Below are 144,179 nucleotides of genomic sequence, written 5' to 3' on the forward strand. Positions count from 1 at the left end.
ACACAAGATTCGTCCTGATTCTTGATGAAGCCAAAATTATTGGCTGCTTCATCAAATCGTTCATTTCAACTCCTTGATGCCTGTTTTAATCCATAAATGGATTTCTTAAGCTTACATACCTTTCCTTGGTTCTTTTGATCGACAAAACCCTCCGGCTATGTCATAAACACAGTATCTTCAACAACACCATTCAAGAAGGTAATTTTGACATCCATTTTCCATATTTCATAGTCATGAAACGAGGCAATCGCAAGGATTATCCGAATAGACTTAAGGATAGCGACTGGAGAAAAGGTTTCATCGTAGTCAACGCCGTGAACTTGCCCGTAACCTTTTGCTACCAATCTAGCCTTGTATATGTATACAATTCCATCTTTGTATTTCTTCAATTTGAAGACCCATTTGCATCCGATAGGTGTAAACCCATCCGGCAAATCTACCAAATCCCAGACTTGATTTTCAGACATGGAGTCTATCTCGGATTTCATGGCCTCTAACCATTTAGTGGAGCTTGGGCTCGTCATAGCTTGTTTGTAAGTCATAGGTTCACCACTATCTAATATGAGAACATCTAAGTTTTCAGTCAAGAGGACGCCTGTCCATCTGTCCGGCTGAACCTTAGTTCTATTTGACTTACGAGGGGCAACAACGTTTTGAGGAACTACTCCTACTGGCTCTTCTAAAGGCCTTGGAGGTTCTTCGCCTTGAACTGCTTCTAAAGAGTTCTTGGTTCGTTGTTCGTCTCGAATATATTCGAGGTCTATTATTCTCCCACTTGTCAATTTGGAAATATGATTTCTTTCCAAAAAGACACTGTCACAAGCAACGAATACTTTGTTGTCTGACTTGTTGTAGAAGTAATACCCCTTTGTTTCTTTTGGATACCCAACAAAGAAACATTTGTTAGATTTTGGTTCGAGCTTGTCCGAAATTAATCGCTTGACATATGTTTCGCAACCCCAAATCTTTAGAAAAGACAACTTTGGAAGTTTCCCAGTCCATAATTCGTATGGAGTCTTTTCAACAGCTTTTGACGGAGAACGATTCAGTGTGAGTGCTGCTGTTTGCAACGCATGTCCCCAAAATTGTAAAGGAAGATCGTCTTGACCCATCATTGACCTGACCATATCGAGTAAGGTCCAGTTTCACCGTTCCGGCACTCCATTCCATTGAGGTGTCCCCGAAGCAGTCAATTCAGAAAGAATACCGCATTCTTTAAGATGGTCATCAAACTCGTGGCTAAGATATTCACCTCCTCGATCTGATCTTAGAGCTTTGATTTTCTTGCCATGTTGATTCTCTACTTCATTTTGAAATTCTCGGAATTTCTCAAACGATTCAGACTTGTGTTTCATTAAGTAAATATAGCCATATCTACTGAAATCGTCCGTAAACGTTATGAAATAGCTGAAATCACCTCTAGCTTTCGTACTCATAGGCCCACATACTTCCGTATGTATTATCCCTAGTAGTTCGCTTTCTCTTTCTCCCACCTTTGAGAAAGGTCGTTTTGTCATTTTGCCAAGTAAACAAGATCCGCATTGATCAATCTTCTCTAAGTCGAATGATTCTAGAATTCCCTTCCGTTGCAGTAATTCCATACGCCTTTTGTTTATATGGCCTAATCGACAATGTCACAGATATGTGAGATCGGAATCACCAGTTTTAGCCTTTTTTAGTATTTATGTTATAAATGTGTTTTCTCGTATCTAGCACATATAGACCATTTTCTTGTTGTGCTGAACCATAAAACATTCCATTCAAAGCAAAAGAACAACTATTGTCTTTAAATTGAAAACTAAAAATTCTAGAATCCAACCTTGAAACGAAAATGATGTTTCTGGTGATACTAGGAACATAGTAACAGTTTTCTAGTTCCAAAACAAAACCACTAGGCAAATAAATAAAATAAGATCCTACGGCTAATGCAGCAATCCGTGCTCCATTTCCCACGCGTAGATCCATCTCGCCCTTATCAAGCGTTCTACTTCTCCTTAGTCCCTGCGAATTGGAACATAAGTGTGAGCCACAACCAGTATCTAATACCCAAGAAGTAGAATTAGCAAGATTACAATGTATAAGATACATACCTGAAGGAGAAGCAACGTTTCCGTCCTTCTTCTCTTCCTTTAGTTTGGGGAAATCTCGCTTGTAATGACCAATTTCACTACAGTTGAAGCATTGCGATGTAGATGGAGAACGATCCTTCTTCATCTTCTTCTTGGAGGGCGCCACTTGCCTTCCTGAAGTAGATGGAGATGCACCCTTGCTTTGGATCTTCCCCAGAACCTTTTTCTTGATTTTCTTACTCTTTACTTTTAGCGATGCTTGCTTATCACTTACAAAGTCCAATTCATACTGATGAAGCAAGTAAATTAGTTCACTAAGAGTGTTTTCCCTTTTCTTGGAAAAATAGAGTAGTTTGAATTTCTTATAACCAGGGTGAATAGAATTCAAAAGTATTCCCGCAGCTGCAGAATCTGGGAATGGATCACCAAGTAACTCAAGCCGGTTGAGAAGCCCAACCATTTTCTTTGTATGAGTTCTGATTGGCGTCCGCTCTGTCATTTAAAGATCAATGACCCTTTCCCTTGCTTTTTGTCTTTCGACGTCAAAGCAACAACCCAGTGGAGCATTAAGCTTTAGATCCTCAAATGAATTTACCAATTCAAAAACATTTTGGTCGACATGTTGACCACCATGTTGGAATCTACCACGACATATATCCCTAAGATGCCTTAGGAGTGCCCATATATGGCTCGTATGCAACGAACCTTGCACTCCAATCCTTGGGGATAGAGCTAAGAATAAGATCCATCACTAGCGACATGTGGTTCGCCCACGCACAGTGCTTTTCTGGAGTCATATCCTTTGAGTAATAGCTGGGGATGAGATGGTCAACTACATATTCAATGTTGTTCCATCTGAGGACTTGCCGAAGCTTCCTCTCCCAATCAAGAAAATTTGATAGGTTGAATTTTACATCCAGAATTTCGGTTACTTTGAGTGTTGTTTTGATTGCAGCCATTTTGATTACTACAATCGAAAAGAATTTGCAATAAATAACCATTCATAAACTTTAATAACTTTGAAATAAAAGCTAACATGCAATCATTAAAGCTATTAAACATTTCATTCATGCAAAAGTAAAACATGGTCCAAAATGAATGAAACGATTCCAAGACCCCAAAAGTCCTAAATCCTTAAGCAGCTTTGGCATGTCTTAAGTAGTTTAAGATTCTAGGTAAGCAAAACCTATTGCTAGTGATCTCCAAATTACTCTTGGTTAATAAACTAACATAATGCCATTGTTGTTTGAGTTGAAACCAATCAACGTGCTCCTTTGGGACGCCTTACCACCTAAGTCTACTAAAATAGCACCTCGCTTTGGCGGAAACCTGCTATCTTAGATCCCTAGATTTTTGTAAGTGCTTGATTTGGAAGGCAATTTTTAAACTCAATATTACTTTGGACCTAGTTGTTTCTATGTTGGTTCGATTATTTAGTGAACTTAATCTAATCGAGTCATACGAAACAACCTATTCATGCAAAGCATACATACATACATACATTCAAGAATAATATATATCAAAATGCATAAATAAATGGTGAACTAGTATGACCCAAAACATCTTGTCTTGAAGCATCCAATCTTCATCACCACCTTGTTAGCTTGGCATCGTCTTGAATCTTCGTTCAAATGCTAACTTAAAGTTCTAAACTTAGAAATACTTGAAAATAATAAAATTACATAAAAATTTCCATGGTACGCAGACCATATTTAAAACTTTACATTCAAAGATAGACCGGTTCGCAGACCGTATTTAACTATCCTAAATGGCCATACTAGTCACTTGGAGTACCTGCATTACATAAAATATACATTCTATGCATTCACCCATTCGTATGCTAAAACGAATGACCCATATAATTATGCAAGTATTTACATGAATTAATTAAAATTCACGTTCACATAAACGTGTCCTAAAAGATTAATCAATTTCCAAATTATTAATCCTTAGACTTTATTCTAATTAAAATTGAATTTAATTAAAATAATGCGACCTACGAAAATAATTAAAAATAATTATTTCATTTTAATTTCATTTAGTGGCTCCCACTCAAACCAATAATTATTCCGGATAATTAATCATAAAATATTAAATTAAAACTCGCAGCCCAGCCCAAGTAAATAAAATATTAAATTAAATATCACGTTAGCCCAAATTAATGCAAACATGCGAAGCCCAAAGAATTAAACAATTTCAATGAAAAAGTTCAAGTGCATTGTTGGGATAGGCTTGCGCCCAGCCCATTGCGCTTGTGTGTGGCCTACGAGGCGCACGAGCAAGCTCGCACACCCCGCAGCCTGGCGCGCGCGCGTGTGCCCACAACTTGTCGCTGCCCTGCGCGCTCGTCGTGCTCATCGCAGTGCTGCACGTCGCAGGCCTCGTGCCTTGATTCGTCGCAGCACTCGCAAGCCAAGGCGTGCCTTGCTTGCCCCTTTCCTCGCCCAGCGCGCGCGCGGCACGCAGCTCGCTTGCTGCTGCCCGCGTCGCTGCGGCTCGGCATTCGCATAGCAGCCCACATGGCTCGTCGAGCCAGACGTCCACCATACTCGTATGTTCGTGCCTTTGGTTCGTGCCTACGGACCAACTTAATTAAAAAAAAAAAAAATTGACGAACTTGCATTTATGTTATTTTTCATTAAAAGTTACGATTTTTATTTTCGAAAAACAACGGTTTTTACGATTTAATAAAATTTTAACGACAATCCAATTTCGTAAAATATTAAATCAAGGCTAACATTATTCAAATTTTTAAGAACGAACGAATCAACTTGAAAATTTTGAACTTTTAAATAATAAAATCCCAAACTTTAAATCGTTCTTTAACATTTAAATTTCAGATTTTAATAATTAGGTTTAAGTGCGATTAAAATTAACGAAACCCTTCAAAATTTTAATCCAATAATTTTTAAAATTAGTCACTGACCCATGAAATTATATTCCCTTTCCCAATTAACCGAATTATTAGACCTAAATTATTAAAAAAATCAATTAGAGTTCTAAATTTTACGAATTGGGGAAAAGCAAAATTAGGGTTTATACTTATCGGAAAAATCTGAAATTTTTACCATAGCTCAAGAACTTACCCAGTGACATCGTGTCAAAATTTAAAAAAATTCCGAGTAGTTTAGGTTGACCTCTTAATTGAATTACTTTCCGACACTTTTAAATTTTATTAAAAAATTAACAAAACACCAAAAAAACGACACTTCGAGGCCTGTTTATGCAATTCCGTTCCCAATTAGATGATCTTAGAAAATCGTTTTCAATTTGATTAGGGTTTGAAAGGTCGAAAAACCGAATCTTTTTGAAATCAGACCTTATTACGCAATTCATTCAATAATTCAAAATAAATCCGAAAATTCAACAAAAATTCCCAAAATTTCGACAACAACAAAAACAAATAAAACATGCTAAAATATGATTTGAATACATAAGGCTCATGATACCACTGTAGGGGAATACAGTTAAACATAATAACATGTGCGCAAACAATCCCCAAAGCCAGGAAGCATGTATAAAGCACAGATTAAGCATACTTACGTTTGAAGCGTGTTTTCCACAATCTGTCAACGAACACGAACTTAGAACTCCACTTGTCGTTCCTCTACTTGCTTCACCGACACGATCAGATCCGTCTTGATAATCGTAGCTTAGACAATCGATCAAGATAGTTTGCTTTTTGGGAAGAACTCACTTTGGAGGCATAGAGAGAATTAGGGTTCTCTGAGTCTCTAGGGTTTGAGTGTGTATGGAATTGTGTTGTTGGAAAAATGGGTTAGAAGGTTATTAGAATAACCTTGCTAACCGGCCAAGCCACAAGGGCCACGACCGGCCAGCAAGCCCACGCAACACACACGAGCACGCAGCGTGCTGGGCCGTGGGCCGCGCGCAGCTGATGCTGTGTCGTTGCTTTGGCCCGCGCGCACACACGCGCAACTTGCTCGGCCATGGGCCAGTGCTTCCGTGTTGTCGCCTTGCTTACGTGCCGAGCGCCCATGGGCCTTGAGTGCCTCGCGCACTCGGCTCGTGGGCCGCTCTTCGTATTCGCGACTTAATATTGTTCCGGCTATTATTTATTGTTTCGTATACGACGAATCACCGTCGTACGATACGATTTATTCGTTTCGCCTAGCTTACAGATATTCGCGATACGATATACGATTTCGATGCAAGGTCGTATCGTATAATACGTTTTCCAACTAATTCTCGAAAAGCTATTAAATGAATTTCCGATTCATTTAATCCGGTGATCTGTTATGTGTCATTGGTGTGACCTTGTAGGTTCAGTCAAGAGTAAGCTGTGAGTTTAAAATTCATTAGAACTCACTGATCGGAAGCATTGCTCCAGCTAGCTATTCCGATCACTTGATCTCACTGAATTAATTGTTCGCAATTAATCTGAACCTTGGTATTAGACTTAATGTGCCTTGGGTGAAGGACATATTTCCTTCATATCAAGCCTTCTACTTCTCCTTAGTCCCTGCGAATTGGAACATAATTGTGAGCCACAACCAGTATCTAATACCCAAGAAGTAGAATTAGCAAAATTACAATGTATAACATACATACCTGAAGGAGAATCAACGTTCCCGTTCTTCTCATCTTCCTTTCTCTTCAAGAAATCCCTCTTCCAATGCCCCTTCTTCTTGCAATAGAAGCATTCAGAGTCGGCAGGAGAACGAGTCACCCTCTTCTGTTTATCAGAACTGGTGCCGGTGGACGTAGGTGAGGGCGTAGCCTTGCCCTTACCCTTCTTGCCCTTTCCCTTGCCTGATTTCTTGAAGCCCTTTCCCTTACGCACAATAAGCACGGCGTGCTTATTCTCTTGCTTGAGCGTCTTTTCAGCGGTTTTCAGCATACCGTGAAGCTCCGTAAGAGTTTTCTCCATGCTGTTCATGTTGTAATTCAACTTGAACTGATCATATCCACTATGAAGCGAATGGAGAATGATGTCAATAACCATCTCATTTGAGACGTCAGAATCTAGAGCTCTCATGTTCTCAAAGAGTCCAATCATTTTAAGAATATGTGGGCTCACTGGTTCTCCTTTCTTGAGCTTAGTCTCAAGGATCAACCTATGAGTCTCGAATCTTTCGATTCTGGCTTGGTCCTGAAACATGTTCTTCAACTCCGAGATGATTTGGTAAGCATCCGAGTTAATGAACGTTTTATGAAGTTCAGGATTCATGGATGCAAGCATCACACATTTGACATCCCTGTTGGCCTGGATCCAACGGTCAAGCGCAGCTTGAGTCACCTCCGGCCCTGCAGCCTCTGGTAACTCTTCCTCGAGGACATATTATTTTTCCTCATGCATTAGAACTATTTACAAGTTCCTTTGCCAGTCGAGGAAATTGTTGTTGTTCAACTTATCTTTGTCGAGAATTGAACGCAGGCTGAACGAGTTGTTATTGTTTGCGGCCATTTGATTACTACATTTGAAAAGAATTTTCAATAAATAACCATTCATAACTTAATAACTTTAAAATAAATGCTAGCATGCAATCATTAAATCTATTAAACATTTCATTCATGCAAAAGTAAAACATGGTCCAAAATGAATGAAACGATTCCAAGACCCCAAAAGTCCTAAATCCTTAAGCAGCTTTGGCATGTCTTAAGTAGTTTAAGATTCTAGGTAAGCAAAACCTATTGCTAGTAATCTCCAAATTACTCTTGGTTAATAAACTAATACCATAATTTATCCCATTGCCACAACATAATTCCATTGTTGTTTGAGTTGAAACCAATCAACGTGCTCCTTTGGGACGCCTTACCACCTAAGTCTACTAAAATAGCACCTCGCTTTGGCGGAAACCTGCTATCTTAGATCCCTAGATTTTTGTAAGTGCTTGATTTGGAAGGCAATTTTTAAACTCAATATTACTTTGGACCTAGTTGTTTCTATGTTGGTTCGATTATTTAGTGAACTTAATCTAATCGAGTCATACGAAACAACCTATTCATGCAAAGCATACATACATACATACATACATTCAAGAATAATATATATCAAAATGCATAAATAAATGGTGAACTAGTATGACCCAAAACATCTTGTCTTGAAGCATCCAATCTTCATCACCACCTTGTTAGCTTGGCATCGTCTTGAATCTTCGTTCAAATGCTAACTTAAAGTTCTAAACTTAGAAATACTTGAAAATAATAAAATTACATAAAAATTTCCATGGTACGCAGACCATATTTAAAACTTTACATTCAAAGATAGACCGGTTCGCAGACCGTATTTAACTATCCTAAATGGCCATACTAGTCACTTGGAGTACCTGCATTACATAAAATATACATTCTATGCATTCATCCATTCATATCCTAAAACGAATGGCCCAATTAAATATGCATGTACTTACGTGAATTATTTAAAATTCACGTTCACATAAACGCGTCCTACGAAACGAAATTAAAATCCTTAGAATTTATTCTAATTAAAATTTAATTTAATTAAAATAAAGCGACCTACGAAAATAATTAAAATAATAATTTCATTTTGATTTCATTAAGCGGCTTCCACTTAAACCAATAATTATTCCGAATAAATAAATATTTAAATGTTAAATTAAACTCACGGCCCGACCCAAGTTAAAAAAATAATTAATTAATTATCTCGTTGGCCATTTTAATGCAAATATCAAATTTTAAAGCCCAACGAAACGAAAATGCCCAAAATTGTGCAATGCGGGCTAGTCTTGCGCCCAGCCCAACACTGCCTCGTGCTGTGTGCCCTACGAGGCCATGAGCTCGTCGCCCATGCCCCGCAGCCATCGCACACACACAACTACAGCCTTGCGCTGCTCGTGGCACTGTTGTGTCGCTACTGATGCTCGACGTTGCGCGCAAGGCAAGGCAGCCTTGCCCTTGCTTGCTCGCAGCTCGCAAGCCAAGGCTTGCTGCCTTGCTCGCTCACTTGCCCCAGCGCGCGCGGCACTCAGCTTGCTTGCTGCTGGCCGCATTGCTGTGGCTCGGCTATGGGGAGGCAGCCCGCGTGGCTACGACGAGCCACACATCTACACACCCTTGTGTTCGTGCCTTTGGTTAGTGCAAACGGACCAACTAATTAAAAAAAATTCGATTTCACGAACATATTTGCATTTAGTTATTTTTCACAAAATTAACAATTTTTATTTTCGAAAAATAACGACTTTACGATTTAATTATTTTTTAACAACAATCCTATTTTGTTAAATTTATTAAATATAGGCTAACTTTATTCAAATTTTAATGAACGAACAATGTCAACAAAAAAATTTGAACATTTTGATAATCAAATCTAAAACTTTAAATCGTTCTAAACATTTAAATTTCAGATTTTTACCAATTTGGTTTAAGTGTTGATTAAAATTAACGAATCTAATCAAAATTTTAATCCAATAATTTTAAAATCTTCCACTTTACATAAAATTATATTCCTTTTCCCAATTTACCAAATTTCCAGATCTAAATTATTTTAAAAAATCAATTGGCGATCTAAAATTTACGAATTTGGGGAAAGCGAAATTAGGGTTTATACTTGACATACATGGCCGAAAATTTTACCATAAATTTAAAATATAACCAAAAGCATTAGGTAAAAATTTCAATCAATTCCGAGTAGTTTAGTTTGACCAATTAATTGAATAACATTCCGAATTTGTTAATTTTAATTCGTTAATTAACAAAAACGCCCAAAAACTCATACTTCGAGGCCTGTTTTTGCAATTCCGTTCACATGAGTTGATCTTAGAAAATCGTTTTCAATCATATTAGGGTCAGAAAAGTCGAAATTTCGAAACTTTTTGAATTCAGAACTTATTACACGATTCATCCAATAATCCATAATAATTCGAAAAATTCAACAAAAAATCTAAAAAATTCGACAGCATACAAAAACAAATAATCATGCTAAGAAATTATTTGAATACATAAGGCTCATGATACCACTGCAGGGAAATACAGTTAAACATATAACATGTGCGGAACATCCCCAAAGCCAGGAAACATGTATAAAGCCCAGATTAAACATGCTTACATTTGAAACGTGTTTTCCCGAGTTTAGTATCAACGAACACGAACAAAGAACTCCAATTGTCGTTCCTCTATTTGGTTTACTGACACGTTCAGATCCGTCTTGATAATCGTAGCTTAGACAATATTCAAGAGTGTTTGCTTTTTCGGGAAGAACAGTTTTGAGTAGAGAGCAAAACTGAAACAACGTAATTTCAGAATTAGGTTTAGGGTGTGAAAAAACTGATTGGGTGTATGGAAATATAACCCTAATATTATATTTAGTGTAACCGACCAAGACACAAGGCCTTAACCGGCCACACACCCACACACCGCAAGCCTTGCGCGCAGCCCACTGCAGGCCGAAGCCCACAGCGCAGCAGCGATGGGCCATGGGCCTCGCGTTGCTTGCTCGCTGCTGGCTATTGTGCTTATGCGCACAATCATGGTGACGCGGGCTGGCTTGCTTCGCTGCGCGAGCTCGCTGGCTCGTTGGGCCTTGCGCACATGTGCGCTTGACTCGACGGGCCGACAGCTCCGTTGCGGCTTGGATCCGCGACGAACACCTTACGGCTATTATTTATCGTATCGTACACGATGAATGATGACTCACCATCATACGATACGATTAGTCGTTTCTCCCAGCTTACGAATATTCGCGATACGATATACGATTCCGATGCAAGGTTGTATTGTATATTACGTTTTCCGAACTAATTCCCGAAAAGCTATTAAATGAATTTCCGATTCATTTAATCCGGTGATATGTTACATGCCATTGGCGTGACCTTATAGGTTCAGTCAAGAGTAAGTTGTGAGCCTAATATAGATTAGAACTCACTGATCAGAAGCATTGCTTTAACTAGCTGTTTCGATCACTTGATCTCACTTAATTAATTGTTCGTAATTAATCTGAACCTTGGTATTAGACTTAATGCACCTTGGGTGAAGGACAAATTTCCTTCAAGTCCTTACTGTATCAATACAACGACAAAAGGGACATGCGTTAGACTACATTACTAATGAGTTGATTTTAATGCACAAGTAATTAACTAAACAACGTCAAAAGAATGATTTAGATTGATTTAAGGAGCTTAACAATAATATGTTTGTTGAGAGATTATCTTATAAGGCGTGATTAATATAGAAGATTATGTGAATAGATTTATAATGGTGATCAAAGCAATAAAAAGGTAGATTTCAGGTTAAGCTATACTGCAGTTCTCACAAACACTAATCACTTGTCTCTACTGGTTTTCCTTATCTGCTTTGAACTTCCCGGTAATTGACTGACTGCTTTCGATTCCTGCTAAGATTCCTCCAGAGTTTCCCCCTAGGTTCTTCGATTTAGGCTTGTGAATTGGCTATGACTTTGGCAGTATTTGGGACAGATCGAGTGCTCACACGGACATAGTCTGCTTAACAAGAGTTAATAAAGTAGACGATTACGAATACGGGACGGATTTAAAGCTTCGGTCAATACTCACGCTTAGGTTTTTGGTTGATAATTGATATCGAATTCCGGAGTTTAGAGGGCTGTATTTATAGTGCAAACAGCCGAAATAAGATAGATGTTTGAAGAGGTTGAGTTTTTATGAAACTGAAATGTAAGCGCCATATATTTCCAGCGCTACAATGGTTAGTGCTGGAATTAACCAGCACTCCCCAGGCTGCCCCAGATCCATTAATTGCTGAGTTAGTGAATACTCATTTTAGAATTTTATCTGTGTCGTGATTGGATGAGAACCCAATTGTAGCGCCAATATATAACGACATTGGTGTCTGGGCGTTGGAAATAAGTGGCGCGTGTATTTCACGCGCTAGAAATTTCTATAGCTGGTATAATCTATCAACGTGTTTTCCAGATCCTTCCAGTTTGTTCCCAATTTCTATCTCATTCACGGTTTTATCTCTTTGACGATATTGGTTGGAATTATCTTTTTTTCAAGGATTAATTGTAGTGCAATTTAATCACTATGAATATCTATCTTTTACGGCTGCAATTTTAGGTAGCGGTTAAGCATAACAATTACTATAAATGGTAGTAACTAAAAATGGAAATATAGGTCTCGGGGTCAGTCAGTCAGTCGCAGGTCCTTCGTCGCACACTTAGGAAAATGTTGACAAGTAGTGTTGGTTTTAAAGGAAATAATGTCCTTGGTCCAAGTATGCATTCAATGTTAAGTCTAATAAATGTGGTTCAGTATTAATTGATTAACACAAGTTAATAATTCAGTGAGATCAAGTGAGCTGAATGCCTAGTTAGAGGCCGCTTCAGTTCAAGTGGAATTAATAAATATTAATCCACAGCTTACTCTTGACTGAACCCGTAGGGTCACACAAATAGTACGTGAACGGATCAAGTATTTAAGTGAATATATTTTTCATTAAAAACTCTACTTATGAACATTCGGAAACGACGGATCTCGGTTCTAGTGGGAGCTGACATCGTAAAAAGGCAAAATATAGAATGCTCCGGAAATGATGATATTGCCGGAAACGGAAATATGGATCATGACGGAAATATAAATATTATCCAAGTCGTAGATGTTGCCGGAAACGGAAACATGGTACGTATCGGGAAATATTACCAGAAACGGAAATATTGTCGGAATCGAAATTAAATTCCGAAATCGGAAATATTAAATATTTGTTCGAATCGGAAATGAGTTCTGGAATCGGAAAACGAATCGAAAGCGCGACGTACGAAACGATCGACGAACGAGCTTGCAAGACGCAAGGCCCAGCACGAAGCCAGGCCCATCTCCCAGCAAGCCCGCGTGTGCCGAGCAAGGCGGGCCGAGCAGCAGTAGCGCTCTCGTGGGCCGCGTGCATGCTGCCAGCGCCCATGGGCCACCGAGCAAACAAGCAGCACTTGTGGGCTTGCGAGCTGCGGGCTGCATGGCTGCGGGCTGCGTAGCAGCGTGGGTTCAAGGGCCACACATGCACTACCTTGGCCGGTTAGGATTACTTTGTTAGGAAGTAATCCCGTTTCCCTAATTCTACTCAAATTGGATAATTTGTCAAATCTGAAATACTTAGGTATTTGATTAAACGTAAAATTCTAATGCTATAATTTAACTAGAATCCTAATGGATTTAGTTATTGGATTCCTAGTAGAATTCTCACTCCGTTATTTCCACCCTATAAATATGTGGTTCGTGATCACAATTTATAATGCAATTCAATAAGTATTCACATACATTAAGTTCAAGAGAGAATTGAATAATTTGCCTAAAATTAATAATAAGCTTTCCGAGTGCACAAGATAATATTCTAGTTAATTGAATCTGAGGCGGATCTGAACGTGCTGTGGACTATCTACGGAGGGGCGACATTTGGAGTCCTAAACTTGTTCTTGTTCGGTTTGGGAGCAGCTAGGGAAGGCACGCATCACATTGTATGTATCCTAATTATGCTAATTGACTATGTGGCAATTAATTTGGATTCCTGGCTTTATGGTTTTTCCGCATGAATTATACTGTTTATATTTTTCATAATCCTACAGTGGTATCACGAGCCTCTAATTAATTCCATATTCAATTATAGTTAACATGGATTAAATTTTATAAATTTGCAACGAATTAAAGGGGTGATTAATTTCGTGTATGTAATTAATTGCAAATTCGTGCGATTATTTGATTATACATTCGCATGATTTTTCGGCAGTTTTGTCAATAATGGTCGGAATCTTATAATTTTATAGTGAATTTTACATGTAAACGACGTTTTAAAATTTTGACAAAAATCATAGATTTGATGCCGAACCCATAATTCCCATATTCGAAGCCTAACTATTACTTTTCGGAGGTTTTAGTTTTTCTAATGCAAAATTTGTAATTTTTATGAGGACAAATTATTTTTTACCACCTAAAAAATCCAAAAATTGTTTTTTACCACCTAAAAAAAAGTTGTATTTTACCACCTAATTTTTTTTTTAAATTGTGTTTTACCACCTAACTACGGAAAATTTAAAGAAACCGTTATATTGGGCCCACTTATTCACACTCCCTCCAATTTTCTACGTTCCTCCTGCAATTTTAATTTCTTTACTCTCCCCCTTCACCCTCCTCACCCTCCTACAACCATTTGATTCTCAGCCATTATTATGCTGTTGTACCTCAGAATTTAGGGCGAATCTTTCCTTCTCTCTCCCGCGCTGTCACATTTGTTTATGGTCCCTGATTTTCGCAGAGGAGGTGGCACCACACAAGGACAACGACTTATTCGTTTTTCATTCTCCATCATTGAAATCTTGGTCTTTTGCTGCAAAAAGGTACAAATTCGTCTTTAATATGAACAATGTGGTCCAAATTGACAGTCAATTTTGCAATTTTATTCATAATTGTGGATAATTTTGGAAAATTGTTGGAACCCTAAACTGTGCTAAATACGTAAATTAGTTATTAATTATGGAAATTAATAATATATTATGGGTAATTCGTTGTTAAGAAGGGTTGGTTGAATGAATAAATTATGTTTTATGCACTCAATTTAACCGGTATGTGAATTAGGTTTTTTTTATAATTGTCTGACTTAGGGATTGGAGTCACCTAATTAAACAATTCATGATATAATATGCCTAATTTATTAATTTAATCAAGTTGGTCTGCTCTTACTAATTACTCCCTCTGTCCCTTAATACTCGCACCGTTTTGACTTTTTGCACTATTCACATAATTCACTTGGACCCTATTTTATTTCTAGTATATAAAAAAATGTTAGTATATAATATAATGTTGCCTTCATCTTAATATATATTTTCAAAATATTAAATTTTTTATAAGTTTTTATAATATGTAGTTAAAGATATTGGTGGTCAAAGTTGTGCATCGGCATGCGTGTCCAGTCAAAACGGTGCGAGTATTAAGGGACGGAGGGAGTAAACAATTCATGGGTTATGCTTGTTTTTGTTTTTTCGCAGGATGCAAACTGGACGTATAGTGGATATTACACTTAGGTTTGGGGATAGTTTTGTACCGAAAAGAATCGGTAAAAATAGATATATACTTTGCTGGCATGGCGGACTTGTTTATGTGAAGAAAAAAGCCCTTGTCTCTAAGATCATAGTGGATTATCTTAGGGAAGTTGTTATACATGGTTATGTGTTCTATAATGTGAAAGTGCCAAGGAACTTTAATATCTGGTATAAAGTCAATGGGAGGACTTTTACAACCGGTAAAAGAGAAATAGTGAATGATGAAGAAGTTAACGGGTTTTTGGAGGCGGTAAATAAGGAGGGTGTTGTTGAACTATTTTGCACTAGTGAGAAGCTACTTAAGTCCCAAAAAGATCCTACACCGATATCCACCATTCCACCTAAAAGGCAGGCCATCCAACCCACACTAAATATCACACCACAAAGAACCTCTCTTAGGGTTTAAACAATTGCAAGGAAAGAAAATGCAAGTGGTAAAGGGAAACTGAAATTACAAGCAATAGAGGGTCAGGGGATTTCAGAGGGAAAGGGGAAAGAGATTGCAGAGGGTACGGGGAAGAGAAGAGCTAAGAAGAAGTTGTTTGTTGATGAGGAGGTTAGTGAATCTGATTCCGAAGATGGAATTGTGTCTGAATCAAGCACTGATTTTAGTGATCTTGACATTAACTGGGAGGCAGGGGAAGAGGAGGGGTATGGAGATGGCGAAGAATGGTTTAGGAAATCTACGGGGAACATTCTAAATGAGATTCGGGGTAGTTTTGGATCAGATTCAGAGGGTTCTGGTGGGGAGGCAGTGAAGGATCCTAGGTTTTCACAGATTAATGAAAATTTAGACTGTAATGCAGTGAACATCCAAACTGAGATCGAGGATGATTCTGATGAGCTTAGGAGTTTGCCGGGTGATTCTGATGAGGAAGTGGACAACGGTCCATGGTTCAATGGAGAAACTGATTTCAAAAATCCTATTAAGCTAGTGATAAGGCTTAAGTTTAGGGATGTTTACGTACTTAGAAAGGCTTTGAGAAATCATGCAATTGAGCAGGTATGACTATTACTTCCTACATAATGATCGTACTAAGATTACTTCTCATTGCAAAAGTAGATGTGGTTGTGTTTATAACAAGAAAAGAAGTAAGATGCTTAAGTGTACTTGTGTGGGGGGTGTGACGTGTTCTTTTAAGGTTTATGCAGCAAGATTAGTGAAGAAAGAAACGTGGCAGATTAAGAGTTTGCAATTGAAGCATTTGTGTATGAGGAGTAAGTTTAACAAAAAGGTGACTGCTGAATACATAGCCGAGAGGTATTTGGAAGATTTCAGAGGACCTTGTGCATGGAAGATTAAGCAAGTACAAGTGAGGGTGCACAATGAGTTAGGGATTGAGATTAGCTACTATAAGGCTGTTCTATCTAGGTGTAGGGCTAAGCTAATCATTTATGGATCGGCATCTGAGCAATATGCTAGGGTTTGGGATTACGCTAGGGTTGTGATGGAATGCGACCCGAGAACTGGATGTCAAGTTGTTGTTAATGGAATTGAGCAGCCCAAACTTCCACGGTTTCTCAGAATGTTAATTTTCCTTGCTCCACTAAGGGATGGGTTTAGAAGAGGGTGTAGACCTATCATTGGGGTAGATGGGTGTCACCTTAAGGGAGCGTACCCCGGGCAAATCCTTGTGGTTGTCTCTAAAGATGGGAATAACAACATTTTTCCAATGGCATGGGCCACTGTTGAGATTGAAAACAAGGAAACATGGGAGTGGTTCTTGGAAGCTTTAATGTGTATGTTGGGAGGTGTTGAAGGTCTTGGCTTCACCTTCATGTCTGACAGACAGAAGGTAACCTCCATGTTTACTTTCATGTATTTTTATTCATTTTATAACAACTCATCAAGCTAACTTTGTAATGTGTGTTTTGGTGTTATGATAGGGTTTGTTGGAAGCTTTCCAAACTGTTGTACCGAAAGCCGAGACAAGGTATTGTGTGAGACACATTTGGGCCAATTCAGTGGATCAACTTTCAAGGACCTATTTTGGAATGCGGCTAGGACTTGAAACTATTGCTACTGCTTTGCATCTGATTTGCATCTGTTATTATGTTTACTATTTGTTATTTTGTTGTTGCTATGCTATGCTATTTGCATCTTTTGTTGCTATACTATGCTATTTGCATCTGCCATTCTGTTTCCTACATATGCTATTTTGTTGGTGTTGCTATGTTATTGCTGGTGTCGCTATTCTTTTGGTGTTGATATGTTATTCTATGCTATTGTTGTTATTGTTATGCTGCTATGCTTGGTTGAATTTGCTATGCTACTGAATCTGCTATGCTACTGAATCTTCTATGCTACTGAATCTGCTATGTTACTGAATCTGCTACGCTATGAATCTGTCTCGATTTTTAAGATTCTTGCTCGACCTTCGGTTTTCTGATTTGTTGTCTAAAATGTTGCGTTTCTAATGTGGTGTTTCAGTTAGACTTTGAGGTAGCTATGGAATGCATTAACTTCCAGTCTGAAGATGCACATGAGTACCTAGCAAACATCCCCGCCCAACATTGGTCTAGGCATGCCTTCTCCCCAAACTGCAAGTCGAACATGTTGTTGAATAACTTGTGTGAGACTTTCAACGCAGTGATTAAGGAAGCTAGAGACAAACCTATTCTAACCCAAATGGAATGGTTAAGACGATACATAATGAAAAGGAGCAATGATAAGTGGGAGGCAGCCAAAAAAATGGAAGGAAAGTTAGTTCCTTATGTGAAAAGTGTTTTCGATGGATTTGAGAAGTTGGCTAGGTCATGCATAGTGCAAGTGTCAAGGGGTGATAGTTATGAAGTGGAGTTAAAGGGTGATCAATGCGTAGTCGACTTAGAACAACAAACTTGTACTTGTTATCAGTGGGAGTTAACGGGGATACCCTATGTGCATGCCTTTGCATGTATGCTAGACAAAAGGGTGGATCCAGAGTTGTATGTTCACCCTTATTACTCCAAGGAGACATACCTGCCAGTCTATGAAATTAAGTCCCATTAACCTTATGCCTGGACCAAAACACTGGGAAAAGTCTAATTTAAGGGAACCGCTCCCACCAGCATTCAAGGTCCAACCCGGAAGACCCAAGGGAAAGAAGAGGAAGCCTGAAAAGGGAGAGGGAACTTCACAAGGTGCTGATCAGGCTAAGAAACCAAAGAGGAAGAACCAATGCAAGAATTGTGGTGGTTTTGGGCATTATGCCAAGACTTGTGCCCTCCCATCTACAACCGAACCAAGAACAACAACGAAAACTGGTAGACCTCCACTGCAGACTCCATGACTCAAAGAACATAGGAAAAAAAAAGGGTTGCAAGGAGGATTAGTGTAGATTAATTTATTGTTATTTTGTTATTTTTCTTGTTTATGTTCATAACCTAAATGTTTACCTTTGTCATTTTCCACAGACTTCAGAAGGGGCGGGGCCAAATAGCATCGCTAACAAGACTTTTCCTCAAGAGAGGAAGGCAACACAAGCAACATCATATATCCAAGCATCATCAAGCACAACACCTCCCCTGACTAGGCCTACACTTTCAGTAGCTAGGAGCACTCAGTGATTAGAATTAGGTTCTCGATTTATTATTGCGTACGTTGAGAACAATGTAATCAATTAACTAAAATGTATTTTGTTTTGGGGAAAGTTTGGTGAACAACTTATTTACGGTAGCTTAAGACAAACAAATATATTTATGTCATTTCTCGGCCTCTCGATTTTATTTCTTGGGTTGTTCAGTCGTTTATTTATATTCTTGCTCGTTGTCTTTTATATCTTATTTTATTTCTGTTCTTTTTCTAAAATCTACGATACTACAGATTTTTTGTTCTAAATTGGTGCAGATTTTCTATTCTAAATTTGTGCAGATATTGTGTTCTAATTCTGTGCAGATTTTGTGTTCTTAATCTGTGCAGATTCTGTATTCTCTTTCTAGAAATGTGTTGCTGCTTCTATGTTGTTATTGCTGTTACTGCTGTATTTTTTTGCTGTATTTTGCTGTTGATGTATTGTGCTCTTGCTGTACTGTTGCTGTATTGTGTTGTTGCTGTATATTGTTGTTGTTTATGTTGTATGTTGTTGTTGTACTGTTGCTGTTTATGCTGTATGGTGTTGCTGTTTATGATGTATGGTGTTGCTGGTGTTGTTCCTGCTATATGTTGTTGCTATATGGTGCTGTTTCTGCTGTATTTTGTTGTTGTATTGTTGCTGTAATGTGTTGTTACTGCTGTATTTTGTTGTTGTACCATGCTATGTGTTTGAGGTACGGTAAATAAAAGTCGGGCTATGTGTTTGAGGTACTATAATTAGGTACAAGTGAGCATCTTGGTCTGCACAATTTGCTGGTACTAAACTGTATTGTTGTTGTGTTGAATCTGCTGCTACACACAGCACAAGTTATTGTTGTTATGCTATGTTGGTTCTGCTTTGCTATGCAGATTCAGATCTATGACCAAAGTTCACTTAGGTTAACTTGGTCATGAATCTGCTGCTGATTTGCTATGCTGATTTTCTTCCCCGGCCTCGTTTATAAGTATTATACTGTTTATAAAACTTGAACATAAATAAAAACATTCAAACAATAAATGTCAACAACAACAACTATGTTTAATAAACGGGAAAACAACTATGTTTAATAAACCAGAAGCTGCATTTTATTCCATTCATACACCAAAAAATTACATTTTTCAAGCCATTGCGACTTCAATTCAACAATCTAAACGCTCTACTACTTTGAGAATGGTTGATTCTTACCCTAACCAGCTATACTAGCCTATCTTAATCACTAAAAACATTCCGAAAATCATAAAGAAACAACAAATGACAACAACTACAACATAGGTGTTCACTGAGTTTGCCCCATGTCCCACTTCCATGTTCATTTTCTTTCTGTCACTACTCATAGCCTTGTTTATCACCTTCAAGTTATCAATTTCATTATGCAGACACCTCTGTTGCTCACTCAAATTATCAACCTCCCTCTTCAGATCACTAACTTCACACTTCATCATTGTTGATCACCTTTGTTTGCCAAGCTGTTCCATCTGGTTCATCCACCCACTCGAAAGCTTTGCATCCTCGTGTTTCTGTGATTGGATCGTAAACCTGCATGATCTGAATTTTCTCCCAGGATTCTCCCTAGTCCAACCAGTCAACCTGAGCAACTCCACAACCACATTTTTTCTCCTTTGAAGGAGAAAAACCAAGAGCAGACATTATCCCCTATCATTGACATACAAAAACGATCCTAATTAGTTCATAATAAATTCAATTAGAATTTCCTAACTTTAATTTCAAAAAACGAATCACATTCAAGAAATCCCCAATTCGATCAAAATTGTTATGAACCCTAAATTTTATTTGCAATTTGGGGGGTTATTTAAGTCATTAAATCATAAATTCAGCAAATTACACACACAAATTATACACACATCATGTTTCCGGATCAATTACACACACAAATTGGTTTATTAACTCAATTAACATCGTTTAAATTACTTATTACGAATTGATGAGATATTATTGTTGAAACAAATAAATCATACCTTAAAGAACCTCTTGAATCTCCTTTGCAAAGCTGGAAAGATTATCAATTGGAGAAATTTTATTTCCGTGAATCAATGGAGGGAAGAATAAGAAATTACTGGATAAAAAAATTTGAAGAAGGGAAGAATTAGAACAGAACGACCAGAGAAGAGAAATGAAATCGTGGGCATAAGTGATAAAAAACTGAAATAAGTCCGTTATTGTGGCCCAATATAACGGTTTTTTTAAATTTTCCGTTATTAGGTGGTGAAACACAACTTTTAATTTTTTTTAGGTGGTAAAATACAACTTTTTTTTAAGGTGGTAAAAAACAATTTTTGGATTTTTTAGGTGGTAAAAAACAATTTGTCCTTTTTATGATGTTAAATTAAATATTTGTGAATCTTGTATGTAAATCTTGAATCTATGATTGACCTACTGTATATGTTTAACAATTTTAAAGCCTAATCTTGTTAATTATACAACCTAATTTGTAATTGTAATTAATTTGTTGAATTTCGAATAATTTAGAATTTGTTTTGATTTTCAAAATTAATTGGCAATTTAATTAGGATCCTATGATTTAAAACCACCATAAAATTTGTTAAAATTGAAAAGTTTTATAATTTTATGAACTAGATTTGAATCCCTAAAAATAATGTAATCGGAAATTAATTTGAATAATAAAATTTCGATTTTTGCCCAAATTTAATGAAATTAATATGATTTATTAATTTGTCGATTAAATTTAAAGTATAAAAGTTATTAATTTTTATAAAACCGATCACCAATCTTGCACGCACGAATCAATGGAAGCTAAGTGTTACCCTTAAGGGGTGTCGTATAGTGCCGGCATGCGACGACGAGCAAGGGAGCTCGTCGCCCATGCGGTACGAGGCAATGTGCAACCAAGCATGCGCGACAGGCAATGGCATGTGCCGTGTGTGCTGTGTGGATGGTCGAGCAAATTGGGCAGCGATGCATCGTAGCCCTAGGCACGAGGCAAGGCAGTAGCAAACGAGCAAGGGAGCTCGCGTGTCGCAGGGCAAGCCACGGCCCAACGCGCAGCCAGCGACGAGCAGGCAGCAGGCACATCACGAAGCTGTGCGCTGCTATGGTGCATCACTCGGCCACAGCTACGTGGGCCTTGGGCGCTGCTTCATGCACGCGGCCCATGGCGCTGCGGAGTTGGTGCTTGGGCGAGGCATGGGCTTCGACCTATGGCCTTGCCTTGGCGTTGGGTCGTTTAGTTTATGTTTCGGTTGAAAACGATTTTAATTAAATTTAATTTAATTATTAGAAATTTATTTATACTAATTATTTTACTCAAATTAAAACCTTGATAAAATTTAAATTAATTAATTTTAATCAACTGAAAATAAAATTAAAGGATTTAAATATTATTTTATATGAGATTTAAATTTTAATTAAATTTGTAAGTTTCCGGTTAGACTAGGAAATACAATTTTATGTTTAAAATTTGTAAAGCATGTAAATTTCTTGGTTTTAGTGGGAGTATTTTAGTCACTAAACTCTTGATTAGGTCTACATTCCTTTAAGGTTAAAACAACTCGATTAGAACTAATAAGGATTGAATAATTTGTAGATTATTGGAAGCCTTAATTAGTTGTTGCAAATGTTTATGTGATGCATAATATGTTCTACTAACTTGCTATGTGGGCCATTCATTGATAAATTAATGGGTGAATGGTATATTGTAAATGTACTGTTTTGCAGGTTATGGAAAGTGACTAGTATGGCCCAAATAGGATAGAAAATATGGTCTGCGTACCATTAATTTGAATGTAAAATTGGTCTAATGCACCAAAGTTTTTATTTTAAATATGGTTTGTGTACCATCAAATAGTTGTAATTAATTAGTTTTAATTATAGGATATCCTATTTGAAGAAAATGGCGCCTCCCATGGTGAAATTCAAGACGGAGTTTCCAATCCATTTTCAAAGACGGAGTTTGAAGTTGAAGCTTCAAGATAAAGTCGGGCCATACTAGATCACATTTATATCTTATGCATGCTTTAAGTTATTTATTGCTTTAAATATGTCTTAATAATGCATGAGATTATGGCTTGATTATGTTGCATGATTAAGGATTTTAGTTCACTTAAAATCTAACCAACATAGTAAGAGCCTTAAGTTCCAAACTTAAAAAATTGAGTTAAAAGGTGCCATGCCAAAATAACACTTACTTGGATAACCTTTACATCAGTATAAGTAATAGTTTTCCGCCATAGCGAGGAGTTACTTGTTGATCCTAAAGGGGTAAGGTGCACAAATAATTGTGAGTACATGTTAGTTTTGGTGAAACTCAACGATATAAGTAAGGAGTGAAGGAAATAATGCCCTTGGTCCAAGTATGCATTCAATGTTAAGTCTAATAAATGCGGTTCAGTATTAATTAACAAGTTAATAATTCAGTGAGATCAAGTGAGCTGAATGCCTAGCTAGAGGCCGCTTCAGTTCAAGTGGAATTAATGATATTAATCCACAGCTTACTCTTGACTGAACCCGTAGGGTCACACAAATAGTACGTAAACGGATCAAGTATTTAATGGCATTAAATACTCCATCTATGGATATTCGGAATCGACGGATCTTGGTTTCAGTGGGAGCTGAGATCGTCACAGGCAAGAAATGAATACTCCGGAACCGATGATATTGCCGGAAACGGAAATATGGATCGTATCGGAAATATAAATATTATCCAAGTCGTAGATGTTGCCAGAAACGGAAACATGGTACGTATCGGAAAATATTATCGGAAATGGAAATATTGCCGGATCGGAAATATTGCCGGAAACGGAAATATTGTCAGAATCGGAAATATTATCGAAATCGGAAAATAATTCCGGAAACAGAAATATTAAATATTTGTTCGAAACGGAAATTGATTCCGGAATCGGAAATGTTGAATATTGTTCGTATCAGAAATGAATTCCGGAATCGGGAAATTAATCGGAAGCGTATCGTACGAATTAGCATCAGACGAGGCCTGCCAGACGAAGGCCCAACACGAAGCCGGGCCCTCGCCCAGCAAGCCAGCGCGCCACAAACGCACCAGCCAAGGCTGCGCCAGGCCCACCGCAAGGCAGGCCCAGCGCGCGCCAAGGCTACGACAGCGTGTGGGCTTGCGGCAGTGGGCTGCGAGCTTGCAGGCTGCGCGCGCGCGCATCGCGCCCCTCGTGGGCTGCTGTGCGTGCGTGTGTGTTTGTGTGCTACTCGAATCCTAAAGCTACCGGGATTTGTCATATGATTAAATCTAATCCTAAAAGATTTAGTTTATTTAATTAGAGTCCTAGTAGGATTATAATTAAATAAATTAGTATCCTAATAGGATTCCAAATCCTTTTCCATAACTCTATAAATAGGTGCCTAGGGTCACATATTTACATCGAGCATTCAAGTATTCAAAGTGAGTTTTTGAGAGCAAAATTCAGTCATACAATTGCCTATAAAGTGCCGAAAATTCAGAGTACCTTAAGGGCGATTCTAGTTGGTCAATCTTAAGGCGGATCCGGACGTGCTGTGGACTATCTACGGAGGGACGACACTTGAAGTCCTAAAGACTTGTTTTTGATCGGTTCGGGCGCAGCTAGGGAAGGCACGCAACAAAGAGTATGCATCTAAACTATGCTAAATGATTATGTGTAAATAATATGTATTCTTGGCTTAATGGTTTTTTCCGCATGATTTATGAATTGTCATATGTATCATAACCTAATAGTGGTATCACGAGCCTCTTATTATTTTCATAATCTAAATTGCATGAACATGGTTAAATATTACAAATTTGCAAGAATTAAAAGGGGTGATTAATTTTCGTAATTGTTAATTAATTGCAAATTGCGTTTATTTAATTATACGTACGCAGTTTTTCGGCAGTTTCTTCGTTACTCATCCAAATGGAGTGATTTTTGTGTCAATTCCGCATGTAAAAGGCATTCTAAAATTTTGACAAAAATAGTCTTTTTCTGCCGAACTCAGAATTCTCAAATTCGAAGCCTAACTATGACTTTTCGGAGGTTTTAGTTTTTTGAATGCAAAATTTCGTAAATTTAAGATGTTAAATTAAATATTTGCGATTCTTGTTGATAAATCTTGAATTTTTTATTGACCTACTGTATATGTTTAACAAGTTTGAATGCCTAGCCTTGTTAATTATGCAATCTAATTTGTAATTATGATTAATTTGTTGAAAATTAGAATAATTTAGAATTAATTTGATTTTCATAATTAATTATAATTTAATTAGATACCTATGATTAAAAACCACCATAAAAATTGTAAATTTATGATAAATTTTAAATTTTTATTACCTAGACTTGAATCCATATTAATCGGAAATCAATTGAATAATAAATTTTCGATTTTTCGCCCTAAAATTATGAAATTAATATTATTTATTAATTTGTCATTAATTTTAAATATAAATTTTTAAATTTTATGCGATTCGCCCATATAACTTGCACGCACAAAGCAATGGACGCTACTTGTTACCCTTAAGGGGTGTTGTATAGTGCGGGCATGTGACGACGAGCAAGGGAGCTCGTCGCCCATGCGGCACGAATGCAATGAGCAAGGCCATGGTGCACGAGCACAAGGCAGCAGCCCTGCCTTGTGTCGTGGGCTGTGTGCAATGAACGAATGGGCGAGGGCGAAAGCAAGGCACCGCAGTCGCGTGTGGGCAGCAAGCGAGCCGCGCCACAGCGCGCACTGCCTCGCGCAAGCGTGCGGAGCCTCGCGCGCAGCGAGCGCAAGCTCGCGTGCCACGAGTGCTACGCCCAGCGTCGATGCCTCGCGCAGCGTCGATGCCTCGCGCAGCGAGCAATGGCTCGCAGCAGCGAGCGCTGGCGAGCGCGCGCAGCGAGCAATTGCCCGCATAAAGCGAGCGTTGGCAAGCGCGCGCAGCAAGCGCTGGCTCGCATGAAGCGAGCGCTGGCGAGCGAGCGCAGCGAGCGATGGCTCGCGTGCATCGAGTGCTGGCGCGCGCAGCGAGCACCAGCTCGCGTGATGCCTTGCGAAGGAAAGCAGCAGCAGCGATGCGACGCAGCGCATGGGCTGCGCGCACATGGCCAGCGATGGCTGTGTGCGTGTGGCCCATGGGCGTACGTTGCGTAGGGTTGTTGCGTTGCGATTAGATCGTTTTGAAATTTTAATTTGAAATTTTCAGTTTACGTAATTTTAATTAATTTTAAAATTAATAATTTAAATTATTTTCTTGGATTTTAATTTTGAATATTGTAATTATAATAAATTTTATTTATTCTAATTATTTTACTAAAATTAAAATCATGAATTAATTTAAATACGACTGAAATTAAATTAAACTTTTTGGATTCAATTATAAATTTATATGAGCTTTAAATTTTAATTAAATTTGTATGTTTCCGGTTAGACTAGAAATACATTTTTATGTTTAAATTTAGTAAAGCATATGAATTTATTGGTTTAAGTGGGAGCCCTTTTAGTCATAAACTCTTGATTAGGTCTACAAATCCTTAAGGTTAAAACAACTTGATTAGAATTAATAAGGACTGAATAATTTGTAGATTATTGGTTCCCTTGATTAATTGATGCAAATGTTTATGTGATGCATAATGTGTTTTACTAACCAGCTATGTGGGCCATTCATGTTAATGAATGGGTGAATGGTATATATTGTATATGTACTGTTTTGCAGGTTATGAAGTGACTAGTATGGCCCAAATAGGATAGAAAATATGGTCTGCGTACCATTAATTTGAATGTAATTGGTCTAAAGTACCAAAGTTGTTTTTCAATTCAAATATGGTATGCGTACCATTAAATAGTTGTAATTAGTTTTAATTATAGCTTATCCTATTTGAAGAAAATGGTGCCTCCCACGGAGATTTTCAAGACGGACTTTGAAGTTAAAGCTTCAAGATGAAGTCGGGCTATACTAGATCACATTTATCTTATGCATGTTTTAAGTTATTTATTGCTTTTAAATATGTCTTAAAATGCATAGATCAAAAGCTTGATTATGTTGCATGATTAAGGATTTTAGTTCACTTAAAATCTAACCGACATAGTAAGAGCCTTAAGTTCCAAACTTAAAAATTGAGTTAAAAGGTGCCATGCCAAAATATACACTTGCTTGGATATCCTTTACATCAATCTAGTAATAGTTTTCGCTCAGCGAGGTGTTACTTATTGGTCCTAAAGGGGCAAGGTACACAAATAATTGTGAGTACATGTTAGTTTTGGTGAAACTCAACGATATAAGTAAGGAGTCCTTTTATGTCGTGGCAAAATCGATAGGTTTACCTAATAAGTTCTTAGACGTACCTATCAACCAAGAATAGTTTCTAGACTATTAGCAAAAGGCTTTTGCTTACCTAAGATGTTTTAGGATTAAGTCGACAAACTGTGCTTAGTTCTTCAATGATTTTAGGATCTTGGAATCATTTTATTCACACCTGCCGGAACAATAAATTCGAATAAAATGCTAATAACTTGTTTGAATTGCATGATTGCTTTAATTTCAAGTTATTATTCATGATAAATGTTTAGACTTTGCATGCTTCAATGAATGTTTTAATTATTGTTTATAATTAAATATCTTGCACTGCAATAAATCCTTTTAGAAAGGTAACAGTAAATTTCCTCGATTGGTAGTGAATCCAAGAACGATTCACGGAAATGAGAGAAAATGAGCAATTTAAAATGTACGTTTCTTATAGCGACTTTTATGGTTGTTTTCGAGTATCAAAATCGAATGGCAAACCAATTGGTGCTTGTGAATTCAAAATACACTGTAGTTTTGAGATCATAAAGTATTGAGCTTAAACGCTCAGCTTTACCAATGGTTAACAACCTAAAAATCCTTGTCCATTTAATTCTCGAATGAGTCTAGTCCCTAGACATTCGAATAGATCGATGCTTAGAGAACTTTAGAAGCTTCTGGTAAGATCATCTAGTTGAAGCAAAATATTCAACATAAATTAAAATGGTAAAAACCTTGTTGGTGACATTGGACATGTCTAACAAATTATAAAAGTCAACACTAAAGAAATCGATTCTTAAGACTATAAGAAAGGGTATAAGAAATAGGAAAACGAGGAACAAATGAAAGGAATTTACGATTCCGTTTCTACCCATAAGTTTATGTTTAAAGAGAAGTGACCTAGCAATCAAACTTCCTTGGTATCATATACCGCCTGAGGTTCTTACTTCGGTAATAACTCAAACAATGGAAGCTAGGATACACTAATGACCTACAAGTGGGAAATGAAGCATGGCAATGCTACATTAGTTGTAGGGTCATCTAGTTTGTTTTAAGTCCTTTCAAAGGCTGGAACTTAATGGCTATTTTGTTCCATAATCAACATACCTAAATTTCTGTTTTCAAACACAGAAAGACTCACATTCAAGAAAAACAAAAACAATGTTTGTTTGTTTATTTGAATGAAATGGTCAATTACAGGTTGAGTCAATATGCTTGATTAAAACAAACAAACTTTAAAGAACTTTACTAGGTTCAAATCAACCCCTTGATTTGAGTTCCACTAATCTTTGGCATTGTTGCTTAGACCATATCAACAAATTAACATTCAAAAGCTCTATTTTGATGGACTTTTGAAAGTTCATTGATTTCTAGATCAATTTAAGACGACTAGTCTTACTTGTTGAAAGTAACAAAAGATATGAACTATTGTTAGAACGCCTAGACAATAGAGTTCAAAGCTAAAGAAAGGTTTTATGACTTTATTATTTCACACAGATTTGAGTGAATATAGGTTTATTTACTCAATGTGATATAAGTTTGAATCTGTTTGGCTAGTTCAAAGATTCAGAAGTATAAATCCCACTTGGTAAGAAATCATAAAGATCTAGGTTAGATCATGTTGATGATTACTTAAATCAAGAATGATCATCAATGATTGTGTAGTAAAATTCACAATCTAGCTCCATAAGATATGGCATATCTAAGTTGGAATGATCGAAGTCGATTAGTACTTGATTCGATCAATGATGGATCATAAAGACTTTTCCTTTAATTTCTAAAACAAAATGCTCAACTACCACCAAACTAAACTAAATTTGTCAAAGCTATAGAAAAGAAATTTCAGAATATCTTTTCGATAATATATATCTAGAGAGTTGCTAAACTCAGTGGGAGCTTAGTGTTTGTTATTCAACAAACTAAGGCCCAAGTATAGATATATGTTTCATTGTGATTTATTCAAATGAGACACAAGGGTATTGTTTCTACCACGAATTTTTGAGAACATAATGTTTGTTTGCTCGAAATGATGTCCTTTTGGAGATTCGTTTCCAAAATGACAAGTGGGAGAAAATAGACCTCGAAAGTCTTCAAGGCGAACAACAAACATAAACGGACATTCCGGAGGCTTTTCGAAGTTCTTTAGAAAATCCGAACACGTATTCTTTAAGGACTTTAGAAGTGGCTTTAAAGAATAGACATCTCTTAGAAGACTTTACAAGTGCTTCAAGGAGAACAGAATATTCGAAGGACTTCTAAGTGGCTATTGACATTCTGTTGTTTGATGTTCTATACCCTTGTAGGCATAGAGTTCAAGTCACTGAAACTATGAGATTCTCCTATTAGATAGTGAAGAAACATGGAGTTCAGGTCACTGAAACTATGCAATTCCTCTATTAGATAGTGAAGAAACCTACAATTTACAGTCAAACTATTATCATGTAGATTAATGAGTTTGTGACTTGTAAGAAAGCTATGACGAAACCCAGATTCCCTAAAATGGTTAGAGGCCATATATAGACTCAAATGTTTTAAATGGTTAGAGGCCATAAAACATACTCAATGTTTTGATGACAAAATTGAAATTTTGTTGATTTGCAAGAATAGTTTCACACCTATTGGTTGCAAAGTTTGTTTTAAGGATAAAAACCATCAAACATGAAATTGTGTTCACACACAAAGCTAGATTAGTTGCTAACAAGCAAATTCACGATGTGGATTGTGTTGAAACCTCATGCAAAATCGTAATGCTTAAGTCTATAATTCAAGCAATGATTGCATATTGGTACATATGGCAATTGGATGACAAAACATCTTCCTCAGTCAAATGTTGGAAGAAACTATGTACATGCTATGTCATAGGATTTGTGGATCCAAATAAATGCTTGAAAAAAAAAGCTGGTTTATAAAATCTAAGTACAGATTTAAGCAAGCAATTGGGAATTAGAAATGTATTTTAGTGAAGCTAATAAGTATTTTAGTTTCATAAAATGTACATGATTCTTATAGATATATAAGAAGTTTAGTGGGAGTACATAAAACTTAATTGGTCCTATGTGTATCACACACATATCTCTCTATTGTGAAATAACATTCAAATGCTAAATACTTAGATTTGAGATTATTCATCAATGATGGACCAAGGCGAAACTTAGTACATACTGGGTACTAAGATCTATTTACAAAGATCTTATAATATTGTTTTGGATTAAGTAATGGCATTTACTAAATCAAACACGAAATACTCCATTGAAAATATTCGACCCATGAGAATAAATCTAAGTAAAAGAATGTTTGAACTATGTATAAGCATTTACTAAGTTAAAACATCAAAGGATCTAAGTGAGATTCTTAACCTATATTATATGTCAAAGAATTTAGCTGGATTCAGTATCTACTGAAAATTGAATGAGCTAAAGTTACATGAATAGAATTCAATTGGGAATTATTCCGCAAAAGAATTTATCATGTATGATATAATATGAGGATCGCCAAAAATGTATCGTATGACTTTAGGCATGACGAACATATACCAATCTCTATTGATCTAAGTGAAGATCAACTAGATTGAGATCAAGAACACTTATGGTACTTGAAAAGGTACATAGGAATAGTTCTTGATTCAAGGAAATAAAGATATGCTAAATATTGATGCTACACGCATAAACACTGGCAAAGGATCAAGCAAGACCCTTTGGAGTTAACCATTGACAAGGACGAGTTAAAGAGCATTGTGTTTCGAAATGGCAACATGGATTGGAGACCATGAGTTGTTGCGTGGGACATTAAAATATTAATTTCTATGTTCTAAGATACAGCTGGAAAGTCTTCCACATATCTGTGAACTGCTTGGATAAGCAAATCCAAACAAAGCATCACTAGCAACCTAAACAGTTGAAGTAAAAGTACTTATTGCCTAAGAAGCAATAAAACAGGGCTGTTTATGTTAAAGAGTTCTTCACTGAACTTGGGAAGATCACCTATCTGCTGGCTTGATGGTTCTTCATTGAAAAATGCGTAGAACCACTCTTGAAGCAAGAAAAAGGTCTGCTAACTTGATGGTTCTTCATTGAGAAATGCGTAGAACCACCACTGTAGCGAGAAAGACTAGATCACAAAATAAACATACTCAAAAGATCTTATCATCTATCTCGAAGAACATTCGATGAAAAGGATATTAAGATTGGCAAAGCATATAACTAAACCTATGCAACAAGTGAGAAGCAACACTTACATTGTAGCACTGGAAATCAAGCATAGCTTTGAAATTCCATGAACTGTTTTAGAAGATGGGTTTGAGGCCCATGGTTGTAAAACATTGGGGTTGAACATTTATCATATATGAAATTCATTTTCATATTCCATTTAATCTTGGTTTAGTATTAAATGATGAGTCCCTTCAATTTGACGATATATTCAAGATAGACTGTCAGGACCAGTCCTGTGACTAAGAAATGTCTATCAAGTGAACTTGAATGTCAAAGGTTGAAAATGGTCCCTAGTCGGAGTTTTCTATAAAATTGGACGCATAGAAAACGTTAGACGATTAGAACGCAAGATGACTAGTAGTTCTGTTTCTTGAACTATGTGGACATGGCAATGTCATAATCATTTGCATAGATACTTACTTTGGGAAGACTAGTATCGGACAAGACCTATGAAACTTTACTGTAAGAGATGAAAATCTGTCATAAGTAAATTTCATTAAAATTATTAGACACTAAATCCTCAATACCTGGGTGATTTGAGATTACTTGTTTGAGAACTGGTTACTTTGACGTTGACCAACCGTCGCACCGTAAAAGGAGGCTATAAAGGCAACGCTCAGGTAATCACCTATCAAACGAAGTCTAATCTCAAGATCGCAAGATTGGGATTATCCTCCCATAAATCGGGATGAGATGCTTAAAAGTTGTACAAGGCCACTCGGAGAGCTAGAAACTGTGAAATGCATGGCCGTGCTCGGATGAATCATAGGCTATGATTATCTGTTTATTTGATCAGTTGAACTCTGTAACCGAGGAACACCTCTGGACATAATAAGGATGACAACTCTTACCTTATGTTCAAGAGCAAGCATCGAGCGACAAAGGAATTAGGAAATGCACACTTGTCCCTAAGGACAAGTGGGAGACTGAAGGAAATAATGCCCTTGGTCCAAGTATGCATTCAATGTTAAGTCTAATAAATGCGGTTCAGTATTAATTAACAAGTTAATAATTCAGTGAGATCAAGTGAGCTGAATGCCTAGCTAGAGGCCGCTTCAATTCAAGTGGAATTAATGATATTAATCCACAGCTTACTATTGACTGAACCCGTAGGATCACACAAATAGTACGTAAACGGATCAAGTATTTAATGGCATTAAATACTCCATCTATGGATATTCGGAATCGACGGATCTTGGTTTCAGTGGGAGCTGAGATCGTCACAGGCAAGAAATGAATACTCCGGAAACGATGATATTGCCGGAAACGGAAATATGGATCGTATCGGAAATATAAATATTATCCAAGTCGTAGATGTTGCCGGAAACGGAAACATGGTACGTATCGGAAAATATTATCGGAAATGGAAATATTGCCGGAATCGGAAATATTGCCGGAAACGGAAATATTGTCAGAATCGGAAATATTATCGGAATCGGAAAATAATTCCGGAAACGGAAATATTAAATATTTGTTCGAAACGGAAATTGATTCCGGAATCGGAAATGTTGAATATTGTTCGTATCAGAAATGAATTCCGGAATCGGGAAATTAATCGGAAGCGTATCGTACGAATTAGCATCGGACGAGGCCTGCCAGACGAAGGCCCAGCACGAAGCCGGGCCCTCGCCCAGCAAGCCAGCGCGCCACAAACGCACCAGCCAAGGCTGCGCCAGGCCCACCGCAAGGCAGGCCCAGCGCGCGCCAAGGCTACGGCAGCGTGTGGGCTTGCGGCAGTGGGCTGCGAGCTTGCGGGCTGCGCGCGCGCGCATGGCGCCCCTCGTGGGCTGCTGTGCGTGCGTGTGTGTTTGTGTGCTACTCGAATCCTAAAGCTACCGGGATTTGTCATATGATTAAATCTAATCCTAAAAGATTTAGTTTATTTAATTAGAGTCCTAGTAAGATTATAATTAAATAAATTAGTATACTAATAGGATTCCAAATCCTTTTCCATAACTCTATAAATAGGTGCCTAGGGTCACATATTTACATCGAGCATTCAAGTATTCAAAGTGAGTTTTTGAGAGCAAAATTCAGTCATACAATTGCCTATAAAGTGCCGAAAATTCAGAGTACCTTAAGGGCGATTCTAGTTGGTCAATCTTAAGGCGGATCCGGACGTGCTGTGGACTATCTACGGAGGGACGACACTTGGAGTCCTAAAGACTTGTTCTTGTTCGGTTCGGGCGCAGCTAGGGAAGGCACGCAACAAAGAGTATGCATCTAAACTATGCTAAATGATTATGTGTAAATAATATGTATTCCTGGCTTAATGGTTTTTTCCGCATGATTTATGAATTGTCATATGTATCATAACCTAATAAGGAGTCCTTTTATGTCGTGGCAAAACAGATAGGTTTACCTAATAAGTTCTTAGACGTACCTATCAACCAAGAGTAGTTTCTAGACTATTAGCAAAGGGTTTGCTTACCTAAAATATTTTAGAATTGAGTCTAAATACATAATGTGCTTAATTCTTCAATGATTTAAGGATCTTGGAATCATTTTATTCACACCTGCCGGAACAATAAATTCGAATAAAACAAACAACTCTTTAACAATAAGAACTTTATTAGGTTCAAATCAACCCCTTGATTTGAGTTCTACTAATCTTTGCCATTGTTGCTTAGACCATATCAACAAGTTAACGTTCTAAAGCTCTATTTTGATGGACTTTTGAAAGTTGATTGATTTCTAGATCATTCAAGACAAGCTAGTCTTACTTGTTGAAAGTAACAAAAGATATGAACTATTGTTAGAACACCTAGACAATATAGTTCAAAGCTAAAGAAAGATTTTATGACTTTATTATTTCACATGGTTTTGAGTAAATATGGATTTATTTACTCAAAGTGATATAAGTTTGAATCTGTTTGGCTAGTTCAAAGATTCATAGAAAAGTATAAAAACATCCACTTGGCAAGAAATCATAGAGTGTTGTAATTTCACGATCGAGCTCCATAAGATATGGTATATCTAAATTGGAAAGATCGGAGTCAATTAGTACTTGATTCGATCAAGGATGAATCATACAAAATTTTCCTCTAATTTCTAAACAAAATGCTCAACTACCACCAAACTAAACCAAATTCGTCAAAACTATTGAAAAAATAATTTCAGAATACTTTTTCAATTATATATATCTAAAGAGTTGCTAAACTCAGTGGGAGCTTACTATTTGTTATTCAACAAACTAAGGCCCAAGTATAGATATATGTTTCATTGTGATTTATTCAAATAAGACACAAGGGTATTGTTTCTACCACGAATTTTTGAGAACATAATGTTTGTTTTCCCGAAATGGTGTCCTTTTGTAGATCCGTTTCCAAAATGACAAGTGGGAGAAAATAGAACTCGAAAGTCTTCGAGGCGAACAACAAACATAAACGGATATTCCGGAGGCTTTTCGAAGTTCTTTAGAAAATCCGAACACTTATTCTTTAAGGAATTTAGAAGTGGCTTTTAAGAATAGACATCTCTTAGAAGACTTTACAAGTGCTTCAAGGAGAACAGAATATTCAAAGGACTTTAAAGTGTCTGTTAATATTCTATTATTTGATGTTCTATACCTATGTAGGCATAGAGTTCAGATCAATGAAACTATGAGAATCTTCTATTAGATAGTGAAGAAACCTACAACTTGCAGGCATAGAGTTCAGATCAATGAAACTATGAGAATCTTCTATTAGATAGTGAAGAAACCTACAACTTGCAGGCAGACTATTATCAAGAATGGTAATGAGTTTGTGACTTGTAAAAAGCTATGACGAAATGTAGACTCCCTAAAATGGTTAGAGGCCATATATAGACTTAATGTTTAATTGGTTAAAGGCCATAAAAATACATAGTGTTTTGATGACAAAATTGAAATTTTGTTGATTTGCAAGAATAAGTTTCACACCTATTGGTTGTAAATTGGTTTTAAGGATAAAAACCATCAAACATAGAATTGTGTCTTCACACACAAATCTAGATTAGTTGCTAAAGGTTACAAGCAAATTTACGACGTGGATTGTGTTGAAACCTCATGCATAATCGTAATGCTCGAGTCTATAAATCAAGCAATGATTGCAAATTGGTACATATTGCAATTGGATGACAAAACATCTTCCTCAATCAAGTGTTGGAAGAAACTATGTACATGGTATGTCATAGGATTTGTGGATCCAAATAACACTTAAAATGAATGCTAGCTTATGAAATTCGGGTATGGATTTAAGCAAGCAATTGGGAATTAGAACTATATTTTAGTGAAGCTAAAAGTATTTTAGTTTCATAAAATGTACATGAATCTTATAAATGTATAAGAAGTTCAGTGGGAGTACGTAAAACTTAATTGGTCCTATGTCTATCACACACATATCTCTCTATTGTGAAATAACATTCAAATGCTAGCTAATGACTTGGATTTGAAAATATTCATCAATGATGGACCAAGGCGAAACTTAGTACATAATGGGTATTAAGATCTGTTTACAAAGATCTTATAATATTGTTTTAGATTAAGTAATGACATTTACTAAATCAAACACGAAAGACTCCATTGGAGATATTCGACCCATGTGAATAAATCTAAGTAATAAATGTTTGAACTATGTATAAGAATTTACTAAGTTAAACATCAAAGAATCTAACGAGATTCTTCACCTATATTATATGTCGAAGAATTTAGCTGGATTCAGTATCTACTGAAATTGGATAGCTAAAGTTACATAAATAGAATTCAATTGGGAATTATTCTGCAAAGGAATTTATCATGTATGATAAGGATCCCCAAAAATGTATCGTATGGCTTTAGGCATGACGAACATATACCAATCTCTATTGATCTAAGTAAAGATCAACTAGATTGAGATCAAGAAAAACTTATGGTACTTGCAAAGGTACATAAGTAATAGTTCTTGATTCAAGAAAATGAAGATATGCTAAATATTGATGCTACACGCATAAACACTGGCAAAGGATCAAGCAAGATCCCTTTGGAGTTAACCATTGGCAAGAACGAGCTACATGCATCGTGTTTTGAAATGGCAACATGGATTGAAGACCATGAGTTGTTGCGTGGGAAATTAAACATTAATTTCTATGTTCTGAGATACAGATGGAAAGTCTTCCACATATCTATGAACTGCTTGGATAAGTAAATCTAAACAAAGAATCACTAGCAACCTATACAGTTGAAGCAAAATTAATTATTGCCTAAGAAGCAATGAAACAGAGTTGTTTATGTTAAAGAGTTCTTCACTGAACTTGGGTAGATCACACGTCTGCTGATTTGATGGTTCTTCATTGCAAAATGCGTAGAACCACTCTTGAAGCAAGAAAGACTATATCACAAAATAAACATACTCAAAAGATCTTATTATCCTATCTCGAAAGGCATTCAATGAAAAAGGATATTAAAGATTGGCAAAGCGTGATAACTAAACCTATGCGACGAGTGAGAAACAACACTCACATTGTGGCACTGGAAATCAAGCATAGTTTTGAATTCCACTAATTGTTTTAAAGTAGGGTTTGAGGCCCATGGTTGTAAAACATTGGGGTTGAACATTTATCTTTTCATATTCCATTTAATCTTGGTTTAGTATTAAATGACCAGTCCTTTCAATTTGACGATATATTCAAGATAGACTTTTAGAACCAGTCCTGTGACTAAGAAATTTCTATCAAGTGAACTTGAATGTCAAAAGTTGAAAATGGTCCCTGGTCGGAAGTTTTCTATAAAGGTGGACGCATAGAAAACGCTAGACGACTAGAATGCAAGATGACTAGTAGTTCTGTTTCTTGAACTATGTGGACATGGCAATGTCGCAATCATTTGCATAGATACTTACTTGAGAAGATTAGTATCGGACATACCTGTGAAACTTTACTGTGAGAGTTGAAAATCTGTCATAAGTAAATTTCATTACATTATTAGACACTAATCCTCAATACCTGAGTGATTTGAGATTACTTGTTTGAGAACTGGTTACTTTGACGTTGTCAAGCGTTGCACCGTAAAAGGAGACTATAACGACAACGCTCAAGTAATCACCTATCAAGCGAAGTCTAACCTCAAGATCAGAAGATTGGGATTGTCCTCCCATAAATCGGGACGAGATGCTGAAAGTTGTACAAGGCCACTCGGAGAGCTAGAAACTGAAAAATGCATGGTTGTGCTCAAATGAATCATAGGTTATGATTATCTGTTTATGATCAGTTGAACTATGAAAATGAGAAATACCTCTAGAAATAATAAGGATGACTACTCTTACCTTATGTTCATGAGCAAGCATCAAGCGACAAAGGAATTAGGCAATGCACACTTGTCCCTAAGGACAAGTGGGAGACTGAAGGAAATAATGCCCTTGGTCCAAGTATGCATTCAATGCTAAATCTAATAAATGCGGTTCAGTATTAATTGATTAAAACAAGTTAATAATTCGGTGAGATCAAGTGAGCTGAATGCCTAGCTAGAGGCCGCTTTAGTTCAAGTGGAATTAATAAATATTAATCCACAACTTACTCTTGACTGAACCCGTAGGGTCACACAAATAGTACGTGAATGGATCAAGTATTTAAGTGAATTGAATACTCTATTTATGAATATTCGGAATCGACAGATCTCGGTTCCAGTGGGATCTAAAATCGTCAAAAGGCAAAATATGAATACTCCGGAAATGATGATATTGCCGGAAACGGAAATATGGATCATAACGGAAATATAAATATTATGCAAGTCGTAGATTTTGCCGGAAACGGAAACATGGTACGTATCGGAAAATATTATCGGAAATATTGCCGGAAACGGAAATATCGTCGGAATCGGAAATATTGTCGGAATCGGAAATAAATTCCGGAATCGAAAATATTAAATATTTGTTCAAATCGGAAATAAATTCCGGAATCGGAAATATTAAATATTGTTCGAATCGGAAATGAATTCCGGAATCGGAAAACGAATCGGAAGCGCGACGTACGAAACGATCGACGGACGAGCTTGCTAGACGCAAGGCCCAGCACGAAGCCAAGCCCGCGCCTAGCGAAGCCCGCGCGCGCAAGCGAGTAGCAAGGCAAAACCAGCGCGCGAGCAGCGAGCAAGGCAGGCCCAGCGCGAGCAAGGCAAGGCCCATCAGCAGCGCCCACGATGGGCCGCGTGCTGCCAACGCCCAGCCTTGCGCCAAGCCGAGCACCAGCGCCCTTGTGGATTGCGTGGCTGCGAAGCTTCGTACGACCAAGTCCTTGGTCGTTTAGGATTTCTTGCTTAATAACGTTTTCCTAATTTACTCGATTTGAATATTTTGTTAAATCTGAAACACTTAGGTGTTTGATTAAACATTAAATTCTAATGGATTAATTTAACTAGAATCCTAATTTATTTAGTTGTTTGAATCCTAGTAGAAATCTAAGTCCGTTATTTCCACCCTATAAATACGTGGTTCATTATCACAATTGATATACAACAATTCAATCAGTATTCATATAGATTAAGTTCAAGTGGGAATTTAATAATTTGTCTAAATTAATAATTAACCTTTTCGAATAAACATAATACCTTAGAGAATATCCTAGTTGGTTGAATCTAAGGCGGATCCAAACGTGTTGTGGACTATCTACGGACGGGCGACATTTGGAGTCCTAAACTTATATCCTTACCAAAATAATCTTTAACTGTGCTATATACACCGTAGTTAATGTGATTATCTATGTATGATACAACCAACATCTAGACGAAATTGAGATCAACAATATAACATGAATCTATTCCATATCTGCCATAACAAAATAAATACCAAAGCCAAAGGTACTTGTGATAAGACTAAGAACCAACAAATTTCTTACCAGTAGAGTCCCATGGTAGCTTTCTCATCATTGTAGGCACAAGGCTTGAAGAACCCTCCATATTTATTCTGTTCATTCTTCCAAGCTTGAATAAAATGTATTTTTTTTATCCTAGCATGTCGGCCTAAAATAGGATTCCAACCGTAAAATTAGATTAAACATGTACTAGTTCCCATTTACAAGCATTAAACTTGGCAAAAAATCAAACTTATATGCATATCATTTTCACATTTACACAAATAATAAAGGCAATTAAGAGTAGTCTTGGCAATAGAGATAGAATGAAAGACAACAATCAGTTCTTTACTCAACAACAATTAGGTCTCTCACGCCTTCAATTCATTATTCTAAGGATTCAAAGAAGCTCCTAAATTGACATAGTAACACATTCAAACACATGAACAAATTTGGCCCAACTTAAAATCAACCGAACCTTGTAAAACACGGATCTCTTCCATCTCACACACTCTCATAACTCAACTATACCCAATATTCTTTGATTTATAATTGCAATAAAACATGCACATGATTACAATTGCAATAGTACATCGCACAATTAAGCCAATTCATCAAGTACTAAATCTTGTCTTAAACATTAACATATTAACTAAGACTAAACTGAACATTAACTATCAAAGAGAAATTACAACAAATTAAACAAAAAAGGAAAGAGCAATACCAAAAGTGACAGACTTTCTCACCAAAAATAAACTTATATATTTAACAAGGATCAACTCAAACTTATAATATGATGAATTAGTAATAAACCCACACAATTCAACTAAAAAATAAAATTACTTTAATTTAAAATCATGTACAGAATGAAAATGACAAAGAGATTAAAAAGATACCCATGAATCAGATTGGGAGGCTTGAAATTTCATTGATGCCGGGAATCAAATTGAGGAGCTTGTCGAGCAACTTTGCAAAAATCTCTTCCTACAAACCCGATAAAACATAAATTTCAATTTTTCAAAAATAAAAATAAAAATAAGTGCTAAAAACTCTGATAAAAACCGAAGAAACAACAAAATTAAGAATGGTAAGGAGGGAGGAGGAATAAAATTCACCATCAGATCCACCTTATCATCAACAAGAATTATAATTCCCGAACCCTAAGTATCAAAAAATTAAACAAAATGGTCAAGTGAAAGTTGTATAAAGAAGAGAAACAATGGGAAGGAAGCTTACCATAGCTTGGAAGACTTAAATTGTCCGGAAGTGGTACAGATCTCAGAATCAAAGATGACAAAGGAAATGGAAGAGTGCGAGTGGCGGAAAGAGAGGTAGCTGAAAGGATTATAATTTTTTTCACAAGGGTTTCTAACTTTCCCAAATTTACTTTGAGTGAAATTGAGGCGCAATTCAGCCCGCCAACGTGAAAATGGGGTTTAGATGACATTTGATTGAAATGCCACTAGAAAATGCCGTGTAAACATATAATTAAGTGGCATTTGTAATAAATGCCGCTAGATAAATGCCACTAGAAATGAATTATGTTGTAGTGACGCATCACATGTATGTATCCTAAATTATGCTAATTGACTATGTGGCAATTAATTTGGATTCCTGGCTTTATGGTTTTTCTGCATGAAATATATGATTTATATTTTTCATAACCTAACAGGGACATGACTAGTATTCCATGTGCACATACTATGTCAGGTATAATTTACATGAACCAACAACCCGAGGAGTATTTAGCAAAGTGGTACAAAACTTCCACTTATTCAGCCACCTATTCCAACTTACTTAATCCTGTCCTTGGTTCTACCTATTGGAACCACGAAGGGGAAGGTATGGTCCTTCCTTCGGACATTGTAAAAAGGACCAGGGGAAAAGAAAGACGACGAGGAGAAGGGACCAAGATGATCCAAACAAGAATGCAAAAGAATACATAAGAAGAGGTCTGGATAATAAATGTGGAAATTATGGTGGTGTTGCTCATGACAGGAGAAATAGTCCCCAGCCTAGACAAACACAATCCAAACAATCAAAATAGGTTATTTTTTTTTACAATATGGTTTATATTTTTTTGTTACAAAATTTAACAACATATCCTTATTACAAATTTATATTGACAGGGAGTCTCAAGTAATACAGTTACACAATGACAAAGTGAAAAGAAAAGTGAAGACCGAAGGGAAGCAAGAACATGATAGGTTCAAACAATGTGATCCCTCCATCGGAATGCATCCGCAATAGTAGAGGAAGAGCCACACCTTCTGCTATACCATCTGATTTGGGTGAAATTGTTGGCACAAGTGCTCAAAGACCATGGTTGGAAGCTACTGTTGTTTCGAGAGCTAAGAATAAAGGAAAAGGTAAGACAAAAAGCTCTGTTGGGTGGGAATATATGTTGGAGAAGATGGGTCTACCACATTCACAATCAGTGTTGGTGGCCCTAGCATCTTGCTTAGCGAAGCTTCGTCCCAAGTCCTAACTCAACCAAGTCAACAAACAACTTAATGTAACCGGCCTAGTGTTGTAGCCTATTGCTACAGGTTTAGCTTATTAACAAAGATGATTAGGGTTGTACAACTGTAATGTCTTTTGGGTTATCTTTTGGGTTGTATTTCGTTTAATCAAATTAGCTTATTTATGTGTTACGATCAAGTCAATACTCAATGAATATGTACCGAATTTATAGATAAATTACTTGAGTACAAGATCCCTTTTATGAATGTTTGATATGCTAAACAGTTTCTTGAGCACATTGCAGTACTAACTTTATTTTGTTAAATTTAATTTCATACAAACCAAATATTGGTTCAACTTCTCTTTAAAAATTAAATAAAATAAAATAAACTCTAACTGATGTTTACCAGTTTAATTATAAATACTAGTTCAACGATAATTGAGATAACAACCATAATTTGAATTAGTAGAAAATAAAAAAAAAGAACAGAGAAACAATAAAATAAGGTAGCAAAAAAAATTAAATGGGTATAAATAATTTATATTGAATTAAATAGAGAGAAATAATAAAAAGAATGAAGAAAAACAAATTAAATGGGTTGAAATAATAAAAGAAGGCATACAACCGTATTAGATGGGTTGAAATACTTTAAAAAGAAGAATCATAAAACCGAATGAGATGGGGGCAGTGTATGACACGCGCGAGTTTCAACGGAAAAAATAGGTGAAAACGTTGATGTATGTTAATTTTTATACCCAAACTGTTAGGTTATGATACATATGACATTTACATAGATCATGCGGAAACAACCATTAACCCAGGAAACATATTATTTACACATAATCATATAGCATAATTAGATGCATACTCTTTGTTGCGTGCCTTCCCTAGCTGCGCCCGAACCGAACAAGAACAAGTCTTTTAGGACTCCAAATGTCGTCCCTCCGTAGATAGTCCACAGCACGTCCGGATCCGCCTTAAGATTGACCAACTAGAACCGCCCTTAAGGTACTAGAAAATTCGGCACTTTTATGAGCAAGATGTGTTTTAATTTTCTCTCAAAAAACTCACTTTTGAATACTTTGAAACTTATGTATAAATTATGACCCCTAGGCCTTTATTTATAGAGTTATGGAAAAGGAATCGTAATCCTAGTAGGATGCGAATTAATTGGAATTAGAATCCTACATGAATTCTATTTAATTAATTTATCCAATTAGGAATAGACATTTAATCATACACTGACTCTTGCAGATTCAGGAATCACGCATGAGCACAAACTCACACACACACGGCAGCCACAAGGGCTGCCCATGCGCGTGCGAGCAGCAGCCCGCGTAGCACGGCCCACGCAGCCGCGGCCTCTTGGCGCGCGCTGGGCCTGCCTTGCGGTAGGCCTGGCCGCTGCCTTGGCTGGGCTTTGTGGCGCGCATGCTTGCTGGGCGATGGCCCCGGCTTCGTGCTGGGCCTTCGTCCGGCAAGCCTCGTCCGATGCTAATTCGTACGATACGCTTCCGATTAAATTTCCATTTCCGGAATCTATTTCCGATACGAACAATATTTAACATTTCCGATTCCGGAATTAATTTCCGTTTCGAACAAATATTTAATATTTCCGTTTCCGGAATTATTTTCCGATTCCGGCAATATTTCCGATTCTGACAATATTTCCGTTTCCGGTAATATTTCCGATTCTGGTAATATTTCCATTTCCAATAATATTTTCCGATACGTACCATGTTTCCGTTTCCGGCAACATCTACGACTTGGATAATATTCATATTTCCGATACGATCCATATTTCCGTTTCCGGCAATATCATCGTTTCCGGAGTATTCATTTCTTGCCTGTGACGATCTTAGCTCCCACTGAAACCAAGATCCGTCGGTTCCGAATATTCATAGATGGAGTATTTAATGCCATTAAATACTTGATCCGTTTACGTACTATTTGTGTGACCCTACGGGTTCAGTCAAGAGTAAGCTGTGGATTAATATCATTAATTCCACTTGAACTGAAGCGGCCTCTAGCTAGGCATTCAGCTCACTTGATCTCACTGAATTATTAACTTGTTAATTAATACTGAACCGCATTTATTAGACTTAACATAGAATGCATACTTGGACCAAGGGCATTATTTCCTTCAGTCTCCCACTTGTCCTTAGGGACAAGTGTGCATTTCCTAATTCCTTTGTCGCTCGATGCTTGCTCTTGAACATAAGGTAAGAGTTGTCATCCTTATTATGTCCAGAGGTGTTCCTCGGTTTCAGAGTTCAACTGATCAAATAAACAGATAATCACAGCCTATGATTCATCCGAGCACGGCCATGCATTTCACAGTTTCTAGCTCTCCGAGTGGCCTTGTACAACTTTTAAGCATCTCATCCCGATTTATGGGAGGACAATCCCAATCTTGCGATCTTGAGATTAGACTTCGTTTGATAGGTGATTACCTGAGCGTTGCCTTTATAGCCTCCTTTTACGGTGCGACGGTTGGTCAACGTCAAAGCAACCAGTTCTCAAACAAGTAATCTCAAATCACTCAGGTATTGAGGATTTAGTGTCTAATAATTTAATGAAATTTACTTATGACAGACTTTCATCTCTTACAGTAAAGTTTCATAGGTCTTGTCCGATACTAGTCTTCCCAAAGTAAGTATCTATGCAAATGATTATGACATTGCCATGTCCACATAGTTCAAGAAACAGAACTACTAGTCATCTTGCATTCTAATCGTCTAACGTTTTCTATGCGTCCAATTTTATAGAAAACTCCGATTAGGGACCATTTTCAACCTTTGACATTCAAGTTCACTTGATAGACATTTCTTAGTCACAGGACTGGTCCTGACAGTCTATCTTGAATATATCGTCAAATTTGAAGGGACTCATCATTTAATACTAAACCAAGATTAAATGGAATATGAAAATACATTTCATATATGATAAATGTTCAACCCCAATGTTTTACAAGCATGGGCCTCAAACCCATCTTCTAAAACAGTTCATGGAATTCAAAGCTATGCTTGATTTCCAGTGCTACAATGTGAGTGTTGCTTCTCACTTGTTGCATAGGTTTAGTTATCATGCTTTGCCAATCTTTAATATCCTTTTCATCGAATGTTCTTCGAGATATGATAATAAGATCTTTTCGAGTTTGTTTATTATGTGATCTAGTCTTTCTTACTTCGATGGTGGTTTTACTCATTTTGCAATGAAGAACCATCAAGTTAGCAGACGTTTTTCTTGCTTCAAGAGTGGTTCTACGCATTTTTCAATGAAGAATCCTCAAGCCAGCAGATAGGTGATCTACCCAAGTTCAGTGAAGAACTTTAAACAACCCTGTTTTATTGCTTCTTAGGCAATAATTACTTTTACTTCAACTGTATAGGTTGCTAGTGATGCTTTGTTTGGATTTACCTATCCAAGCAGTTCATAGATATGTGGAAGACTCTCCAACTATATCTTAGAACATAGAAATTATTATTTTAATTTCCCACGCAACAACTCATGGTCTCCAACCCATGTTGCCATTTCGAAACACGATGCTCTTTAGCTCGTCCTTGTCAATGGTTAACTCCAAAGGGTCTTGCTTGATCCTTTGCCAGTGTTTATGCGTGTAGCACCAATATTTAGCATATCTTTATTTCCTTGAATCAAGAACTATTCCTATGTACCTTTTCAAGTACCATAAGTATTCTTGATCTCAATCTAGTTGATCTTCACTTAGATCAATAGAGATTGGTATATGTTCGTCATGGCTAAAGTCATACGATACGTTTTTGGCGATCCTCATATTATATCATACATGATAAATTCTTTTGCAGAATAATTCCCAATTGAATTCTATTCATGTAACTTTAGCTTATTCAATTTCAGCAGATACTGAATCCAGCTAAATTCTTTGACATATAATATAGGTTAAGAATCTCATTTAGACTCTTTGATGTTTAACTTAGTAAATGCTTATACATAGTTCAAACATCCTTTACTTAGATTTATTCACATGGGTCGAATATCTCCAATGGAGACTTTCGTGTTTGATTTAGTAAATGCCATTACTTAATCCAAAACAATATCATAAGATTTTTGTAAATAGATCTTAATACCCAGTATGTACTAAGTTTCGCCATGGTCCATCATCGATGAATAATTTCAAATCTAAGTCATTAGCATTTGAATGTTATTTCACAATAGAGAGATATGTGTGTGATACACATAGGACCAAATAAGTTTTTATGTACTCCCACTAAACTTCTTATACATCTATAAGAATCATGTATATTTTATGAAACTAAAATGCTTATTAGCTTCACTTAAAATACAGTTCCAATTCCCAATTGCTTGCTTAAATCTGTACTTAGATTTTATAAGCTAGCTTTCCTTTTCAAGCATTTATTTGGATCCACAAATCCTATGACATACCATGTACATAGTTTATTCCAACATTTGATTGAGGAATACGTTTTGTCATCCAATTGCTATATGTACCAATATGCAATCATTGCTTGAATTATAGACTTGAGCATTACGATTATGCATGAGGTTTCAACACAATTTACACCATGAATTTGCTTGTAACCTTTAGCAACTAATCTAGCTTTGTGTGTGAACACAATTCCATGTTTGATGGTTTTTATCCTTAAAACAAACTTGCAACCAATAGGTGTGAACCCATTCTTGCAAATCAACAAAATTTCAATTTTGTCATCAAAACATTGAGTATGTTTTATGGCCTCTAACCATTTAAAACATTTGAGTCTATATATGGCCTCTAACCATTTTAGGGAATCTGGGTTTCGTCATAGCTTTCTTACAAGTCACAAACTAATTAATCTACATGATAATAGTTTGACTGCAAGTTGTAGGTTTCTTCACTATTTAATAGAAGAATCTCATAGTTTCATTGACCTGATCTCTATGTTTCTTCACTATCTAATAGAAGAGTCTCATAGTTTCAGTGACTTGAATTCTATGCCAACTTGGGTATAGAACATCAAACAATAGAATATCAATAGCCACTTGAAAGTCCTTTGAATATTCTGTTCTCCTTGAAGCACTTGTAAAGTCTTCTAAGAGATATCTATTCTTTAAAGCCACTTCTAAAGTCCTTAAAGAATAAGTTCGGATTTTCTGAAGCACTTCGAAAAGCCTCCGGAATGTCCGTTTATGTTTGTTGTTCGCTTCGAAAACTTTCGAGGTCTATTTTCTCCCACTTGTCATTTTGGAAACGAATCTCCAAAAGGACATTATTTCGAGCAAACAAACATTATGTGCTCAAAAATTCGTGGTAGAAACAATACCCTTGTGTCTCATTTGAATAAATCACAATGAAACATATATCTAGACTTGAGCCTTAGTTTGTTGAATAACAAACACTAAGCTCCCACTGAGTTTAGCAACTCTTTAGATATATATATAATTGAAAAGATATCCTGAAATTACTTTTCAATAGCTTTGACGAATTTGGTTTAGTTTGGTGGTAGTTGAGCATTTTGTTTTAGAAATTATAGGAAAAGTCTTTATGATTCATCATTGATCGAATCAAGTACTAATCGACTTCGATCATTCCAACTTAGATATGCCATATCTTATGGACCTAGATTGTGAAATTACAACACACAATCATTGATGATCATATTTGGTCTCAAGTAATCGTCAACATGATCTAACCTAGATCTTTATGATTTCTTGCCAAGTGGATTTTATACTTCTGAATCTTTGAACTAGCCAAACAGATTCAACTTATATCACATTTGAGTAAATAAACCTATATTCACTCAAATCCATGTGAAATAATAAAGTCATAAAATCTTTCTTTAGCTTTGAACTCTATTGTCTAGGCGTTCTAACAATAGTTCATATCTTTTGTTACTTTCAACAAGTAAGACTTGTCGTCTTAAATTGATCTAGAAATCAATCAACTTTCAAAAGTCCATTAAAATAGAGCTTTTGAATGTTAACTTGTTGATATGGTCTAAGCAACAATGCCAAAGATTTAGTGGAACTCAAATCAAGGGGTTGATTTGAACCTAGTAAAGTTCTTTAAAGAGTTGTTTGTTTTAATCAAGCATATTGACTCAACCTGTAATTGACCATTTCATTCAAATAAACAAACAAACATTGTTTTTGTTTTTCTTGAATGTGAGTCTTTCTGTGTTTGAAGCAGAAATTTAGGTATGCTGATTATGGAACAAAATAGCCATTAAGTTCCAGCCTTGAAAGGACTTAAAACAAACTAGATGACCCTACAACTAATGTAGCATTGCCATGCTTCATTTCCCACTTGTAGGTCATTAGTGTATCCTAGCTTCCATTGTTTGAGTTATTACCGAAGTAAGAACCTCAAGCGGTATATGATACCAAGGAAGTTTGATTGCTAGGTCACTTCTCTTTAAACTTATAGGTAGAACCGGAATCGTAAATTCCTTTCATTTGTTCCTTTGTTTTCCTATTTCTTGTACCCTTTCTTATAGTCTTAAGAATTGAATTCTTTAGTGTTGACTTTTATACTTTGTTAGACATGTCCAATGTCACCAACAAGGTTCTTTACCATTTATGTTGAATATTTTGTTTCAACTAGATGATCTTACCAGAAGCTTCTAAAGTTCTCTAAGCATCGATCTATTCGAATGTCTAGGGACTAGACTCATTCGAGAATTAAATGGACAAAGATATTAGGTTGTTAACCATTGGTAAAGCTGAGCGTATTAAACTCAATGCTTTATGATCTCAAAACTACAGTGTATTTTGAATTCACAAGCACCAATTGGTTTGCCATTCGATTTTGATATTCGAAAACAACCATAAAAGTCGCTATAAGAAACGTACATTTTAAATTGCTCACTTTCTCTCTTTTCCGTGAATCGTTCTTGGATTCACTACCAATCGAGGAAATTTACTGTTACCTTTCTAAAAGGATTTATTGCAGTGCAAGATATTTAATTATAAACAATAATTAAAACATACATTGAAGCATGCAAAGTCTAAACATTTATCATGAATAATAACTTGAAATTAAAGCAACCATGCAATTCAAACAAGTTATTAGCATTTTATTCGAATTATGTGTTCCGGCAGGTGTGAATAAAATGATTCCAAGACCCTAAAACCATTGAAGAATTAAGCACAGTTTGTCGACTCAATTCTAAAACATTTTAGGTAAGCAAAAGCCTTTTGCTAATAGTCTAGAAACTACTCTTGGTTGATAGGCACGTCTAAGAACTTATTAGGTAAACCTATCGATTTCGCCACGACATAAAAGGACTCCTTACTTATATCGTTGAGTTTCACCAAAACTAACATGTACTCACAATTATTTGTGTACCTTGCCCCTTTAGGACCAATAAGTAACACCTCGCTGAGCGAAAACTATTACTAGATTGATGTAAAGGATATCCAAGCAAGTGTATATTTTGGCATGGCACCTTTTAACTCAATTTTTAAGTTTGGAACTTAAGGCTCTTACTATGTTGGTTAGATTTTAAGTGAACTAAAATCCTTAATCATGCAACATAATCAAGCCATAATCTTATGCATAATTAAGACATATTTAAAGCAATAAATAACTTAAAACATGCATAAGATAAATGTGATCTAGTATGGCCCGACTTCATCTTGAAGCTTTAACTTCAAAGTCCGTCTTGAAAATCTCCGTGGGAGGCACCATTTTCTTCAAATAGGATAAGTTATAACTAGTTACAACTATTTGATGGTACGCAGACCATATTTGAATTGAAAAATAACTTTGGTACTTTAGACCAATTACATTCAAATTAATGGTACGCAGACCATATTTTCTATCCTATTTGGGCCATACTAGTCACTTCATAACCTGCAAAACAGTACATATACAATATATACCATTCACCCATTCATTATCATGAATGGCCCACATAGCTGGTTAGTAAAACACATTATGCATCACGTAAACATTTGCAGCAATTAATCAAGGGCACCAATAATCTACCAATTATTCAGTCCTTATTAATTCTAATCAAGTTGTTTTAACCTTAAGGATTTGTAGACCTAATCAAGAGTTTATGACTAAAAAGCGCTCCCACTTAAACCAATAAATTCATATGCTTTACCAATTTTAAACATAAAAATGTATTTCTAGTCCAACCGGAAACATACAAATTTAATTAAAATTTAAAGCTCATATCAATTTATAATTGAATCCAAAAATTTAATTTAATTTCAGTCGTATTTAAATTAATTCATGATTTTAATTTTAGTAAAATAATTAGAATAAATAACATTTATTATAATTATAATATTCAAAATTAAAATCCAAGAAAATAATTCAAATTATTAATTTTAAAATCAATTAAAATTACGTGAACTGAAATTTTCAAATTAAACATTCAAAACGATCTAATCGTAACGCAAACACCCTACGCGTTGCACGCCCATGGGCCGTACGCACACAGCCATTGCTGGCCATGTGCGCGCAGCCCATGCGCTCGTCGCATAGCTGCTGCTGCCCTATCGCAAGCCTCCGCACGCATTGGTGCTCGCTGCGCGCGCCAGCGCTCATCGCACGCGAGCTATCGCTCGCAGTGCGCGCGCGCGACATCGCTCGCTGGGCGCGCGACATCGCTCGCTGGGCGCGCGAGCCATCGCTCGCTGGGCGCGCGACATCGCTCGCTGGGCGCGCGACATCGCTCGCTGTGCGCGCGAGCCATCGCTCGCTGGCGCGAGCCATCGCTCGCTGGGGCGCGACATCGCTCGCTGGGCGGGCGACATCGCGCGCTGTGCGCGCGAGTAATGCTAGGCGCAGCGCTCGTGGCACGCGAGCTTGCGCTCGCTGCGCGCGAGGCTGCGCGCTCTTGTGCGAGGCAGCGCGCGTTGTGGCGCAGCTCGCTTGCTGCCCACACGCGACTGCCTTGGTTCGCCCTTCGCCCATGCCCATTCGTTCATTGCTCGTGGCACACGACACAAGGCAGGGCTGCTGCCTTGTGCTCGTGCACTACGCCCTTGCTCATTGCATTCGTGCCGCACGGGCGACGAGCTCCCTTGCTCGTCGTCGCATGCCCGCATTATACAACACCCCTTAAGGGTAACACGAAGCGTCCATTGCTTCGTGCGTGCAAGTTATTTGAACGAATCGCATAAAAATTTAAAATTTATATTTAAAATTAATGACAAATTAATAAATATTATTAATTTCATAATTTTAGGGCGAAAAATCGAAAATTTATTATCCAATTGATTTCCGATTGTTATGGATTCAAGTCTAGGTCATAAAAATTTAAAATTTATCGTAAATTTACAATATTTATGGTGGTTTTTAATCATAGGTTTCTAATTAAATTACAATTAATTATGAAAATCAAATTAATTCTAAATTATTCTAATTTTCAACAAATTAATCATAATTACAAATTAGATTGCATAATTAACAAGACTAGGCATTCAAACTTGTTAAACATATGCAGTAGGTCAATCAAAAATTCAAGATTTATCAACAGGAATCGCAAATATTTAATTTAACATCTTAAATTTACGAAATTTTGCATTCGAAAAACTAAAACCTTCGAAAAGTCATAGTTAGGCTTCGAATTTGAGAATTCTGGGTTCGGCAGAAAAATACTATTTTTGTCAAAATTTTAGAATGCCTTTTACATGCGGAATTGACACAAAAATCACTCAATTCGGATGAGTAATGAAGAAACTGCCGAAAAACTGCGTACGTATAATTAAATAAACGCAATTTGCAATTAATTAACAATTACGAAAATTAATCACCCCTTTTAATTCTTGCAAATTTGTAATATTTAACCATGTTTATGCAATTTAGATTATGAAAATAATAAGGGGCTCGTGATACCACTGTTAGGTTATGATACATATGACATTTACATAGATCATGCGGAAACAACCATTAACCCAGGAAACATATTATTTACACATAATCATATAGCATAATTAGATGCATACTCTTTGTTGCGTGCCTTCCCTAGCTGCGCCCGAACCGAACAAGAACAAGTCTTTTAGGACTCCAAATGTCGTCCCTCCGTAGATAGTCCACAGCACGTCCGGATCCGCCTTAAGATTGACCAACTAGAACCGCCCTTAAGGTACTAGAAAATTCGGCACTTTTATGAGCAAGATGTGTTTTAATTTTCTCTCAAAAAACTCACTTTTGAATACTTTGAAACTTATGTATAAATTATGACCCCTAGGCCTTTATTTATAGAGTTATGGAAAAGGAATCGTAATCCTAGTAGGATGCGAATTAATTGGAATTAGAATCCTACATGAATTCTATTTAATTAATTTATCCAATTAGGAATAGACATTTAATCATACACTGACTCTTGCAGATTCAGGAATCACGCATGAGCACAAACTCACACACACACGGCAGCCACAAGGGCTGCCCATGCGCGTGCGAGCAGCAGCCCGCGTAGCACGGCCCACGCAGCCGCGGCCTCTTGGCGCGCGCTGGGCCTGCCTTGCGGTAGGCCTGGCCGCTGCCTTGGCTGGGCTTTGTGGCGCGCATGCTTGCTGGGCGATGGCCCCGGCTTCGTGCTGGGCCTTCGTCCGGCAAGCCTCGTCCGATGCTAATTCGTACGATACGCTTCCGATTAAATTTCCATTTCCGGAATCTATTTCCGATACGAACAATATTTAACATTTCCGATTCCGGAATTAATTTCCGTTTCGAACAAATATTTAATATTTCCGTTTCCGGAATTATTTTCCGATTCCGGCAATATTTCCGATTCTGACAATATTTCCGTTTCCGGTAATATTTCCGATTCTGGTAATATTTCCATTTCCAATAATATTTTCCGATACGTACCATGTTTCCGTTTCCGGCAACATCTACGACTTGGATAATATTCATATTTCCGATACGATCCATATTTCCGTTTCCGGCAATATCATCGTTTCCGGAGTATTCATTTCTTGCCTGTGACGATCTTAGCTCCCACTGAAACCAAGATCCGTCGGTTCCGAATATTCATAGATGGAGTATTTAATGCCATTAAATACTTGATCCGTTTACGTACTATTTGTGTGACCCTACGGGTTCAGTCAAGAGTAAGCTGTGGATTAATATCATTAATTCCACTTGAACTGAAGCGGCCTCTAGCTAGGCATTCAGCTCACTTGATCTCACTGAATTATTAACTTGTTAATTAATACTGAACCGCATTTATTAGACTTAACATAGAATGCATACTTGGACCAAGGGCATTATTTCCTTCACAAACTAGTTAGTGGCCCAGGCGATGCCCCGGAGTGTTGCATATGGTTCAATTTTTTTTAGTCATTTTAAATTCACTTATAAATTTCTTTATATGCGCAGTTTGACAATTAATAATATGAATTTCATTACGTATGCAGTTTATGAATAAAATTGGTTAACCAACAACCGGTAAACTAAATTTTTGAGTAATTTTGCATTTTTGTTAAAGTTTTTATTTTTTGTACCTACTTTACTTATGACTTGTAAGAAATTTTTAAGTTACAAAGCCGAAATACATTTTGGAGGAAAAAAAACCACATTTGATTAGCTAAAAGATAACACAACATTATTTTTTCCGATTATTTTCTCTATTAATTTCATGGTTTTGTGTTTGATCTAAATACATTTCTAAAAAAGATAAATGATTCAATTAGTAAATGAATAAAACTTAAGAAACTTTTTGTTACCATAAATTATTATTCAAATACATAAATTTTGGCATTAAATATTTATGCATTCATAAGTACATGTTTTCTCTCTTTTTTAATTGTTTTAGAGTCATAAGTTGTGTCATTGGAGTGATGATTAAGACTTTACATTAACATATAAGAGGTCATGGGTTCAAAGATGGATAACACCATTTTTTTATGAGGACGCAATAAACGATGTGTGCTATGAAATGGCATGGCTACGCCATGTCACTTGCCAAGTCATCATGACATATGGAGGGATGTCATAAAATGCCTTCGAATTTTAATATATATACAGATATATGTCGCCATTGATAAATTTTACGTAGTATATCCAAATGGCAAAAATGTATTAATTTTATACCCATTTTGTCAATTGGATCTCTAAAACTCTTATTCTCACATTTCCGTAGACGATCAATCATCGTCACGACGCCTTAACTCAGTCCACGGTCAGTCTTCGGCTATCCAGAGATTCGCCGCCGTCGGTGAAGGATATCCTTCCTCTTCTTCTCTCTATTTCCTAAGTTTATACTTCGGATATGGGAAGAAAACAATCTATAATATTGCGCAAGTCTAATCATTCAATAAAGTTATTTTTATCAAGGAAAATTTTGTAATATTAATCCAACCTTTGGCCGGTTTTCTTTTATTAATCCCACCTACGACATATTTTTTAATAATCCCACCTTTACTACCCAACGACTTTTATTGGGCTTAAGTGACCGATAACCGGTGAAAAAGTCATCGAGATGGTGATGATTTGATGATGATGACTGAATATATCGAGGGAGAGTACTTCCACGTAGGGACATATTATCGCCTACAATAGGTTTATGACGTTTTAGGCCCAATAAAAGTCGTTGGGTGGTATAGGTGGGATTATTAAAAAATATGTCGTAGGTGGGCTTTATAAAAGAAAATCGGCCAAAGGTTGGATTAATATTACCAAATTTTCCTTTTATCAATTGTGTGTTAACTTTTGTGTTTGTTTTGCCGTATTTTTCATGATTATGTGCTATGTTAAGAGGTTTATCTAAATGCAAATTTGAAGTTGGATTCAAGTAACATTTGCTTCCTTCAATATTTAAATTTCATGTAAAAAATGGCCATATATAATTTGGGTTGGGTGTTCGACGACTAAAACGAAATATTTTGGTGTTGGTGATTGATGAAAACAGAGCAACAACATATTTTAATAAGAGTAAGAATCTTAGATGAAGTGTTTAAAGGAAGTAGAGCTCCAAGTCTAAGAGCCTCTCCGGTACGCTTTTAAGTTTTAACGACTATATTTTGTGTACATTTGGGATATTTTACCTTTATTTAATGTACATAAATATTTAATGCATTGATATATATTTTTTTTTTTTAATTCATGGTGTGGTTAAAGATGAGTTAAAGGTGAGTTAACTTGTCGGAAAGTAGGTTTGAGATTCTAAAAGGTGAAAAAAAAGGTATAGGTCCCAAAGTGTGAAAAAGCGAAAAGGTGAGACCTCAACCTTGTGATTAACTCGTCATCTAATTATCTATGATTTTTCTTTTAAATACTAGGTATAGAGGTATGGATAGATTTATTTGTTCCAATGCAAGCTTGGAACAAATTAATTAAAAGTTAATAGAAATTACAAGGGTTGTTTAAGAAGCTCGATCCTCCAATAATACATACTCCCTCCGTCCTGGAATACTCGACCCGGTTTGACCGGCACAGAGTTTAAGGGACTTGAATTGACTTATTTAATTTAATAGGTAGTAGTTGATAGTGGGTATTATTTTAATGTAGTTAGTGGGAAATGTGTAAAGAGGTGGGTTGGGGGAGAGTAGAGGTTGAATTTTTAATTATTTTTTGTATGGAGTAAGGGGTAGGTGGGTTAATAGGGGTGGAGTGAGAAATAATATAATATTGTTAGAATATTTCCATTTTTAGAAACAGGTCAAGTATTAAGGGACGTCCCGATAAGGAAAACAGGTCAAGTATTCCGGGACGGAGGGAGTATGAAACAAAATCCGAGGGTGATTCATAATAAGCTAAATCATAATTAGCTACTTCCTCCGTACTCCGTATTTATTTAAGGGATACACTTGGTCGGACACGGGTATTAAGAAAAAGAATTGAAAGAAATAAAGTAATAAAACAAGTGGGGTTGGGTAGATATTTTAATAAGTAAAACAAGTGGAGAGACCATGTCATTTTAGGGGGTGAGGGATGGAATGTATTTCTGAAATTATTTGTTTAATAAGGTGGTGGACATATGATATATTAGATAGATTATTTAATAAGATGGTGGAGTTTGATAAATTACTAAAAATAACAAGTATATCTCTTAAATAAATACGGCCGAAAAAGGCAAGTGTATCCCTTAAATAAATACGAAGAGAGTATTATATCTGTGCCGCTGTGCGGCTCACTTTGACAATTCTATATATCCGGTACCTTGTTAGTACTTCTTTTATACAAGCAACTCCCCTCCACTAAACACATTTATACAAGCAACTACTCCAAATTTACAATCAAATCTATTAAACAGAAAGATAACCAGCTAATTGATTCAAACAATAAACAATTGAACTCCAATGGTCGTACGGAACTATCAAATGAATAATGCATGTGTAAAATTGCAAAATGAAAAAGTATTCTTTATTATGATTTCCCACCATTTTTCAAAATAAAAAACTTAAAAGAATTGAAAATGAAAAAAATAATTTTTTACAAAAACTTTTTTCACCAAATCAAACACTTTTCCGATATGCTGAGAAAAACAGCTAAAGTTTCTCACGTGACCATATTTTATCGCCTAATAACTTGTGCAAGTTATAAAGTTAATGGTTGTGGGCCGAGCCTGCGGGCGGGCTTCGGGCCGAGCCCGCGTTCCATGGGCCTAACCGGACCGGACCCACAGCAAGCCCACATTGTATTGTGCTCGACTGGGCCGAAAAGTTCAAAACAAGGCCCAGGCCCGACCCGAGCCCAAGTGCTTTCGTGCCGTCATGGGCCGGCCTGTTGTGCCTAAGACTAATTTTACTAAATTTAGCGTGTTTTATTGTGCCGAGTCGAGACTAGGGGTGGCAATGGATCAGGTTTGGATCGGGTGAAGTTCAATCCGCATCCATCCATGACATTTCATCCGTCATCCAACCCATCCATCATCCGTAAAGTTCTTCATCCACATTAGACCCATCCATCATCCACGGGTGATTCGGGTGGGTCGGGTGAGAATCGGGTGAAATAAATTTGAAGATATATAAAAATAACTTCAAGTGACACATATTGCAATTAGGAATAATTAGTCCACATATAGTCCACATGACTATTTTTTCTTTTTGAAAACCATTGTGTAACTTTTACAAAGCTTTAGATTTATCTTTGTGTTATCCTAGTAAGGGAACGCAATATTTTGTGTTACGCTTATGTCTAGTATAGTTTTATTTACAATAATAAATATATTATGAAAGTAAATTATGATAAATTAAATCATACAACTAATGTAATAGGTTGATGGATCGGGTGGTGGATCGGGTGGTGGGTTGGATGCACCTTCATCCATATCCGACCAACCTGTCATCCGATCCATCCATCATCCGTCAACCATCCGCTTATTTTCGGGTTTTCGTCCGTATAATCTGGATCGGGTGGATGAATATCCATCGGATTCGGTTGAAATTGCCAGCTCTAGTCGAGACGTGCCTTGTCTTCTGGTGCTTTTTCCAAAAAATTAAGGCTCAAGCCCTACCTAAGCCCACAACTTCGTGTCCATGCCGGGCCGGGCTTTTTGCACCTGTTCGGGTCGCGCCGGCCGGGCCACAGCCACCTTTAATCGGTAAAGTACATTCATCGTCCACAGACGCTCTCATTGTGGTTTTTCCTGTTTGTTCTTCCGACCCGCAATCCAAGCCCCCTTTTTCTCTCTATTCCTGCCGTCTCGCTCGCCGATTATCGTCTCCGATCACCGATTTTAGGTATTCGATCAAACCTAATTATCTTTGCTTTTTTCATTACTCTTTGTTTGTAATCATTCTTAGTTCCCGCCGCCAACCTAATTTCAGTTTTCTGGCGGAAAAACTTTCATACAATTAGCAAGTTTGCTTGGGAAACGTGAATGTTAGACAGAAATCTCGTTTCCCATTCGTTTCCGGGATGATTTCAGTTTCAAATACGTCTCTATTTTTCCGAAACGGTTTTGGCGCGTTTCCTCCGTTCCAGGACGTTTCGGAAACGGTACGTCGTGATTTTTTGGCGTTTCCGTGCAACGTAGAAAATGGGTTTAGATGATTTTTTGTGAATTGTGATTTAGAGTCTTTGATTTAAGACAATGTGTGTGCAGAACTGCAGAACTTACAATCTTAACTCAATTATTAGAATGATTTTATTTTTGTAACCTAGGGATTAATAGGTTGTTTAAGTGAAAATTGGAAACAAGCTCTAATAACTGAATTCCTTGAGTGTTGATACTTTAGAGTATACATGAGTTGTTTCAGCTAAAGGGCTTACTCATTGAAAAACATTAAATATTCTAGCAATGTTTGAACTGTAAATTGGGTTTATCGTTTGTAGGATAGAGGGAAAGAGCTGAATGAGTGTGAATTTTCCCTTCTTCTTATAAAGGCTTGAACTTTGTAGCCTTACCTGGTGTTGCTAAGAAGCCTGGGTTTTCTAATCTGTTGTTGCTGGATTATTTTTTCAAAGTGAACTCAGAACACTATTTTGTAAATTGTAACATAATTTTTTATCTAACAGCTTGTGAGACTCAGCACTTTAGGTTACATTCATGTTCTGTACATAAGTAGAAAGTTCTTTATGCGAAGAGTCTTATCTTTTCCTTACGTTTCAGGATGTTATTCTTGCACACTATTTGTGTATTGATGCCAATAAGCAATATCTTTATATGATAGCTATCCTTTGGAGACCCAGCGGGTTAGTTGACCGTCATGTTTTCCACAAGAAGAACTTCGAAGAAAATTCTCCGCCGTGCTAAGGAAATCGTGTTCGTCTCTCTCGTCAAGGATTCTCCTTCCTGTTGTTGCATCCGGAAGCTGAGTTATGTAAACGTGTACATGAAATGGAAAAAGAATCCCAGCTACGACTCAATTGATACAATCTACAGAAGCCTGGAATTGAAACCATTGATATCTCTCAAAAACTGTATTGCCCAAGCTCCTAGTGGCTGCATTCCAATCTCAGATATATCTAAACGGGGATTAGAATTGGATGTGCCCATCAAAGTTGCCAAGTTTATGAGGCGGTATCCCTCTGTGTTTGAAGAGTTCGTTGGGCCCCAGTACAACTTGCCATGGTTTAGATTGACCCCAAAAGCAATAGAGATTGACGTGGAGGAGAAAGCGATTTATGAGGATTATAAATTAGATTTGCAACTTAGGCTGAAGAAATTGATACTAATGACTAGAGAGAAGAGGTTACCATTGAGGATAATTCAAGGGGTTCAGTGGTATTTAGGTTTGCCTGATGGTTTTCTGAAAAATCCTGGATTAAATCTTGATGGTTCTTTTAGGTTTGTGGAAATGGAAGATGGGGAGAGAGCATTAGCCATCGACTGTGGAGAAAAGATGATGTCCACTTTGCAGAAGAACGCTGTAAGTAAAGGATTGTCCAATGGTGGATGGATGGAGCCAATTCCATTCCCTCTTTTTCCCTCAAGAGGGTTGAGATTGAAAAGAAAGATTTCGGCCTGGTTGGATGAGTTTCAGAAGCTTCCTTATGTCTCTCCATATGAGGAAGTTTCACATTTGAATCCAGATAGTGATATAGCAGAAAAAAGAGTTGTGGGTGTTTTGCATGAATTACTCTGCCTCTTTGTAGAGAATGCTGCTCCAAGGAAGAAACTTCTGTGTCTTAAAAAGTATTTGAGCTTGCCACAAAAGTTTCATAAAGCATTTGAACGACACCCACATATGTTTTACCTATCCTTGAAAGCCCATACCTGCACAGCAATACTGAAAGAGGCTTATGAAGATGAGGCCGCTATAGAGAGGCATCCCTTATTTACAGTGAGAAAGAAATACATAGAGCTGATGAAAGATTCAGACAGGATTCTAAAACAACGGAGGTTCAACAACCACTTTTCCTATGGGAAAATTGCTGATTCAGATTCAGCCTTAAATTCAGAAAGCATAGATGAAGATGGTATTGTAGTAGAGAAGAGCTAGGTACATGCTGTCAACTGTTTCGCAGCTGGATGGGACTGAGAGTGACTAGGTATTTTTCGGACATTGGGTAATGTTACAATTGTGTGGGTAGACACTGGAAAACTTGTGTTGTTTGATGTTGGACTGTTGTATAGAGTCATTCAGAGATCATGAATAAATCTATCCCTGAGCCCGTTCATCTTATCACCACATCCTCCAGTATCAAGTAAGAGCTTCGTGTCTTGTCATACTGTTGGTGTTATTACTGTTATATTCCTTCTTTTTCTGTCGCTCCTTATATGATCTGTTCAATGTTAAACCATGGAGGTCTGACTATCAAGCTTCGTCGCCTCAAGTACTTATTATTTTTTACTTATTCCTTCTTTGTTTTTCTGATATGGAGGGGTTGAGAACTTCTGATGCTTCAGTATGTTCATCACTGCTGGCTATTAGCTTGTGCAACATGGGCCTTGGCACAAGGACCTCCACTTTTTATATGGTGCATAGTAAGAGTACATAAATATTTTCTTGCAATAGAGTTATAAGTACCAATATGTGTCAAAATGGTACTCCCTCCATTTCCAAATTCTCGCAACATTTGTGTTTGCGCGTAATTTTAGGAATGTTTGTGGGTAGTACATGGAAATGAATAAAATTAATGTGCTAGTGGTGTTAATGGTGATATTCTAATTGTTTACGTGAGAGAGAAATAATAAAGAATTTGTGCAAGTGGGGTAAAAAGGAGAGAGAAACAATAATGAATTAGTGGCCCCATGCCAAGAGAGGAATTGTTGCAAGTATTCAGAAACGGCCCAAATAGGCAAGTGTTACAAGTATTCAGAAACGGACGGAGTATGTTTTTTAATTATGGTGATTCCAGAAGATAAATGAGGTCATGGGGTCGATCTCTTGGATATTTTTTTAATGAAAGAAATCATATGATATGGTAGGATTATTTGTCGGGATGCAATGAATTGAGCTTTAGGGTTGTTGTTAGGGCTGATTGTATGTTTGCACTCGGGTTGAGGGAAGAATTATGATGCAGGAGCTGGAAAATGCAATGTATAGTAATGGCAGCTCGATTGATGCAACTGCGACCAGTTAATCTTTCTAAGTGAATGAAGACTATTTATCTTGGGTGTCATATGAAGTTGAATCAACATATTTCAAGGCTTATTGCTTATTAAGGTGATATTGGCATTTGAGCGACATTCATGGTTAATTGAGCTATTTACTCAGTCATGGGTTTTTATTTAAGGTTCAGCAATGCTCATTTGAGTATTATGGATTGATCTGATTGTAAGTGATATTAAATAAAGGTTCATTTTTCATTGTGGGTTATTGTCAATAGTAGAATTGGTCAGAAAGACCAAACTATAAGGATATTCATCCTTTATATTGATACGCATGTAAACTTGGCTCATTTGTGCTATAAACTGAGTGAAGTTCTTCAATTGAAACACAGCAGGCTAACTTAGCTGAGTGGAAGCTCTGCTGCAGGCCTGCAGCATCAAAGTGAATTACTTTTTTAACAAGAACTAGATAGGTATATAAGCTTCTGTTGACGTTCTTAATGTTTTTTAAAAAAACTCACGGGATGAAATTTAGGTTTTCTTCTTAAATTATAGAATTGTAGTATTACTTGTAGAGTTCTAGGCAGGAATCCCGATATGAATATATGATATATCTGGTTGCTCCTACTCTTGGCTTTCATTGCCTTGCTTGACTTATCACGAGGGTGGAAAATATTTTGGGGAATGTGTTTCTTTGTCTACTGCCTTGCTCTGACACGGATTTTGTTGGTTGGTAATATTGATGTAATAACAATTAGTCTTTTTTTTTCGTATACTACTTTGTTTGATTGGATGCATGCTGATGTAGATCAGAACATTGGATTACTGACGAGAGAGGTTGGCAATGGAGCCAATTCAGTTTAATGTCATAGCTTCCGGAGAGAGTTCAAATACTTCGGAGTTTCGGAGGGTGGTCCACGAAGGAGCTTTTATGAGAAGAAGTCAATATTTGTGGGCTGACGATCCAGAAGTATGTCAGACATTACAGAAAACAGATACTCCTCTTGTTCCTATTTCTGGCAATCTTAATAGGTGAGGCAATGATTGATTATATGCAAAAAGATAAGTGTGGTCTAGTTTGTTCTCTCTCAGGCTGATTTCTTCTGTCTCGCAGCAGTAATCACCCTGTTCCCTCCTAAGTGGTCTTTTCTTCTGTATGTATTGTTTTGGTTATGGTTTTTCATAGATGGCTAATGAATTCCTTGATTGGTAAATTTTGGTAAGTTTGGGAACAAAATCACATCTTAGTCATTTACGTAATACTGTTATAGTAAAAATCTCTAAATTAATACTATTAGGGTGGCTTGGGATTTTTGGAAAGATTTCCGTCAATATTGCACAAAGATACATTAATTCCCAAAATACGTTACTTTTCTTGTTAATTCCCACCATACCGTCCACGTCAGCAAGGGAGAGAGAAAACTAATTTTTTTTTTCCGGTTCAACACTAAACCGCTATCTGAGATAGCGGTTTGGTTTAGAACTAAACCGCTATCTCAGAATGCGGTTTATACTACTTAACCGCATTCTGAGATAGCGGTTTAGTTCTAAACCAAACCGCTATCTCAGATAGCGGTTCAGTATCCAGCCTGCATCCAAGCTTGCAGTTTCCAGTGTTCAGCCAGAAAATGGGCTGAGATCTTCCTGCCAAATAGTCCAACTCCAACAACCTGTAAACAACTCCAAGATCTCCAACAACGTCTATAATCCAACTCCAACGTCTATAATCCAACTCCAACAACCTCTACAAATCATACCAACCAACCAAACCATAACACTTATGCAACAAAATAGAAGAGTGCAAACAAAAAATTTCCAAAAGTTCAATCGTTCCAATAATGACACATGAGTTTCTAAAAGTTCTAAAAGTTCCAATACTAGCAAAAAGAACAAAAGATTACACAAAATTTCTAATGTAGCTCAAATCTAAGTTCTACGTTGTTTCTTTGCATGCTCGGACGATGAAAATGAGGACTCATCCTCCTCGGCAATTGGCTCGGGACGTTGACTAGGAGAGCAATCCTTTTGTCGCCGGTAAGTGAGAAACTGCAAAGGAGGAGATGAAATAACTTGTGATGCTGGCGGAGATGCAGGAGGAGTAAGAGGTGGAGGGCGTGGAGAAGGTGGTGGTGGAGGGCGTGGAGAAGGTGGTGGTGGAGGGCGTGGAGAAGGTGGTGGTGGAGGGCGTGGAGAAGTAAGTGCTGGAGGGCGTGGAGAAGGTGGTGGTGGAGGGCGTGGAGAAGTAAGTGCTGGAGGGCGTAGAGGAGGAGTAAGTGGTGGAGGGCGTGCACGTGGTGGTCGAAAACCACGCCCTCGAGAAACATGTGAGGTGGAGGTGTCAGGTGTACACTGAGACGAGGCTAAATCATATTGTTGGAGGATATGTTCTTGCCCCACTCTTGATAAGGTCTCAATGCAAGAGGAACTCAAATTGCGTAACGTATCAAGAGTGAGAGCAAGGGCCAAACTGGGAGGTAACTCTAGCGCAGAATCCACAGCTCGAGTGCATCTTGAGGCAAGATCAGCCAATGCATGTGACTACAAAAACGAATGTGAAACAATAATTAGAATTCAATTCTAGTTATGAATATAAACATTATACATGAAAATGGAACAAGGATTAATTTACCAAAATAATATCAGAGGAAGACGGCTGATAATGAGTGGTGGGGGGTGATCGTGTAACAGGAGTAATGAGGAGTCTCGTGATGCTACAATACCAATCCATATACTCCTTCATCCTCTCACGATGACCGGCAAAAGGAGTGCCTTGAACAATCCAACTCTCACGATCACGCCACTCCTCCACATATTTGCGATGCATCTCTTCAAACTTCTTGTTTTTATGCCGTCGATCCACATTATGAAGATCAACACTCGTGTCACACGCAACGGGAACTGACTGTTCCAATCCAAACTGACGCATCACTCGATTTGGGTAGTGGTACTCAACAATGTCAAAGCAAATCAACGGTACAACTGAGCGCCATATATCTCTATCACATCTACAAATCTCGGGTAGTAAACCAAGTACCGTCTCTGAATATGGCTGCCAAGTCATCTACAATAAGTAAAAAGTGAGTATTTAGGCAATTTTAGGTGAAATTAAGCAATTTTAGGCTATTTTAGGCTATTTTGGACAATTCTAGGTGAATTTAAGCCTTTTTAAGCTACATTATGTGATTTTAAGCTATTTTAGGTGAACTTAAGCGTTTTTAGGCTATATTAGGTGAATTGAAACTATTATAGACTATGTTAGGTGAACTTAAGCGTGTTTAGGTGTATTTAGGCTATATTTGGTGGATTTAGGCTAATTAAGGTGAATTGAAGCTATTTTATGCGATTTTAGGTGATTTTAGGCCATTATTTGCCATTTAAGGTGAATTTAAGCTATTTTAGGTGAACTTAAGCGTTTTTAGGCTACATTAGGTGAATTAACTATTTAAGGCTATTTTAAGTGAATTTAGGCCATTTTAGGATATTTTAGGTGAAATTAGGCAATTTTAGGATATTTTAGGTGAATTCAAGCTATTGTAGACTATTTTAGGTGAATTTAAGCTAGTTTAGGTGTATTTAGGCTATATTTGGTGGATTTAGGTGAATTGAAGCTATTTAAGGCGATTTTAGGTGAATTAGGCCATTATTTGCCATTTAAGGTGAATTTAAGCTATTTAAGGCGATTTTAGGTGAATTAGGCCATTATTTGCCATTTCAGGTGAATTTAAGCTATTTAAGGCTAATTAAGGTGAATTGAAGCTATTTAAGGCGATTTTTGGCCATTTTAGGCGAACTTAAGCCTTTTTAGGCAATCTTTGGTGAATTTAAGCTATTATATGTCATTTTAGGTGAATTTAAGCTATTTTAGCCTATTTTAGGTGAATTCAAGCTATTCTAGACTATGTTAGGTGAATTTAAGCTAGTTTAGGCCTTTTTAGGCTATGTTTGGTGGATTTAGGCTAATTAAGGTGAATTGAAGCTATTTTATGCGATTTTAGCCTTTTTAGGCAATTTTTGGTGAATTAAGGGAATTTTTAGACAATTTTTGGTGAATGTAGGATATTTAAGACAAAAATAGCACAAATTGACCTAAATTAACCTAAATTAACATAACTTCATCTAAGTAGAATCGAGGGAGCTCAAATTGACGTTAGTTGACTTAATTGACCTAAGTTGACCTAACTAGTTGAATTAATCACAATTTAGACCAAAGTTGACCAATGTTGACTTAAATTGACCGAAGTTGACCTAACTAGTTGAATTTAGGTCATTTTAGTTGAATTTAGGTCAATTTGTGCTATTTTACTTGAATTTAGGTCAATTTATGCTTTTTTAGTTGAATTGATCACAATTTAGACCAAAGTTGACTTAAATTGACCAAAGTTGACTTAAATTGACCAAAGTTGACCTAACTAATTGAATTTAGGCAATTTTAGTTGAATGTAGGTCAATTTATGCTATTTTAGTTGAATTTAGGTCATTTTATGCTTTTTTAGTTGAATTAATCACAATTTAGACCAAAGTTGACCAAATTTGACTTAAATTGACCAAAGTTGACTTAAATTGACCAAAGTTGACCTAACTAATTGAATTTAGGTCATTTTAGTTGAATTTAAGTCAATTTGTGCTATTTTAGTTGAATTTAGGTCATTTTATGCTTTTTTAGTTGAATTAATCACAATTTAGACCAAAGTTGACGTAAATTGACCAAAGTTGACTTATATTTAGACCAAAGTTGACTAAGTTGACTTTAATGCACCTACATTGACAAAAATTGACCAAAGTTGACCTAACTTGAAACAAAAGAAGCATTTGAGTAATTAGTAAGGTGAGATATTAAATACCTGTGTCTCCTTTTGATGGTCAAGTGCATCCCTAAAGAAAGAGAGTCCACTAGCTGTATGGCCGCATGAAAAGTGAACCCTAAGCCAACTAACAAAACAAGTAAAGTAAAGTGTTAGTAAAGTAAAGTGTTAACAAATTACTTGATTTATCGAAGTAGTAATGAGTAGTTAAACAAATTAGTTACCTGCATGCTAAGGGGTCCACTCCACGCTGATGCTGAGTACCAAGAATAGATGGATCGTCGACCTCAATAGGATGCTCTGGGTGAGGAGGTGGAGCATCGCGAACTCTCGAAATCCTCGGACGACCAATGTGAATATGCTCCCATGACCATAACTGCAGAAGTATAAGTGGACCACCAATGTCACGGGATCGTCTACGAGCGGCTCGACACATCTGTCGATACAAATAAGCAAGGGTCGCACTCCCCCAGCTGTATGTCCCAGCTCTACGCAAGTCGCGAATCAATGGCAAGTAGACGAGCTGCACGGCATCACCGCTCTTATCAGCAAACAAAATGGACCCCATGAGTGCAAGAATATATGCTCGGCTAAACCTCTCATAAACAATATCAGCAGCGTCATCAGGGGGGCCCTGACTGAAGTGTCGCCTCAACCAAGTCATCCTCAATGATGAACCCTGGAGAACAGGTTTTCCATCATCACCAGGCTCTGGTCGTATCCCTAACAACTCCTCGACTAAAGCTGACCACACCCCAGTACCATCCCCTGTGACAGGAGCCCCATGAACTCTGAGCCCCAACAAAACAGCGACATCTTGCAGAGTAATAGTAGCCTCACCAACAGCCAAATGAAAAGTGTGCATCTCCTATCTCCATCTCTCAATCAATGCTGTGATCAAAGACCTATCTAAGGCTAATCTACCACCAACCAATCTATGTACACCATAGAATCCTGCTAACCTAACAAACTCCAAGACTCGGTCATGTATCACCCACTCTCCTAAACCAAGCACGTGCTCCCGACACGTCAAAAGCCTGTCCATACCCCCTCCCCAAACATCCTCACTCCTATGCTCCGCCTGCAACGTCAAAACCGAAGTATCACGTGGGCCGGGATGGATCGTCGGCTCCATGAGACCTGAAAAAGAAGTTTATTAGAAACTCGTAAAATCACACGTCAAAAGAAATATATGCACAAAAATTAAACTTAGAATCACACATCAAGAGAAACATAAACTGAGTTTATTACCCCGATGATCCAACACCACCCCTAGCTGCACAAGTTTTCTTATTATGCCCTTGACGTCGACAAATGCTACATGATTTTACATTGACACTGCGTCGAGCACTCGAATCCATCTCATTAGGGTATCGAGACGACTTTGGGCGTCCCACACCACGCCGTTTACTAGCATCAACAACTATTCTCACCCCAGTATAAGGAGGCCAATAGGGAACATCAGGAAGTGGATGAAAGCTCTTCAAGTATGTTTGCCTATACTCGACAGTGGTAAAGAAAGGATCAACGAAAGCAGCATAAGATAAGCTGCGAGAACGACAAACCGCAAGCACATGGGAGCATGGCAACTTGTAGATTTTTAATTTCTCACAAGTGCAAGTTTTGGCTACAAGGTTAACAGTGTGTACGTTACCACCTTTACCTGAAGCCCTGCCTCCTCGTCCAGTTGTAACCTCAAATAGCCCCATCTCATGATCAAAGGCTTGGACCTCGTGAGCACCAGATTTTGCCATGTTCATTTCAATTGTTGTTGTGGCCTTCTCAACGAAATCGTGGCCTTCTTCAATTCTCCTTTTACCCCAACCTCGTCTTGTAACAAAGTAGGAGTTCACTCGGTAAAACGTCATCCGAACAAGGGCGGTTATCGGCAAACAACGAGCACCTTTCATCACCCCATTGAGTTTCGGGTTGCTTTGGAAGTTGCTCGATGAACAATTGCATTGTGGTTGATTGTGTTTGAGACATAACAATCAACATTGCTTTTAAAGAATTGTCATCATCCAACGGAATGGCTTCATATGAACCGGACATCATTGGATACCTCATTAGTAGCTTCAACTCCACATATCTCGAGTCACATCTCATAAGATCATAAACCTTACCCAAAACCTCATCATAACTCATTTGAGAATTGATAAACCCAAATTTTCGCTCTCCTCCTTTATATGTAACATCACCGCTACTTTGCAAAATTTCCCCTCCCCAATGACAATAAATAGGATAGTCTGGCAACTCCATATTCTAAACAAAAAATAATATGATTAATAATATGAATCCCTAATTTGGGTCATCATAATCTGATTTCAATTCAAATGAACTTGAGAAATTGAAGACTAAAATTCCAAATTGAAAAACCCAAGAGCTTAAAACGAATCAAAGATAGGACTTTTAAGAGTACTTTTAAGCGATAAACAATTCAAAAACATAAAAACCACAGGATAATCATTTTAACATAATATGATTCATAACATCGCTATCTCAGTTAGCGGTTAGAAATACATTAACAATAAAAAAAATTACAATTCATGGTAATCATGATCATAAACCCATCAAACAAACCTAAGCATGATATTCCTAATAACATCATCAAACAAACCTAAACATAGCAACAAATATTACTGAATTAATAATCAAATTCGAATATATTAATTCAAAAAAAAATATTAGGGTTTACCTGATGTAGAACCACCGACGGCCGGTGGTGGGTGAGAAAGAAGCTCGACGGCGTTGGTGGCTGATGAGGAACCTCGACGTCCGGTGGTGTTGAGGAAGAGGTCCGACGGCCGACCTAGGGCTGAGGAGCAATCCTCGAAACGGAGGAGCGACGGAGAACGGTGAGAAAGATGACGAAGGGTGAGAATTCGTTGTGGGTGAGGAGGCTCGACGGCTTGAGGGAGGGCGAAGACGAAGGTCACCACCGGCGACCCGGGCGGTGGAGAGAGATCAGTGAGCGGGACGACGGAGAGAGAAACAGAGAGCGGGGTTTTTTTTTTTTTTTTGATTTTTTGAATTTGCTTACTGGAGGTATGGGAGAGCAAGGGGTAAACCGCTATCCCATGAACCGCTATCTGAGATAGCGGTTTTGCTCTGCTTATTTAAAAAAAAAGGTCGGTTCACTGTGCTGACGTGGACGGTATGGTGGGAATTAACAAGAAAAGTAACGTATTTTGGGAATTAACTTATCTTTGTGCAATATTGACGGAAATCGCTCGGATTTTTGCAGTTTTTGTAATTTTCATTTTATTGTTTTACTTAAACTATTGGATATTGGGTCTTTCTTTCCTGCTGTTTTTTACTGCATCACCTTTTTGCTGATCAATATGATTGTTATAGCTAAGTGGATAAAATATTGTGAATTATTTGTGATTGTGTTAACTGTTAATATTGTGGTCTTTTAGTCTTTATATGCTTAATTTTGGGTCTTTTTAAGCCTAGTTTTTATTTTGGAATGGCCCAATTTTGTAGGAATTATTACAAGGCCCCCATATTATATGAGACGACCCTGATGTTCATAAACACCTGTGTACCAAGTGTTTGTGCCTACACATCGGTGTTTGATAACTTTATGTGAGTACTGAAATCCTGCCTGTAAGCTGCTCAAGATCTTCGAAGACATTTTTGTGTTATTTTGTAAAACATACTGCTCTTGTTTCAGGTTTGGTTCATGTTTCCTCTGTGAGTTTTACAGCTAGATGATGTTTTAGATTTTACCCACATTATCCACACTAACCCTCTTATTGCAGTTCTAGGGTTATGGAGTAGTTCCATGTGAAGTTGTTTTGACGGGACTGAAAGGCGCTTTTGATCAGTGTGTGCTGGAATGAAATATTCTTGATGCATGTCAAAGAATTTTTATGAACTTTATGATTAGTTTTTTTGTATTGATTTGAAAAGAGAAAATCAGATAAGATATCACTGTACACAAAGCCAAGTACTGCAGAGATTATAGAGATAGAAATCATGGAGTTACTTTCTGTTGTGCAATCATGGTACCACAACTAGCTACATATCCAAACAAGTTGAAGCTTCAGGCATGGTAATGTACTAGTATGACTTAATTGCGTACTTGAATTTGTGCTATATATGAATACCATTTTAGTTTGGTGGATTCTATCTAGAGTTCTCTGTGTGTGTGGATCATTACATAGACATGTTGTATATTGTTGCTTTGTATAATTATGTTACGAGGAAGAAGGTTGTCAGTTAAGCTGAGAAGTCAAGGAATAAGGATATGGAAAATGAAGGCCAATAGAAAAAGGGATTGCAGAAATCAGGAGCCCCTCCACTCGAGGCGGACTCAGAAGAAATTATCATGTACAATCTTGCTAAGGACCTGACTACTAAAAGCTTCACTCGTAAAAGTTTGCCATAGTTCGAGCTTAGCTGCGTAATGCGTCGTTTAAATTACGTTTTGATATGGTAGGATTATTTGTCAGGATGCAATGAATTGAGCTTTGGGGTTGTTATTAGGGCTGATTGTATGTTTGCACTCGGGTTGAGGGAAGAATTATGATGCAGGAGCTGGAAAATGCAATGTAATGGTTCCGACTAATGAAAAATAAGGTTTCTATTTTATTTTTGAATTAAAAAAATCAAGTGCCACATAGATAATTAATTAGGTGTCATATAGATATTTAAATTAATACAAACTTTTGTATAAGGCGGTCTTTCCTGTGAGACCGCATTGATGGCACTCTAAATGCCGCGTACTTACGCTGACGTCAGCAATATATACTCATTTTCTTTTCATATTCTAAACCCTAATTCCATTTCTCTGCCTCCCTCCTAAACTCTTCCCCCTCTCTCTCTCCTAACCCTCTGCCACTTTCTCTCTCCTAACACTTTTCCTCTCTCTCCTTTGCGGAAGAGCTGGCGTGTGGCCGTTTCCGGCGACGTTGAAGCGCGGAGAGGTGGCGTGTGGCCATTTTCGGCGACGTTGAAGCGCGGAAAGGTGGCGTGTGGCCGTTTTCGGCGATGTTGAAGCGCGGAAGACGGTTGATTCGGCGAGGAAGGCGGCGGCGTTGTCGCTAAATGAGGTAATTATTCCATATCGCTCCTCTTTTCTTCAATTCTGTTAGGTTTTTGAATTTTCAATCCATTTTAGGTTTATGATTTTTCAATTCTTGTTTTTAGATTTTACATTACGGATTTTGAATTTTTTGATTTCTTTTGTAGATATGAGACTTTGAGAGGAGGTGGCGGCGGCGCCGGGAATTACTTTACTGGAGGTGGAGGTGCCGTCGATGATGGAGGCAACATAGGCGCATAATTAGGTTTTGGATGATTGGTGCCTTGTTAACGTTTCCCGTCGCTACAACTCCTCGCCGCCGTCGTCGCACTCGCTACAACTCTTCGAAGAAGAAGGTGAAGGTGGATGCGGCGTTGGCTGCAGCTGTACAAAGGTGAAGGTGGATGTGGCGGTGGCTGTATGTCAAAGAAGAGCGCAACACTATCAAGGCACACACCAACCTTTACCCTCGCCCCTGGCCTGGTGGTCGTTGGTGGCAGAAGAGCACCTCCTACTCATGTTGTTCGATGTTGTTGATAGCTGGTGGCGTGTTTGTTGCGTTTGTTTGTTTGATTCGTTTTAATTGAGAATAATTTTGGTTTAGTTATGATGATTTCGTTTTAGTTAAGAATATTGTTGTTTTAGTTATATTTTATTTCGTCTTAGTTAAGGTTTTTTGAGTTTTAGTTCGTATTTTTCAGTATCAATTCAGGGCTTTAATTATGATTTTTCGAGTTTTAGTTATGATTTCACTAGTTTAAGTTACGATTTTCTTGGTTTTAAGATGTTTTGAGTTTTAGCTGTGTATTTTTGAGTTTCAGATAACAAATTTTAGAGTTTTAGTTAAGATACAAAATTATAAGCATTGAAACCAATTAGTTAAGCAATTGAATCAATCAGGTAAAAAATGAAACTAATAAGTTAAGCTTCAATTCAGAATCCATTAGTTAAGCAATGTGCGTAAAAATTAGTTCAATGTAACCTATTAGTTAAATCATGCAACCAATTAGTGAAGCACTGAAATCAGTTAGTGAAGCACTAGAAGCAATTAGTTATGCACTGGAACTAATTAAGTTAACAATTGAAACCAATTAGTTAAGTTTGAAATTCAATTAGTTAAGCAACGAAACCAATTAATTATGCAACAGAACCAATTAGTTAAGCACTGAACCAATTAGCTAAGCAATGAAACCAATTAGTTAAGCATTGCAACTAATTAGTTATGATTTTCCCAGTTTAAGTTACGATTTTCTTGGTTTTAGTTAAGATTTTTTGAGTTTTAGTTACGTATTTTTGAGTTTCAGATAACGAATTTTAGAGTTTTAGTTAAGATACAAAATTTTAAGCATTGAAAATAATTAGTTAAGCAATTGAATCAATTAGTTAAAAATGAAACTAACAAGTTAAGCTTCAGAACCAATTAATTAAACAATGTAATAAATTAGTTAAGTAATGTAACATATTAGTTAAACCATGCAACCAATTAGTGAAGCACTGGATTTAATTAAGTTAACCACTGGAACTAATTAGTTAAGTTTGAGATTCAATTAGTTAAGCAACGAAACCAATTAGTTAAGCAATGAACCAATTAGTTAAGCAATGAAATCAATTAGTTAAGCATTGCAATTAATTAGTTAAGATTTTATGATTTTTAGTTAATAATAAATTTGTTTAAAATTAATAATTATTCGACTCATAAGTTTAACTATTTATTTTTATACCTTAACTATTTTGTTATTCAATTAGTTATGATTTTTTACTTTTAGTTAGGTTTTACACTAGTTTAGTTAATACCAAAAAAAAATTGAAAATTTTAATTTCGAAAAAAAAATCCGAATCGAAAAAAAAAAAATTTAAGCCTAAAATCCAATTAGTTAAGCCTGAAATCCAATTAGTTAAGATTGAAGTCCAATTATTTAAGCTTGAAGTCCAATTAGTTAAGCTTGGAAAAAAAATCAAAAAAAAAAAAAATTCAAAAAAAATTTGCAATTTTTTTTAAAATAAATAAATTACATGTTGACGTCAGCATGACGTTAGCACATGCGCCAACGGGGCTGCCAGCAAGACGGCTAACAAGGTGGTCTTTCCTGTGAGGCGGTCTCACACAAAAGTCTCTTAAATTAATTAATTACTAATATATACAACTCCATCTAAAATCAAACACTCTAACAATTGAAAAAATATCTAAAATAAAATTAATCCAAAATCAAACACTAATCCAAAATAAAATTCAATCTAAAATCAAACATTAATCCAATATTAGATCGCAATGTAGAAAATATAATGGTTTCGGCCAATGAAAAATAAAATTTCTAAATATTTTTTGAATTAAAAAAGTCGAGTGTCACATATATCATTCATTATCATTACCCCTATTGCCTCAAAGAGGCTCCCACGAGAAGCGGGGTAAGGGGGGATCGGACGTACGCAACCTTACAACGGGACGGTCATCTTCTACTTCATGGAAAAGAAACGAAGAGGTATTAAAAGCCATTTTGATTTAGTCCATTTCATCCCACATCCAAAAGAACAAATTAATCTTTGGCTCCATCGGAAATGGACACGTATATATTTTTATTAATTAATCACTAATATTACGCATATACAACTTCATCCAAAATCAAACACTCTAATAATTAAAAAATAAACCTAAAATAAAATTTAATCCAAAATCAAAAAAATATATTTAAACTTAACAATTTAATAAAATCCGTGTATCGCACGGGCTAAAATCTAGTTGAAAATAAACAAGAGCTATTATTACAATTTACAAGGAAGGATGCAGAAAAATGCAGATGCAAAACGTAGAAGGATGCTTTGATGGGTCAATCTTACAGGGCTAACTAGCTTGATAACTTGTCGTCAAATACACATCCTCTAAATCAAAGTTACAATTTTTGAACTACATTTCTGTTTCCCCGAATCATTACAAGTTAACAATTCAAGTTATTGACAATTGATGGATTACTACACTGCAATTTGCAACCTTTCGTTCACTTCTTGTACTAGGATTACCCTTCGTTTTCTCACCAAAACGTCTTGATATATCCCGATTATTTAAGCCATTAATAACCTTAACATTGCAATTAGCAAAAAAATACATACCAGACTTTGGATGTCAGTTCTCATAAGTCATAACCATCTTACTATTGTAGCCTTTAATCCGCTCAAAAGTGATTGGTGCGATCCTTCAGTTAACAAAAATGCACCTTTCTTCTCGTCTCAATAAAAGTTCAGTCTGTTTTCCCCAGTTGATTCACAACTTCACCTAATAAAACGGAGGGTTTCCAACACTATGAATATCCTGTTGTGGAATCAACAGCATCTTCGGCCCCAACACAGGCCTTTATTTTCTGTATCATCTTCAACACTTGCCACATTGGCGGCCTTTGTTCGGGAGATGTCAAACTGCATAAACTAGCCACCTCAACAAGCATTGCTAAGTGGTTGTCTTCAAAGCAGTCATCATCACCCCTCATTGACTTCACCCAATCAAGCATATCATGAGGAGCGAGGAACGGATGGTGAGACGGGGGTTTACACGAAAGAAGCTCTAGCACAAGAACACCAAAAGCATAAACATCTGTCTTAGGGGTCGCTTTCCGGGCTGAATTCCGGGCCTCGGGGCCTCTGTATCTTGCTGAATCGGGATCTTCATCATCAGAAGATACTGATAGTGCAGCAAGACAGCAATCTGTCAGGCATGCCTCGAAGTCTGTGCCTAAAAGGACATTAGAGGCTTTGAGATTTCCATGGATGAATTTGGATGCTTGGTGGATGTAAGCAAGGCCCTGAGCTACGTCCTCAGCTATCTTTAAACAAGATGTCCAGTGTAGAGGTTTTGCCCGCGTTGATCTTGACCCTGAAAGAATTTTCCAGTCATTTATAACAAACAATGAAGAGTAAAAGAAATAACAAAGATATCTGACACCTGTCTCAAGAAAAAACCAAGGTATATGCATATCACAATATCAGCAGCAACATTCTACTACTGCTGTTATCCATGAAAGTAGAATGATAAAAGACCCAATAAAAAACAGAGAACTTAAGTCAAGGAGTTTAATCTATAATGTTTCCCATTATCTGTGTTACCAACACAAACTATATGGCTGTGAATATCATCAACAACAACAACAACAACAACAACAACAACAACAACAACAACAACAACAACAACAACAACAACAACAACAACAAAAGTCTTAGTCCCAAAATGAAAACAAGGAAGAGAAAGTGGAATTAATGAAAGTAAGATAAGAGAAAAATGTATATATATTATAGAAGATACTTCCTCCGTCTTTTAATACTCGCAACGTTTGTTAGTTTCACGCATGTCAATGCACAACTTTGATCATTTATATCTTAAAATTCTCTTTATGCAAAAATTATAAAAAGTTGATATTTTGAAAATATACATTGAGACGAATCTAACAAAATCCCACATGACTATGTTTTATCTTATATAAAAAACACTAAGAATAGTCAAAGTAGATTATATGAATAGTGGCAAAAGTCCAAACGTTGCGAGTATTAAAAGACGGAGGAAGTATATTGTTGTTCATAAAATGACACAGAAAAATCATCTTCTTCCTCTCTTCTTTACTGATATTTCCCTCTCTAGTTCTGAGCATTATATGAGTTCCTAATTTCCATTATTTGAGTGCATATTAGGGAAATAGCTGTGTGAAATCTTAGGGGGAGCCAATTTTGTTTCTAAGGCAGTGGTCCTAACATATCACAACTTCGGTTATACATTAAACAATTCATCCCACATTGTTAAACATCTTCTGAATTATTTTTGGGACAAATGAAGAAGAGCAGAACAGATGTTTCCAAAAACAGGTTAATTGGATAACGAGGAGTAACCCATAGTTCAACTACGTTTTAGAGCAACGCATTTCATGTCTAAAAGAGGAATGCGGAAGAGATGATTACACACAAGCTTTATAAGGCCGTGAACAAAAATGAGATCCGCATACATTAGAATGTATCATACACCTGTTAGATTTAAGGTTAAAAAAAAATGCAAATAAGACAAGTATGCCCGTTAAGATTACAAGTATTCGATGAATTTCTAACTGGAGGAATTCAATCAACTATCAAGTTAAAAACGGATAAGTTGATAGATTTATACTACCTCCGTTTTATATCGATCTTAAGGCTTTCAATTTTAATTGGTTTCACAAAGAAACATTACAATTTAATTTTATTCCATTTCTGCCAAAGGTTTTTTTTCACAATTATGCCCTCATCTGTTCCACTGCAATTTACCCGCTTACAATGTTTTATTTTGTGAGTACACAACGTGAAAATTCTAAGGTGATCCATCAAAGTGATAACCACCATAGTGAAATTAATTCTAGCCACATAAATTAATTTCTTTTACCTTTTATAATTCAAAAATTAATTAAATCAATTTAGAAAATATAAAATCAGTTTTTATTTTTGTTAAGGTTTTGTTAACTTAGGGGTTTTGACTAATTTCTTTCCCCTCTCCTCTGCCTGAGGCCGGGAAACTTCACCGACGATATTTAAGTCAAGTAAGACTTCTGCTAGTTGACTTGCTTTCCTTGAATGTACACTCTACTTGGCAGATTTCTCATTACAACCGTATAAGGATGACCGTATTTGAGATTAGAAGCCACTTTTTATAAAACGGTGGAGGTTTGTAGAGAGAAAGAAAGAGAAGTGATGGACAATGGAGAAAAACAGACCTCTATATTTACTCAGCACTGTTTGCATACACTGGTTACCAAGGTCTTTTCATGCATTGAATACACTATTTATATGCATGGTAGTTACCCGAGTCATTTCTCACTGTTTGCATGCATGGTAGTTACCTAAACCTTGTCATGATTTCGTCCCAACAATCGCTGACTACTTTTAGCAAGCACTGAAAAGTTACCAAGGACTTTACCAAGGTCTTTTCATGCATTGATGGTCAATTCATGCATGGTAGTTACCTAAGAGATTGCCCTTAATGCTTTTGTTTACCTTAGAAGTTCCGGTTTTGTTAAGCATTTGGGACAAACGCATTGTTTTTTAATATACTTTTCAGTATTTGCTGAATGTAGTCAGCGACGATTGGAAAACGAAACATGACAAGATTTAGGTAATTACCATGCATGCAAACAGTGGAAAATGACTCAGGAAACTACCGCGCATAGAAATAGTACATTCAATTCATGAAAAGACATTAGTAACCAGTGTATGCAACAGTGGGAACAAATTCACCATGTATAAATGGAGGTCTGCTTTTCTTTCCATTCTCCATCACTTCCCTTTCACTCTACAAACCACCACCCATTTTTGTCCTTTCCCCTCTAATTCTTGTCCAAGATAAAAAATGACTTCCAATCTCGAATACGTTCATCCTTATACCGTGGTAATGAGAAATCTTTCAATAGAGTACATTCAAGGGAAGCCAACTACGAGAAGCCTTTCTTGGCTTAAAAGTTTTCTCATCCGCGTTGGATTCAAGGTAAGCAAGGTGAAGGTTCAATGGTCCAGGATGGTTTCTTAGGCTATGCCTTCATTGAATTTGACGGGCGGCAGAAAACTTTGAGTCTGCTGCAGAAAGTTAGTTTGATGTGACAGGGCATGGGAGAACTCACTATCTGCCTAATATGGGAGACCACACTGGGATATATATGCATGGTTGACCATGAGGACAAATGCTCCTCTTTTTAGGGGTGCTCATATGTGTTATGGAACTATTGACATAGCAACAAAGGCCAGAATCAACGCAGAAATGACGGTGCATGAAATCATTTCGACATACGAAGCAATTTTAGCTGGTTTTAACCATGTTTGAACGTCTCTTCCGTAATGGAGGTGAATTCGGTGGTGCTCTCGTGGGTGATGATGAAGGCCCTGTTTCATGTCTTTTTTTGGTATTAGTAGTAATTTCCTAAGTACTCCGTATCTTATTCACATTAGAGCAAATTTATAGTAATTCCAACCGTCTAAGACAAGGATAAACATATAAAAGGAAAATGAATGGAATAAGCCACATCACATAAAAATATTGTCAATCACTCTACAATCAACACACCCACAGATTCTATCAAACTGAATTTTATTTGAAGGGATTGTACACCATTGTTTATCTCACCTCAACAACCCAAGCTTCAATACAGATGGGAGTGGTTCCCCCAAAATAAACGCATATAGAAAAACAAATATATAATTCGTAATATATTTATTTATTAAAATCTTGTAATTCAGTTGACTAATAAGTCGAAAAGAGTAGCGTGATCAACGGAACAAAGCAGTGATATTCACGAGTTTCTAATCAAAACACCATAAACACTATTGTCAGTCACTCTCACAGTTTATCACCCCTCACCCAACTATTTTAACTTTCTCAACTTTCAATGTTATGACTTTATGGTTATGGTCATGGAGTACGAGAAATCCCATTCACCCGTGTTACCTTTGAGAATTTTATATTGTATCAAGCCAATGACATCGTTTGAACTCCATAAACAATTTAAGCAACTAAGGGAAGCATTATGACACATTTTTAACTGCATACAAAATGGAAATTATTTAAGCAATTAAATAAGAACTTTTTGAAATTTTTATTTTTATTTCTGGTATGGAAAGCCACCTAAACACTAATGTAAATAGGTCTGCATGAAGTGATAATGATTCCATAACTTTAAAACTAAGTGACTAATTTCATTTTGACTTGCTTTACAAAAATAATTGTCATATTTTAGTTATTGTTGGGTAAGGGTTAACCTCAATTTACATTCTCAAATGTCAAAATGTTGTACTACCTTTCTTGTCAAGAAACAATAATCGACTATGTTACGAGTGATTAAGTCTATGTCAAAAGTATTTGTGTCAAAATGGACGCAAGTAACTCGTGTTCAATTTTATTACAAGCCACTTTATAGACGTCTAGAAAACCTCGATTTTAGCACCCACCCCGAGAGACGTGAATCCGTGACCCCGTATCTTATTCGCATTACAGCAAATTTATAGTAAAATTCCAACAGGGCAAGACAAGGTTAAACATATAAAATACTTCATAAATGAAAGGAATAAACCATGTCACATAAAAATAAATAAAAGAAAGAAAAAGAATTAAGAGGTCATACCATGAATAAGGTTGAAGACACTGCCATTGGGCTGATAATCATAAATAATCAACCTTTCTTCCTTAGCTTGAAAATAAGCTCTAACAGGGACTAAATTCGGGTGTCGCATAGCTCCAACTATTTCCATGAGCCGCTCAAACATCTCACCGTTAACACCACTCATCTTTATCGCATCAAGCCTTTTAACGGTCACGATTAGCTGATTATCCAGCTTTGCTTTGTAAGTGGTCCCCATTGTTCCTCTTCCTAACATCTCAGCCGATCCTCTCATCAGCTGTTCTAAGGTGTACAGTTTCGCTTCTCCAATGCAAAACACCAGATTCCCGCTCTTCTCTCTCCTCATTCCACCCATTCCTCCACCTTCAACCAGCTCCTTACATTTCTCCTTCAATTCATTGCTTTGTGAATCAAACCGAACTCTAATTACTTCTGGTTCAGTCATCACCTCGCTTGTTGCAGACGATTGAGTGTTTGCGTTGTAATCCTTTCTCGTCGTTGTTGTTGTTGTCGTTTCCGTCGTCTTCTTCCTCGCTGCTACTAACATGAACAGCAACAATGAAGAGATTAACAGCAGACCTCCGAAGGAAAACCCTAGAATCATCAACGTCCTTTTGCGATGCGATGATTTGATTGTCGGAGGAGATAGGAAAGACGCGGATGATTCATCCGGCGAATTCGGAGGAGTCGACGACGGCTGGTTCGTGGCGGAGGAAGGATCGAAGAAAGGAGAGCGAGAATCGCAGGGTTTATTAACAATATCGCCGCATAAACCAGGGTTCAACGAAAACGCAGAGGAAGCGAACTGAGAGAGTGTGGAGGTGTCAGGAATCTTCCCGGATAAGTTATTCCCAGAGACATTGAAGAAAACCAAAGCAGACTGGTTGAACGGCGGGAGACTGCCATTGAAGCGGTTAAACTGAAGCTTGAGCGAAGTGAGCCGGTCGAGGTGGAGGAAGAGAGGAGAGAGAGTGGAGGAGAAGTTGTTGAAGGAGAGGTCGAGTACGCGGAGTTTGTAGAGAGAGAAAATGGAGGGAGGGAGTGAATAAGAGAAGGAGTTGTGGTCGATGAGGAGTGAACGGAGGTTGGAGAGAGAGTGGAGGTCGGGCGGAAGAGGACCGTAGAGGGAGTTGTTGCGGAGGACGAGGACGCGGAGTTGGTCGAGAGCGGTGAGGGTGTTGGGTGGGAAAACGCCGCGAAGGGAGTAGTTAGGGAGGGAGAAGCGGACGACGCGGCCTTGTTGGCATTTGACGCCTTGCCATTGACAGTAGTCGAAGTGTTCGTGGAGGGTGAAGAGGAGTTTGTTGTCGAGGTCTGCTTTGGTTTTGAAGGAGAGTAGGGAGGCTGCGTCGTTTGGGGGGAGTGGTTGGGTTTGGGAGGAGAGAGAAAGGAGGAGGAAGAAGATGAAGAAGAAGAGGTAGGAGATGGAGATGAGAGAGTGCATTGGAAGGAAGTTAGGTAAGTGGGGTTTGAGAGTTAGGAGAGAGAAAGAAGGGGTTGTGATGGTAATGCCATGGAAGGGGGAGGACTAGGAGGGTGTGAAACTGTGAACCAGAGACAGTGGGGTGTGGGGACTGACTGAGGTGGGAAGAGTATACTTTTGAGGTGGGAAATTTTGTTTTTGTGGGAGAAGAAGTGTACTCGTACTGCGTATTTGTTGTTTCTTGTTTGGGAAATTGCTTAACCCTATCAATTATAAAAAAAATTCAAAAATGATTCAAACGAAAACATCTATAGTAAAAAATTCAAAAATGATTCAAACGAAAACATCTATAGTTGTCAAGTGACTCACGTTGTAACTAACATATGATTTGGAGGTCACATGGTCGAGCCCTATTAATTTTAAATTGCTTAAAAATGACTCAAATGAAGATATGTATAGTTGTCAAGTGACTCAGGTTGTAACTAACATATGATTTGGAGCTCACATGGTCGAACCCTATCAATTGTAAAATGCTTAGAAATGACTCAAATGAAGACATGTATAGTCGTCAAGTGACTCAGGTTGTAACTAAAGTATATGATTTGGAACTCACATGATCGAGCCTTATCAATGTAAAATGCTTAGAAATGACTCAAACGAAGACAAGTACAACTGGACTAGTTAATTTGTGATAGGTGTTAGTCTACTAAGGTCCATGTCTTACATAGTCAAAAAAATGATACGGATTGTGTTGGCCCGTTATAACAGGTTGGAAGCCTTTGATGCTATCCGGTTTTTTGTATTCAGTCTAGCTCTGTTAAGATCTGACCCATGAAACATCACATGTGAGAGTCCCACATTGATAAAAAGAGAAGAGAGTTAAACACTTAATAAGGTCAAGGGTTACTCCTCTTATTGCCATATGGTTTTAAGGTGGAACCTCTTTTGGACTTGTTAAGTGGGCTCTCTTTCTTGATGACGGGCGCGGCCCAGGCCCGTATTTAACAGTCTCGTGCTTATTTTTTAATTTTTTTTGTGTGTGTCTGTGTTGGTTTAAGTCGCGTTAATTTAGTGTTGTGTTGAAACAGCTACCCATCTTAAAAGTGGGTTAATTTAGTGTTGTGAATCTTGTTCTAATTTGATCTATTTTAATTAAATGTAGCGTGTATGTGAAATTGTGGACCCGTTTAATTAAACGAATTTCACACATTTTTCGTGTCATGTTCGTATTTTTTTCTTAACGTGTATGGACTTTTACCAGCCCTATGGAAGGGATTGACATTGTTAGGGGAATAGGGGGGGTCACATGGTGGGGGTAACATAGGGTTTGGTTTGGGGCTTGTGTTGGAAATACAAGTACGATTAGAATACTTATTTTATTACTCAGAATTGAAAATGGTCATGTCATATTTTGGAACGAACTGGAGTTGGGAAGTTGGAGGTCACGGAGTTAGTATTTGAGCCATTTCCAATATTCAAATTGAACCTGACTACCTGAATCTGAGTCTTTAGTGAGTGAAGCGATAGGTTGCTTCTAAAAGTCCGTGATCTCCAAACGGACGTTTAGGAACAACCTACCAATAGATTTACAACGGTGATCACAAGAGCTCAAAGAGAAAGTTTTTTTTTTTTTTTTAAAGGAAAGAAAATAAAGTTAAATACTCTCTTTGTTCCGGAATATTTGCAACGGTTTGACTTTTTTGCATTATTCACATAATTCACTTTGACCATATTTTATTTGTATTATATGAAAATAAGTGTTAGCATATAATATATTGTTGGCTTCATCTTAATATATATTTTCAAAATATTAATATTTTATAAGTTTTTAAAATATATAATTGAAGATATTGACGGTCAAAGTTGTGCATTGGCAAGTATGTCCAGTCAAACCGTTGCGAGTATTTCGGGACGGAGGGAGTACTCGTGGAGCGTTAACCTAGCTAACTCATATTTGCGGATGATGAGGGAAGTGAAGGGGTCAAAAGACGAAAATCAATTCGACATGGAAAAATAGGAGCTTTCTTTTGCCACCATGAGATTCTAAAACGTTTGTTATTCGTTGATTAACCTCTTGGAAACCCCATCACATTAGCACTCTCGATTAGAGTTATTTTCATTCTCGAAAGAATGGGTAAACTTTGAAAAAGACGATGCCAATTTGAGAAAAAAATTGTCTCAACCTTGTTAAGTAGGTCAGATCGGGTTATAATAAATTATTTTCTAGATCGGGTTAATTCGGATAGCTAGGTCACTCTTGGGTTCAAGATGGAAAACGCTTGTTTATGATCCGAGAGACTTCGGATTCGAGTTGACCTAGCAGGTAGAGAGATTCTAAAACGTTTGTTATTCGTTTATTAATTAGCGTACCACGTCTCAATTAAATGCGCAAATTATGCCACACAATAACAAAGTACTATCATATATGAATTTATATGTTCAACCTTAACATGTAAGTCAAAACAAAAATCATATTATACATTTATACCTAACAATAATGTATTTATTGCGTTTAAAATTCTCATAATCTCTTTGGATATTATAAATACAAAAACGGGTTCAGTATTGTCGAGTTATTTGGGTTCGATAAAACCGGGTTTCAGATTACACTTATTTTTCGGTCGATTTTAACAGGTATACAGTATACTCAATATTCTCTTTGTTGTCTTCGTCGTTTTTTCTTTCGATCAGATGGTTTGCTTAGTATCTTTTCTTTGTCATTTGATATGAGATTAATTTTCATCCATGTAATTTCTATGAGCTGTTTAACAATATGAAAAGCAAAAAATTGCAATTTCTTTGTCTTTTAGTTACCACCACACCGTAGTCAACTTTTTGGACTCTAAAGTCTTAACTTGAAAGTTTAACTTTAACCCACAAATGACGTGAACCAAAGTATCATTCCCTTATTATTCCAACCCCATGATATTCCAATTAAGAATGTGAATCATGGTAATTAATCTTAAGTTTTCTGCATGACATCAGATTTGTAAGAAGTTTCATGCATTAACCAAACTCATTAATTCATAATTATCTCATAATGAATGCACTTTTTATTTTATTCATACTTCCTTTGTTTCTTTGTTCTTATTTTATTTATATTTATGTATAACGTATGTGAGTTTTTTTTAAATATATAATTAAGAAAAAAAATATCCTAATGTGTGATTTTATTGGATTCGCTTCATGTATAATATGCATTAAACTATTATACAAACTTTTATATACATAAGACCTGATGTCCACCCAAGTTGCCACGCGGTGGTTGGCATTAGGCTTTTTTTTTTTTTTTTCCCGATTTTTTTTTTAGAAAAACACTTTTAAGAAGCGGGCATGATTACTTTAGCCTAGACCTGATCAAAAGCCGGGCCGGGCCAAGGGCATAAAAATCTGGCCATTATGTCGGGCCGAGTCAAACTTCGGGCCGATTTTTTGTGCCCAAAACCCGCTATTTCGGGCAAAAAATAGCGGGCTTTTCGAGCCATTTTCGGGTCAGGCCAAATTTATAACTAAAATTGTTGTTTTACGTTGTCCAAGGCCCGCAATTTTTTTAAAAGTTCGGGCCGGGCCGGTCCCGAAAACCGGGCCTAAAAAGGCTGCCCAAAACCCGGTATTTTTCGGGTCGGGCCATCGTTGATCAGCTCTACTTTAGCCACACAAAATTTTGAAGTGCTTATGAAAAACCGAAATACTCAATAATTTCAACTTTTTCCCCTAGACTCAACTCCTATCATCGGACTATGTCACATTAGCTTTCTAGTATTTTTTTTACTATTTTTTCATTATTCAGACTCATACAAGACTCATCTTATTTTTACACGCTATCCTAAGACTCGTCTGAGATTCAACTAAGCTCTTAAAAAAATAATTAAATAGAATAAAGTACGATGATGGTATAATTTGATTTGGTTGGAGAAAAAATTAAGTCTTGAGTGAGTCTTGGATTTCAAACTCACTTCAAGACTTGTTGTAATCTTTTGCCACATTATCCTAAAAGTTACACTCGAGACTCATCTCAAGAATCACCTTAAGATTTGGGATAAACTCACCCTTAAGAACAGTTATATATAAACAATAAAACGGACCTCTTTTAGAACTAAAGGGAACAATTTTTTGTAACACCCTGCTGAACTGAATACAGTAGACTGTTGCACCATACGGTCCATGCCCTTTGCCCAATGGTCTAACTTGGGCTTTGGGTTCAATATGAAAGTGAACGTTTAAAGGTTTGAGGCCCAAACACTACTGGGTTAATAATAATATGCAACACAAACTAATTTGAAGCAAATAGTGTCTTCCAATAAATTAAAACTAGTGTGTGGCCCGGGCGTTGCCCCGGGTTTTTACTTTTATTCGGATTTATTTGTTGTAAATATGTGTCCATGTAGATGATGGGTCGTCATAGAACTATGGGGTTACACACAAGATTAGCTACCGATTAACAACCTTCCCAAGCTGAAACTCCACGCTCTATTACCCCGAGTGCATGTAATATGTTCTATAATTATTCAACCACTTACTCGTTATTACGTTCTATTACCCTGAGTTTTTTTTTTTGTTTTTTTTTGAGGCTTAGTCTAGAAAAGTAATAACTGTACATTTATAAATTGAATAATCATTTCCTTTTTTTACATTCACTTCTATTCAATTTGTTATTTATTGTAAAAAGATCATAAATGTTTATATAGAATATATAACACAAATTATAGTTGGTTAAGATGGTTGGATGTTAAACTTTTAACAAAGAGGTCTGGTGTTCGATCCTTGCTTGCATGTTTTTTGGTTGTCAATGACATGTCATGATGCTGATTAGTGGTGACGTGGCGTACTAAGGAAAGGTATACGTGACACGTATACGTTTTAAGAACGTCTTTTAATGTATTAGTATAGATAGTCTTATACGTAGTATGTAAATATGTAAATGATGCGTGCGAGAGTATATATGAAAACTGAAATTGTATTATTACATTTAATAAGTAATAGATAAAAAAATTACACACAAAGTCATCTAAAGAAAAATTAAACATCTCTATTATAAACATCTAATCAGTGCAACAATGTGAAGGAAATAATGCCCTTGGTCCAAGTATGCATTCTATGTTAAGTCTAATAAGTGCGGTTCAGTATTAATTAACAAGTTAATAATTCAGTAAGATCAAGTGAGCTGAATGCCTAGCTAGAGGCCGCTTCAGTTCAAGTGGAATTAATGATATTAATCCACAGCTTACTCTTGACTGAACCCGTAGGGTCACACAAATAGTACGTAAACGGATCAAGTATTTAATGGCATTAAATACTCCATTTATGGATATTCGGAATCGACGGATCTTGGTTTCAGTGGGAGCTGAGATCGTCACAGGCAAGAAATGAATGCTCCGGAAACAATGATATTGCCGGAAACGGAAATATGGATCGTATCGGAAATATAAATATTATCCAAGTCGTAGATGTTGCCGGAAACGGAAACATGGTACGTATCGGAAAATATTATCGGAAATGGAAATATTGCCGGAATCGGAAATATTGCCGGAAACGGAAATATTGTCAGAATCGGAAATATTATCGGAATCGGAAAATAATTCCGGAAACGGAAATATTAAATATTTGTTCGAAACGGAAATTAATTCTGGAATCGGAAATATTAAATATTGTTCGTATCGGAAATGAATTCCGGAATCGGGAAATTAATCGGAAGCGTATCGTACGAATTAGCATCGGACGAGGCCTGCCGGACGAAGGCCCAGCACGAAGCCGGGCCATCGCCCAGCAAGCCAGCGCGCCACAACGCACCAGCCAAGGCTGCGCCAGGCCCACCGCAAGGCAGGCCCAGCGCGCGCCAACGCTGCGGCAGCGTGTGGGCCTCGTGGCAATGGGCTGCGAGCTCGCGGGCTGCGCGCGCGCGCATGGCGCCCCTCGTGGGCTGCTGTGCGTGCGTGTGTGTGTTTGTGTGCTATACGAATCCTAAAGCTATCAGGTTTTGACATATGATTAAAGTCCTAAACCTAAAAGGATGAATTAATTAAATAAAGAATTCTATTAGGATTCTAGTTTAATTAATTCGTATCCTAATAGGATAACGATTCCCTTTCCATACCTCTATAAATAAAGACCTAGGGTCATTATTTTGTATAGAGTATTCAAGTATTCAAAGTGGTTTTTGAGAGCAAAAATTCAGTCATACAATTGCCTATACTAGCCGAAAATTCTAAGTACCTTAAGGGCGATCCTAGTTGGTCAAGCTTAAGGCGAATCCGGACGTGCTGTGGACTATCTACGGAGGGACGACACTTGGAGTCCTAAAGACTTGTTCTTGTTCGGTTCGGGCGCAGCTAGGGAAGGCACGCAACAAAGTGTATGCATCTAAACTATGCTAAATGATTATGTGTAAATAATATGCTTTCCTGGCTTTATGGTTTTTCCGCATGATTTATGAATTGTCATATGTATCATAACCTAACAGTGGTATCACGAGCCTCTTATTATTTTCATAATCTAAATTGCATGAACATGGTTAAATATTGCAAATTTGCAAGAATTAAAAGGGGTGATTAATTTTTGTAATTGTTAATTAATTGCAAATTGCGTTTATTTAATTATACTTACGCAGTTTTTCGGCAGTTTCTTCGTTACTCATCCAAATCGAGTGATTTTTGTGTCAATTCCGCATGTAAAAGGCATTCTAAAATTTTGACAAAAATAGTGGTTTTCGGCCGAACCCAGAATTCTCAAATTCGAAGCCTAACTATGACTTTTCGGAGGTTTTAGTTTTTCGAATGCAAAATTTCGTAAATTTAAGATGTTAAATTAAATATTTGCGATTCTTGTTGATAAATCTTGAATTTTTGATTGACCTACTGTATATGTTTAACAAGTTTGAATGTCTAGCCTTGTTAATTATGCAATCTAATTTGTAATTATGATTAATTTGTTGAAAATTGGAATAATTTAGAATTAATTTGATTTTCATAATTAGTTATAATTTAATTAGATACCTATGATTAAAAACCACCATAAAAATTGTAAATTTATGTTAAATTTTAAATTTTTATGACCTAGACTTGAATCCATGTTAATCGGAAATCAATTAAATAATAAATTTTCGATTTTTTCGCCCTAAAATTATGAAATTAATATTATTTATTAATTTGTCATTAATTTTGAATATAAATTTTAAATTTTTATGCGATTCGCTCATATAACTTGCACGCACAAAGCAATGGACGCTACGTGTTACCCTTAAGGGGTGTTGTATAGTGCGGGCATGTGACGACGAGCAAGGGAGCTCGTCGCCCATGCGGTACGAATGCAATGAGCAAGGCCATGGTGCACGAGCACAAGGCAGCAGCCCTGCCTTGTGTCGTGGGCTGTGTGCAATGGGCGAATGGGCGAGGGCGAGAGCAAGGCACGAGCAGTCGCGTGTGGGCAGCAAGCGAGCTGCGCCACAGCGCGCACTGCCTCGCGCAAGCGTGCGGAGCCTCGCGCGTAGCGAGCGCAAGCTCGCGTGCCACGAGTGCTACGCCCAGCATCGATCGCTCGTGCGCAGCGAGCGCTATTGTGCGTGCGACAAGCGCTGCGCCCAGCGATGGCGTGCAGCGTGCTTGTTGCGACGTGCGACGAGCGCTGCGCCCAGCGATGACGAGCAGCTTGCTTGTTGCGACGTGCGACGAGCGCTGCGCCCAGCGATGGGCTGCGGCAGCATGCTTGTTGCGTCGAGCGCTGGCGCGCGCAGCGAGCACCAGCTCGCGTGATGCCTTGCGATGGTGAGCAGCAGCGATGCGACGCAGCGCATGGGCTGCGCGCACATGGCCAGCGATGGCTGTGTGCGTGTGGCCCATGGGTGTGCGTTGCGTGGGATTGTTGCGTAGCGATTAGATCGTTTTGAAATTTTAATTTGAAATTTTCAGTTTACGTAATTTTAATTAATTTTAAAATTAATAATTTAAATTATTTTCTTGGATTTTAATTTTGAATATTGTAATTATAATAAATTTTATTTATTCTAATTATTTTACTAAAATTAAAATCATGAATTAATTTAAATATGACTGAAATTAAATTAAACTTTTTGGATTCAATTATAAATTTATATGAGCTTTAAATTTTAATTAAATTTGTATGTTTCCGGTTAGACTAGAAATACATTTTTATGTTTAAAATTAGTAAAGCATATGAATTTATTGGTTTAAATGGGAGCCCTTTTTAGTCATAAACTCTTGATTAGGTCTACAAATCCTTAAGGTTAAAACAACTTGATTAGAATTAATAAGGACTGAATAATTTGTAGATTATTGGTGCCCTTGATTAATTGCTGCAAATGTTTATGTGATGCATAATGTGTTTTACTAACCAGCTATGTGGGCCATTCATGATAATGAATGGGTGAATGGTATATATTGTATATGTACTGTTTTGCAGTTTATGAAGTGACTAGTATGGCCCAAATAGGATAGAAAATATGGTCTGCGTACCATTAATTTGAATGTAATTGGTCTAAAGTACCAAAGTTGTTTTTCAATTCAAATATGGTCTGCTTACCATCAAATAGTTGTAATTAGTTTTTAATTATAGCTTATCCTATTTGAAGAAAATGGTGCCTCCCACGGAGATTTTCAAGAAGGACTTTGAAGTTAAAGCTTCAAGATGAAGTCGGGCCATACTAGATCACATTTATCTTATGCATGTTTTAAGTTATTTATTGCTTTTAAATATGTCTTAAAATGCATGAGATCAAAAGCTTGATTATGTTGCATGATTAAGGATTTTAGTTCACTTAAAATCTAACCAACATAGTAAGAGCCTTAAGTTCCAAACTTAAAAATTGAGTTAAAAGGTGCCATGCCAAAATATACACTTGCTTGGATATCCTTTACATCAATCTAGTAATAGTTTTCGCTCAGCGAGGTGTTACTTATTGGTCCTAAAGGGGCAAGGTACACAAATAATTGTGAGTACATGTTAGTTTTGGTGAAACTCAACGATATAAGTAAGGAGTCCTTTTATGTCGTGGCAAAATCGATAGGTTTACCTAATAAGTTCTTAGACGTACCTATCAACCAAGAATAGTTTCTAGACTATTAGCAAAAGGCTTTTGCTTACCTAAGATGTTTTAGGATTAAGTCGACAAACTGTGCTTAGTTCTTCAATGATTTTAGGATCTTGGAATCATTTTATTCACACCTGCCGGAACACATAACTTGAATAAAATGCTTAATGAACATTAAATTATGCATGTATGCTAGAATTTAAGTTTATTAAGAGGAACTGTGAATGGTTATTTATTTGTTTATTCTTTTCAATTGTAGTTTTAAATATGGCAAACAACAATCAAAACATCATCATGGGTTCTGAGCTTATGGTCAAGCTGAACCTGGCAAATTTTCTTGGATGGGAAGCTAAGCTAGTTGAAATTTTCAAACTCAATGGACTTGAGTATGTACTATCACATCCCATGCCAAGCTACTATGCCAGAGACATGACCCCTGAGAGATTTTACGCCTGGGATGCGGATCTCAAAAAGGTTATGAGTCTCATGCTGAACAATATCCCTGATGATTGGGCTAGAAGGTTTGTAGCCTATGAACCTTTTACGCTCATCAAGAATCTGAGGGATATCTGTCGTGGAAGCACGGAGGACAGGGACCTGAACGTCCATGAGTTGATTGAATCAATGTCTGGTCTAAAGGTTAGTTCTCCCAACAGGTGTTATAGGATGGAAGTCCAAGAAACACATGTTCAGCTCCTTCGCACTAAACAGAGGGTAGGCGACCCACTGAGGTTCCATGTGGATCTTATGCGTTCATACTTTGATCGCCTAAGTCTACTAGGAACACCAATAAGCGAAAGGATGGCAGTCTCTATCTTGCTCAATTCACTACACAGTGGGTTTGGTCGCTTCAAGCAACTATACCTAAGTGAACCAAGAGAAGAAACAGTTGCAGAATTTGTTCACCTTGTCAGAAAGGCTGAAATAATACTGGACTGTGAAGCCAAAGATTTACTCAAGGCTAGAAGGAGACCGTTCAAGAAAAGTGGAAAGTCCAAGGGCGATGCTAAATCAAAGCAGGACAAGTCCACATCAAGCTGTCTTTATTGTGATGGAATAGGCCATTACAAAAGAGAATGTCCAAAGCTAAAGGAAGATCAGAAGAACGGAACAGTCGTTCCATCTTCAGGTATTTTCATTATAGACTGTATACTTGCTAATTCAACTTCTTGGGTATTAGATACAGGTTGTGGCTCACACTTATGTTCCAATCCACAGGGACTAAGAAGAAGTAGAAAGTTAAGCAAGGGTGAAGTCGACCTACGAGTGGGAAATGGAGCACGGATTGCTGCATTAGCTGTAGGAACTTATTATTTGTCGTTGCCCTTCGGGCTAGTTTTGGAACTGGAAGAGTGTTTCCATGTTCCAAGTCTTACTAAAAACATCATTTCAGTTTCTTGCTTAGATGCTAAGGGATTTTCCTTTTTAATAAAAGACAATAGGTTTTCGTTTTATTTTAAAGAGATGTTTTATGGATCTGCTAGATTAGTCAATGGACTTTATTTATTAGATCACGACAAACAAGTATATAACATAAATACCAAAAAGGCCAAAAAGGATGATTCAGATCTCACCTATCTGTGGCATTGTCGATCAGGCCATATAAACTTGAAACGCTTAGAAAGACTTCAAAAGGAAGGAATTCTAGAACCATTTGACTTAGAGGATTATGGTAAATGCGAATCATGTTTACTTGGCAAAATGACAAAGCAACCTTTCTCTAAAGTTGGAGAAAGAGCAAATGAACTATTGGGTTTAATCCATACAGATGTATGTGGACCAATGAGTACAAATGCTAGAGGTGGTTTCAGCTACTTTATCACTTTCACTGATGACTTCAGTAGATATGGTTATGTCTACCTAATGAAGCATAAGTCTGAATCCTTTGACAAATTCAAGGAATTTCAGAGTGAAGTAGAGAATCAATCAGGCAAGAAGATTAAGGCACTGCGGTCTGATAGAGGCGGTGAATATCTGAGCTATGAATTTGATGACCATCTGAAAGAATGTGGAATTCTATCAGAATTGACTCCTCCTGGAACACCACAATGGAACGGTGTGTCGGAACGGAGGAATAGAACCTTGCTAGACATGGTCAGGTCAATAATGGGTCAGGCCAAACTTCCATTAGAATTTTGGGGACATGCACTAAATACAGCTGCACTCACTATAAATAGAGCTCCGTCTAAAGCTGTCGAAAAGACTCCATATGAATTATGGTTTGGAAAGCCTCCAAATGTGTCTTTTCTTAAGATTTGGGGATGTGAAGTATACGTCAAACGATTAATTTCAGACAAACTTCATCCAAAATCTGACAAATGTATCCTTGTGGGCTATCCAAAGGAAACAAAGGGGTATTACTTCTACAATACATCTGAGAACAAGGTGTTTGTTGCTCGAGATGGTGTCTTTTTGGAGAAAGATCACATTTCCAAAATGACAAGTGGGAGAAAAGTAGACCTCGAAGAAATTCGAGTCGAACAACAAACTCTAGAGAATGCTCAAGATGACATTCAGGATGAAACTCAGAGATCTTTAGAAGAATCTGGTGAGAATCATGGTCAATCTAGAAATGTTACCCCGCGTAGATCGCAAAGATATAGATCTCAACCGGAAAGGTACTTAGGTATTTTGACGAACGAGAGCTATGACGTTCTATTACTTGAAAGTGATGAACCTGCGACTTACAAACAAGCTATGACGAGCCCTAGCTCCAAGCAATGGCAAGAAGCCATGCAATCTGAATTAGACTCCATGTCTGAAAACCAAGTATGGGATTTGGTCGATTTGCCAGATGGCTACCAAGCCATTGGAAGCAAATGGGTTTTCAAACTGAAAAAGGACAAGGATGGGAAACTTGAAGTTTTCAAAGCTAGATTGGTTGCAAAAGGTTACAGGCAAGTCCACGGTGTGGATTATGATGAAACCTTTTCACCAGTTGCAATGCTAAAGTCTATTCGGATAATGTTAGCAATCGCTGCATATTACGATTACGAAATATGGCAGATGGATGTCAAAAACTGCTTTCTTAAACGGCGTTTTAACAGAAACTGTGTTTATGACACAGCCTGAAGGTTTTGAGGATCCAAAGAATGCTACAAAGGTATGCAAGCTAAAGAAGTTAATCTACGGATTGAAGCAGGCATCCAGGAGCTGGAATATACGTTTTGATGAAGCAGTCAGTGACTTTGGTTTCATCAAGAACGCAGACGAATCTTGTGTATACAAGAAGGTCAGTGGGAGCAAAATTGCTTTCCTAGTATTATATGTCGACGACATATTACTTATCGGAAATGACATTCCTATGTTGAACTCTGTCAAGATTTGGCTTGGGAAATGTTTTTAGATGAAAGATCTAGGAGAAGCACAGTACATATTGGGCATCAAGATTTACAGAGATAGATCTAAAAGGATGATTGGACTTAGTCAAAGCACTTATATCAATAAGGTGCTTAATAGGTTCAAGATGGCAGACTCCAAGCGAGGCTACCTACCCATGTCTCATGGAATAACTCTAAGAAAGACTCAGTGCCTAAAAACACTTGATGAGCGTAGACGAATGAATGGGATTCCATATGCATCATTGATTGGTTCAATAATGTATGCTATGATATGTACACGCCCGGATGTTGCGTACGCACTCAGTGCTACGAGCAGATACCAGTCAGACCCAGGAGAGGCGCATTGGACTGCTGCCAAGAATATTCTGAAGTACCTGAAAAGGCACAAAGATGACTTCCTGGTCTATGGTGGAGATGATGAATTAATTGTTAAAGGCTATACGGACGCAAGTTTCCAAACCGACAAAGATGATTTCAGATCACAGTCTGGGTTTGTCTTCTGCCTCAACAGAGGTGCAGTAAGCTGGAAAAGTGCTAAGCAAAGCACCATTGCGGATTCTACAACTGAAGCGGAGTACATTGCTGCACATGAAGCAGCAAAGGAAGCTATATGGCTAAGGAAGTTCATAGGTGAACTTGGTGTAGTCCCCTCCATTAAAGGACCAATAGCCCTGTATTGTGATAATAATGGAGCTATTGCACAGCCAAAGGAGTTTAGACACCACCAGAGAGTCAAGCATGTACTTCGTAGATTTCACCTTCTACGAGAGTTCGTTGAAAGAAAAGAAGTCGAGATAAACAAGATTGGAACTGATAACAACATATCAGATCCATTGACTAAACCTCAGCCGCAGGCGAAGCACAACTCGCACACTGCAGCTATGGGAATCAAGCATGTTGGAGAATGGCTTTGATATCCCTGTTTAATGTGTTAAAGTTTTAGAGTTTAAATCTTTGTAAAACGTTATTGGTTAGTCATTCACAATAAATGAAAAGAATTCATTTTTCCATTTAATTTGTGGTTTACTAAATGATGAGTCCCTTCAATTTGACGATATATTCAAGATAGACTGACAGGACCAGTCCTGTGACTAAGAAATGTCTATCAAGTGAACTTGAATGTCAAAGGTTGAAAATGGTCCCTAGTCGGAGTTTTCTATAAAATTGGACGCATAGAAAACGTTAGACGATTAGAATGCAAGATGACTAGTAGTTCTGTTTCTTGAACTATGTGGACATGGCAATGTCATAATCATTTGCATAGATACTTACTTTGGGAAGACTAGTATCGGACAAGACCTATGAAACTTTACTGTAAGAGATGAAAATCTGTCATAAGTAAATTTCATTAAAATTATTAGACACTAAATCCTCAATACCTGAGTGATTTGAGATTACTTGTTTGAGAACTGGTTGCTTTAACGTTGACCAACCGTCGCACCGTAAAAGGAGGCTATAAAGGCAACGCTCAGGTAATCACCTATGAAACGAAGTCTAATCTCAAGATCGCAAGATTGGGATTGTCCTCCCATAAATCGGGATGAGATGCTTAAAAGTTGTACAAGGCCACTCGGAGAGCTAGAAACTGTGAAATGCATGGTCGTGCTCTGATGAATCATAGGCTATGATTATCTGTTTATTTGATCATTTGAACTCTGAAACCGAGGAACACCTCTGGACATAATAAGGATGACAACTCTTACCTTATGTTCAAGAGCAAGCATCGAGCGACAAAGGAATTAGGAAATGCACACTTGTCCCTAAGGACAAGTGGGAGACTGAAGGAAATAATGCCCTTGGTCCAAGTATGCATTCTATGTTAAGTCTAATAAGTGCGGTTCAGTATTAATTAACAAGTTAATAATTCAGTAAGATCAAGTGAGCTGAATGCCTAGCTAGAGGCCGCTTCAGTTCAAGTGGAATTAATGATATTAATCCACAGCTTACTCTTGACTGAACCCGTAGGGTCACACAAATAGTACGTAAACGGATCAAGTATTTAATGGCATTAAATACTCCATCTATGGATATTCGGAATCGACGGATCTTGGTTTCAGTGGGAGCTGAGATCGTCACAGGCAAGAAATGAATGCTCCGGAAACGATGATATTGCCGGAAACGGAAATATGGATCGTATCGGAAATATAAATATTATCCAAGTCGTAGATGTTGCCGGAAACGGAAACATGGTACGTATCGGAAAATATTATCGGAAATGGAAATATTGCCGGAAACGGAAATATTGCCGGAAACAGAAATATTGTCAGAATCGGAAATATTATCGGAATCGGAAATATTGCATGGCGCCCCTCGTGGGCTGCTGTGCGTGCGTGTGTGTGTTTGTGTGCTATACGAATCCTAAAGCTATCAGGTTTCGACATATGATTAAAGTCCTAAACCTAAAAGGATGAATTAATTAAATAAAGAATTCTATTAGGATTCTAGTTTAATTAATTCGTATCCTAATAGGATAACGATTCCCTTTCCATACCTCTATAAATAAAGGCCTAGGGTCATTATTTTGTATAGAGTATTCAAGTATTCAAAGTGATTTTTGAGAGCAAAAATTCAGTCATACAATTGCCTATACTAGCCGAAAATTCTAAGTACCTTAAGGGCGATCCTAGTTGGTCAAGCTTAAGGCGGATCCGGACGTGCTGTGGACTATCTACGGAGGGACGACACTTGGAGTCCTAAAGACTTGTTCTTGTTCGGTTCGGGCGCAGCTAGGGAAGGCACGCAACAAAGTGTATGCATCTAAACTATGCTAAATGATTATGTGTAAATAATATGCTTTCCTGGCTTTATGGTTTTTCCGCATGATTTATGAATTGTCATATGTATCATAAACTAACACAATGTAATACCCATGTGTTTTTTTTACATATGGAAAATCTAAATTGTACTGAGTAGTACCAACATAAAGAATTAACTAAACGTATAAAATAAAGAATTTCACTTGTTCATATGCTCACAATGCACTTGTATAACCACACAATTTTTCACATCTTTTTCTTCAGAAGTGAATGATTGTCCTTGTTGTCCTTTTTTATCCTTTCAGTGATGGTATTACAGTCTATTCTATAGTGGGGCACCAAAAAGTCATTCACTGTAATGACCTCAGGAGTTCCCTTATATTTAGTAGAATAGAGATTGTGTATCACAGTATTACCTCATCAATTTAACCAACTAATCTAGTTTTTTTTTTTTTTTTTTGAGGGACCAACTAATCTAGTTGACATACACATAATACATGTTTCGTGACTCCTATTATATCAAATGCTAACAAAGTCAATCAAAGTACAAAAAATTAGTGGAAAGCCGAGATACAATCTGGACCCCACTTCTTGATGAGTGACATTCATGTCACTCCTAGGATAGTATTTTGCCTCTTTTTATTCTCGTTTTTGTTTGTTTTCTTCCCCTTTTGTGCTCATTTTAGTCCCCTTGCTCTTACATGCTTAGTTGACTCGGTTATTCCTAATTACCGTCCTTTCGCCTTGTTTTTCTTATTTTTGTCAAGCTTTTGTTTTTCACGGGTTTGTTAATGTGTAGGAAAACAAGTAAAACGGACGGAAAAGTCAATGGAAGTCAACGGTACCTAAGGAAAGGCCGAAGTAGAAAAATGGAGCCAAAGAATCAAGAACTCAAGATGTTCGGCCGAACTTCAGAAGTGTTCGGCCGAACCGAAGCAGAACAGCCTGAAGCAATCAAGCCCAGAGTTCGGCCGAACATTTCCAAAAGTTCGGTCGAACTTCCTTATGTTCGGACGAACTCCACCAAATTGTTCGGCCGAACCTCTCCAAGAGCAGTTCCTGTTTCTTCCCCAGGTTCGACCGAACCTGCCTTATGTTCGGCCGAACTTGCCTCTTAGTTCGGCCGAACTTTCTTGATGTTCGGCCGAACCTGCTGCCAGCGCTGACCCGTTTTTTCGGGACTATTTAAATCATTTTGGGAACTTTTAGAATACCTAGTTTTTTTTACAAAAGTAGTCTGAATTTTTATTTAGAGAGAGAAAGGAGGAGAACTTCATTAATTGCTCATTGTATTGGTTGGGATTCTCCCTAATCTTGGATTTGAAGCTTCATTGTAAAAATTCTCAACTCTTATTTCCATTTATTGTCATTAATTTCTGATTTTTCTTACTTTTGTCTCTTATTTTCTCATTAATCAAAACCCCCTAAAATAGGCACTTTTATATTTTTCCTTCCTACTTGTTTGATTGTTTAGCTTTTCCTAATCCTTTATGATTAGACTTACTAGTTTCTTTGCTAATATTTTAAGATTTGGTGATTTTGATTGTATTGTGGATGATGGTTTTTCTTATAGATTTGATTGCCATGATGAAACTAGCTTGAACTATTTGGTTAGGGATTTTTGCTTTGATTATTCGGAAATGAATACTCCTATCGAATTTATCATGTTGAAATTTGTGGTCAAGTCCATGAGTGAGTAGTTTTCATCTAGGGGTTTGGGTGTAGCCTAGGGTTTTCATGTATGGGGTTTTAAGGTAGGATTTACTAGTCTTGCAATTAAATGCATAAGTTTGGGGGTTCCTTGTTGCTTGCTTGGTTAGACGTAACCTTGTTTAGTCAATGGAATGCAATGCATTGATTTGGCAAGGGATTGTGAGTCATTGCGTTGTATGTTTTCGATCGGATTGTTTTGGTTGATTCTTAGCCCTTGGGTTGATGCGGAAGCACAATTCATTGTTTTAAGATTATTAAAGAATCGATTTCCCTTTTGGACTTGTCTTTGCATATCTAGTTGATCCCCAAATCCTTAATCCCCTATTGCATGTACCCCTTGGTGGACCCTAATTCCCTAGTGTTTTTAATCCTTGTTTAACATTCTAATCGCTTAGTTTAAATTTTCTTTTTCAAAAACCAACCCCTTTTCGAACTAGCTTATGTTAGAATTTCTAGCTACGAAACTCGTAATTCTCTGTGGATATTGACCCTTTGCTTGCCACTCTACTTGATTCTTGTGGTTAGTTTAGGTATTTGAATCGATTTAGGCGTAAGACTAGCAACGACCTAGTTTTTCCCTTTATCACTTCTCTAGGTATAGCAAAACCTATCTTGGTGAAGATATGAGCAGCAACACGAGCCTCAATGTCTTGAGTCTTAGAGAACTTCTGAACTCTCTTCAACAACATCCTTATATAGTTCCCCCACAGAAGAAAAGGAGAAAGGAAGAAAACCATAACCATTTGCCCGACAACTTGCTTCGTACTTGACCCGCTTTCGATTAGCCGCATCAGTTACAACCCGTCCTGGAACAAAGTGTTGCGATTAAACCAAAAATTAGAACAAACTTATCTGATTCGATGAACTGAACGAAGAACAATTATTGCGTCATGGACACCCACTGTCCTAAAAGACAATTCCGCGCTACCTCCCGGTGCAGTAGAACAGAATGCGGTCGCCCTCAGGATTAGCGCAACTCCGACGTTGTGTGCACTCACAACGCCGGATGGAGTCAGAACATATGCCCAAAACCGAGAGCAATTTTTTGTGAGAGAAAGAATGTGTTTTCGTATTTTGTGTGAATGATTTTTCTTGTGTGTTTGAAGGAAACTGGAATTCTGATTTAAGTAATCAGAAGGAAAGCAACCGGAATGAATATTGCAACAGCCAAAAACGGTCAGAAACATTGAATATAGTAACGGACGTAATTAATGGTAATTAATCCAACAGTTACGTAATCAATACAGATTCCCGTAACAATGACTTAACCAAAACGGTCCAGTTACCAAAAAGTATAGGGTTGACCCACAAAATCCACCCCATGCCCGCGAACCTCATTCCCAAGAGCCCAAGGCCCAAGGCCCATGGCCCGAGGCCCGAGCCCGGCCCGGCCCGGCCCAGCGCGCGCGCATGTGTGATATGTCCACCCATACCACTCTCACAATTTCTTAAACAAGAGTTACACACATTCACCAATTAATAAACAAGGAGAATATGAAGAGTTTTTTCCACGTGGGACTCTTTTATTTTCACTCACTTTTTTCCCTTTGTGTTTCCCAATGAGAATTTCCAACAATCCCCCACAGGTTCGAATATGCGGAAAAGAAAGGAAAAAGGAGAAGGATATTGGTTTTGGGCAAAATAAAACAATTGAATAGGTGTCAATGTCTTTCGACTTGAATTAACACTTAGTGACATTTAAGCTATGATCTCTTTCCTACCAAGCGACTTTCGAATTGAACTTGATAGGGAGTTAGAAACCCGTCACTCAAAGCACGCAACTGAATATGTATGATATTCTGACTCCGCGAATAAAGTGACGCCTTATACTGGCCATACGTCCGACCTGGATATGCTCATAGGTGCTCTAGAGAATAGCCCACATCGCAATTCTCATAGGAAGCGGCCACACTTCCACACCTACGTAGGTGAATCCCATCAAGTGTGAGCTACCTTCACACCACCAAACATATGGTATGGGTTCATTAAGAGCCGTATGCTCAACCTCTTTCCGATTGTAGCAAGCACATTATAACATCTAGGGGATGGACAAAAAAATAAAATTTTGTGCTTCCGAATTATAACATAATGTCATCCTTTGAACTCTGTGAGTAGGAGTTCATTATTTTACAATTCATTCAATAGGCTTCAAGCCCATCCCTTCCGATGTTTCCAAAACTAGTTTTCTACATATGCCTTTCGTTAACGGATCCGCAATGTTCATTTCAGACTTTACATAGTCTAGTGATATCACCCCACTTGACAACAATTCTTTGACGGCCTTGTGCCTCAAACGAATGTGCCTTTTCTTCCCATTGTAGGCATGGTTGTTTGCCACAGCAATAGCCGCTTGCGAATCACAATGAAGTGCAACTGAAGGAGCTGGCTTCCCCCACAGTGGAATATCTGCAAGCACATTTCCCAACCACTCTGCCTCATGACCTGCCAATTCAAGAGCAATAAATTCAGATTCCATAGTAGACATAGGAGTACAAGATTGTTTACAAGATTTCCAAGACACAGCTCCACCCCCTAGGGTGAAAACATAACCACTGGTAGAGTTAATTTCATCATTGCCAGAAACCCAGTTGGCATCACAATAGCCTTCCAAAACTCCTGGAAACTTGGAGTAGTGCAAACTCCAATCCATGGTACCCTTAAGGTACCTAAGCAATCTCTTCAAAGCATCCCAATGTTCATGACTTGGGTTATGAGTGTACCTGCTCAATCTACTCACAGAATAGGCAATGTCAGGTCTAGTGTAGTTCATCAGAAACAAAACACTACCAATAATCTTCATATTCAGATTGGCTAACAGGATCGCCATTATTTTTCTTTAAGTGGATGCTTGGATAATAAGGAGTCTTAACTGGATCGACGTCAAAAGAGTTAAACTTTTTAAGTAATTTTTCAACATAGTGAGCTTGGCTAAGACAAATGCCATTTGGAGTTCTCTTGATTTTCACTCCTAAAATCACATCTGCCTCACCCATATCTTTCATTTCAAATTTAGAACTTAGAAAACTTTTTGTCTCATTTACACGATCCAAGTTAGTCCCAAAAATTAACATATCATCCACATAAAGACAAATAATAACACAACCATCAGAATCATGCTTAGAGTAAACACAAGAGTCACCTTCATTTACATGGAACCCATTACCTGTCATAGTCTTGTCAAATTTGTCATGCCATTGCTTTGGAGCTTGCTTAAGCCCATACAAAGACTTGACTAATTTACAAACCTTATTCTCTTGACCAGAAACAACAAACCCTTCTGGTTGAACCATGTAAATTTCCTCATCCAAATCACCATTTAAAAATGCAGTTTTAACATCCATTTGATGCACAACAAGATCATGAATGCAAGCAAGAGCAATCAAAGTTCTAATAGTAGCAATTTTAGTGACAGGAGAGTAAGTATCAAAATAATCAACACCATGCCTTTGGGTGAATCCCCTTACCACAATTCTAGCCTTATACTTGTCAATGGATCCAGTGGATTTCAATTTTTTCCTAAAGATCCCTTTACAAGTAATGGGCTTGCAACCCCTAGGAAAATCAACCAACTCCCAAGTGTTGTTACTTAGGATTGACTGAAGTTCACTATCTATTGCCTCTTTCCAAAACACTGCATCAACAGATTTCATAGCCTCTTCATAGGTTCTAGGATCATCTTCCAAAATAAAGACATAAACAAAGTAATCATCAATCAAGTAAGATTCAGTTAAGAAAGCAGTAATAAAATCATCACCATAACTGGTTTCCTTTCTTGCCCTCTTGCTCCTCCTTGGCTCCAATTCAGAATTCACATTAGAGGTGGGAGGAGCAGCATCAGGCATACTGGAAGAAGTGCTAGAAGAAGGCACATCATTGATACAAGATATTTTCAAAGGAAATACAGTTTCAAAAAAACTCGGCATCTCTTGCCTCAATGATGTTACCACCTGCATAAGAATTGTTAGTACCCTTAACAAGAAAACGATATGCAGCACTTTGGTAAGCATAACCAATAAAATACAATCAACAGTTTTAGGACCAATCTTGTCCCTTTTGAAGCTGGGTATAACCACCTTTGCTAGACACCCCCACACTTTCAATTAACTTAGGTTAGGTGCACGACCCTTCCATATTTCATATGGAGTCTTGTCTAACTTCCTGTGAGGTACCCTGTTCAAAACATGACAATCAGATAATATAGCTTCCCCCCACATGTTATCAGAAAACCCAGAACTAATAAGCATAGAATTCATCATGTTTTTCAATGTTCTGTTCTTCCTTTCAGCAATCCCGTTCTGCTCGGGTGTGTAGGGAGCCGTTGTCTCATGAATGATCCCATTCTGCTCACAAAATGCCTTAAGAGTATTAGGGTCATACTCACCACCCCTATCACTCCTAAGTCTCTTGATCTTCCTATCAAGTTGGTTCTCCACTTCGGCCTTGTATTTGAGGAACATTTCCTCAGCCTCATCTTTTGACCTGAGAAGATAAACCATGGTAAATCTTGAGCAGTCATCAACAAAAGTAATATAATACCTTTTACCACCCCTGCTCTCATAATTTTTAAAATTCCCCAAGTCACTATGAACAAGCTCTAGTACTTCAGTTTGTCTATCTATTGATTTAAATGGCTTCTTTGCAAACTTCGCCTCAACACATACTTCACATTTTGCAAAATCAGTTTTAGAAAAACTGGGGATCAAATTAAGTTATTTAAGCTTTTTAATTGAAGCAATGTTGAGATGACCCAACCTTGCATGCCATAAATCAATAGACTCAGTAATATAAACAGAAGAAGTACTAGCATTCTTATTGATAATTTCAAGTTTGACATCAAGAGTAAATAAACCCCCATTACAGAAACCATTTCCCACAAATTCCCCATTGTGAGTAATAACAAGCCTATCAGAATCAAATGAGAGCTTCAATCCAGCCTTCATTAGCAAGCTACCAGAAATCAGGTTCCTACGCATTTCTGGAACATGCAACACATTGGTAAGAGTAATAAGTTTTCCAGAGGTAAGAGTGAGAACGATCTTCCCTTTGCCTTGAACAGTTGCAGAAGCTGAATCACCCATGAAGACATTTTCACCATCAATTTTTTCGTAGGTAGTGAACATGTCTTTGTTGGTGCAGATGTGTCTCGTTGCTCCAGTATCAACGATCCATTCAGCAACATTACCTGTCAAGTTAGCTTCTGAAACAACAGCAATAAAATGGTTAGGATCAGAAACTTCATTAGCTTCAGCAAGGTTGGCTTGGTTCTGACCAGGCTTCTTCTTGGATCTGCAATCTACAGACTTGTGACCAGTTTTCTCACATTCAAAACATTTCCCCTTGAACTTATACTTCATTGGTTTCCCTTGAGGCTTGAGAGGACTTCCCTTTCCCTTAAACTTATCAGAATATGCATTAGGCTTAGGTTCTACAAGGTTAGCCATAGCGGAACCGAAAAACACAGATTGACCCTTATCCTTAATACGATTTTCCTTCTCAATTTTCAGGTGACCTACAAGCTCCTCTAAGGTAAGGTCCTTCTTCTTATGCATCAACTGATTACGAAAATCTTTCCAAGAGGGTGGGAGTTTCTCAATTAAAACTATAGCAAGAGTAATATCACAAATACCCAAACCCTCGGCAGCCATAGCAATGCAAATATTTTCATAAGCATGAATCTGATCAATAATTGGTTTATCATCTTGAACTTGAAAACCTAACCACTTACTGACACAATAACGCTTAGTACCAGCATCATCAGTTCCATACTTCTTTTCTAATGCATCCCAAATATCCCTAGCATGACCAAACCCCATATAGATATCAAGCAATGCATTCGACATATGATGCAGCAACATGCCCTTACATGTCCTATCATCTTTAGCAAATTTCAACTCAAAAGCATGCAATTCAGTTTCATCATCAGGTTCGACAACATCATCAAGCACATAAACAATCTCAATTTGTTCTAAATAGAATCGCATCCTAACGGCCCAACGTTTATAATTCTTGCCATCAAGAGGTTCTAACTTAGACATATCAGGAATCATGAATTTCGAAGTCAAAGCCATAATAATCGTCTTTTAGATTGTTGCGATTAAACCAAAAATTAGAACAAACTTATCTGATTCGATGAACTGAACGAAGAACAATTGTTGCGTCGTGGACACCCACTGTCCTAAAAGACGATTCTGCGCTACCTCCCGGTGCAGTAAAACAGAATGCGGTCGCCCTCCAGGATTAGCGCAACTCCGACGTTGTGTGCACTCACAAAGCCGGATGGAGTCAGAACATATGCCCACAACCGAGAGCAATTTTTTGTGAGAGAAAGAATGTGTTTTTGTATTTTGTGTGAATGATTTTTCTTGTGTGTTTGAAGGAAACTGAAATTCTAATTTAAGTAATCAGAAGGAAAGCAACCGGAATGAATATTGCAACAGCCAAAAATGGTCATAAACATTGAATATAGTAACGGACGTAATTAATGGTAATTAATCCAACGGTTACGTAATCAATACAGATTCCCGTAACAATGACTTAACCAAAACGGTCCAGTTACCAAAAAGTATAGGGTTGACCCACAAAACCCACCCCACGCCCGCGAACCGCATTCCCAAGAGCCCAAGGCCCGAGGCCCGAGCCTGGCCCGGCGCGCGCGCATGTGTGATGTGTCCACCCTCACCACTCTCACACTTTCTTAAATAAGAGTTACACACATTCCCCAATTAATAAACAAGGAGAATATGAAGAGTTTTTTTTCGATGTGGGACTCTTTTATTTTCACTCACATTTTTCCCTTTGTGTTTCCCAATGAGAATTTCCAACACAAAGCCAGACAACCCAAATTGTGTCAAAGGAGAAGTGTTAGTTTATGATACATATAACTTAATATAAATCATGCGGAAAAACCATTAAAGTCAGGAACTCAAATTAATTGCCACATAACAATTAGCATAATTAGGATGCATACTCTTTGTAACGTGCCCTCCCTTGTTGCGCCCGAACCGAACAAGAACAAGTCTTTAGAACTCCAAGTGTCGTCCCTCCGTAGAAAGTCCACAGCACGTACGGATTCGCCTTAAGCTTGACTAACTAGAATCGCCCTTAAGGTACTATTATTTTCGGCAATATGGGGCAAATAGATGACTGAATTTTTGCTTAAAAATTATCTCTTTTGAATACTTAAAACTCGTTATAAAATATGAGCATTAGTCTATTATTTATAGGCTATGGAAAAAGTAACGAATTAATTAACTAGAATCTAATTAAAACTCTATTAATTAATTTATCCATTAGGAATAGGAATTTAATCATTAAACGAATCCTACATGATATAGGTTTCGTGCAGAAACACAAACACTCCCTCGAGCATGACACACATGCGCGCAGGCCATGCCCGCGCAAGCCCACGCAGCAGCCGCTCAGCCCACGCGAGCTACGAAGCCCACGCGAGCCTCGCAGCCCACTGCTCGCAGCCATGCTCGCAGCCACGGCCTGCTGGGCCTGGCGTGGCCTTGGCTGTTTGTGTGGAGCGCGGGCTTGCTGGACGCGGGCCTGGCTTCGTGCTGGGCTTTCGTCTAGCAAGCTCGTCCGATGCTAATTCGTACGACGCGCTTCCGATTAATTTCCCGATTCCGGAATTCATTTCCGATACGAACAATATTTAACATTTCCGATTCCGGAATTAATTTCCGTTTCGAACGAATATTTAATATTTCTGTTTCCGGAATTATTTTCCGATTCCGATAATATTTCCGATTCCGACAATATTTCCGTTTCCGGCAATATTTCAGATTCCGGCAATATTTCCATTTCCGATAATATTTTCCGATACGTACCATGTTTCCGTTTTCGGCAACATGTACGACTTGGATAATATTTATATTTCCGATACGATCCATATTTCCGTTTCCGGCAATATCATCGTTTCCAGAGTATTCATTTATTTGCCTTTGACAATCTTAGCTCCCACTGAAACCAAGATCCGTCGATTCCGAATATTATTAGATGGAGTATTTAATGCCATTAAATACTTGATCCGTTTACGTACTATTTTTGTGACCCAACGCGTTCAGTCAAGAGTAAGCTGTGGATTAATATCATTAATCCACTTGAACTGAAGCGGCCTCTAGCTAGGCATACAGTTCACTTGATCTCACTGAATTATTAACTTGTATAATTAATACTGAACCGCATTTATTAGACTTACCATTAAATGCATACTTGGACCAAGGGCATTATTTCCTTCAGTCTCCCACTTGTCCTTAGGGACAAGTGTGCATTTCCTAATTCCTTTGTCACTTGATGCTTGCTCTTGAACATAAGGTAAGAGTTGTCATCCTTATTATGTCCAGAGGTGTTTCTCGGTTTCAGAGTTCAACTGATCAAATTAACAGATAATCATAGCCTATGATTCATCTGAGCACGGCCTTGCATTTTACAATTTCTAGCTCTCCGAGTGGCCTTGTACAACTTTCAACAGCTCATCCCGATTTATGGGAGGACAATCCCAATCTTGCGATCTTGAGCTTAGACTTCGTTTGATAGGTGATTACCGAGGGTTGCCTTTATAGCCTCCTTTTACGGTGCGACGGTTGACAACGTCAAAGTAAGCAGTTCTCAAACAAGTAATCTCAAATCACTCAGGTATTGAGGATTAGTGTCTAATAATTTTAATGAAATTTACTTATGACAGATTTTCATCTCTTACAGTAAAGTTTCATAGGTCTGTCCGATACTAGTCTTCCCAAAGTAAGTATCTATGCAAATGATTGCGACATTGCCATGTCCACATAGTTCAAGAAACAGAACTACTAGCCATCTTGCATTCTAGTCGTCTAACGTTTTCTATGCGTCCATCTTTATAGAAAACTCCGACCAGGGACCATTTTCAACTTTTGACATTCAAGTTCACTTGATAGACATTTCTTAGTCACAGGACTGGTCCTGTCAGTCTATCTTGAATATATCGTCAAATTGAAGGGACTCATCATTTAATAAACCACAAATTAAATGGAAAAATGAATTCTATTCATTAATGTGAATGATTAACCAATAATTTTTTACAAAGTATTAAACTCTAAAACTTTAAAACATTAAATAAGGACATCAAAGCCATTCTCCAACATGCTTGATTCCCATAGCTGCAGTGTGCGAGTTGTGCTTCGCCTGCGGCAGAGGTTTAGTTAATGGATCTGAGATGTTGTCATCAGTTCCAATCTTGCTTATCTCGACTTCTTTTCTTTGAACGAACTCTCGTAGAAGGTGAAATCTATGAAGTACATGCTTGACTCTCTGGTGGTGTCTAGGCTCCTTTGCCTGTGCAATAGCTCCATTATTATCACAATACAGAGCTATTGGTCCTTTAATGGAGGGAACTACACCAAGTTCACCTATGAACTTCCTTAGCCATATAGCTTCCTTTGCTGCTTCATGTGCAGCAATGTAATCCGCTTCAGTTGTAGAATCCGCAATGGTGCTTTGCTTAGCACTTTTCCAGTTTACTGCACCTCCGTTGAGGCAGGAGACAAACCCAGACTGTGATCTGAAATCATCTTTGTCAGTTTGGAAACTTGCGTCCGTATAGCCTTTAACAATTAATTCATCATCTCCACCATAGACCAGGAAATCATATTTGTGCCTTTTCAGGTACTTTAGAATATTCTTGGCAGCAGTCCAATGCGCCTCTCCTGGGTCTGACTGGTATTTGCTCGTAGCACTGAGTGCATACGCAACATCCGGGCGTGTACATATCATAGCATACATTATTGAACCAATCAATGATGCATATGGAATCCCACTCATTCGTCTACGCTCATCCAGTGTTTTTGGGCACTGAGTCTTGCTTAGAGTCATTCCATGAGACATGGGTAGGTAGCCTCGCTTGGAGTCCGCCATATTGAACATTTCAAGCACCTTATTGATATAAGTGCTTTGACTGAGTGATATAGGGGAAAACTAGGTCGTTACTAGTCTCTCCTAATCAAACAAATTACCTAAACTAACCACTAAACACAAGTAAAGCGGTAAGCAAGGGTCGGAATCCACAAGGACTAAGGTGCGTTAATTTATGTTAATCGAACAACAAGCTAGGTCGGAATGGGGTTTTGGAAAATCAACTAACTAACTAAAACTAAATAAACTAAACTAAGAAAGCAAAAGCACACGAGATTAGGGAATGGGTCAAACAACAACAAATCACGGGATGGACATAAGACAATTGAAAACGGGGAAGATTCACAAGCACTACATGAATAAGCGTTGAATTCACAAATAGTTCCAACTATCTCCCGATGCGCGAACAATTTCCCTAAGCATCAAGGATGAACTCCCGTTCTACCCTATCACACCCGGGGGAAATCAAAATCCCAATTCAACAACATAGCCAAGCTTAGGTATTTAATCCCTTTCCAACCCAACTAGACTACTCCAAACAATCATGGAACACTTAATTGATCAAGTTAAATGCAACATGTATTGGAAATTCCTAAACATGCGATAATTTAATCATGAAAACCCCTAATTTCCAATCATACACCCAAACCAATCAATGTTGAGTTTCACCAAACTCTAATCAATAAACTACTCCATAATCATAAAAACACAAAATTTGAAGAAATTAACAAGTAAAAACATGATTCTAAACATTGACAACAACTAATCTAAACATGGATAATTAAACTAAACATGAACAATTAAACTAAAGAAAACAAAATAAATCAAGCAATAAATGAAGAAATAAATGAGGATAGAGTTAGATAGTGCTCATTGATTAATTGGTTGATCATCAAAACAAAGTTGTAGTCCCTTGAAATTGAAAAGCCCCAAATTTTCATTGATTTTTCCTCACTTTCTCTCTTGACTAAACTAAAGAAGAACCTTAAAAATGAGAGAAAAACCTAATTATTTACATGGTAATATGAGTCCCAAAAAACAGAGAAGAGTATTTATACTCCAAACTATTAAAAAGAAATTAAAAAGGGAGAAAATCTAATATATATATATATATATATATATATATATATATATATATATATATATATATATATATACTATTACTTATTTTGAAAATAAGAATATTTCTTTATATCCTTATGAATCGGACAATACTATGTTATTTCCTCTGATTATATTGATCATGTTTACTTTATTCGTTGGATTCATAGGAATCCCATTTAATCAAGAAGGAATGGATTTGGATATATTAACTAAATGGTTAACTCCATCTATAAATCTTTTACATTCCAATTCAGAAAATTTTGTGGATTGGTATGAATTTGTGATAAATGCAATTTTTTCAATTAGTATAGCTTTTTTTGGAATATTTATAGCCTTCTTTTTTTATAAACCTATTTATTCATCCTTAAAAAATTTTGACTTAATTAATTCATTTGATAAAAGGGGTCAAAAGCGGATTTTGGGGGACAATATAGTAACTATTATATACAATTGGTCTGCTAACCGTGGTTATATAGATGCTTTTTATTCAACATTCTTAATTAAGGGTATAAGAAGTTTGTCTGAACTAGTTTCTTTTTTTGATAGACGAATAATTGATGGAATTCCTAATGGTTTTGGTGTTACAAGTTTTTTTGTAGGTGAAGGTATCAAATATGTAGGAGGTGGCCGAATCTCTTCGTATCTTTTTTGGTATTTATTATATGTATCCATTTTTTTATTCATTTTTACTTTTACATAATCTAGTTTTTTTTATCAAGTACATCTATATAAAAAAGTCCTTTGTCTAGAACTGTAATTCTATTAGCAAATTCATTGCTTAAGTTGTTTTTTTTTTGTTCATTCGTATAAATCCAATAATTGTATAGTTCATCATATATATATATATATATATATATATATATATATATATATATATATATATATATATATATATATATATATATATATATATATATATATATATATATATATATATATATATATATATATATATATATATATATATATATATATATATATAAAGGAGGCATATTTGCTGAAATATTAGAGCGCCACCTAGGATTACTATTGGTTTCGGCCAATGAAAAATAAGATTTCTAATTTATTTTTGAATTAAAAAATCAAGTGCCAAGTAGATAATTAATTAGGTGCCACATAGATATTTTAATTAATTTATTAATTACTAATATATACAACTCCATCCAAAATCAAACACTTATAATTAAAAAATAAATCTAAAATAAAATTCATCCAAAATCAAACACTCTTATGATTAAAAAATAAATCTAAAATAAAATTCATCCAAAATAAAACACTAATCTAAAATAAAATTCATCCAAAATCAAACACTAATCTAAAATAAAATTCAATCTAAAATCAAACATTAATCTAATATTAGAGCGCCATGTAGAAAATCTAATGCTTTCGGCCAATGAAAAATAATATTTTGAATTAAAAAATTCGAGTTCCACGAGATAAATAATTAGGCGCCACGTAGATATTTTTATTAATTAATTATTAATATTACGCGTATACAATTTCATCCAAAATCAAACACTCTAATAATTAAAAAATAAATTTAAAATGAAATTCAATCCAAAATCAAAAATAATTTAATCTAATATATAATAGCAGTTGGTATATAAATGAGTTTTATTTTAAGTTAAAAATTTAATAGAATTCGTGCATCGCGCGTATTTGCTGAATTATTAGAGCGCGATTTAGGATTACTATTGGTTTCGGCCAATGAAAAATAAGATTTCTAATTTAATTTTGAATTAAAATATTTGAGTTCCACATAGATAATTAACTATGTGTCACATAGATATTTTAATTATTTAATTACTAATATATACAACTCCATCCAAAATCAAACACTCTAAAAATAAAAAAAAATCTAAAATAAAATTTATCCAAAATCAAACACTAATTTAAAATAAAATTCAATCCAAAATCAAACACTAATCCAATATTAGAGCGCCACGTAAGAAATCTAATGGTTTCGGCCTGAAAAATGAGATTTCAAAATAATTTTGAATTAAAAAGTCGAGTGCCACGTAGATAAATAATTAGGCGCCACGTAGATATTTTTATTAATTAAATATTAATATTACGCATAAACAATTTAATCCAAAATCAAACACTATAAAATTAAAAAATAAATCTAAAATAAAATTCAATCCAAAATAAAAAACTAATCTAATATAATATATAAAAATAGCAGTTGATATACTCCGTATATGAGTTTTATTTTAACTTAATAATTTAATAGGATCTGTGCATCGCACGAGCTAAAATCTAGTAAATTAATAAAACAAAGAAAAGAAAATTAAAAAGAGGAGAAAGTAAAAAGAAGAAAAAGAAAAAAAAGTAAAACAAAACAAAACCAAAAGCCCACCCGTAGCTTTATCCTTTCAAAAGCCCAAACACAATCATCACCCCTTTTCTTTCAAAACAATCAGACACACTTGATTTCCTTCCGTCATTTTCATCGTGTTTGCTCCTCCTCCAAACTCACGCTGCTCCGTTTGATATCATCAGCGTTCATCATCCATCTATCATCAACGGCTCTTTGTTGCAGTTCCCAACCTCATCAACGTCCATCATCAACAGCGTTCAATCATTCATCGCATCCTCATCGTTCGATCTTCATCATCACCAATCATCATCGTCTCTCAACATCAATCAATTAATCATCATCGTCCATCACGCAATGAAACCGCAGTTAATCTCCATCATCGTCACCTTCTAATTCGATCCCACGGCTCTAATTCGCAGCTCATGTTCAATCAATTGGAGCCGTTCAATTTCATTAATTCCGTACCAAATTTGAGCGCTCAAATGTTCGGTCGAACGTTAATGGAGGTTCGTACGAACCCGTTTCTAGTTTGGGCGAACTCCGTAGTGGTTTGGGCAAACTTCAAATTCAGTAGCTTCTGTAAATTCCGAGTTCGGTCGAACTCAATTCGTGTTCGACCAAACATATTTGCTCTGTTTTCTCTGTTTCTTGGCTTCAGTTTTTGACTGATTTTGGTCTTGTTGTTGAGTGGTTGTGTGTTCTTGTGATATTGGGCGAGGAAGGAGAGTGTGGTGATTGTAGTGGGTTTGAGGTGAGAAGACAACTGCAGTGCTGGCGACTGGCGAGGAAGGGCAGCCAGCAAGGACAGGTTGATGTGAGGTGTGGTGTAGGATAGAGAAATAAGGTGGTGTAGGATAGGTATGTGTTGTTCTTTGAGCCGTTGACTTTTCTTGACCGGCCTTTAAGCTTGTATTCCGATTTCCGAACAACATGCACCTACACAAAATAAAAATGGAAAACAGGAGAGAGACAAGAAATAGAAAAATAAAATAAAATAAATAATAATAATATTAATAATAATAATAATAATAATAATAATAATAAAATTAAAATTAAAATTAAAATTAATAACTAAATAGAGAAAAATAGAAAATAAATAACGAAAACTAAAATGATTACTCTATAAAATTATTGAAACAAAGAAAATAAATAAATTACGAAAATAAGTCCTAAAAATTAATAAAAATCGATAAAAATATTAGTTAAACTATAAAATAATAAAATAAGAAATAAATGCTAAAAGGGATAATAATAGACTAAAATATAAGAAAATAACCTAGAAAAGTACCTAAAAACTACCTCTAGGAGTGACATAAATGTCACTCATCACTGAGTCCAATCATCTTCTTAGATCTATCTCTGTAAATCTTGATGCCCAGTATGTACTGTGCTTCTCTTAGATCCTTCATCGAAAAACATTTCCCAAGCCAAATCTTGACAGAGTTCAACATAGGAATGTCATTTCCGATAAGTAATATGTCGTCGACATATAATACTAGAAAATCAATTTTGCTCCCACTGACTTTCTTGTATACACAAGATTCGTCTGCGTTCTTGATGAAACCAAAGTCACTGACTGCTTCATCAAAACGTATATTCCAGCTCCTTGATGCTTGCTTCAATCCGTAGATTGATTTCTTAAGTTTGCATACCTTTTTAGCATTCTTTGGATCCTCAAAACCCTCAGGCTGTGTCATAAACACAGTTTCAGTTAAAACTCCGTTTAAGAAAGCGGTTTTGACATCCATCTGCCATATTTCGTAATCGTAATATGCAACGATTGGTAACATTATCCGAATAGACTTTAGCATTGCAACTGGTGAAAAGGTTTCATCATAATCCACACCGTGGACTTGCCTATAACCTTTTGCAACCAATCTAGCTTTGAAAACTTCTAGTTTCCCATCCTTGTTCTTTTTCAGTTTGAAAACCCATTTGCTTCCTATGGCTTGGTAGCCATCTGGTAAATCGACCAAATCCCAAACTTGGTTTTCAGACATGGAGTCTAATTCAGATTGCATGGCTTCTTGCCATTGCTTGGAGCTAGGGCTCGTCATAGCTTGTTTTTAAGTCGCAGGTTCATCACTTTCAAGTAATAGAACTTCAAAGCTCTCGTTCGTCAAAATACCTAAGTACCTTTCCGGTTGAGATCTATATCTCTGCGATCTACGCGGGGTTCACTACAAAAAAACGCGGCACATTGTGACGCTTTTTGGGACAAATTGTGACGCTCTACAGTGTCGCTATTTCACATAGAGACGCTTTGGGAGAGGGTCGCTATTTTCATTGCCGCTATTTACCGACGCTTTAGAGCGTCACAATTTGCAAAATATCGACATATTTCTCCGTCGCTATTTGGGATATAGTAACTCTATAGGGAGTCACAATATTTAGACTGTATAAAGCGTCACTATTTGCACGTGTATAGACACATTTTTCAGCCACTATAAACCATATAGAGACGCTTTAGACACCCGAAATATATAGACTCTTATTAGAGTCACTATATGTTCACTTTCGTGCGAGGTCCCCCCATTCCCTCCAAAATAATTTAGACCCTTTGGAGCGTCATAATTTGCATTATTATTTTTCATATATACATAATAATTTAGACGCTTTGGAGCGTCACAATTTGCATCATATTTTTTTCATATATATATATATATATTAATCTAAAATCATGAATTATCTATAAAAATATATATCGACCATAGATAATTAATCATAATCAAATACAAATATTAACTTACTACGTACGTACACTATATATCTTAAAGCAACATATATATATATATATATATATATATATATATATATATATATATATATATATATATATAATGCTATGATTCATATATACTTAAGTAGTTAATTTAGGAAAAGTGATAAAAATCATCTATACATTAAATTAATTCGCAGAGTCTAGTCAAACTGAAATAAAAGCGATATTTTAAAACAAAAATAACTTTCTAACTAGAATTATCATTTTTTCTACAAGATAGTCAAAAACTAAATAAAAACAACTTCCTGACTACGAACAAGTAAACATATCCTTATGCTAGCTTAGCTTCAAGATAACTTGTTCATCTCTTGATCTACATTTACTATTACCACTTGAATCATCAATAATCTGCAAAGAAAATTTAATGTCAAATATAGTATGATGAACATTCCATAAAATCAAGGGAAAATTAACAGTAATCCTAACCAGCTTGATCCTAACTACTAGTCGTCTTCTCAAAATAATACCAACTATTAATCAAGGGAAAAATGCATGACTATTAGAAATATAGACATGAACAATGAATATATATATATATATATATATATATATATATATATATATATATATATATATATATATATATATATATATATATATATATATTGGTAAATTAGTTAACTTAATTACCAAAGGTAGAAACCCAAACAACAACCAACAGAAAACAACAAGGGAAACAAAAGCTAAGGGAGCACAACCCGCACCCAAACAAAAACAAAAAACACTAAAACATTCTACAAAGACACCAGCCAAACTCGCAAAATTTGAGTTATAAAAGGTCATTTTTTACAAATTTGCAATGCTTGTATAATAACACTTTAAACATTAACATTTGATTTTTGCCTTGTTTTTCCCCTGTATGAATTAAAGGTTAGTTCCTACTTCCTAATCAATGGCGAAGAGACAAAAGTTAAAAGTGCTAAGTGTACTTGACGTAGCAAAGACAAAATGGTACCACTTGAAAGTTTTCATGATTCTTGGTATGGGCTTCTTTACTAATGTCTATGAGCTTTTCTCCTAATCTGTGGTGACCAAAATCTTAGGCCGTCTCTATTACACTGAGCCAAATCCAACTAGCCCAGGGTTTATACCCATGAATGTGGCCTTGTGTGGTACCTTTGCTGGGCAACTCTTCTTTGGGTGGTTAGGTGACAAGTTAGGAAGGAAAAAGGTATATAGTCTTACCTTAGTCATAATGGATTTCTTATCCTTAGCTTCTGATGTTCATTAACTTGCTGCTTAAACTGTGACTTTCTTTAATTAGCAGGCTTGCCCATTTGAAAACCAAAAAAAAAAAAAACAAGACACCAGCCAAACAAGCTACACAGCAGAACCAGACTGAACAGCACAAGGTTTGCACAAAAGAACTGCACAATAGCAAGCCAGCCTGAGCAGAACAGTATGCATGACTGACTGCAAACCTACAAAACTACGCAACACCAGGACTGAGCAGTAGCAGCAGCTACAACAGCAGGACCTCAAGAACTTTCAGTTTTCAGATTCAGCAGCAGTAGCAGGACCTCAACATCAGGACCTCAACAACAGTAGCAGTAGCAGCAGATTTAGTTTTCTCATGTTATCAAAGCTGTAGATTCTTAATCTTTCGAGTTTAGTTCCTCTTGTCAGTTATAGATTTAGGTTAAGACCCCAAGAACTTTCTTTTTTCCTTTGATATAATATTCAGGCGTGATGAGAAGCAAAGAAAGTGATGCTTACAAGTACAATAGCTAAAGAATTTGTACTTGGTATTCATTTATTGGTAATTGGTATTCATTTCTTATGGTTTGAATTCTTTTTACTGGTGATTTTAGATGGACGAGGAAATGCTAAAGGAGGAAGTTGGGGAAACAGAAGAAGAGACAAATACCAAGAATATGTGGGAAAGTGTGGAAACTCTCACTAAATATTATAAGGAGGCTGTTTTAGCTGGGGATTATCAGACCATTACAGAAATAGAGATCGCTGTTTACCGACTAGAAACAGAAAAGAACGAGTTGGTTGAGAAATTATCAACTTTGACAGAAGAGATAACTTCTGGAAAGGATAGATTTATCCGCCTGCAAGCTGACTTTGATAACTTTAGAAGGAGATCAGATAAAGAGAGACTATCAGTTCGAAGCGATGCACATGGAGAAGTAATTGAGAGTCTTCTTCCAATGGTGGACAACTTTGAGAGGGCGAAGCAACAGTTACAACCAGAAACGGATAAGGAAAAACAGATTGATACGATTTTTCTAAGATAGTACTATGAGTGAACAGACCAAAAACGAAACAGACTATAGAAGTCAATCAAACAGAAAACAAGCTTATACTATAAGCAATTTCTATTGCAACTAAAACTTTTTATAGTAGTTGATTTCAGATTTATCTCTCACTCATGGTCAGAGTTGGAATGAGGTTTTATCAGGAGAGTAAGTCGGAGTCGCTGTTGTCTTGGATTGACATGTAACACTGTGTTTTCTTTACGCGTTACAGAAGGAGCATCATAAATTAACTAACAGAAACCATAGTTTGTTAACAACCCAGACCTAACACCAAACACCAAACTCGTGTTTCAGCTAATATCAACATAATACCTTATTATGATAATACTAAATCTAAGCATCTACCTTATAATCTCACCATCATCCATAAGTAATCGACAACTATAAAGCTTGTTTCAGCTATAAGTTTATCTATAAAGCATGAAATGCAGTTAATTAATTCCATATGAAATTACCTTGCATTTGGCAATAGTGTCAAAGTCTCATTTCTCGGCCTGGTTGTCACCATTGCCACCAGAATCATCAGTAATCTACAAAAAGCATTTTAATATGTAAATTAGATATGCCACATTTCAGGTAATGATACATGATGCTCAATCAGAACTAACCTCTGCCATTCTCCATAAATTTTACCTATATTCATGATGCTCATACACATGTCCTGATTACCCGATTAACTTAGCTACCAAGGCACAAGAGCACAACATAGGCATGTTTCTAGGAAAACAACACTGGCAATGTTCTCAAATTTGGTAACTTCAACACTTTGAGCAGTCATATCCATACCACCCATAATCATGTTCCAATACCCTGACTGTTAGTCAAACAAAGCAAAACTTCGATTCGACATGTTCTCACTTGAATCATAAAATTCGCCAAGCAAACATCTTTTTGAACATAAGAGTAATTTATTTAACCATCTAAAAACAGATCCAATTACAAAACTATCACCCTTTAGAAGCACTAATGGAAGCCAGTTTTTGTATACAACATAAACTCGATTCTCCCAAAAAAGATCGAAACTTTGATCAAACATATCCCTTCAAAAAGAAATAAACAAACTCACAGGGACCTCCTAGAATTACTCTAGTTATCCCTTATTTTAGAATCTTTTTAGGGACTAGGTATTAGATATGTAAATTGTTAAAGAGGTACTAGGACAGTTTATTAAGACTATTTCCGCTCTCTGCTTGTAATTTTCAGTTTTTGAGATTAATATTTAGGAAACTTTTCAGAATAAGGTCTCATAAGTCATAATAGATCTACCTTGAGTTATTGACTTGAGAGACCTCCTAGAATTACTCTAGTTCTGGTAACTTGTACCTAAAGCCCGAGAGGGGAGGGCCAAATCCTTCATCTTCACCTCTCCCATGAACCAGAAAGGAAGATAACCCTCCTTTAGTCCTGCTTTCTACACATTCTCATAATTGAGCTCACTTTTATCTATTAATTTTAACAAGATTACAGTATCCATTTTCCTGTTATTTGCAGTTTGATAATGTGTCAACATTTTATTTTGTAGTTTATACTACGTAGTTAAGAGGCGTAAGAGATTAACTCTTTTTCTTGGGAAAAATCTTGGACCAATGTGTGTAGGCTAATTTGTGTTTAACATAATAACAGGGTATGCTCAGGCTAATGTGTGTAGGCTAATCTAAGTTTAACATAATAACAGGGAAAGTAACAACTTTCAGGTCAAGTAAAGTATTTAAGTCACTGTCTGCTAATATTGAACTTTGAACATTCCCACCACCATATTCAGTTATTCACACCCCTTTAAACAATTACAAAAGTTATGCAACTTTGCATTTCATACCAGAAAATCCATTTTCCTCCAAACTGGAAAAGTAACAACTTTCAGGTCAAGTAAAGTGGCTCTTTTATAACCTTTAATCAATCTATTTTATAACCATTAACCTTTATTCAGTTATAACTTTTAATCTATCTGTTTTACCTTAATTATACTGAAAAGAATGGTTTCTGTGATTCCGTGTTAAAGAGACAATGCATGCTTCAATTGAAACATTGATGCAGTTGTTCAAAAGGTTATAAGAAATGGTTCTTTTGTCCCTTTTTCATTAACTATCTGAACCTGGGTAGTGCTTCTTTCATTTTTATCATAAAATTCATATCAATTCTTTGAACTGTCTTCCTAAGAGTATGCATTAATCACGATTGCACAAGCAAGCAAGCAAGCACTATCGTTTATCCTACCACTCAACAGTAATGTACAGGTAGAAAGCACAAAATCAACTAATTAAAATGAACGCACAATCAAAGAACAGAGCTATTGCAAGTGTTCAATAGCTGTACGAAAAAAATTACTACACATCGTATGATTCTTCAGTCTTCACAGACTTGAAAATTCTTAAGGTCTACCTGTTTCTTAAAATTACCAATGATTCTTACCAGGAATCCAGATTTAAACTTTATTCAAGTTAGTGTTATGCTGATTAGCACGAAGTTTTGTGCTAGAATCTAGTATTAGTGTGCTGGAGGGGAGAGATTGGTTTCTATGGACAAAGAAGCTAAGTGTGGGTACACATCAACTAAAATTTCTCATTCGGTTTGAAAATAGTAACTCATTACTCACCATATGAATTTTTCTCAGTTTTAGTAAGTTCATGGATACAGTGAGTCCGTGAATGTGTATGAAATTATTGTAGTTGTAAAGGACAACCACACCAAGGTAGACGAACTGTATATGGAAATCTCTGCACAAGGGATTTTGTTGTTCCAGTACTCATCGTTTCTTGCTTGACAAACTTTAAAACAGGCTAACAACCCAGACCTAACACCAACTCGTATTTCAACATAATACCTTATTATGATAGTACTAAATCTAAGATTCTACCTTCTAATCTCACAATCATTCATAAATAATCGACAACTATAAAGCTTATTTCAGTTATCAGTTTATCGATAAAGCATGAAACGCAGTTAACTCCATATGAAATTACCTTACTTTTGTCAATAGTGTAAAAGTCTCATGTCTCGGCCTGCTTTTCACCATTGCCACCAGAATCGTCAGTAATCTACAAAAAGCATTTTAATATGTAAATTAGATATGCCACATTTCAGGTAATGATACATTATTGCATAGCCAATGCAACCTGATCAGTGTTGTTGACTCGTATTAAAAATTATCTGATCATTGGTAACAAGCACCCTAAATTGAGACTTGCAAATATGACAGTAGGCTGCAGAGAGTAGGCTAAAGACATAAGGAGGAATACTAGGGTGTGCAACATCTCTTTACTGATCTAATTACAGTCATCTATTCAAAGACATTTCAATTCCTTAATCCTGCGCGAAAGCACCATTTGCAAGTGTAACCTTGTTGATAGACTGTATATACCATATAGATGCTCAGAAAACAGAAATTACTCGAGTTTGACCGAGGAGCCTAACAGAAAACAGAACCAGACAGGAAAGGCGCTAGAGAAAACAAAGCAGAAGAGCTAAAACTAAACCAAAGCACTTGAAGTCTTCAGTATATACCCTAATCAATAGTCAAACAATAACACAACCAAGAAAAAATAAATGACATAAAAAGAACAACTCTTTTAGTTTATCATATTCCCATCCTAGTCATGGCAGAAGCATTAAAGTGTTCCTCTCTCCACCTACCCATTTCGTATCCAAAGGTATTATAATCTGGCAATTTTAATGTTATTCAATAATTAAGGCAAGCACAGAATAGACAAGACAGCAGAGTAGCTCGAGCACGTGAATGAATTGGAAAAATAAAGTGATGGGGACTCTAATAGAAACTGGATTCAGATGTTCTGAAAGGTAAAATTAATAGCAGAAACGGATAAGGTAAAATACTAATACCAGAAACAGATAAGGTGGAATCAAATAAACAACTGGAAGTCAGAACCAACGCCCTTCTCTTAGTTGAAATTCTAATCAGTAACATCAAACAGCGATGTGACCTTTGTGGATCATCTAAAACCTTACAAAACTCAAATATTTAGTTCATGTTCAGAATGTAAGAAACACAATCAGCCATGAACAAAAAGGTCATGAACCAACTCAATTGCTATAAGAATAATCACTAAATACGATATAGGTATTCACTGAAGGTGACAATCATACACGTTAAATCAGTTTAATATTTTCACATAAACAAAAATTACAATGAGCAGAAACTCAGATCAGATTTTAGGTAAACTTGGTAATTAATCGAACCATAACACAAAAGACTTTGAAGATGTAAACAAGGACAGAACCACATATGTTATTTCCTTATGTCTGGTTTTGGCTTGCACAAAGATCAAACATTTAATAATTTATGTTATACAACATTGAGTATCGAGGTAACAATAACCCTAGATTGAGCCTTGTAAGCGGTAACTATGAATTTGGGAGGAACAAGCCGTAGCACCAGTGTCTCCTTAGGTAAGGGTAAAGACATGGCTTACTAACATGAAAAGAATGACAGACTGATAATATGGAGTTATAAAATGTAGAGGATAGTTATCAAGCTTTCAGTGTTCTGATTCACTCCCAAGAGCTAAAGCTAAAATGACACTTTATTATTCTAGATGCCCTCTTCTTTTCCTAATATCTTATTTATAGCAAATTTTATTCTCTTTTCCCTCTAACTAACCAACTATCTTTCTCTTCAATCTACCCTTAACAAACTAATTATGCAATCCCTTCACTAACCCTTCCTATTAGACTAATGTACGAAACCCAATAGCTAATATAAGACAACACAATAATTAAAAAAATGCTTCTTGAGGTTGGATCTATTTCAAAAAAAATCAACTCAGTTGGAGAAGTAGACAATACCTGTAACCCCACTCGTTGTCGTACCAGGAAACGAACTTCACAAAGTTGTCACTCAAGGCAATTCCAGCCTTGGAATAAAAAATGCTTGACCTGTAAACCGATGTATATGCATTAGTTCATTGTAAGCTGCTGAAGCTATAAGAGAATAAGGAAGACCTGCAGAGAAGAATTCCTACCTGATGTCACCAACAAATTCAGTTGACACAAGATCATCCTCTGTGTATCCAAGGATTCCCTTCAACTTGCCTTCAGATTCCTCCCTAATATAGAAAAAAGAAATGTGAAATTGCATTCCAAAACCATAACCAACCAAACACAGCCATGTAAAATACATTCGACGTGATAGAGATAATACTGATGGTAGCTTACTTGATGGCATCCTTAATCTACTCGTAGGTAGCACCCTTCTCAAGTCTGACGGTAAGGTCAACAACAGAGACAACAACAGTGGGAACACGGAACGACATTCCGGTCAATTTTCCATTCAAAGCTGGCAAAACCTTTCCAAATGCAGCAATTGTCAGGTCCATGACATTAACATACTTCACCGTTATAATCTTACAGAAAAAATCTATGCACTCTCTCATGACACAATAGAACATGAGCTTTTATGTGAAAGACAACGTGTTGTATTGGAAATTGTTTTTATAAAATTACCTTAGCTGCTTTAGTGCTACTGGGAATGACGTTGAATAAAGCAGCCCTTCCACCTCTCCAGTCCTTAGCTGATGGACCATCAACTGTCTTTTTATTGGCTGGAAACAACGCATGAAAATGATCAACCATGAGATGAGGAACGCTATGCAAAATAGCAAGTACAGTCATTACTTATTAGAAGACTTACCAGTGATGGAGTGAACGGTAGTCATAACTCATAAGACCCTCTTTTAACATAAAACATCCTCAGCTACTCCACAATCAATTCCTCTAAATTGAACTTAATTAATTCCTCTAAATTGTTCTAAATATCAGTTATCAAAATAATTGAATTAACTATAAAACTAAAGGTAAACAATTTTAGATCTGGTTGAAATTTTTTAACTCAAATAGATAAATTGATTTGGGATTTAGAATCAGCAGAACTAAGTTAGGCATAAATTATACCTGACATATCATCTTCAAAGAAGAGAATAGGAACAAGGACAACAGGCCAACAGGGTCTCCGAAAATATCCCCAAACGTGACCCTCAAATGAGGTCAACCGGAAAGAGAGCGGCGGCAAGGATCAACCACCACCCGCAACCGCCAGTCGTGCTAGAAGGATAGCAGCAACATCATCTTGTGTCGAAGCAGATGAAGTAAGGAAGGAGTAGCGCCAGTACCACACCGGCGGCGGTGCACGACGGCGACGGTAGACAACAAGAAAAACCCAACACCAAATAAGTGAGAGGAGTGAGAGACGGGTCGCGGGTTTTGGGCCACGAATTGGCGGGGGTAATGGGTGGTTCTTCACCTCTGTGGCTATTTCCGGCAGGCAAAGATTGATACAGGTGATTAATTGAGAATCGTTGATCTTTTTAGAAATCAAAATTAGAGAGAAAAGTAAGAAATTTGTTTGAGTTTTTCTGTAGGAATGTTTCTAGGTAGCACTAAGCAGTTGGTTTTTGGGAGTGTAGGTTGAGTCGGTTGTTTGAGGGAGATCTGATAATCGTGGAGTAGGGTGTGGGAGTAGGGATAGGAGAATTAGGCGGGATATGGTGTTAATTTTTTTTCATCTTTTTTTTAATTTTTTTTTGTAAATAGCGACGCTTTAGTGAGTCGTAATATGTTGCGACGGTATAAAGCGTCACAATTTGCAAAGTAATATTCGCGCAACGAAATTCCTTACGACCCTTTGTTACACCGTCGCAATTATTCCGTCTAAATATGTACCCTTTTGTTGTTGTGGTTACATTTCTAGATGGTCCTTGATTCTCACCAGATACTTCTAAAGATCTCTAAGTTTCATCCTGAATGTCATCTTGAGCATTCTCTAGAGTTTGTTGTTCGACTCGAATTTCTTCGAGGTTTACTTTTCTCCCACTTGTCATTTTGGAAATGTGATCTCTTTCCAAAAAGATACCATCTCGAGCAACAAACACCTTGTTCTCAGATGGATTGTAGAAGTAATACCCCTTTGTTTCCTTTGGATAGCCCACAAGGATACATTTGTCAGATTTTGGATGAAGTTTGTCTGAAATTAATGGTTTGACGTATACTTTACATCCCCAAGCCTATAATTTCATTAGTAAGAAAATTGGTTCAATGGAAATCTTAAGAAAAGACACTTTTGGAGGCTTTCCAAACCATAACTCATATGGAGTCTTTTCAACAGCTTTAGACGGAGCTCTATTTATAGTGAGTGCAGCTGTATTTAGTGCATGTCCCCAAAATTCTATTGGAAGTTCGGCCTGACCCATCATTGATCTAACCATGTCTAGCAAGGTTCTATTCCTCTGTTCCGACACACCGTTCCATTGAGGTGTTCCAGGAGGTGTCAATTCTGATAGAACTCCACATTCTTTTAGATGGTCATCAAATTCATAGCTCAGATATTCACCGCCTCTGTCAGACCGCAGTGCCTTAATCTTCTTGCCTAATTGATTCTCTACTTCACTCTGAAATTCCTTGAATTTGTCAAAGGATTCAGACTTATGCTTCATTAGGTAGACATAACCATATCTACAGAAGTCATCAGTGAAAGTGATAAAGTAGCTGAAACCACCTCTAGCATTTGTACTCATTGGTCCACATACATCTGTATGGATTAAACCCAGTAGTTCATTTGCTCTTTCTCCAACTTTAGAGAAAGGTTGCTTTGTCATTTTGCCAAGTAAACATGATTCTCACTTACCATAATCCTCTAAGTCAAATGGTTCTAGAATTCCTTCCTTTTGAAGTCTTTCTATGCGTTTCAAGTTAATATGGCCTAATCGACAATGCCACAGATAGGTGAGATCTGAATCATTCTTTTTGGCCTTTTTGGTATTTATGTTATAAACTTATTTGTCGTGATCTAATAAATAAAGTCCATTGACTAATCTAGCAGATCCATAAAACATCTCTTTAAAATAAAATGAACAACTATTGTCTTTTATTAAAAAGGAAAATCCCTTAGCATCTAAGCAAGAAACAGAAATGATGTTTTTAGTAAGACTTGGAACATGGAAACAATTTTCCAGTTCCAAAACTAGCCTAGAGGGAAACGACAAATAATAAGTTCCTACAGCTAATGCAGCAATCCGTACTCCATTTCCCACTCGTAGGTCGACTTCACCCTTGCTTAACCTTCTACTTCTTCTTAGTCCCTGTGAATTGGAACATAAGTGTGAGCCACAACCTGTATCTAATACCCAAGAAGTTGAATTAGCAAGTATACAGTCTATAACGAAAATACTTGAAGATGGAATGATTGTTCCGTTCTTCTGATCTTCCTTAAGCTTTGGACATTCTCTTTTGTAATGGCCAATTCCATCACAATAAAGACAACTTGATGTGGACTTGTCCGGCTTTGTCTTCTTTCTTGACTCAGCATTGCCCTTGGACTTTCCACCTTTCTTGAAAGGTCTCCCTTTAGCCTTGAGTAAATCTTTGGCTTCACGGTCGAGTATTATCTCAGCCTTTCTGACGAGGTGAACAAACTCTGCAACTGTTTCTTCTCTTGGTTCACTTAGGTATAGTTTCTTGAAGCGACCAAACCCACTGTGCAGTGAATTGAGCAAGATAGAGACTGCCATCCTTTCGCTTATTGGTGTTCCTAGCAGACTTAGGCGATTAAAATATGAAAGCATAAGCTCCACATGGAACCTTAGTGGGACGCCTACCCTCTGTTTAGTGCGAAGGAGCTGAACATGTGTTTCTTGGACCTCCATCCTAAAACACCTGTTAGGAGAACCAACCTTTAGACCAGAAATTGATTCAATCAACTCATGGACATTTAGATCCCTGTCCTCTATGTTTCCACGACAGATATCCCTCAGATTCTTGATGAGCGTAAAAGGTTCGTAAGCTACAAACCTTCTAGACCATTCATCAGGGATATTGTTCAGCATGAGACTCATAACCTTTTTGAGATCCGCATCCCAGGCGGAAAATCTTTTAGGGGTCATGTCTCTGGCATAGTAGCTTGGCATGGGATGTAACAGTACATACTCAAGTCCATTGAGTTTGACTAGTTCAACTAGCTTAGCTTCCCATTCAAGAAAATTTGTTAGGTTCAGCTTGACCATAAGCTCAGAACCCATGATGATGTTTTGATTGTTGTTTTCCATAGTTAAAACTACAATTGAAAAAGAATAAACAAATAAATAATCATTCACAGTTTCTCTTAATAAATTTAAATTCTAGCATGCATGCATAATTTATCATTTATTAAGCATTTTATTCAAGTTATGTGTTCCGGCAGGTGTGAATAAAATGATTCCAAGATCCTTAAATCATTAAAGAATTAAGCACATTATGTATTTAGACTCAATTCTAAAATATTTTAGGTAAGCAAAGCCTTTGCTAATAGTCTAGAAACTACTCTTGGTTGATAGGTACGTCTAAGAACTTATTAGGTAAACCTATCGCATTTCCCACGACATAAAAGGACTCCTTACTTATATCGTTGAGTTTCACCAAAACTAACTTGTACTCACAATTATTTGTGTACCTTACCCCTTTAGAATCAATAAGTAACACCTCGCTATGGCGGAAAACTATTACTAAGATTGATGTAAAGGTTATCCAAGTAAGTGTTATTTTGGCATGGCACCTTTTAACTCAATTTTAAAGTTTGGAACTTAAGGCTCTTACTATGTTGGTTAGACTTTAAGTGAACTAAAATCCTTAATCATGCAACATAATCAAGCCATAATCTCATGCATAATTAAGACATATTTAAAGCAATAAATAACTTAAAACATGCATAAGATATAAATTTGATCTAGTATGGCCCGACTTCATCTTGAAGCTTCAACTTCAAAGTCCGTCTTGAAAATGGATTGGAAACTTCGTCTTGAATTTCACCATGGGAGGCGCCATTTTCTTCAAATAGGATAAGCTATAATTAAACTAATTACAACTATTTGATGTTACGCAGACCATAATTAAATTGAAAAAACTTTGGTGCATTAGACCAATATTACATTCAAATTAATGGTACGCAGACCATATTTACTATCTGTAGACACCTACTTTTGTCCCCATTCCCGAAAGGGAAGGTTCGATGATGAAAACATAAATCTCCACTTGACAACGCATCTCCTATAAAAATAACGAATCTCAATCACCCTTCTCGTTTCACCCGAAACCTGCTATTTATAGAAACCTGCTATTTATGGAAACCTGCTAAAAATAGTAACTGCCGTAAAGGGTAGCTTCTAAAAGTGGCAAGTCATAAAAGATAGAAATCTGTCAGAATTAGGTGTTGCACTCCAACATAAATCCTAAATGAGATAGAAAAACTGCGAGAATCCTATTCCTAATATGATTCGGAAATAAGAGTTACGTATTAATTAAAATCCTAACGAGCCTAGAGTTCGTAATGGGCCCAGACGCATTCCGTCATGAAATTGATACGCACTAAAAGACTCGATTAAGTCTCAAACACTACGGATTTCAGGAATCCGAATCTGACTAAGAAAACAGTCCAGACCCTATTTTCAACGCCTGGCTCTGGGCGCCGAAATCTTCGGCGCCCAGGACTGGGCGCTGGAATTACCTGGGTACGTGTTTTTTCCTAATTCTTTGTGGATTAGAGCTCTACAATTCTATCTTTCCACGAACTCTTTTCTATAAATATAGCCCAAGTTCGACGTGAAATCACAACACACAATTCATATTCTGAGTATTGACTCCAACCCCTAGCCTAAGCCTCACGCTGCGAAATTGTTCACACGTTCTGTCGCAATCGATCCATAAATCGAACAGAATGTATCCTGTCCCATAATTTGAGATTCGTTAAATAAAAAGGAGAAATAGCAAAGTCAAAGTGGTTAGTTTTCTGAGAACCGTGACGCACCTCTCAAGGGTGCGTCGTAATGTGCCCCTTCGCGTGATTTAATTGCTTTCCTCGCCCTTTTTATGAACTGTTAAACTAACTAAATCTGATTGTTCTACCACGCCTAATAAAGATAATATGTTGGGAAATTGGATTATCATGCTAGGTCCCTTAATGCTATTTAAATCAGATAATCGCGATCGATCTAGTATTATATGTTGCATATTGCTAAAATCAACTCAGTTTTTAGTTTAATAGTTAACGCATGTCCCTTCAATTATTTATACTGAGCTAGTAAGGATATCCTGCCTCTGGAGTTATCGACGAGCGAGTACTCCTCTCGGTAGTTACAGTCCCCCGAACCCTCAATCTCTACCTTGCGGGTGTATGTTGAGAGATCCCCACACCAGGGATCACAAGGGAACCTACGGCCGTCGTGGTCAAACATAATTGCACTCCCTTTATGTCACGATAACCGGGTTTTGTCAGTTTTTCTCATTGTCGTTAAAAACTGAATGGCGACTCCTATATTACTAGTCAATTGGGTGTAAACTCACAGGAAATCTAATTACACTTGATTGAATAAAAGAATCGTCACACCCACGAGGGACGAGGTCACGCATTAGCCTCGTGCTTTTTCGACCCCCTCACAGTGGCGACTCCACTAGGGAAAGTGAAGGAAATACTCGTGCTTGTAGGTAATCATAATAGCCGAAGGGTGAAACGATCCTACCCCGCGTTTATTTCCCCATCAAGTTGGGACGACCTGAAAATCAGCATATTAATGTGAACGGGCAGAACCGCATAATGAATCTTGGCTCCCTCAGGGAGTTTGGACTAAGGATACCCATCGCCAATCGGGGGGTGCATACGCTTCGAATGTTGTCCACTCGACACTTTCGCTAGTAGTACACTCGTCCCAAACCCAATCGCTCGCCCACTAGGTCCCTCTCGCCTGCATGCCCCCTTGGCTTGCACTTGCGGGTTGGCCTCTTGGGCGAAATTCGTCTGTTGAAGACACTACCTCGACCGGGGCATGTGTTGGATCTACGATAGAAGCGGTACCAAACCAGGCGCAAATAACTACCCATAGAAGCCTATCATAAACTACATGACATATTATTATTGCCTCATGATGGAATGTTAGTTATGTGTAGTGAAATATATGATTGTGTGTGACAAATTGTCCTAGAAAAACCAACGACCTTAAAAATTGCCCAAACATTCATGAACCAATTGGCCAAAGAGTTATACCAAAATACGTGTTCCGCAAGCCCGAACGATCGCCACAAAAATAAGCGACGCTCGGGATGGCCGTAACGAATCCCACAAACGCTGCACAACGCGTAAAGGACGTTATAAGGCAAGCACGCAAAATTGAAGTCGCAAAAACAAAAGTAGACGAAAACTGAAAACGAGAACCAGCCAGAAAACAAAAGTTGCTGCCTGGCCTTTTGGTCAGGCACAGCAGCCTCGGTGCCCGCGCAAAAAAATCACGTAGCAAAAAAAAATTTCGTAAAAATTGCTGCAAGGGCGTATGAAAAGGCACTCGATTCTAAAAGCGACTAAAAAAATAAAAATAAATAACTCTTTGTGTCGTTGTTAGGCCTCCTACGACGACAATGCTCGGCATCAAAACCGAACATGCTAATTAAACGACCTTGAATGTCACATGGGCAAAGTATTCAAAAAATAATGTTCGAATAAAGTCTTCAAGAAAAAAATAAATGTTCAAATAAAAAATAAATAAATCCGAGTCTAGACTAGGCTGTGCCAAAGTACAATCCAAATCCTAAGTCTTAGTTGTCTTATCCATAGAATCGGCCCTAATGCTTGGTGTCGTTCTACAAGTTAAAAGGTTAAACCATATTGAGTCTCCCCTCCTAACATTTAAATCAATAAGCACCCATATGTAATTGTCATCCCTTGCTAAGAATCCACGGCCTCAATACCCTCTCTCACCAATAAAAAGAATATATTATAGTATTTGCAAAATGGAAACAGTCACATTCTGAAAATCATTCCCCCATAGTCGCACAACCCCCAAAGTGAACCTAAGGTGTCAATACCATTAGCAAAAATTAATGGCCTCAAGGCTTATGATCACATTGGGTCACGACTATCATAGTCCTCTAGAGCCACTCGCTCCTTGAAATACTCCTAAGTACGGACTAAAAGATTTTTCATAAATGCAACATGACAAACCATGAAAATACCCAAATCGGCATGCCATAAGGCTACCATTGGGGTAAAGCAATACACACTAAGAGAGAAGCCGCACTAATGATTCTAGTCTTGCAAAAATAAAAATTCGATCTCCCCAATTAACTACCTTGCCAACATTAAGCAAAATGGCGCATGACAAATGGACACCCAAGGGTTAAAATCTAAAGTGTCAACCAACGAAAGTTATGGTCCAATTAGCCTAAGTCTGAGAGTCGCTTGGTCAAGTATTATAGGCTTACGCCACGTCATTATTTTGAGTCTAGGCCACCTCCTTGTATTCATACACGGGTTATAAAGATTAATGAAAGTTCGAGTCTAAATCACAACTTCCAATTAAATCCTGAAAACTGTAGAAAATTATTTTCGATGTAATTCTTTCGTTAAATTTCAATAAGGTAAAAATAACATTTTGAATCTACGCTATTTGCACATTTTAAACGACTACATACGCTTGAAAAGTAAGACAATTTAAAAGGTCCACCCTAGGCCTACTAAAATTAAAGGTCCACCCTAGGCCCACTAAAATTAAAGATCCACTATAGGCCTACCAAACGAGGCTCACTCAGTCTCGCCTCGTGACTCAAAGACCACAACCATCTACCTTTTAGCCCAAATAAAAAAAAATTGAAGGATTTATGTTGGGGAGAAATCCCAAGCAAAAAGAAAAAAATAGAAAGAGAAAAGGGAGAGCGAAAAGAGCAAGCCATGAAATACTTAAAAAGAAAGAGAAAAGGGAGAGCGAAAAGAGCGAGCCATGAAATACTTAGCCCGTACCTCCCAAAGTGCGAAATTTACCCAAGTAAATGAAGGAAAAGAATTGAGTCAACCAATCCAAATCATAAAATTCTACGATGTCTACCATTTCCAATCCTTATGCTCTTAGACGCCTTCGCTCTGGGGTCCCTGTTCAAGCTCATTTAACCCATCCATGTTCTCATTGCCATAACCCAAGAAACCATTACTTCAACTCTTGTTTCTGAACTTGTTATCAACTGCAAACCACGTACGGCCATTGACACGTGCGTCATACCCATTATTTCCAAAACCTGCTCTTACACCACCATTAGCATAATGACCATATAACTTGTGTGGATACATCCTGTTGATATACCCTTGAGCCGTCCCCATGCTACTCATTGGCCTTGGTTGATGTAAACTCATGACACTAGCTTGAGGCTGCAAATTGTGAGTCCTAGCAGATATAATCCTCGTGCTTACCTATACAAATTATCCTATCTCATTCAACCCATCTTTCAAACCGTCTTGAGTCACGAATAAAAAAAAAAAAACAAATGAAAAGTACAAAAAAATAATAAATAATAAAAAAGCAAACTTTGCAAAAGCGCCTCTAAAGTTGGTCTAAAAAGAAAAAGAAGCATTTAGCGCACCAAAAAAGATCCGCCCAGAAATAATTTTCAGCGCCCACAGCTGGGCGCCGAAATCTTTAGCGCCCCAGCCTGGGCGCTGATTCTCTCTGCTTGCCAAATTTTGTCCAGAAGTGCTCGTCATTTTATCCGCACATGCACGGAAAAATAACGAACACTTGGAGGGGTACAACACGTATTCAGGTATACGTACCAAAAAACACATGAAACGAAAATACATGTGCTTAAAAAATAAAACAAAATTTTGGCTTATGGCAAAGCAGCAGATTAAAATAATAATGAACTTCACTTATCTCATCCTATTTCAAACATTACGGTTCCACCTCAGAACGTACTTGTTTAAAATCAGCATTCTAAGAAACCATTTTCTAGGCTAAGAACTACGCAAGACCTGATTCCAAATTAAATCGGATACGTAGGCAATCCATGATTCGGTCCAACCAATTTGCAAAAATATTAAAGCCTATAGAATAACAAGAATAAAGAATAGAGTCCCTTATTGAAATTTAATTACTTGCAATCCAAGTCAAAAGAAAAATTTAAAGTCAAAGGAAGAATCAAAGTCATCAAGATGCCAAAATTAATGAGCACACATCGAAAAATAATAAGGGCACGTACCCTTGCCAGAAGGAGCACTCACACTCCTAGGCACTTAGCCAAGACTCAAAAGGATCGCTTTGCCTCAATTGAATGGGGGCTAGCGCAAGCATCCATGACCTCTAAAGTACTCGACTTGACCCTCCCTAAAGCGAACTAACTCACTTAAAGACTTTCTTTCACCACTAGACATAGTCGTTCGCTTAAAGACCTTCTTTCACCACTAGACACAGTCATAATCGCCAACAAGTAGTAAAGGCAGTAAGCTTGCAATAAAGAGGATTGTTCTACGGCGTCGCCCCATCGTTCCTTCGAACTCAGGGCACCCGTTCATGGTAATTCGAATGCTTGCGAATCCCCTTTGAAAAAAAAATCAGACATTGCCAATAGGATTCGGCACTTAACCAAGACTCACCCTACTCAGACATATGACACGGGCATCTAAAAGCATCATTAATGGGAGGCATAATAGCAACTGGGGGCTAAAAAATTGAAATGAAAGAGCTAGGGAAAGAACTAAGTATACCTTGACCTTTTGTGCAGACATACACCAAGTAAATCTAAGTCAATTTGAAAACGGTTTATATTCCCGCAATTCTGGAAAAGATGGCCTTAAAAGCCTAAAGCATATGCCAAATGGGCACAAGTATATCTTGACGCCTGCACCCTGGCTTTCAGCAAATCCTTAGACAGCATTCTAAAAATCGTAACAGTATTTTGATTCACTCATGTAATCCTGTACGAACCCTTCTATAAGTCAACTTACTTAGGACACCTCGGATTGTACACAGTAGGACTCGGACTTCAAATAATTTTCAAAGACTTCTTCGAACATAATAAAGTGTCGTTGGTTTAGGCTAAGTATGCGTTTATCTCGATGTTGCAAGTGAGTCAAAAATATTTCTAAATATGATTATAGGTAAAGAAAGGCACCTAGCTTTTGGTCAAGGCACACTTCAACATGTGACTACCTTGACCATGGCGATGTCGCATAATACGACATTTACAAGAGAAGTAGCAGGTCACTACTCGAACGTACCTCGCACTAAACGAGTCTGGTTCAAACTATTCATGATCCATGTCACCATGAATGCATAAAAACGTATGCAAAGCATTATAGCACCAAGCCAATCCCGTAGCTACAGTTAGAGGCTTGAGAAAAACACTCTAAAAACGCTCGAAATGACGATTTCATCGCAAATTCTCGACGCTAATGCTATACATATGTCATAGGGGCACAATCCTAAGCTTTAATCGCGTAAAAAGAACCTTAGAATGACTACAACCCCTCCCAAATTCTAAGCGCTACTTAGAATATATAAAGTCACCCCACTAACAAAGGGTAACTGAAAATCGCGAGTCACCAAAACTCCGATCAAACTACTGCACCTAACGCTCGCCCTATAAAGCGCCCGTTACACAGTCTACCTCGTTCCAAAGCAAAAGCGAAAGAAAAAAAATCAAGGATAAGAACTGTCAAAATATACCCAGAGATAATTTTCAACGCCCAGAGCTGGGCGCCAATATCTTTAACGCCCCAGCCTGGGCGCTGAATCTTTCTGCTAGCCAAGTTTTGCCCAGATATAAAAATAAGAAAGAAACACCTATGAATCCTCGCATCGAACGAAGTAATAAGCCGTGCAAACCCACGCAGAAGGTGCTACACTTGTTCGAGCACCTGAACGATTCAGCGCGATGAAGTACTCCAATGCAAAAAATAATAATGATATCCCAACACTTGGAGGAATGTTCTAAGACACGCCGTTAGGCCACACAAGCCTACGTCGCACCATAAGTTAAACCATCCCACGATACAAGTCTAAAAAAGGAGAGTAAGGCATATTGCACTAATGCGAGCACGACCAAAGAGCATGTGTAAAAGAGGCAAAGACTACTTATCGCCCAAATTCAAAATGCAAGCCACACGACTTCTACATTAAGGATTAAAGTTAGCAAAACATTACCTACCACGGAAGGGATAGCTCGCACCCACACGAGCAGGAACCCCAAAGCATCTTTTTCGAAAGAACCTACAAAAATCGTACGCCAAAAGGAAGCGTCCCAACATGCATACTTGGGGGCTCCGAGCTACGAAACAACCATAGCAAAATAAAAAAATAATCTCGAAGCAAATGTTTGAACAATCGAAAGGGCACGATGTTTGAGCCCACTTCATAAATGGGCCTGAACCCTATCAAGCTTCTGAGCAAACTATTCAAAATCAATCATTGCTCAAAAGATGATTCAAGCAAACTGATTAATGGACCGCACACAACGGCCATTCTATGAACGATCGTTCGCACATACATATCATCATTCACGAACGCGTTCAAAAGGAAAAATATACAACAACAAGAGCGGTCAAAGTCTTACGCCTCAAGGTATGTTCCTCGGGCCATATAGACTCGCCCAACTATCGCAATAACTGTACGCCTTAAGAGCAACAATTCCTTAAAATAATCGCCCCAAAGCAACAAGCACCGTAGTCCACCAATCGGCTACGGCTTCTCGAGAAATCATCACGATCACTCAGCTCATTGTGATCTCTAATAAAATTCTACGTTCCAAAGATAAATGAGAAGAGAATATATAGAATTTCCAAGTGAAGAAAAAATGAACGAACAAGAGGCCAACTGTGTCATCAAAAGACCAGCCCAAACAACACTTTCAACGCCCCACCTGGGCGTGAATTATTTCAACGCCCAGGCCTGGGCGCCGAAAATGAGCCCAGGCTCAAAAAAGGCCCTAACTTCTATTGGGCCCTGCCGCATCCATTCGACTCGAAAATTGCCGATTTCCTTACTGAAAGTCGCACCTCACGACTTTGTCAAGAGTAGCACACCACTACAAAGATCGCTCGCACTTACGAGTACAATCCCAAACATGATCAAGGACATCACCAATTGCGTATCCCCAAGGAACCCCTTTGACAAGAAATGACCGTCAAGCACGAATGCTTGGGGGCTCGAAAGAGAATATATATTTCAAAAGAGAGTATGAAAAGTTAAAACAATATTCCCAGACTACGCTGTACGAAGTCCCGTGTTTGGATGTCTCAAAAAAATAAAACCAGTTTACGACCTCAAGACAAAGGTCGCCGTTGATACTTATACATAGTCCCATAATCAAGGACCCAGGTAGTGGCATAATTGAGCCGAAAAGACTAGCTCAAAACCATGAAAAGGTGATGAACACGAGACTATGGTCCATCTAAACACGTTGTCAACCCACATTTAGGTTCCAACTAAATCCGAGCATCCCTCGAAAGAATTCGCTCCTACAAGAATGAACAAAAAGAAATTCTCAAAAGAAATCACAAGAACGAATGAAATAGGGACTTGCCCACCTCAATCAGGCAAGATCGCGCCGCGAACCGCGCGAATTCCAAATCATGAAAAAAATGAATCCAGGGACGTCCACCCTCAGCGGACAGGGCTCGCCCACCTTCAGCGGGCAGGGTCTGCGTCACTAGCCGCACAGGTCCTCAGTTTTCGAAAAAATAAAATCTTCAAATTCAAAATAGGCTCGCCATCTTTAGCCGGCGGGGTCTACGTCACAAACCGCGTAGGTCCTTGTTTTCAAATTTCAAAAACAGATTCGTCCACTTCTATCGGACGCGGTGTCCATCCTTAGCGGACAGGCTCGCCATCTTTAGCCGGCGGAGTCTGCGTCACTAACCGCGCAGGTCCTTAGTCGCTGCAGCGATAACTTTTTTGGTTTTCCGTTTTTCCCAAAAACGATGTGAGTAGCCTTTGGTTTTCCGTTTTTCCCAAAAAACGATGTGAGTAGCCTTTGGTTTTCCGTTTTTCCCAAAAACGATGTGAGTAGCTTTTGGTTTTCCGTTTTTCCCAAAAACGATGTGAGTAGCCTTTGGTTTTGCGTTTTTCCCAAAAAACGATGTGAGTAGCTTTTGGTTTTCCGTTTTTCCAAAAAAGAGCGATGTGAGTAGTTATTGGTTTTCCGTTTTTCCAAAAAAAAAGAGCGATGTGAGTAGTTTTTCCTTTTTTCCAAAAATTAAAGTATTGGTTTTCCGTTTTTTCCAAAAAGAACGATGTGCTGGATTTTCCTTCGTTTTACGTCCCACAAAAACAAGGGGGTTTTCTCGTTTAGCTAACCCTGAAAATGAGAAGAAAACATTTTTTACCTCGTGATTGGGCTTGGCCAGGCCCAATTACACTTTACAGCTTTGATTTCGAAAACAACTGTAGCTGCTCCCAATGACAAAGTGAGGGAGTTTCTACGCACCTTTAGATCCTTCCAATGACAAAGTGAGGAAGTTTCTATACTATCAGTTGACAAATCCCAATGACACGTGAGGGATATGTCGACACTTCAAAGTGATAACCCTTAAGTCAAATGTTATCACTCGGGGGCTCGTGAGACCCTCGCAAAAAACAGGTCACCCTGGCTTGTGTGACGCACTCCGTCTAATACTTTGACCATCGTCTTACTCCAAGACTCAGTCAAAGTGGGGGCTAACTGTAGACACCTACTTTTGTCCCCATTCTCGAAAGGGAAGGTTCGATGATGAAAACATAAATCTCCACTTGACAACGCATCTCCTATAAAAATAACGAATCTCAATCACCCTTCTCGTTTCACCCAAAACCTGCTATTTATAGAAACCTCCTATTTATGGAAACCTGCTAAAAATAGTAACTGCCGTAAAGGGTAGCTTCTAAAAGTGGCAAGTCATAAAAGATAGAAATCTGTCAGAATTAGGTGTTGCACTCCAACATAAATCCTAAATGAGATAGAAAAACTACGAGAATCCTATTCCTAATATGATTTGGAAATAAGAGTTACGTATTAATTAAAATCCTAACGAGCCTAGAGTTCGTAACGGGCCCAGACGCATTCCGTCATGAAATTGATACGCACTAAAAGACTCGATTAAGTCTCAAACACTACGGATTTCAGGAATCCGAATCTGACTAAGAAAACAGCCCAGACCCTATTTTCAACGCCTGGCTCTGGGCGCCGAAATCTTCGGCGCCCAGGACTGGGCGCTGGAATTACCTAGGTACGTGTTTTTTCCTAAATCTTTGTGGATTAGAGCTCTACAATTCTATCTTTCCACGAACTCTTTTCTATAAATATAGCCCAAGTTCGACGTGAAATCACAACACACAATTCATATTCTGAGTATTGAGTCCAACCCCTAGCCTAAGCCTCACGCTGCGAAATTGTTCACACGTTCTGTCGCAATCGATCCATAAATCGAACAGAACGTATCCTGTCCCATAATTTGAGATTCGTTAAATAAAAAGGATAAATAGCAAAGTCAAAGTGGTTAGTTTTCTGAGAATCGTGACGCACCTCTCAAGGGTGCGTCGTAATGTGCCCCTTCGCGTGATTTAATTGCTTTCCTCGCCCTTTTTATGAACTGTTAAACTAACTAAATATGATTGTTCTAGCACGCCTAATAAAGATAATATGTTGGGAATTGGATTATCATGCTAGGTCCCTTAATGCTATTTAAATCAGATAATCGCGATCGATCTAGTATTATATGTTGCATATTGCTCAAATCAACTCAGATTAGTTTAATAGTTAACGCATGTCCCTTCAATTATTTATGCTGAGCTAGTAAGGATATCCTGCCTCTGGAGTTATCGACGAGCGAGTACTCCTCTCGGTAGTTACAGTCCCCCGAACCCTCAATCTCTACCTTGAGGGTGTATGTTGAGAGATCCTTACACCAGGGATCACAAGGGAACCTACGGCCGTCGTGGTCAAACATAATTGCACTCCCTTTATGTCACGATAACCGGGTTTTGTCAGTTTTTCTCATTGTCGTTAAAAACTGAATGGCGACTCCTATATTACTAGTCAATTGGGTGTAAACTCACAGGAAATCCAATTACACTTGATTGAATAAAAGAATCGTCACACCCACGAGGGACGAGGTCACGCATTAGCCTCGTGCTTTTTCGACCCCCTCACACTATCCTATTTGGGCCATACTAGTCACTTTCAATAACCTGCAAAACAGCACATATACAATACATACCATTCACCCATTCATTATCATGAATGGCCCACATAGCTGGTTAGTAGAACATATTATGCATCACATAAATATTTGCAGGAATTAATCAAGGCTTCCAATAATCTACCAATTATTCAATCCTTATTAATTCTAATCAAGTTGTTTTAACCTTAAAGGAATGTAGACCTAATCAAGAGTTTATGACTAAAACGCCCCCACTTAAACCAATAAATTTACATGCTTTACTAATTTTAAACATAAAAGTGTATTTCCTAGTCTAACCGGAAACATACAAATTTAATTAAAATTTAAAGCTCATATAAATTTTATAATTGAATTCTTCAATTTATTTTCAGTTGAATTAAATGAATGAATTTAAATTAATTCAAGGTTTTAATTTTAGTAAAATAATTAGTATAAATTAGAATTTATAATAATTACATTATTCAAAATTAAATTCCAAGAAAACAATTTAAATTATGAATTTTAAAATTAATTAAAATCGTTTCCAAACTGAAAATTCAAAATTAACTTCAAAACACATCAATCGTAACAAGATGAGGCAACTTGGGCTTGCGCCCAAGCCCATCGAGTCATGAGGCAGCAGCGCTGTAGACACCTACTTTTGTCCCCATTCCCGAAAGGGAAGGTTCGATGATGAAAGCATAAATCTCCACTAGACAACGCATCTCCTATAAAATAACGAATCTCAATTCCCCTTTTCATTTCACCCGAAACCTGCTATTTATGGAAACCTGCTAAAAATAGTAACTGCCGTAAAGGGTAGCTTCTAAAAGTGGCAAGTCATAAAAGATAGAAACCTGTCAGAATTAGGTGTTGCACTCCAACATAAATCCTAAATGAGATAGAAAACTGCGAGAATCCTATTCCTAATATGATTCGGAAATAAGAGTTACGTATTAATTAAAATCCTAACGAGCCTAGAGTTCGTAACGGGCCCAGACGCATTCCGTCATGAAATTGATACGCACTAAAAGACTCGATTAAGTCTCAAACACTACGGATTTCAGGAATCCGAATCTGACTAAGAAAACAGCCCAGACCCTATTTTCAACGCCTGGCTTTGGGCGCCGAAATCTTCGGCGCCCAGGACTGGGCGCTGGAATTACCTGGGTACGTGTTTTTTCCTAAATCTTTGTGGATTAGAGCTCTACAATTCTATCTTTCCACGAACTCTTTTCTATAAATATAGCCCAAGTTCGACGTGAAATCACAACACACAATTCATATTCTGAGTATTGAGTCCAACCCCTAGCCTAAGCCTCACGCTGCGAAATTGTTCACACGTTCTGTCGCAATCGATCCATAAATCGAACAGAACGTATCCTGTCCCATAATTTGAGATTCGTTAAATAAAAAGGAGAAATATCAAAGTAAAAGTGGTTAGTTTTGTGAGAATCGTGACGCACCTCTCAAGGGTGCGTCGTAATGTGCCCCTTCGCGTGATTTAATTGCTTTCCTCACCCTTTTTATGAACTGTTAAACTAACTAAATCTGATTGTTCTAGCACGCCTAATAAAGATAATATGTTGGGAATTGGATTACCATGCTAGGTCCCTTAATGCTATTTAAATCAGATAATCGCGATCGATCTAGTATTATATGTTGCATATTGCTAAAATCAACTCAGATTAGTTTAATAGTTAACGCATGTCCCTTCAATTATTTATGATGAGCTAGTAAGGATATCCTGCCTCTGGAGTTATCGACGAGCGAGTACTCCTCTCGGTAGTTACAGTCCCCCGAACCCTCAATCTCTACCTTGAGGGTGTATGTTGAGAGATCCTTACACCAGGGATCACAAGGGAACCTACGGCCGTCGTGGTCAAACATAATTGCACTCCCTTTATGTCACGATAACCGGGTTTTGTCAGTTTTTCTCATTGTCGTTAAAAACTGAATGGCGACTCCTATATTACTAAGTCAATTGGGTGTAAACTCACAGGAAATCCAATTACACTTGATTGAATAAAAGAATCGTCACACCCACGAGGGACGAGGTCACGCATTAGCCTCGTGCTTTTTCGACCCCCTCACACTATCCTATTTGGGCCATACTAGTCACTTTCAATAACCTGCAAAACAGTACATATACAATACATACCATTCACCCATTCATTATCATGAATGGCCCACATAGCTGGTTAGTAGAACATATTATGCATCACATAAATATTTGCAGCAATTAATCAAGGCTTCCAATAATCTACCAATTATTCAATCCTTATTAATTCTAATCAAGTTGTTTTAACCTTAAAGGAATGTAGACCTAATCAAGAGTTTATGACTAAAACGCCCCCACTTAAACCAATAAATTTACATGCTTTACTAATTTTAAACATAAAAGTGTATTTCCTAGTCTAACCGGAAACATACAAATTTAATTAAAATTTAAAGCTCATATAATTTTTATAATTGAATTCTTCAATTTATGTTCAGTTGAATTAAATGAATGAATTTAAATTAATTCAAGGTTTTAATTTTAGTAAAATAATTAGTATAAATTAGAATTTATAATAATTACATTATTCAAAATTAAATTCCAAGAAAACAATTTAAATTATGAATTTTAAAATTAATTAAAATCGTTTCCAAACTAAAAATTCAAAATTAACTTCAAAACGCATCAATCGTAACAAGATGAGGCACTTGGGCTTGCGCCCAAGCCCATCGAGTCATGAGGCAGCAGCGCTGTAGACACCTACTTTTGTCCCCATTCCCGAAAGGGAAGGTTCGATGATGAAAGCATAAATCTCCACTAGACAACGCATCTCCTATAAAATAACGAATCTCAATTCCCCTTTTCATTTCACCCGAAACCTGCTATTTATGGAAACCTGCTAAAAATAGTAACTGCCGTAAAGGGTAGCTTCTAAAAGTGGCAAGTCATAAAAGATAGAAACCTGTCAGAATTAGGTGTTGCACTCCAACATAAATCCTAAATGAGATAGAAAACTGCGAGAATCCTATTCCTAATATGATTCGGAAATAAGAGTTACGTATTAATTAAAATCCTAACGAGCCTAGAGTTCGTAACGGGCCCAGACGCATTCCGTCATGAAATTGATACGCACTAAAAGACTCGATTAAGTCTCAAACACTACGGATTTCAGGAATCCGAATCTGACTAAGAAAACAGTCCAGACCCTATTTTCAACGCCTGGCTCTGGGCGCCGAAATCTTCGGCGCCCAGGCCTGGGCGCTGAAAATACCTGGGTACGTATTTTTTCCTAATTCTTTGTGGATTAGAACTCTGCAATTCTATCTTTCCACGAACTCTTCCCTATAAATACAGCCCCAAATTCGACGTGAAAAGAACACACACACACAATTATATTCTGAGTATTGACTCCAACCCTTAGCCTAAGCCTCACGCTGCGAAACTGTTCACGCGTTCTGTCGCAATCGAACCATAAATCGAACAGAACGTATCCTGTCCCATAATTTGAGATTCGTTAAATAAAAAGGAGAAATATCAAAGTCAAAGTGGTTAGTTTTCTGAGAACCGTGACGCACCTCTCAAGGGTGCGTCGTCATGTGTCCCTTTTCGATGATTTAATTGCTTTCCTCGCCCTTTTTATGAACTGTTAAACTAACTAAATCTGATTGTTCTATCACGCCTAACAAATATAATATTTTTGGGAAATTGGATTATCATGCTAGGTCCCTTAATGCTATTTAAATCAGATAATCACGATCGATCTAGTATTATATGTTGCATATTGCTAAAATCAACTGAGATTAGTTTAATGGTTAACGCATGTCCCTTCAATTATTTATGCTGAGCTAGTAAGGATATCCTGCCTCTGGAGTTATCGACGAGCGAAGTACTTCTCTCGGTAGTTACAGTCCCCTGAACCCTCAGTCTCTACCTTGCGGGTGTATGTTGAGAGATCCCCACATCAGGGATCACCAGGGAACCTACGGCCGTCGTGGTCAAACATAATTGCACTCCCTTTATGTCACGATAACCGGGTTTTGTCAGTTTTTCTCATTGTTGTTAAAAACTGAATGGCGACTCCTATATTACTAGTCAATTGGGTGTAAACTCACAGGAAATCCAATTACACTTGATTGAATAAAAAGAATCGTCACACCCACGAGGGACGAGGTCACGCATTAGCCTCGTGCTTTTTCGACCCCCTCACAGTGGCGACTCCACTGGGGATAGTGAAGGAAATACTCGTGCTTGTAGGTAATCAAAATAGCCGAAGGGTGAAACGATCCTACCGCGCGTTTATTTCCCCATCAAGTTGGGACGACCTGAAAATCAGCATATTAATGTGAACGGGCAGAACCGCATAACGAATCTCGGCTCCCTCGGGAGTTGGGACTAAGGATACCTTTTTCCGCCAATAGGGGGGTGCATACGCCGCGCATGTTGCCCACTCGGTACTTGTGCAGGTAGTACACCTATCCCGAACCCAATCGCTCGCTCATCAGGTCCCTCTCGCCTGCATGCCCCCTTGGCTTGCACTTGCGGGTTGGCCTCTTGAGCGAAATTCGTCTGTTGAAGACACTACCTCGACCGGGGCATGTGTTGGATCTACGATAGAAGCGGTACCAAGCCAGGCGCAAATAACTACCCATAGAAGCCTATCATAAACTACATGACATGTTATTATCGCCTCATGATGAATCTTAGTTATGTGTAGCGAAATATGTGATTGTGTGCGACAAGCTATCCTAGAAAAAAACCAACGACCTTAAAAATTGTCCAAACATTCATAGACTAATTCGCCAGAGAGTTATACCGAAATACGTGTTCCGCAAACCCGAATGATCGCCACAAAAAAGCGACACTCGGGACGGCCTGTAACGAATCCCACAAAAGCTGCTACGCGTAAAGGACATTATTAGGCAAGCACGCAAATCGAAGTCGCATAAACAGAAGACATAAAACGAGAACCAGCCAGGGACGCATTTTCAACGCCCCTGGCTGGGCGCCAGAATTTCTCACGCCCCTCGCTGGGCGCTGAAGTTGCTGCTTGGCCTTCTGGTCAGGCGCAGTAGCCTCGGTGCCCGCGCAAAAAGGAAAATACGTAGCACAAAAAAAATGTTCGTAAAAAGAATTGCTACGAGGGCGTAAGAAAAGCACTCGATTTCAAAAGCGACTCGTAAAAAAATTAATAACTCTTTGCGTCGTTGTTAGGCCTCCTACGACGACAATGCTCGGCACTAAAACCCGAACATGCTAACAATTATGAATGTCGCACGGGCAAGTGTTTCGAAAATCCAAAGAATGACCAAAAGAAAAAAAAACTAAAAAGTGTACCAACAAAAGAAAGAGTGAAAAACCAATAGAGAGAGTCGAAGTCTAGACTAAGTAATGCTTGAAACTTTAGGAACCTAAACTTTAGCTTATCTTATGCCTAGGACTGGTCCTGTCACTTAGTGCCGATCAGGTAATCAACGGTTAGTGCGTCTCGAAGATACATCGCCAACATCAGGTTTAGTGACTCCAAGCTCCGTCCGTCATCCCTCATTTCAAGGATCTCCGCTTCCCCAACCTAGATTCGCACCCTCAAACATGTCCATCGAAGATTTGCAAGAGCAGATGGCTCAAATGACCCGACTCATGGGCCAACTGAAAATGGAAAATGAAGCTTTAGCGGCTGCGCAAGCCAAAAATGACCTCGATAACGAGAAGAGGATTGAAAAAATGGTCCTATAGCAAACCATGGGGAGCAAATACTTCTCCCTCGATCCTGAACCTTTTCCTGGAAAACTACCAGAAAAGTTCATTTCATCTGACTTACCAAAGTTCAAGGCCACAGACAACCCCCGTGATCATCTACTGAGCTTTGTGAATGCCATGAACTTGAAAGGCGTGGACAAGTCCATGTATTTACCTGCCTTTCCTTTGTCCTTGGAACCTGTGCCGCTCAAATGGTACTATCACCAGGACCCTAAGCTCTTCCCCACTTGGGAAGACTTTGTCAATGTCTTCATCAAGCAATACTCGTCGAACATGGATTTCCAAGTCACCATGCGCGAGCTGGAAGTTCTCTTCCAAAAGAAAAATGAGGGTTTAACGACCTACTTTGCTAGATGGAGGGACTAGGCGGCCCAGCTAATCAATAGGCCTCCAGAAACAGAATTGGTCCAAAAATTTATTGACAACCTGGACTCGGCTTACAGACAACACCTTAGGTACCTGGGACTTGACACTTTCAAAAGAGTTTATGATGTGGGAATAAAGATCGAGGACGACCTCGCCAAAACCATACAAAGAAAACCCACATATAAAAACAACACCTATAATCGGGGTAACACATCCCAAGCCCAAGAAGTCCATGCTGTAGAAGAGACTCCCGCCCGAAGAAGCCCTGGAAGATGGGTCCGAGACCGAAAGTTTGCCCCACTCGGGTCGACTTTGGTACAAGCATTTGAAAGACTAACAAATCAAGGAAAGATGAGACCTATAGGCCCCACCCGTGACCCTCCTGTCAAGGGAAAATATTGGGTCGAAGGTACTTACTGCAAATTCCATCAAGGAAATGGGCATGACACTGAAAACTGCTGGAATCTAAAACATACGATCTAGGACATGATAGAGGATGAAGTGATACCTCTCCCTAACGTTGGCAAACCCAACAACAACAAGAGCCCACTCGGCTCTTGTCACATCTCTCTTGACCAACCAGAGAACTTCGACTACACGGTGTACATCACGCCACAAGGTGCACCACTCGCTGTGGTCCCTATGGATCGAATCGAGAGAGAAGTGTGCGGTGTGTGGGATGATGATGCTGAAGATATTTACCTATCTCAAGTGTCGGGCCAGGACCTCTTCACCGAAACTTGGCCCGGGTATGCTCTCATTGACACCACCCCTCAGGAGCCCGAGGTCGACAACCTCACCCGATCCGGAAGAATATACCAACCGGATATTCACCCACCTCCTATGGACGACAATCCCGGTTAGGCAAACTCCCGAAAATGGACGGCACGCCACCTTCGCAGAAGTCATTGAAAATCCTCTCCTGAAACAACTAAAAAGAACCAAGGCCGAGATTACCATCTGGGATCTCATGTGTACTTAAAAGGAACATCGCGAAAAGCTTATTCGCTCACTCGACCTCATCTCAGTACCTACAGATATCACACCTGACTCACTGGTTAGCCATGTCACGAGAGATGCTGGAGAAAAGGCCATAGTTTTTACTGACAAAGACTTGCCCAAAGAGGGGGGTGCTCACAATAAAGCCCTTTATCTAGTGGTTGGATGCAAAGGACAAAACATCCCCCTAGCGCTCGTAGATAACGGTTCGGCGGTTAATGTTTGCCCATTACGAACCGCCCATTGCTTGGGGCTAGGAAATGATGACTTCCAAACCTCCACGCAAGGGGTACGAGCTTATGATAACTCCTGAAGGCCTGTGTTGGGAAAAATCAACCTCACCATACAAACCAGGCCTGTGGCACGCACCACGGAGTTTCAAATAATTGACATCAAGCCCACTTTCAACCTCCTCTTGGGGCGACCTTGGCTCCATGACTTAGGAGGTGTGGCTTCTACCTTGCACCAAATGGTTAAACTTAACCATAACGGGGTAATACTAGAAATCCGCGCCCCTCCTCTCGACGTCAGTTGTACTATGGTTGGAACGGCCGAAACTGCAAACGACCTTTACGGGTTTCAAATGGAAGAAACAATCCAGTTCATCGAAGATTATGATCCAGCATTCCTAGACCCGCATGCATCCCGAGTCATCCCTAGAATGTTGTTAGCTCAAGGTTATTTCCCAGGAACCCCATTGGGCATAAGGAAGAAGGAATACACATTCCATCTTTTTCCCAACAAATCTACTCCCTTTGGCTTAGGCTATGAACCAACGGAGGAAGATATTGCTGACCGCCTGTCTAGGCTACGCCTTAACAAAGCCAAACAAACCACCCTCCTTCCCCCGTATCAAAGGACCCTTAACGGGATGTTCGTTCGGGAAGGAGAAGAACGCCCATGCTGTGATTTCCCTGAACCCTTCGTTCAGGATGGCTTGCTAAAACCCGGATTTGAAATTTTCCATGACTGCCACAACTTGGATGAGGCACCCCACCTCACCAAGACTAAAACAGCTGAAATATTGGACAACCAGGCTCTATGGACATTGTTTAACGAATCGAGGCCTATGGAGAACGAGATTGTGATGACTACCCTAGCTTTACAAGATGAAGGTTTCGATCCAACCCGGTTAATCTCTCCTGCATCAACACCAGAAGAGGTCGAGAACGGATGGGTGAAGACATATCAGTGGGTCAATGCAAAAGGAATGGAATTCAAGATGAGTACCGGTGAAGGACCGAAGTTTTATGAGACTAAACCCTAGGCTTGAGCCACATAGAGCACCATTAGTAAAAAAACGCCTAGTAGTTCTTTAGATTGATAGAAAAAATAATAGAGACTTTAGATGGTCCTAAGGCCCCTTAGAATATAGGTCAGTTTTATTTCAGTGTGTTTT

The 144,179-nt window shown here is 37.6% G+C and overlaps 3 protein-coding genes, 1 long non-coding RNA gene and 1 pseudogene across 16 annotated transcripts; 1 reads left to right on the forward strand and 4 right to left on the reverse strand.

Moving 5' to 3' along the window:
* Positions 1-20,102: 20,102 nt before the first annotated feature.
* Positions 20,103-40,272, reverse strand: LOC110792688 (uncharacterized). 7 transcript variants are annotated; one of them, XR_008931213.1, is made up of 7 exons: positions 40,053-40,272; positions 39,932-39,976; positions 39,713-39,800; positions 38,862-38,985; positions 22,769-22,833; positions 20,582-20,613; positions 20,103-20,258 (listed from the first exon to the last, which is right to left on the reverse strand). It is a non-coding gene; the product is annotated as an uncharacterized lncRNA (long non-coding RNA). The 7 variants fall into 7 exon arrangements; XR_008931212.1 differs by having other exon boundaries at positions 20,582-20,679; XR_008931211.1 differs by lacking the exon at positions 22,769-22,833.
* A 16,206-nt stretch (positions 40,273-56,478) lies between these two features.
* Positions 56,479-69,103, forward strand: LOC110792696 (protein WHAT'S THIS FACTOR 9, mitochondrial). 7 transcript variants are annotated; one of them, XM_056840890.1, is made up of 6 exons: positions 56,479-56,904; positions 56,992-57,163; positions 57,777-59,314; positions 60,970-61,193; positions 68,450-68,639; positions 68,728-68,968. In XM_056840890.1, the coding sequence occupies exon 3, from the start codon at positions 57,874-57,876 to the stop codon at positions 59,107-59,109; it is 1,236 nt and encodes a 411-aa protein (XP_056696868.1). In that variant the 5' UTR covers positions 56,479-56,904; positions 56,992-57,163; positions 57,777-57,873; the 3' UTR covers positions 59,110-59,314; positions 60,970-61,193; positions 68,450-68,639; positions 68,728-68,968. The 7 variants fall into 7 exon arrangements, with proteins under 7 accessions (XP_056696868.1, XP_056696872.1, XP_056696867.1 ...); XM_056840894.1 differs by lacking the exon at positions 56,992-57,163 and having other exon boundaries at positions 57,777-59,158; XM_056840889.1 differs by lacking the exon at positions 56,992-57,163 and having other exon boundaries at positions 56,481-56,904; positions 68,728-69,103.
* LOC110792692 (serine/threonine-protein phosphatase 7 long form homolog) lies at positions 61,137-65,750 on the reverse strand. The gene is made up of 6 exons (XM_056839765.1): positions 65,188-65,750; positions 65,003-65,090; positions 62,791-63,222; positions 62,364-62,699; positions 61,720-61,905; positions 61,137-61,313 (listed from the first exon to the last, which is right to left on the reverse strand). The coding sequence occupies exons 1-6, from the start codon at positions 65,625-65,627 to the stop codon at positions 61,137-61,139; spliced, it is 1,659 nt and encodes a 552-aa protein (XP_056695743.1). The 5' UTR covers positions 65,628-65,750.
* Positions 69,104-72,652: 3,549 nt separating the features above from the next.
* On the reverse strand, positions 72,653-79,726 carry LOC110792691 (probable inactive receptor kinase At5g67200). Its single transcript, XM_021997507.2, has 2 exons — positions 78,101-79,726; positions 72,653-73,854 (listed from the first exon to the last, which is right to left on the reverse strand). The coding sequence occupies exons 1-2, from the start codon at positions 79,539-79,541 to the stop codon at positions 73,286-73,288; spliced, it is 2,010 nt and encodes a 669-aa protein (XP_021853199.1). The 5' UTR covers positions 79,542-79,726; the 3' UTR covers positions 72,653-73,285.
* Positions 79,727-113,790: 34,064 nt separating this feature from the next.
* Positions 113,791-120,403, reverse strand: LOC110793633 (glyceraldehyde-3-phosphate dehydrogenase GAPC1, cytosolic-like; annotated as a pseudogene).
* Between the last annotated feature and the right edge of the window lie 23,776 nt (positions 120,404-144,179).

This window comes from Spinacia oleracea, chromosome 3 (genome assembly GCF_020520425.1).
Source record: "Spinacia oleracea cultivar Varoflay chromosome 3, BTI_SOV_V1, whole genome shotgun sequence".
Lineage (NCBI taxonomy): Eukaryota > Viridiplantae > Streptophyta > Magnoliopsida > Caryophyllales > Amaranthaceae > Spinacia > Spinacia oleracea.

Excerpts from the sequence above, each read along its gene's own strand:
- LOC110792696 (XM_056840890.1), top strand. The coding sequence starts at position 57,874 with ATGTTTTCCACAAGAAGAACTTCGAAGAAAATTCTCCGCCGTGCTAAG.
- LOC110792692 (XM_056839765.1), bottom strand. The coding sequence starts at position 65,627 with ATGACTTGGTTGAGGCGACACTTCAGTCAGGGCCCCCCTGATGACGCT. Across the intron at positions 63,223-65,002 it reads ACCATCAAAAGGAGACACAG|ATGACTTGGCAGCCATATTC; the intron begins GTATTTAATATC and ends TACTTATTGTAG. Across the intron at positions 62,700-62,790 it reads CTTCCTCTGATATTATTTTG|TCACATGCATTGGCTGATCT; the intron begins GTAAATTAATCC and ends TCGTTTTTGTAG.
- LOC110792691 (XM_021997507.2), bottom strand. The coding sequence starts at position 79,541 with ATGCACTCTCTCATCTCCATCTCCTACCTCTTCTTCTTCATCTTCTTC. Across the intron at positions 73,855-78,100 it reads TGTCTTCAACCTTATTCATG|GGTCAAGATCAACGCGGGCA; the intron begins GTATGACCTCTT and ends AAATTCTTTCAG.